Below are 127,469 nucleotides of genomic sequence, written 5' to 3'. Positions count from 1 at the left end.
TTCCCTTCTAGAAAAGTGATCCCCAGATTGATGTACTGTATGTGGCCACTGGCCACAGACCCGTAGCTGAAAATATGTACCAGGGACCCCCATGACAGAAGATGTGTTCATTTTTTTTCATCCAAGTGTCCAAGTAATGCGACACATTGTGAGCTTGCAGATCAGCCATTTTAGTAGCCAATACAAACATAGGTATTTTTAGTTAAAGATGTTCAAAAATAGCAGATCTACGCCATCATAGCACGTCACATAACGCACTATGATTTTGTATATCTGCAGATCTACGCCATCATAGCACGTCACATAACGCACTATGATCTTGTATATCTGCTAATAGCAGATCTACGCCATCATAGCACGTCACATAACGCACTATGATCTTGTATATCTGCTATTTTTTGGAAGTCCAACAACCCCCCACTTTGAGCAGCACCGCTCTAGAAACTAATTACACCGTCCACTGGACCTGACAGAGAACCTGCCACATCAACTCAAGCTCAAGAAAGACAGAAAGGTGGTCACACACAGCCCAGAGTTTATATAGTGTCTATAGCTCGTTAGCAACCTAGTTCACCTGGTCGTCACAGGTGATGACACTGAGGGCAATTGATCTCATCAATGCTTCAGGAAGAGGAGAGAGAGGCAAAGATAGGCCAGTCAATCTAAGCTAAAAAGGGGTGTGACCCAAAATAAATTGCAATAGTAATCGTTCAAGGTTTTTTTTAATGATCCTTAGATTTATCCAAATGACATAAGTAAGTGGATTAGTGTAAGTGGATAAGTACATAAGTAATTAGTGGATTAAGGTAAATTCAGGAGTTGAAAGTTGGGGTAACAATAAAATGTGTTATGCTTCAAGTAGCATGTGACATGTGTGACCGGGGACAGTGGTTTGATATACAAGGGGGACATGGTCATTTTTCAATTATTTACATATTATGAAACTGCACACTGTGATCATTGAAATTGGGGGGGGAAATTAAGAAGATATGACCATTTGAATCTTGTTGAACCAGAAATGTCAAATTAGAGAATTCCACCTTCAAAGTTTCCTAGAATTTGAGCCCAGGAATGGGTGTGACAATAGATACTTGTCTCCACCCCTAGATACTTGCATAAACACTCCCCCCATCCACTAACCACTAGGTTAGCTGTCAACTGCACAGAATGACTTGAGTGGACACTTAGTAAAAGAAGAATACATGTGGAGTAAAACTACTTGCAGCTAACACTGCAAGTAGGCTATAATTTAATTTAAAGAAAAATGTCCACACACAGTCCTACATGACATGACAGCATACCTTTTCACTTCACTCGAGTGACGAGTTGTTTTGTTCCATTGTGTGTATAATTTGACTGCGTTGCGCGGTGGCGCGCTTAAAGCTCACAACCTTAAAATATTTCTAATTCTATTTTTCATTATTCAGTCATGATTCTGATGTGTGATGAATTCAAAATTGCCCTCCTCTTTCAATTGATAGCGGAGTAGGGGAGGCATACTATAATCCGACGGAGCATTAGTTCAACATGCGTACGCATCTCGGACTAGCGCCTGAGGTGGGTTTGAGGTGGGTTGCCGTTTTTTGGACCAATGACTAGTCTAACTAAAGTACTGCACCCGCTGAGTGCAGTGCATCGGAAACCAATGGATTGTGCAGTCCAAGTAGGAAATAAGACATTACCCCAGGTGAAGGAGTTTAAGTATTTTGGGGTCTTGTTCACGAGTGAGGGGAGGACGGAGAAGGAGACCAGCCAGAGAATCAGAGCAGCAGGGTTGGTATTGTACTGCACTGTTGTGACGAAAGGAGAGCTGAGCCAGAAGGCAAAGCTCTCTGTCTACCTCACCTATGGTCATGAAGTATGGGTCATGACCGAAAGAATAAAGTTGCGAATACAAGCAGCCAAAATAGTTTTCTTCGTCGGGTGGCTGGCATCTCCCTTAGAGATAGGGTGAGAAGTTCAGTCACACGAGAGAGACTCGGAGTAGAGTCGCTGCTTTTTCAGCATGGAAAGGAGCCAGCTTAGGTAGTTCAGGCATATGGTTAGGATGCCTCTCGGGCGTCTCCCTAGGGAGGTACGGGAGGAGACCCAGGGCAGACCAAGGCACAGTTGGAGGACTCACTGGCCTTGGAAGGCCTTGTAGGATGACGTATGATGATAAGAGCGCCCCTCACTTCACACACGTGTGATTTTATTTATTACTTCCAGTCATCAATGTTTATGTAAAGGTGTATATTGTGTAATGCGTATAGCTTTTTTCTTTTTGGGCTTGACCCCATATTTAGGCATGCAAAAGTTTAAGCAACCGAAAGTTTGCATGTATTTAATTACCTTTAGTTAATCTTGGTGGTCTTCAGGCAGTGTGGCATACAAAGTTGTCGATGATTGTTGTCGTAGCACTTTGTGAGACTATAGCTCTGCACAGACACAGACTCTCTCATAGACGACCAACCTCTATCAGAGTCAATGCCGTAAAAGGAATTAACGAATAACAACAGAAGAAAGTACTGAGTGTTGGACACCACAGGGTTTCTCAACGTCCATGGAAATGGTGCTGTAGGACGAAGTGGTACAAGAGCGAGCCAGACGAGTCATTCCTGCTGACGGGATGTATCCCATGCCCTGAACAAAGTACTTGAAGGCCTCAGCCAGTTTGCCAGGCTGCACAACCTGTGGGAAGCCTCCACAATCACTCATCTTTAGCAAACTGGTTTTGGCTGCATCTAACCTGGAATTGCACTCAACCACAGCCTCTAGGGCAGGTGATGTGTCTCCAACCACCAACAGAGTAGGGCAGGTTAGTGTGTTGGCTTTATCTTCATTCAGACCTGCGGTTGGGCGCTCAATCTCCAGATCGCGACGGTGCTGGTAGGAGACGCAGAATAGCGCCAGATTGTCCTGATTGATGTCCTGAGCAAAGTGGTGAGCCATCACTATGTCCACCAGGCTACTGGTCCATGCTGACAGCTTGGAAGCGGCCCAGTGAACCCAGCTCTCGGCACCGGCGTCAACATTGATCAGGACAAGGCCTTCCACCAGGGTAGGGTGGTTTAGCGCCAATCGTGCAAGGATATAAGCTCCCGCTCCGACGCCGATGCCAATCACACTCCTCACCTTGAGCTTGTTCATCACGGAGGGCAGCATCTCTGCGAGCTCATCCATAGTAGGGTAACGGTAACCAGTGAGGAAGGGCGGAGCTCCCTCTTGTTGTCCAGGTGAGTCCACGTGGACCACGGCAAAGTGCTGCGTGATCTCCTGCATGTCCTTGTGGTTGAACAAGGTGCTGAAGCACGACTCGTGGTTGAGGCCGATGTCATGGTATGTGAGGATGGCGGGTCGGTTGCCCTTGGGCACACCCCTCACGGTCACATGCAGGACACCATGAGGCGTCTCAATGTCATGCTGGTGATTATCCTCCTGGAAGGTGAATGAATCCTTGTATTTCAGCAAGGGCTTGATCTCAGATAGCTGCACCTCTTCCATCATTGTATTGGGAAGTAAAATACATTCTAAAGGTGCTGCAAAATGATGATGTGTATATAATGCACTCACTCACTCGCTATGTCACTATGATGTCAGTCATAAATATCCAAGGTCCATGATGTCAGACCGTCTCTATGTACTCTGTTTGGCAAGACCTGCAACCTGCAAAAAGATGAGACACTCACTTATCGCCACGTGCTTGTAGATTGTAGGTTTGAAGTACATCAAACAACATAGATATGTTATTTTCAAACATACAGTAGTGGGCATTGCTTAGGGCAGTGGTTCTCAAACCTTTTCATGTTAAGGATCCCCAAATTGACTGAAGTGACGCGATACTACCTGCTCAGAAACTGAGAGGCACGGAGGGACCCCAGTTACTGTATATTGTTTGCAAGTCAGAACACAAGGTATCCGGAAATAACCTGTGATATGTTTTCTTTCATTTATCTAAATCGGTTATTTGGGTCATTACTTGTTATTACTTGCACAAGCAGAGCACGCAAGTACTGTGGCCGGCTGCGTATGTATGGTATGCCTTTCCTCAGTGGTCCGTAATTAGCTGTTGGTGGTGTCCGTCGGCCAATCAGGGACCACCATTATGTTTGCTGATCGGCTGGGTATGTATGAGACCATGATTTAGTATTGATATAACTATAATCCAAAATTCAGTAAAATTAAAGCAAGGTTATTGAAAGTTTAAAATAAATAATATTATACTATATATTCTTTTCAACTGATATACATTTCTTTTCATCTGATATCCATGTTTTATTTTTCTTTGAGAAACTACAAGTGGATCCTGGACACTTAAAAATACTATTTTTTTACCTAGGCTGAGATTTGAAAGTTCATGGCGGTCGACAGCACTTGCATGCTCTGCTTGCGCACTAGTAGGCCTGTGCAACACGCAAGTAGGCACTCGACAGAGTGCAGTTCTAGTTAAAAATTATGTTTGTTCATGCCTGGTCTACTCGACTCAGTCCAGTGCATTATGTGAATGTCCTGTCCAGGGTTTTGTAACTATATTCAGCTCCTCATAGCCACCGGGAGCCGCTATTGCATGAAGCGAACAGAGTTGTCGCAACTCTCTCATAAACAAACCCAAAACGCCCAATAGGGCCCATCACTGATACGAACCTGATAGTACGCCCTGATAGTGCGGACAGATGTAAAAACGCATCACAGCATAATTTGCGCGTTGCAGCTTCACGCGTTGCTTCGTATAGCTTCACATCGCTGTCTTCCATTGACAATGAATCGTTTCTGCATCGACTGCATCGTTTCATCTGCCCGTGTGAACGGAACATTATAGGCATGGTGATCCGGTTGTCCAGAGCCACAGATCCGACCGATATGCCAAAATATGGCCATGTGCATATATGGACCGATCGACATTAAACCCGGCAGGCACATTGGTGAGGACACAAGGGAGAGAGGTGCCCACCATTGAGTCGTTTGGATTGCCGTTGTTCAGAAAGACCATTCCGACTATATGTCTATAAAAAGTAAGTAATATTTGGCACTGATCGAACCAGCAGTTCAAAGAAAATCAAGAACTAAGAATATGGTCAAACATGTCAGCACTCAAAAAAATGTGAATGTCAGAATCTTGATAACTGCGAAGTGGGTCTTATGAAAAAGAATTACCTTTTTGAGAACTAACTGTTGCTAAATTGGGCCCACATGTGCACCGACAGTATGTTGTTATACGTAGTCGTGGATATTCAGTAATTAACCACTTATACTTATTAACCACTAAAACATAGCCTATACCCGAGTTGGCACGGTGACGGTACCTTTCTTTTTCATCAATCCGAAATCTGTAGTATGTTTAGCGAATGTTCCCCACAGAATAGGGTTGCTAGTAGGGCTATGGGTCAGGAAACCCAGCTGGTTCGATTCCCTGCTGGACCAGTGGATGTTGGACGTCCTGTTGGATGTTGGGTCATATCTGACGTACAGTATCTGATGGATAACTCCAGCCTGGTTTGGTACTCTACGGTATTAGCCTATTAGTCCCAGCCTTAATCATCTGCGAAGAGAAAAGCCTGGTCACGACCTAAGGCAGAGAGTGTCTAGCCGGAAGTGGGGCTTCCTGCAGAATTTGAACTTGGAAGTTGACATTTTTCCGCTTCTTCACTTCCATTTAGACAATCAACAGCGTAGGCCTTTCCCAGCGTGCCACGGTATCAGCACAATCAATCACCTTTTCCAGCCTTCTGATTGGTCCCTGACGGAGCAACCAGCAGGCTTCCGGCCGCCTCGTTCCGCATCCTTCTGATTTAGTTTACAAAAAATGTACAAATATCCAGCATCTTGAAAAACAAAAAACACATTGTCACTATATACTGCACCAGAGATTCACCTTTTTACTGAGACTAAGATTTAAATACATTAATTATTAATAGGCAACATAAAAACAATAGTGGATGGAGAGAAGATATTTGTGCAAACAAGCAAACGCAACCCATGGATGCAAAAAGGGGCAGGACCACGACAATGGGGTAATTACAAAAAAGTGAACAAAATTGTGGCGATGCTTCCGTGGCCTACTTGGCAGCATTCATACAAATTCAGCAGTGTGCGAGATGAACTAGTTGCGAACGCAACGAGCACTTACTATGAGACCTAGCAGATCATGTCTGTCTGTCTGTGTGTCTGTCTGTGTGTCTGTGTGTCTGTCTGTCCCGCTATCCAAATATGGAGTGTGTTGCATCAGCAATCACTCAGCTCCATATATGGGCACAAAAGGGGCCAGGTCCACTCAGCTCCATATATGGGCACAAAAGGGGCCAGTGATTTGTTTGTTGTGGACCTGGCCCCTTTTGTGCCCATATATGGAGCTATACGTCCAAAACCCAAATATATACGAGCTGCGTTCGCTTCCCGCGTTTGCGCGTCTTACTCGTAGTTAATGTTGGTCATAAAAAATAAATACAAATGTATTCATGAATGTATAAATTAGTGTAACAGACCAAAAAGGTGTTGTCTCAAACCAATGGCTATCCTTGTCATGTCAAAACATCAAAGATAAAGAAAATACTACAAAAATAAGAAAAGGACTGCATCATTCTCACAAAAAAATAACATTGCCCTTGTGTATCATCATAAAAAAATGAAACATTGACATTGTTTGATGTTAATAAAAAATCACACTCGTGTGAAGTGAGGGGCACTCTTATCATCATACATCAGCCAATCATATCACATTCCGTGCTACAGACACACACACAAAAAGCTGTGCATAGGAGGGGCTAGTGCCCTCAAAAAACTGATATTATTGTTGCATTGTGAGTATTCTGTCATAAAAAGTGTTCAAGAGTATTAAGGAAAAATAATCAACATTTTTGTTGATATTCTGCTGTGAAAAGATGAGGTCTAGAATGACTTAAAGCGTCTCAGACAACAGGAGGTCTATGAAGTCAGTCATCTATAACGTCAGTCTGCATATTCAGGTAGGGTTTCCGCCTGATTCGCCTGCAATTGAGTTACAGTATAGAATTAGTTGAACGAGTAAACAAATATTCACAAAATATTCTTCAAATGTGGGTATCCTATGTCCTTGGCCTACTGGCACCGCGCTCAAGAATTTTGATGCTTATCAGTCCAGTGGTTTGCGAGATTGGTCCCGGACAGTCTGCATTGTCTGGGGCCAATCTGGGGCCATGCTATAAAAACATCCAGGGAGATGGTCGTTCAAAGTGGAGGGGCGGATTCTTCTCTGGACATTATACCGTAATTTCCGGACTATAAAGCGCACCTGAATATAAGCCGCACCAGCTAAATTTAGGGGAAAAACCAAATGTGTACATATACAAGCCGCACTGGACTATAAATTTACCGCATAGAGGCCATAGAGATAGATTTAGAAGGTCCCCTAGTGGCCGTTAGCTGTAAAAATCCATAGTTTAGCCACACCGTTGTATAGGCCGCAGGGTTCAAAGCATGGGAAAAAAGTAGCGGCTTATAGTCCGGAAATTACGATAGTTAAAGAGGGTGTTGCCAGCTTCCGGTCTGCATTCCTCTACCAGATGATGCAGCAGGACAAGATGGATTTATTCTGGAGTGGACGTTATAGTTGGACACAATCCGGCCATCTTCCAGATTTGCTTGTCAGCTAAGACGAGCCTCTGCTTGTATTTTGGCTGACAACCTCAATGGTGTCACTAGCTCAACCTCCATGGTAAGTGTTTTCACAATAGGTCTGCAATGTTCACATGCAGTCAATACTATGTATCAATGACTACAATTATAGGAGGTAGTTCTTATTGTTGAGACAGTTTGAATGCAGCGAAACCTTCACCCCATTATCAATCTGCACAGCCATGCGTGTTCCTCTGCGGTCAAGTTGCAGATGAGTAAGTCCAGGACTTAATACTTCTCAACTCTTTGAGGTACACTCTAAAGGTTTGGTTCTCCATAGAGTGCAGACCCATCATCAGCTCCTCGTCTGTGGAGAAGGAGATCAGCTCACCATCTCTATCCTTGTAGAACATCGCGAAGATGATACAATGTTTCAGGTTGGAGAAAATATCAATAATCTTTTCCTTCAGATCGTCATACCTTCCGACTGAATCTTTTTCAACAGTGAAGGAACGAATCTCCCTTGGGGTAGGGGTAGGTCCCATAAGGAAAGCTTTCACTTGTATGTCCATGATATCTTCTTTTAACTTCAACCTCAACACTATCTGTAAGAAATTATACACAGCACATGACCAGCACAACATATATATTCTGACTGAGCTCTGGTCTGACATCACACCTAACACAAACCATTGCCCAATGCGATTTCCGCATGTGTCTTGAATTGGCCGGTGGGGTTTCACTTAGGGGGCGCTAGCCCCTCCTATTATGCCCAGCTTTGTGTGTTTGTGTGAATAATAGCGATGATTTGATTGGCTGATCATCCCATAGCAATGTTTTGATATGAATGTTTTGAGCAAGTGAGGACAGAAAAGTGAAGATGGAAGAGTGAGGACGCAAATTGTAATTGGCCAGAATGAGATGATGTATGATGATAAGAGCGCCCCTTAATTCACACAGGTGTGATTTTTTATTTCGGTTTTAATTTTTATCCCACAATTTTGTAACCCATTTTTCACCCGGTGCCAATTGCTTAAACTGTAATCCTGGGCCATACTCTTCCTCTGCCAACCTGGGGAGAGCCTAAACTGAGCTCATGCTTCCTTCAATGGATGAGGAGTGAGCAGGCCTCTTCTTATCACCTGAAGAAGAGATTCCCCGGTAGGATGTAGCGCATAAAAGGAACAGTGATTCCAACCAGTTCAGCATGACTAGGGTAAGGCAGTATAGAGAGCTGTGAGTTACAAACTTAACGTGACAAATCATGACAATGAACACTATGTTTTGGGCCGATCAAATAATTTATAAGAACAACAAAACAAAACAAATAGTGATGTCTCCTGCCTTTATTTTCTTCTAATGATTTGATCGACCCAAAATATTGTGTTCATTGTCATGATTTGTCACGATACTATATCATATATATATCATATCCGAGTTGGCTTTATCCGCGGTGTAACCGTCTTTAAATAAATACTTTAAGAAAAGCCTATGGGCAAAATGCATTGGGATTAATTTCCTGGGCCACTCGTCGTTCTGAAAGGGGGTGGGACTGCGACGCTCTATACACCATTGCACATAAAAACGACTCCAGGGTGTCTAATCAAGTACTGTCACCTCATAGACACATGAAAAACTGGAAAAATACAAACAATGTGGCACTCCATCTTTAATAAGTAAGACCAGTAGCCTGGAATCCACACTGAATCGCTGCGTTCTGTGAATCTGTTTTTGTCAATTTTCTACAAAACAAAATCACGGAATGAAGCGATTCAGGCTGGAACCCAAGGCTATAAGACCAGGCCAAGATAACTCAAACACCCCCTGGCCATTTCACTATGGTCCAGTCCAGACCAATATATGGTGCTCTGGTAGCCTGGGGACTCAGTAAGTATTAAATTACCCATAACACAGTCTCATAGTACATATTGTACTTATATTGCCCTGACACATATTGCATTCTTAACTGTATTGCATCGCATCATGACCAAACATCCCTCTGTTTCCCCAGGTGGTACTGTCCAATGCTGAGTGTCAATCCTGCCGGATAGGAAACAACTCCCATGTTCATAATACTTTCAATAAACCAGTTCAACTCATGACTTTTCCTGTGTGCCAATACAACTGACTAAAGTGCATATGCTGTGCAATATACTTCAATCAAACACTGGTACCATATGTGTGCAAAATAAGCATAAATGTGCTAAATACTTCGTTACAAATCCTCCTCCAGAATAAAGCAACAAATCTCCCTTGTGGAACCTCCCTTTCCCATAACGCAGGCTCTCACATACACATCTATGACAATGGGCTATGCACACAGAATAAGTCTTCCTATTTCCAGCCCCCTTCGCTACTTCCTTCACAGGTGTTACTGATGATACTAATTAATAGTGTGCCAGTGTGGATGTTATTAGCATAATAGTTGGGCTATAGAGACATTAGAATTCACCAATGCATGTAGAATTCACCAATGCATGTACTCAGGGTGTAGGACTGCACCTACAATTAGGCCTACTAGGAGTCTCTTTGTTTCGCTGCTGTAACGTATGTCTTTAAAAAAATAAAGGAACAAAATGAACAGAGGAGCATGACAGAAAAGAAGCCTTGACATGACACAGAGGTGATAATACTCTCTCTAGGAATAGAAATGACAAGGGACTACAGTATGCACAGGTAATCTGGAATAGGCAGAACTAAATTGAAAAAAAAAACTAAATATTCAGGGATAATTGAGCTCATTGGCCTGCTGTCAGTGTGCACAAGAAATATGGCAATTAACATACATAGTAGGGAAATGCTGTGCTATTTGAATGTCCCCTAAGGGGGCTAATGCTGTAAAACATAGAAATTACTGTACTATGTTGCGATGTGGATATTCAGTTTTAACCACTTAAACCCTAACCTATATAGTTCGTTGTACAATAGTGAAATCTACAGTCACAACGTGTCAAGGCAAGTTATGAGCTTGTAGAACTGCTCTATTTTGCCAAACGTTCACCTATTTTCATCTATGCTTGCACATGCACAGAATCTGGATGCTAGGGTTCACATGATTAAAAAAAAGAGGCAAAAAAAGAGGTAAAAAATAGGTGCAAAAAAACAAAAAATAAAGAGAAACATTGACATATGTCATCGTGGATCTTTAATAAAACAAAAACATTGAGATTACGTTGAACTGTGGAACAAAAAAAAGTACTGTTGTAGTATATATTCAATAAAAAAAAAAGATTTGGAGAAACATTACCATTATGTTGTTTTATGTTATTAAAACATTGATTGGTGTGGGCATACATACAATAATAATGATCTAGGGAATGGTTCTCAAAGTGGGGATCAGGGACCCTCAGGGCTCCCCGAGGGGGTTCCAAGTGGACCCTTACAGGTCTGTGACTCTTGAGTGTGCAAAAGGAACCAAATAGACCCCTACGGGCTCATTTGTACAGAATGTACACTCAGCTGAGTTATAGGGGTCTTTGAAATGAAAAGTTTGAGAACCACTGATCTACAGGGTCTGTGTACGTTTCTCTCCTGTCTAGGCCTTCACTTTCAGTGCCCGAGGTGGCGTCTGCTCGATTGGATTGATTGCAGGTCCATTGGCTCCAGTTTATTTTTATGAATCTGGTAAAGGTTTGTGGCTGCCTCCATATGGCGTCTCACGTCTTGGTTCTACCTCCAGGGTGATGACCTTTGCCATTAAGGGCATTCAAAAAGGTCTGCATGCTTCCCCTCAGGTGATGCAGAAGGTGGATTCTCTCTGGACGTTCTAGTCGAGAGAATGCGTCCATCAGGGACAAAGAATTAGCTTTTGGCTAACTCTGGCTCATTTACATGGATGTGAAAACTGACATTGATGAATAGCACTTTCCCTGGTAAATAAATAAATACATAAATAAATAAATCTAGCAGTTGCTTGTCATAAAAGATCATATCCTCTTCTGGTCCAGGGGAACATTTGACATTATCAAACCTGGCTCAACCTTCACTTTGAGGTTGGTGGGGGGGGCGTTTCACAAAGGCTCTTGCATGTTTTCACTGTTAATGTCTCAATGACTAATAAGTCGTCCTCGAGGTCAACGTCTAAAGGCGCTCACTTAATTTGTTTTAAATATCTGATATAATGTCTGACCTCCTTGATGTACACTCTAAAGGTTTGGTCCCTCATAGCCCTGTATCCCATAGTCAGCTCCTCACTTGTACAGAAGTGGATTAGGTCCCCATCCTTATCCTTGTAGAACATCGCAAATTCCATACCCTTCAGGATGGAGAACTTATCGGCAACCTTTGCTAGCAGAAACTCATAATTTGTGGCTACATCGCACTCTATCATAAAGGACCGAATCTCCCGTGGGGTATCGCCCTTCCCCAGAAAATAACCTTTCACTTTAATATCCATGATATGTGTGTTGGTATCACTTGAGTCAGTGCACTCTGCTGCACTGCACTGAAAATAAATTGTACACAGGAGAGCACAACACCTTTAGTATAGGCCGCCCAAGCTGTGGTATGACGTCACACAAATCATGAATGGTTGCAACCACTGATTTGCGCAGGTGTGTCCTGAATGTGGCAGTATATGCCCACTGCTTGCTGGTAATTAAGTTTCACATAATACCTCCTTGTTTAACCCATTCAGGCCTGACGTCGAAATAAAAAAAACGTTCTGAAAGATATACCTATTCAAAGATTTGTGCCGCATTTTTACGATTTTTCAAAAATAGCAGACCTACAAGTTCTACAAGCTATATACAAGCTTATAATGGCAATATATATACAAGTTAGAAAAAAAGGAAATCTTGATGAAAAACAAAAACAGGTATGTTTAAAGAACATTGGTAGTAAAAGTATATCCATAAAAAATAGGGAGTAAGGGAGGTGGTCAAATGGAGTTGTTTTGTAAAAACTGTAAAAACTGTTAAATGCCCGGATGAAAACTGTAACCCAGATGAAACCGTAGAGAGCCTGCTAGTGGACTGTTTTAACATTAACGTTATACTTATAATGCAGTATTGTATGGAGTCTTTGATGAAAAACATGTCTGCTATGGAACAAGACTTTTATTGGGCTGTGGTTTGCACTGTGGTCAATAAGATCTGGAACACCAGGAGTGATCAGGAGGGCCATCTCTGGAGAGGTGGTCTTCATACAAATAGTAACTGAACTGAAAAGACAGAGAACCCTGGACTCAAGACAGAAAAACTGATACCGACACTCTGTGTGTGTATTGCAATTCCTTACTACTGTACTGCCAAACTCAATGTAATATGAGTGCAATGAATAATTTAAATAAAGCATATTTAAAAAGGAAAGCAGGACATGGGTTTAAAATGTATTTCGAAACTTAATTGTATTAAATATTGTAGGATGGCATTTTGTATTGCCGCTATGTTTTGTATGTTATTTTTTATTCCTCAGGTACCCACACTTTCTCTCCATAATAAGGACACACGCTCTTACACCAAATGGTAGGGCTGTAACGATTACAAATATAAGTTTATGATTAATTGTCACACATAATGGGGTGCTTGGACATGTATGAACTCACGCATCACTAACATGTCCTACACATACAAGACAAAGGAAGTGTCCCTCTCTCACAGAGAGAGAGAGAGAGAGAGAGAAGGATGAGGCTACATGCTTGGCAGGACTTAAGAAAAGGCCTACATTGACAGAGGTGTTGACACAAGCCAGCGTCATATGAACCAACCAGAGAGAGAGCGAGAGCAAGAAAAGAAAGAAAGAAAGAATTATGGCCACGGCGGGCCATGAGGAATTGACCAGTACATAGAGATAAGTTTTGCCGTCAAGCCAGTCATTAAACAATAGCCGTCACAACACACAATCTTCAACACACCCACAACACAGCAGCCGCACACTTAGTAACACTAACTAACTATCTACTAACTGTAGTGTAGATGAACATCAGTCTTCATTTTGAAATGATGTGAAAGCCCAAAACCTCTAGCTTGAACTTAAAAGGCTAATTGAAGTGGCCAAGATACACATGATAATACTATTCTCTGTTACAACAACTCAGTTTGTTCAGTGGCAAACACAACACAACACAGACTGCAGCATCCACCCAATCCCAGAGCAGACACAACACAGACTGCAGCATCCACCCAATCCCAGAGCAGACACAACACAGACTGCAGCATCCAGTGTCCACCCAATCCCAGAGCAGACACAACACAGACTGCAGCATCCACCCAATCCCAGAGCAGACAACACAGACTGCAGCGTCCAATCCCACAGCAGAAACACAACACAACACAGACTGCAGCATCCAATCCCAGAGACACAAACAGTCACTGACTGAACATGTTTCATTAATTGCCACCCAATCATTGCGTCCTAAAATGACAGCAACAGCTTGAAGTGTACACACAGCTTAATTTGCTTACAACACAAGCAGCAGCAGCAGCAGCAAAGATGGAGAAAAGGGTTCGTACCTTGAGCTGTCTTCTACTTCAGTTGTAGAAGAAGGGATGGCGGCCAGCAGGGTAAAAGTTTGGAACCCACCAATGGATAGAGAGAGATAGAGCAGTCCTCTTTTAGTTGGTCCTCAGATGAGCCCTCCAGCGGGGTCTCCAGTCCTCTCCATCCTCCATACATCCCGACTGTGGCGACTGTGGCTCAGGAGGTAGAGCAGGTCCTTGGGCAAAATTGCTCCCGATGTGCAGGTTGGTACTTGCATGGCTTCCGCCGCAATCAGTGTATGAATGTGTGTGTGTGTGTGTGTGTGTGTGTGTGTGTGTGTGTGTGTGTGTGTGTGTGTGTGTGTGTGTGAATGTAATGCATATGTAAAGCGCCTTGGATAAAGGCGCTATATAAATGGCACCGTTTACCATTTAATCCCAGTGTCAATGGCACAGACCAGCCTCATTCTCCTCCTCCTGGAGGCCATCTTCTCTCACCCACCCTCGGTATCACTCCATACAGATGCATGTTGGTAACGTGTTCATCCTGGTTGATGTTTAGCACTGCACGTAGCATTCTGGTGTAGCACAGTGGGGCCAGGGACGGTAGAGCAGGCTTCAGGGTCCAGCATTCACAGCTATATAGGAGAGCGGACATCATGAATGGTAAATGGTGCATTTATATAGCGCCTTTATCCAAGGCGCCTTACATAGATTGTGCATTACATTCACCCATTCACACATACACAGATGGCGGGGGGAACCATGCAAGGCACCAACCTGCACATCAGGAGCCATTAGGGGTTCATAAATCATAAATAATAATAACTTGAATTTATATAGCACCTTAAAAAACACACTTTACATCAACAAAAACATGCTATTTTTTTAGTATTTTTTTTTACATTGTATGGTTTTATTACTGTAAATTGTTTGACATTGACTTATAATAATAATTATAGTTGAATCTACTTGTTCAGTTATTGTTATTTTAGTATATAAAAAAAATAGAAATGCCTATTCTCATACTTTAGTGTGACAGTCTTGTATGAAGAAGTATAGGGCATTAAGCCATTTTGGGGCGTTATACTTTAAAATAGCAGATCTACAAGCTCATAGCGCGCTATAAACTTGTAGGTCTGCTATTTTTTTTTTAAATAGTGAAAATTTGCCTCAAATCTTTGAATATATATTCTTTCAGAGTTTCAGTTCAAATCTTTGCTTCTGGGGGGTCCCTGGAACAACATATTTTCAATGGGGGTCGTGGCATATTACATATCCTTTTTGGGGTCCTTGACAACCACTGATATAGAAACATGAGGTTTTTCAGAAAAAAATATATTTTAGGCCTAAATGGGGGATATGATATTTCTGCCTAACAGCAAACAAACACAATATTATTCACTTCACAGGCACAGCACACAAACAATGCTTTATATCCTGACTAGTTCTTTCATTTTACTTTTTGTAAATATAATTAGTGACATGACATTACACACAAACAAACAATTCACCTCTATTAACCATGAATGCTAAAGCAGCTAATTAAGGTAGTAGCTAGGTAAGCTAACGCACCTGGTCTCTTGGGGAATGGACTTTTTTTCCAAGGACGATAATTAAACTTCTCCTCCTGCTGTCATCGTCATGTCTCTGGGCAGTTTCCACTCACTGACAACTCTCCTCATCTTCCATGAGGTGGAAGGTTACGTTTTAACTTGTTTATTTCACTGGTTTACAAACACGAAGGAGTTAGACAACAAGCACTCGTCAGTTCAGAGCAGGTGTGTGTGTGTGCGTGGGGGGGGGGGGGGGGGAGGGGGCTGGAAAACCAAAGCCCTTTAAAGAGCCCGTGTGAAGCCTGCTTAGGGAGTGTCTGCCAATAACCTGCATCACAGAATAGAGTAACTCAAATCTATGCTTCTGGGCCGGGGGTCCCTGGAACAATTAACATATTTTCAGATTACATATAATTTTTGGGGTTTCTTGACATGAAAATGTTTGAGAACCACTGACATAGAAACATAGGGTTTTTCAGAAAACTGTCATGATTTAGAAGACATTTTGTAGAATCGTTCTCACGTCTAAAGGGTTAACTACTTGAAGCCCAGCATCCATATTCTGGGGGAAACATTAGCCCAAAACAGCAAATTTACAAGGCTATTTTTGGTGAAGACTCTTTTGTGTGAAGGGAAGAAAGCGGTCAGTAGAGCACAGTTGCAACTCTACTGACTACTCGGGTCTATTTTACTAAAAATCACACTCGAGTGAAGTGAGGGACACTCTTATCATCGTACATCATCACATTCCGTGCTCAGCCAATCAAATCATCACATCATGTGGTACAAACATACAAAGCTGTGCCTAGGAGGGGCTAGCACCCTTCAAAAATAGAGGGTTTAATTAAGCAATATTACACTCGAGGGGGTGGTTTAACGTCATTAATGCACGCAGAAGTGCATTAATGTAATTGTATATTAAGTGGTCTTATCTGCACCCTTTTCTCTATGAAGCCCATCCATCATGTAGGCTAGGGTTTAGTCAGTGGTTAATGCATGAACCGGCATGTCAGGGTCCACCTGGCAAACAAATAATCGATGCACGATCATCTTTTAAATATAAAGGAGAAGATAAAATAATTTACATTAATATAAATGAAAGCATTTAATCCACCCTCCCCATTTTCCTTTTTAGTGCCTGCTGTCTGTAGTGTCATCTCCTTCTCGGTTTAGTACCTGCTGTCTGCAGTCTCATCTCAACTTTAATTTAATTAAAAACAAGAACTCATCACTTACATTCGTCACCATCCAATTTCCCCCTCCATTTCCCCAGCAACTGGATCATAGAAGCACATACAAGACTAGGAAAGAGAAGGAAGATGAGCACTTGATAGACTTGTTTGACACCACCACCAGTGTTGTGTTAATTTATGTTTTTGTCAATGTATATTTTCATACATTTAAGCACTTAAATCCTTAATACTTAAACTTGACCTTTGGCTTCTCTTTTTTCCCCCACTACACTAAAATCTGTCTCTGATCTACGAGCTTGTAGACATGTCGGGGAATGTTCCCCTCATAGAAGGGATGCTGCAGTTCAAGTGGTTATAATATATATTTGTTTTTTTAAGAAAAAGAATCACACGTGAAGTGAGCGGTGCCTTTTATTACTAGGTTTGATGTCATAGGGGTGATACATAATACAATACAAATAGTATACAAATATTTAAGTCTTTGCACTGTAACATTGTACATTTCACAGTCAAGGCTTTATTGATTAATGTTTCAAAACAGTCTTCATCAGCATAATCTGTTATGAGCATCGTGCCTGTCACAGACATGTTCAGTCAGGAAACCTCAGCCGTTAATTGGGCCGCTTAAGCATCACGCTCTCCTTCACATGATTCACTCAGCCAATCACACACTCATACCGGCTATTTGAACTGGAAGGTTTGCTCTCCTCCTCCCGCTTGCTTGCTGCTGATTCTGCTGCGCTGCTGTATGCTAAACTTTGCTGCTCACCCTCCTTCAGCCCAGCTACCACCTGTCGTTTTGGATCTACTGTTTAGGCACGGGTATTTGGAGTCCCTATGGTTGGGACTGACTAGACACTCGACCAGCCTTCGGCCCAACGCACCCATGTTGCCCATGGGTCTGCTCACTGTAACTTTGCAAAGCTCCCAGTCAACAATTCTAATAATATGCGAGGCAGGCGGAGCCAACATGACTGACAGCAACATGATGAGTGACTGGTCCAACATGACTGACAGAAGCAACATGAGGCAGAGCCAACATGACTGACAGCAACATGAGGCAGAGCCAACATGACTGACAGCAACATGATGAGTGACTGGTCCAACATGACTGACAGAAGCAACATGAGGCAGAGCCAACATGACTGACAGCAACATGAGGCAGAGCCAACATGACTGACAGCAACATGAGGCAGAGCCAACATGACTGACAGCAACATGAGGCAGAGCCAACATGACTGACAGCAACATGAGGCAGAGCCAACATGACTGACAGCAACATGAGGCAGAGCCAACATGTCTGACAGCAACATGAGGCAGAGCCAACATGACTGACAGCAACATGAGGCAGAGCCAACATGACTGACAGCAACATGAGGCAGAGCCAACATGTCTGACAGCAACATGAGGCAGAGCCAACATGACTGACAGCAGCAACATGATGACATAAGTGGCGGGTCCAACATCACTCAGACTGATGGCAGAAGGGCCTTATTCGTGTCCATGCTGCCCAAGCAGCTGCTGGCCATGCCCAGCGGTGTAATAGAATGTATAGGGCCTGTGCAAATATTTTGGAAGACTGACAAAGTCTTCCGTGAAATAACCCTCGAGCGTCAATATAATTGGTAGCCTCCTATGAAGTACCCCTCGGCTTTGGCCAGCTGTTCCGGGGCCTTGGCCTGCTCACTACACGTCCAACGTGACTCAGACCGACGCCAGAAGGGAGCCCAAGCAACTGCTGGCCAAAATTATTTTAACAACCTACAAAGCTTTAAACGGGCTGGCCCCATCATATATCTGTGACCTACTGCCCCCAAAGCCAAATGTACGACCCCTTAGGTCCTCAGATAAACAGCTACTGAAGATACCGGGGACTAACCTAAGAACAAAGGGCGACCAGGCTTTCGCAGTGGTTGCCCCCACTCTTTGGAACGCCCTGCCCCTCATGCTAAAAAACGCTGAGACAGTAGACTCTTTTAAGAGACAGTTAAAGACACATTTATTCCGTATTTATTTTCCCATGTAGCTCTTACCCGATTTATTTTACATACCTATGTTTTTGTGATTCTGCCTCTATAGTTTACCATTCCACATGCCTACATTTCATGTTTTGCCTTGTTTATTCTTCGTTACATTTTTTATTGTCTTTTTACTTTTTTGTGCTATGTTTTTCCTGCTTGTTTTTTAACTTGTCGATTGCTTGTTCCGTGTTCTGTTCAGCACCTTGTGACTTTGCCCCCCCCCCCCCCCGAGGGCTAAAATATTTATTTATATACTGTACATACATTTTAAAAAATAGGCTATATGTTAATACCCCTTTAAACTGTCCTAGTTGTGAAATAATCATGGTGAAATTCAGCGTTTTACTTTTAGTCAAGAACTTTGACAGTTCTTTCTATCCTCAATGTCCTGTCTCACTACAAATTAAACTGTAAATAATTAAACAGTCTGCCAAAAAATGAAATAGGCAGAAATATAACATTCTTATACAAAACATGACAAGATTGTATTTTAAATCTCATCATGCAGTTATTCTGAGGTTAGTAGTAGTACAATTGTGTGCTTTACAGTAAACTGTTGAGATGAAATGTAAACATCTGGGACATGTTAGGCTGACCTTTGTGTAAACCTTTGCCAAGAAAGGCTTACGTGCGTTAATGTGTTACTCGCCTTGCGATACTCACGAGAGTTTGATGACAGGATCATTTGCGTTTTGTCATGTTACGCACATTTTACTCAAGTTGAAAAATGTCATCTGACACAAATTTGGGTGATGTGACATCAAATCAATATCACAATCTTTTTCAAACTTCTGGCTCGATTACAATTAATGAACGATTGAAGAAAACTGTTGATTGGCTTCGCAAATTTGGTACGCCACCATTGTGCAACAAAGTACGTATAACAGATTTAAGTGGTTAATCAGTCTAATCGATTTAGCGGATTACAAAAAACAAATTTGTGTTGATTTGTTGATAGAAGAAATAAAACTAAAAAAATCATCATTATTTGATTAACCTACATGAGCAAGCATGTCAGTCATTGGTTCTCTACTTCTAGGTTCCTACTAGTCATCTAGCTGGCAGAGACAGGCCACTCCTCGGTTGATCCAGTGTTTCTGTGGCCTGTCCGACGGCAGCTCAATGGACAGGACGTAGTTGGTCGAGTGACCCGTGGTGGACAGGGTGCCTCGGCGGGCGCTGGTTTTGTAAACTGGGCACACGTAGGTGTTCTGGTGCTTGAACTTGGACACATCTCCAGGTTTGAGCCAGATGATGGGCATCGTGTGAAAGAGGATCTTTGGGAGAGACTCTCCGATGACCATATTCTCTTTGTCCCAGCGTGCGCCCTCCATGAACAGGCCCCTGATATAGGCCCCGTCCTCAGGTTTCTCATCCATATGGGTCTCGTGTTTGGTCACCTGCAGCAATTCAATATGGGATAAATGTTGCAAAAATTAATAGATTGTTGAAGGAGGAAATGGGGAGTCATACAGCAGAGGTTCTCAAACATTTTCATATCAAGAATCCTCAAATTTATATATTTGGCCACAGACCAAATACATATCTTCCTCTAAGGTGTAGTGCCACAGACCCCCATGAAAGACAATTTGTATTAAAAATGGTAACTTTAGATCGTTGTGACTGAGTTTGTAGATCGATTTTGAATAGCTTATAGGCAGAAACAGATTTTTGTTATATTAAGACATTTTGCTGCAGACCCCCTGGACTCCACCTCAAGGACCCCTGAGGGTACCCAGACCCCACTTTGAGAACCAGTGTCATAAATTATAGTATATTACTTGCCTCAAACTCAAAGCTAATGTAGTCAATGGGGATGGTGTATTTCCTGGCATAATTCTGAGACACTCCAGTAAGAAAGGACTGGGTGAAGTAGAAGCCAGATACCCAGAAGACTGCAGGTGGGCCATCGTCTATCCATTCCTGTCAAAACATACAAAGCACATACCAGTATTTTTCCCAGGGGTTCTCAAATGTTTTCACGCCAAGGACCCGAAGGACCACCACAATTTGATTTTTCAATTAATTTAGCACAAAATGTGTAGGCCTACTGTCGCCTACACAATATTTAAAAGGGAAAAGAGTGCCAGGAGGAGGCAAGAAGCCCTTCACACACCTACTTTCAGTGCTTTAACAACTACTACTATTCTGTCCTTGACTCCTTACTTGCAGAGGTGCCAAACTGGACAGATAGTGAATTTGATTCTTTACTCCTCCTTAGTTTTTTTAGTTTTAAAACTGTAACACAACTACAAAAATACCATGCCCAAAACATTAAATAAAACAGCTACAGTACACATATTTATGCACAGAAATGCACTGCCTACAAACATACAGAGCACATGGTCATTAACAAGCTGATAACCAAACAAAACTTGTAACTCTGGCTCTGCAAAATCTTTACAGGGATGTCATGAAAGCAAACATTTATCAATGCAAACATAAAAATTTAACAAAAAGTGTAGTATTTGGAACTTAGAGGCATACATCTTGATTCACAGACAGAAATGGTGAACTGCACTCCAGCTCAACCTGGCTACAACTAACTAGAGTCGACACAGGTGTGATCTAGGCTTTTTATACTTGACAAACCTACCACTAGAGGGTGCTCAATACAATGACATTAAAACATGAATACTATTACTACTACGTATTCAATTTATTCAATTTTGTACTGCTATTGATGTAGTTAAATTGTAGTAAAATGTAGTTAATGTTATATTCTTTAGGTTAAAGTAAGTATTTGGTCATTAACAGAGGTCTCCCCAGCTCTTTATGAAACAGGAAAAGTATTTTCAGGTGGGTTACACATTTCATCCAATCAGAAGAGAGAACCGCACAAAGATAATTCATCAGCTTGTGTTCCAGTACCAATTTTGTCTAATTTCTTTGTTTCATCACTTCCAGTTTCACTTGTTTCCCCTGTAGGCATATCCTGTATGAGTTCTAATGACCAAAGACACTACATCAGAGTAGTGCTTGCTCAGGGGATAAATTTAATCTTGACCATCAGGTCAAACTTTGTGTCAGATCCTGTTTCTAGGTGAGACATGACACTTTGACACAATATAAATCTCTAGTCTATATAGAACAGCAGGGATACAAATTACAACCACCCCAATGTATGTACGTATCTACCATGCAGATTGGCCACACAACTAAGTTAATTCATGATTTTATTTCTCATGCACGTGTACAGATACAGTATGTTCCACCCAGTTCAGCCAGGTCAATAACATTATTCTTACCTGTAGGAACTGCAGCCTGGCCAGGAGATCAGCCACATAGCTCCCCAGTGGCTTGAGGGATGGGTAGGACTTGGCTGCCCACATTGCGGGCACTTTGCCCACCAGCATACTGCTGAAGACGTTCTCAAGTTCGGATGACATCACCACCTGACCCTTCAAAGCCTTGCGCATGTTCACCAGACTGACACGCATCACCTGAGTGAGCCTGAAAGCAACATACCCCTTGCTTAGCATACTCTACTACAGTGGTTCCCAAAGTGGGGTCCGGGGACCCGCAGGGAGTTCCAGGGGGTCCCCAGCTAAATGATAGTTTGGAACCAAATGGACCCTTATGGGTCTGTAACTGAGAGTGTACAATTGTATTTGTATTTGTACACTCTGAGTTAAGTTAACATTGCTTTTACAATATAAATTAGAGTACCAGAGATAGAAATGCCATTAAATGGGGGTCTGTAGACTAATATGCATGTCAAACAGGGGTTTGAGTCCGTGGGCTAATTAGTGTCAATTTGGGGGTCCTTGACTTTATGACATAAAAACGTTTGGGAACCACTGCTCTACCATACAGATTGGACAAAATTACAAAAGGGTTACAGTACCGCTTCAAGTATAATAACCCTGCGTTGAAACCCTGTCACTACCTGTTGAAGCGAATGAGCTCCTGCCTCAGGACGGTGTTCATGGATTCCTCGTATATCACTGGGTATTTTTCCATCACCATCTGCAGGTCAAAACCCACCGGCAGCTTGGACAGGATGTCCTCTGACAGCTCGTCCACCACTTCCTTTAAGACACAAACATCATTTATTTATAATGCTCTATGTCAGCGATTTGCAACCTCTAAACAAAAAAAAAGGACACAAAAAGAAAACGACTGCAGTTGATTTGTCTGCATATGCTGTAGACCAGTGGTAGCCCGCCAGCAAATCGATAGCATCTGGCCTGGCAAATTATCCTGATTGTCCCACATACAGGCTATAACATCCAAATAGAGAATCTACCCCAAGCTTTTAGGCAGGTGTCTCTTAGCCTTGTAAACGTCCAGCAGGGGGAGTGGTTTTTCCAAGCTAGGTGTCTCTACATAACAAGAAGAGACCTTGAGCTCATATAACATGGAAGAGTTTGTTTATCTTGCAGATGCAAGGTTCTTCTTTCTTTCTTTAGTTTTTACTTTTAGCCCCTCCAATGCCTGGCTTCTGAAATTACGTCATTTGGCAACCAAGTCTATGCACTTTTAATGTTTGTTCAGGGCAACAGTTAAACATTGATGAGTGACTGATTTGTGTGAAATGTCTGTGGCAAGTTCCAGTTCTTAAATTAGCCAAATACTATGTCCTGATGAAGATCTGAATTGATCGAAACGTTGACGACGCAATGAAAATACAACAGAGTTTTTTCCAGCATCACCAGTGTGCAGACTCCATTCTCTTTCATAAAGCATTGTCAAAAGACAATTAGATGCTTACCTGAGGGGATTTAGCCCCACCTGTAGACTGTCTAGGCAAAGTCAACAACACTCCATCCAGTAGCTGATTGGTCTCTTGAGTCTCTTTAGTTATGTCAGCGTTGCTATGGAGCCCAAACACACTGGGCTCGGCGCTGCTTGGTAGATTGCGTATGTAGTCAACATAGGTCTGGAATAAACAAAAGAAAAGAAAAACAATGGAATTTTTTTTTATTAGATCTTATCAGATACTGTAGGGCAGGGGTAGGCTGTAGGCAACATGGGTGCCAACATTGGCGCAGGTGAGGGTGATTGCTGGCACACAAGTATGAGAGAGATGTTTTTTCTTTTCAAATTAAATATTCAAAAAAGTTAAATCAAGTCCCCTCACAAATTATATATTGCACATAATTCAACATTCATTAAAACTCCTAACTCTGACTGGGAATGGAGTCTGAGATATATGGTCCCCCCCATTATTTACCCTATCCCTAACCACACGAAGCCACATAGTGGGATGTTGAATTATGGGCAGTCCCCTGAGAGATAGGTGCTCTGAGGCTAATGATCATTACATCCTGATGTGAAAGAAAATATTTCTAAAGAAGAAGAAAATAATAAAGGTTGTTATAGCCTTTGGGCAATCAAAAGGAAATATTTCCTTTTCCATATCTCACACGAAAATGAAAACACTACATGTTAAAAACTTTGCCGACCCGTGCTGTAGGATGCCTATGTAGTCAGTCACAAGTTACTTGAGTACATTTACTTGAGTACTGCACTCAAGTAAACAAATGTAGTATATCTGTGATCTGTACTTTTACTACTTTACTTTTGTATTTTTGGATACTTGCAGTACATAATATAAAATATGATGACGGTGCATATGCTATGTATGCAGCATACCTGGTAGGGACTGTGAGAAGGGACATAATACATGTCTTCCTCACTCAGGCAGTAACGCTCCTGTTCAATCAGCTCCTGACTGTAGAAGATTGACAGCAGGGACAACAGCAGACGCCTGTCCTTGTCATCGGTTACCCTGCCACCATAGTTGCACTCGCCTAAGATAAGAGTTGAGGAGAAAAAATATGAAAAATAAAAATGAATGTGAGGGATAAAAGTCTAATGTATAACTGGTGCAGTGACATTGACTTCATTATTCGGGCATGTCCGGTAACATTTGAATGAATGATAAATCAGGTCACGATGCCAACAGCAGATTAATTTTCAAGCTATCCACACTCCGCCTATGATAACCAGAGCAAGTAGTCAGAAACAGTCCTCCTGAAGTGAGCATTAGTAAGCACCAACATATGGAGATCAGGTTGACAAAAGTATTCCATTCATCACATGAACCCTTTTCTGAGAATGTGATAATAGCCAATAGGCAAATATTCAAATTCAAGGTCGCAACGTGTAGATCGGCCTATTTCCAGCAAAGAGGTTTGGTGTAGGGAGGAAAAAGGAAAAATGTATTGGTTGAAGTGGTTAAGAAATAGTATAGTCTTACCGGTTAGGTAAGTGAGGGCCTCCAGTGGAATGTCCTCATACTCATCCAGGAACATCAGAATCTGCCTCATACTGATCCTCAGGTCAGACTCATTAAACTCATAGGGGATATTCCAACCTACACACAAAACAGAAAACACTACTGTATGGTGTGACTCTGTACGGGTCTAGCCGTCTATTAGAGGGTCTTTCTGTCTGTCCGTCTGTGTATCAGGGGCTAATCTCGCAAAACTCAGAGTGTACAAAAGGAGACAAATAGGTAACATTTATATTTTGTACACTATCAGAGTTTAAATTACTGGTGTAATGCAGTGATTCTCAGCCCTTTAAATGTCAAGACCAGTTTGGTTTCATTAGGACATGGACCACCATTTCATATGATGTTTTATTCCTGGCACCCCAATCTACACTGTACAATCCAGTGTTAATCTAACTCTGCGAGTGTACAAATGTACACTTATGTACTCTGAGTTACAGGGCCCTTAAGGGCCCATTTGGTTTATAATTATACTTCATCAAGCTGGGGGACCCCCTACAACCCCCAGGGTCCCCAGACCCCACCTTGAGAGTACATCTGCCTCACCCAGAGGTCCAAAGTTCCTCCTCTCCTGTACCAGAGCGTGAAAGAAGGTGAGCCCAAACAGCAGCTTCTGCCATACGACTTGTTTCCTGGAGCCGCAGAAGAAGGCAGGGTTGGAGACGGGGTCGCTCAGATAGGAGCGCAGCAGGTTGGCTCTCATTCCTCTGGGAGGCTCGTTGGTCATCTTCACTCCATTCTGCAGGATGCTGACTGGGAACTTGTCCGATGGATAACTGGTCAGCCACAATCTGAGAAGAGGCATTATTTCAGTGGGTCCCAACAGTCTCTGGATCAGATCTGACCACTAAACATTTTTTTTACATAGCCTGGCCTACTTAGTAACATAATAATTTAATTTTTTAATATAAATAGATAATAAATGTTTAATATTATCAATAAAATCTTGGTGTCTTCACTGTCTTGTCAATTCTTTAGAGGCCTGATTGCATTATGCTGACAGCCCACAAGTTGGAATCGCTGCATTATGGATCGTTCTCTTTTGTCATACAGTTTGTGTTCTGGTTATTCAGTAATTCCTTCTTCCTTATCCGGCACTGACCTGAAGCTGGGATGGGTGTTCTCTGGAGTGATCGTCTCCTCACAGATCCTCTCTAGTGTGGGCATCCAGCTGCTGGCCAGGTGACAGTTTTGCAGTAACACCCAGGTGCCATTTTGGAGGCCACTCTCTATCATGCGGGCCGCTATGGGCCCCTGGTCCTGCCCAAGGGAGATGGTCTGGATCTTACTGCCACCCATATCCATGTCATCAGCAAACTTCAGCAGGCCTGAAGGAACAATTAATTCATTCAGTAGGTCTACTAATTTTTGCAAGACCAAATCATCGCTGTTGGGTGGAAACCTTGTATGTCAAAAAATACTTTATGTTATTTCGAAAAAAGCTGAAAATAGCTGATCTACATGCTCACATGCTATTTTTGAGTGGTGCAACCACTCCAATGAACAGCAATGTCCCTATGTCCTAACGGACCTAACCTATGTCAGATTAGAGTACCAGTAAGTGGCGCTGTTGTGCCAGAAACAGAGAGAGAGATAGTGTTATTGCCTGCTAATGAGAGATAGAGAGAGAGAGAGGGGAGTTGCACCACTCAGTTCACACAGGTGATTTTTACTATTGCACAACACTTTTGTTTGATGAAGTAGGTCATCAATTTACAGACAAAAATAAGATAATAAAAAAGTGTATATATGGAGTTAAATATGAAACAAGGTTTCTGCCCGGAAGCAACGAAATGCATCAAAGTCTATTGTACGATGCAATTTAAGAGAGACGTTTAGTCTGACAAATCACCTGCTGTTGGATCAGATCCCGGCGACAGCACAAAGATCAGAGGAGAGCAGCAGTTGGAGTCGTTATAACTTCCTGCCAGGTCAAAGGTGGGCGGCTCGATGTAGGCACGCCCCATGTTGTCCACTACGAACTCCTGCACTGCCGGCACCAGCTTGTCTGGCCTGAAGCATCTCAGCACCACCAGGCGGTCCATCTCCACCAACGTCCTCCACTGGTCCGGCAGCTGCTCCTCGTGGGGCTTTCCCGAATCGTAGATCTCCTTCCATGCGGAGATGTTGTCTCGGACGTGCCTGAAGAGCCCAGCCATGTTGGGGAGGCTGGAGGCTCTGACGGTCTCTGACCAGGATTTGTCGGAGAGCCACTCCGGGGCGGGGTTAGGGTGAGGGTTATCCAAAGCGATGCCACCGGTGAGCAGGAAGCGCCAAACCTGGTCGTCCACCTGGCCCTTGCCTCGCATGATGCCAACAGTTAGCAGCAGGGAAAAGAGAACCTTGTCCTTCTCGAAGAGCGAGCGGCAGATGTTGTTGTAGATGCTGAGGGTGAAGTGCTCGACAACGTTGCCAATCCTCTCGGCCAAGTCAACGCTCTTCGCACTCTGAGCGATGGACTGCACATAGAGGTTGATAAACCAGGTGAGCGAGTACTGGTACATAGGCTCAATGTTGGCCAAATCGGAAATGCAGAAGAACAGGATGGACGAGTGTTGAGCCACGGGACGGTAACCCATGCGGGTGACGTCGATCTCCTCCTCGGTGACACTGGTGATTTTTTGTTTCTCCGAGATCTCTTCGGACAGGACCTTGGAGGAGGACAGGAACTTAATTGCCGTCTCATCTTCCAGTATGTTCCCCTCGCAGGAGGAGAGCACTTGAAGGATCTTATCTTCAATCTCCTTCAACTGCTCGTTGTTGGCGGCACTCTCCAGAATGAGCTGGTTCTTCTTCTCTTCTAGCTCAGGTTTCTCCTTGGCTGCTACAATGCCCAGCAGCTGGTCCTCCAAGCCCTGGGGGGTGATCATGAAGTTCAGCAGGCAGACTTTGATGGCCACTTCTGGGAGGTAGTGAGGGTTCCGCAGGCCGGTGGTCATGTACAACAAAAAGTCCTTGGAATACTCCACAACGTTGTCCCCGAGCTTGATACACTCCACACCTTGCTGCTTGAATGTCTGCTTCAACAACACAGGATCCAGTACGGCATCCAGTTCTTCCCCGACATTCTCCAAGAGAACCGGGGTTCCAAACTGGATGCAGTTCTCCAGTGTTCTCATGTAGTTGCTGTCTGAGAGTTTGATGACAACTAGCTTGTTGGCCCTCTCCATGTTCCTGATCCACTTGTTGGCCTGACGCTGGGGGTCAATTATCAGTGGCCACCGGCGGGAGTTGGACACAATGATGCCGTTGTCTGTGGAGAAAGAGTCCACAGGAAGCCCAGCGATCTGCCATTGCCTGACAGCCACCTGGTTTCCCAGGGTGCTGCTGAGGGTGAAGTCCTCAGAACATGGTATTTGTTTCTCTCGGCACAGGATGTGCCACTCACGCTGGCACTCCACACGATAGTCAACTGAAAAGGCCCCGAGATAGGACACAATGCCAGAGGAGAGGAGTACGTCACCTGTCAGGTTGGCGTATCTACAGACAGGACACACAGACAGACATGGAGCCTATGATGTTAGAGCACTGTTCCCCAAACAGTGGCTCTGGACACATGTTTGGGTCGTAGATACATTTTTATGGGTTGCGAGTAATTAAATATCCCCCTTCTATCTCTCCCTGTTTCCTGACATTCTCAAATGTACTATCCAAAAAAGGCAGGAAAGACCCAAAATGATGTGATTATGTAATTATAGATTAAAACACACCTTATTCCCAGCAGGTCTGCAGCCTTTGTCCACCTGTCCTTCTCTCCTCCCAGCCCTCCAATCAGCTGCTCTGCTCTGACCAGCTTCTGGGAGCACACTTCAATGTTCCCCTCCAGCTCTCTCTTCTTGCTCTTCGTGGCCTCCAGCGTGTGGTTCAGGCTCTGCAGTCGCTCCTCCACCTGCTTCAACTCGGCTCTCTTCACGGCCAGCGTGTCCATCTGGACGGCGAGCTCGGCCTCGGCCTGCCTGAGCCTCTCCTCCTTGGGGGCCACGACCTTGACCACTCGTTCGTACGACTCCATCGCTCTGACCCACTTACAGAGGCCCTCGCAGGCCGAGGACACGGTCTTGATGACAGACGGTTGAAAGTCGGGGTGCTCGATGAAGCGCTCTCTGATTCTCTTGATGGAGGCGGCGGGGATGTTGTCTTTGTCGTATGCCTTGAGACCTTCCAGAAATTTCATGTCCCCCAAGAGCTTCTTAGAGGGGCCCCAATAGTCCTCGATCATCTTGCCTGAAGCACAAACATATTTATTTTTTAAAAGGTAGGGCAAGTGATATTCTTTTATTAAAATTAGTATTAAAGGCCAGGACCACTAGGCCAGCGGTCCGAGGTTCCAAATCTGACAGTGTGTCACAAATCTATTTATTAAAGATGTGGAGAGACAGGGAGACCCTATAGCAGAAACACTGAAAGAAACACTATAGCAATGAGCACTATCAGAATATAGTGCTTTAAAGATTTTTTACCTTTAAATGCGTCTTTGATTGTACTGTATGTGAGCATACTTCTCCAATATTCAAAAGATCGTACCTGAGCCTCTGGGATCAGGTTTTCTCTCAGGTTTGATGCCCTTCATGACGCATATCGACTCCATAACAAGCTTGACCAAACCGGGGGGGTTGGTCATGGACTTGACCACTGTGATGTCTGCAGGTTTCAGGGTATCCAGAGCCTCCAGGGCCGCCTCCAGAGCGGGCATTGCCTCGGCTAGATCCCCCTCACACTCATCCTGAACACAACCAGCACACAGCCCCTTCATTTAGGAATAACTACACTCATCCTGAACACAACCAGCACACAGCCCCTTCATTAGGAATAACTATACTCATCCTGAACACAACCAGCACACAGCCCCTTCATTAGGAATAACTACACTCATCCTGAACACAACCAGCACACAGCCCCTTCATTAGGAATAACTACACTCATCCTGAACACAACCAGCACACAGCCCCTTCATTAAGAATAACTACACTCATCCTGAACACAACCAGCACACAGCCCCTTCATTAGGAATAACTACACTCATCCTGAACACAGCCCCTTCATTTAGGAATAACTACACTCATCCTGAACACAGCCCCTTCATTTAGGAATAACTACACTCATCCTGAACACAACCAGCACACAGCCCCTTCATTAGGAATAACTACACTCATCCTGAACACAACCAGCACACAGCCCCTTCATTAGGAATAACTACACTCATCCTGAACACAACCAGCACACAGCCCCTTCATTAGGAATAACTACACTCATCCTGAACACAACCAGCACACAGCCCCTTCATTAGGAATAACTACACTCATCCTGAACACAACCAGCACACAGCCCCTTCATTAGGAATAACTACACTCATCCTGAACACAGCCCCTTCATTTAGGAATAACTACACTCATCCTGAACACAGCCCCTTCATTTAGGAATAACTACACTCATCCTGAACACAACCAGCACACAGCCCCTTCATTAGGAATAACTACACTCATCCTGAACACAACCAGCACACAGCCCCTTCATTTAGGAATAACTACACTCATCCTGAACACAACCAGCACACAGCCCCTTCATTAGGAATAACTACTGTACACTCATCCTGGACACAGCCTCTTCATTTAGGAATAACTACACTCATCCTGAACACAACCAGCACACAGCCCCTTCATTAGGAATAACTACTGTACACTCATCCTGGACACAGCCTCTTCATTTAGGAATAACTACACTCATCCTGAACACAACCAGCACACAGCCCCTTCATTTAGGAATAACTACACTCATCCTGAACACAACCAGCACACAGCCCCTTCATTTAGGAATAACTACAGTCATCCTGAACACAGCCCCTTCATTTAGGAATAACTACACTCATCCTGAACACAGCCCCTTCATTTAGGAATAACTACACTCATCCTGAACACAGCCCCTTCATTTAGGAAGAATTGTGCTACTGCCTGAGGTCCATAAACACGCTATGATCGAAATACAGTGATGTGATCAACATCATTTTGTACTTAAGTTTAAAGTATCAATACCAAAATTAAGAAATACTTTCGTTACAAGTCCAGTATTCCAAATGTACTTGAGTAAAAGTACAAAAGTATTGGTATCACATTAAAGTACCAAAAGTAAAAGTACTCATTATGCATGAAATTTCACATTTCACAAGTTTTCAAATCAACATTTGTGTTCATAGTCGGTAGGATCCACTTGACTTGATTGTTCAAACTATAGTTAAAGTGCTTGGTGTGAATGGCCATTAAATGCACTGATGTTACTTTCCACCACTGTCGACATGTTATTGATCCGAAAACAATGTCTAATGTACCTTTATAGCTTTGGCTGCGGCAGCCGCCTCATTGGCCACTTGCTCGTCGGCAGACACCAGCTCCTTCTTGGCGTCCACCTCCACCGTCTCCTTCTCCACCTTCAGCATCATCTCATCCGTCTGGGCCGACGTCCGGATGAGCTCCGGCTGCAGGGCGGTCAGCTCCTGCTGCATCACTGACACCTGTGGACGGGATTCCATGGGTTCATAATTAACCCATTAAAACCAGGAAAGCATCTATGTCATTTTAGATTTTACCTATTACCTAAATGAAGAAAACCTTGTATTTTTAAAGAAAAAGCACAGATACCAGTGTCGTGATCTCATGTTGTGTTAGCTATATATATCTCGTATTGTGTTTATAGCAGACTCCTCACTCAAACTTCACATGCCCCAACATTTTATTTACCTGCCATTATCCAGAAAATAAATTTCAGCCTGAAAGTACTCTAGCATTAGCTTAGCGTGTAGCTACTGATTCAACCCACTGATTGAACTTCATCTCCGCCTGTAATCTAGGTTTTTTTTTTTTTTACAACGTGAACGAACCCCGACACCAGCACTGCAGAAATAGACAGATCTACAAGCTCTCAACGCGTAGCGAACGGCGCTGCAAAAACAGGCAGGACGCGATGCCTTGAGAGCCTGTGGATCAGCACATTCAGCAGGAGCCCGGCCGCAGCAGCATGGGGGCCGGCGCTCCGAGCCTCCGAAGGTGCGGGGAGGCAAGACTTCTCCGGGGAAGAGAAGTTACTAGGGCAGCTGGGCAGGCTACATGTTGCTGCGGCTAACAACACTGTCACCAGCCAGTGGTTGTGATGTTAGCTTGGCTTGCAGGCAGCTGCTTGTCCGTTCCTACTTAATCTCCACCTGTATTTGATTCTTATTTTGTTACCCTGGCTGCGCAGCTGCGCTGCAAAAACAGACGGATCTACAAGCTCTCAACGCGTAGCGAACGGCGCTGCAAAAACAGGCAGGACGCGGCGCCTTGAGAGCTTGTAGATCTGGCTTTTTTGCGACCTGCAGTGAGCTGTTCTCACTTTACTTTTATGACACGAATATAACCAGTGCGGCTTGTATATGTACACATTTGTTTTTTTCCCTAAATTTAGCTGGTGCGGCTTATATTCAGGTGCGCTTTATAGTCCGGAAATTACAGTATGTATGAAAGTACTTGTATTGTTCTGTATATTTGCTGTATGTTGCTGGACCCCCTTGAAAACGAGATGATACAGCTCAAGGGGATATCCTTTTCTCAATAAAGGTTCATATATAGTGTCAACCCCTTACCCCTGTGTCGGATCGGTGGTTAGACTGGCATATTCACCGATACCGATATGACCCCATATGACAAAAAAGGCCGAAGCTGGTCATTACCGATACAGTATCGGGACATCTCTAGTTTTTAACCAACATACAGATGTAAAGGGTGTTCAATAGCAATCATTCATGAAAAATAGAAAATCTAAAACGTGACAAATGTCAAGGATCCAGGCCATACTGTAGGTCACTGTCCTAGCTATATACTGAAAAGGATGGTCAAGCGGCATCACCTGAGAAGAGGCAAACTCAAGTTTCTGCAGGCCAACAAGGTAGCGGCTCCTCATGGTGTTGACCTCAGTCCTCTTGGCGTTGAGCAGAGCCTTGAAGGTGAGGATGAGCTCCAGGTAGGAGGTGGGGGTCACGTAGTTGTGTCTCCTCAGCCTGCAGGAATACCTCTCAGAAAGGTCCCTGACACTGGTGTGGAATGTCTTACACATCTCCACCACCCTGAGGATCACAACAACACATATGCAGTACATTACTACATGAAATCACACACACACACACACACACACACACACACACACACACACACACACACACACACACGTCTAATCTCATGTACAGCACTCACCTGCTACCTTTTACGCTGTGTATAAATGTGGATATCTCTGAGTTCTCCCTTGACTTTAAACGGGGATCCAAATTAAACAAACTAATCTGCCAAACTAACTTGATCACTAAAGTCCAATCTGTGTCTGTTCTACAACGCTATATAGGTATTAAAATGTCCATCCTTACTGCAGTCTGACATTACTTTCCAGCTCCACGTCCTCTAGGAACTTGTGGGCCACCATCTCCAGAGCGTCACTGGGCCAAGCCTGGAACCAGTCAATGGTGCAACAGTTGATGAGGGACGGGAACATCCTGAGGCGGTTCCTGAACGCATCACCGATGGGACTCATAGCTGTTGACAGCAGTGTTCATTTTTACAGCAATTCTTTTATAGTTTAGTCATAACCTTTTGAATAAAACTTAGTTTTAGTCATATCTTAGTCATCTGAAAAGTTGATTTAAAAGTTGATTTATTTTGGCAGGCCTTAAGTGGCGTCGTAATGGCTGATTTTACACTTGCATTCGTTGGGGTTGCATTCTGAACATAGCCGATCTACAAACTCAAAACACAAAATAATGTACTATTGCTATTTTTTTAATAGCCAAAGTGTAAAATAAGTGACAGATATTATCCCAGTTGGTCAAAAAGAACATGACTGTCTTATAGTAGTACATTCTCTCTTCTGGAAAAGTTCAGAAAATAAGACGCTCACCAAGCACAATGTGAAGGTTGGCCCTGACGCGGTCGATGAACAAACTGTACATGGACAGTGGGGTGGCGTCGTCAATCTTCTTGCCCCCGACGCGGGCGATGCTCTGCACCTTCTCGATGATGTCGGCGCGCTCGTCGGCAGGGAAGATGTTGGGGACGTCGCCCGTGTTCAGCAGCATGTTGACGTCCTCCACCATGGCCTCGTCCTTCACCTGACTGTCACTGAACAGGAACACCAGACGCTGGCCCTCGATGCCCGCCTTGAGCATCACACGCTTCAGGTCCTCAAGCCACTCCGCCCTGCCGCAGTTCCAAGGTTATTATAGTTAACTAACTAATGAAAACTAAAATTGAAAAGAAACATTTCCATTAACTGAACTAAATAAAAACTATAATAAAAAAACACACCTGTGTTTAATGAGGGGCGCACTAATCATCGTACATCACCATCAAGAATGGTGGTCCCTGTACTGTATTGTGTGTTTACAAAACTAACTGAAATTATAGGCAAAATGCCCTTAGTTTTAGTTTATCTCATTACCAACAGTAACCCGCATATATATTTTTAATGGTATCTTTCTACACTAAAACTAATACAAAAGACTAAGCGTAAAAAATATCAAGCAAACCCGCTTTAAAAACAAACAACAAAAACTAACAAAAACTAAACTATAATGAAAAATCCCAAACTATTATAACCTTGCATAGTTCTTGGTCAGCTCGATCTGGAAGAGGTCGTAGTCGTTGATGAAGGCGGCCAGCTTAGTGGCGCTCCGACGGCCAGAGCCGCCGATGCCCACCAGCAGCAGGTGGCCGTTGTCTTGCTTCAGCACGCGGCATATGCGGGAGACGTGCTCGATGGCGAACTTGAACATGACGAGCGACATGGGCGCCTTGCTGCAGTTGTTGAACTGGTCCAGGTAGTGTTCCATGGCTTCCTGCAGGGCGTGCAGGTCTGTGATCTCATCGTAGGCCTTGGCGTCGGTGTCGGGCTTGGCGTAGTCGCCAAAGAACAAGCTACGGATGTTCTCGTCTACCACCTTGCCGTCGGGGCTGAGATGGCACAACAGCTGGGCCAACGTGATGGGAGACAGGTACAGAAATAAAACCACGGGCACCGCAGACAGGTACAGAAATAAAACCACGGGCACCGCAGACAGGTACAGAAATAAAACCACGGGCACCGCAGACAGGTACAGAAATAAAACCACGGGCACCGCAGACAGGTACAGAAATAAAACCACGGGCACCGCAGACAGGTACAGAAATAAAACCACGGGCACCGCTCCAAGGCTTTGTTCAGACAGGTACAGAAATAAAACCACGGGCACCGCTCCAAGGCTTTGTTCAGACAGGTACAGAAATAAAACCACGGGCACCGCTCCAAGGCTTTGTTCAGACAGGTACAGAAATAAAACCACGGGCACCGCTCCAAGGCTTTGTTCAGACAGGTACAGAAATAAAACCACGGGCACCGCTCCAAGGCTTTGTTCAGACAGCTGGCAACTCCAATTTTGTCCCAGTCTGATCTTTAAAACTGACACAATGTGCACAATGATATTTGCAAGTCAGATCGGATTTGTGTATTCAGACATCGTCAGCCTTTCTTGTTGTAATTACGATGTAATTACATAGGTGTGAGCAATGCATAATTCGTATCCTACCCTAGGCCTACGACAGTGTTGGACGCATTGTCAGCTTATACTGTAGACCGGCTATTTAGACACCATTGTACAATGAAGTATAAATCAGGCTTCCCTTTTTAAGACTTGATAGATAAACCCAATCTGACTCCAATCTGGATATGTCAAAAATCACATTAGGTCTGCCAGTCTGAACATATAGCTTAATCCAACGGGTGTGTTTTTATTATCATACCTTATCAATGCTCTCCTTAAAGAAGGACAGTGTTCTCCCTTTGATGATGTTGAAGAAAGTGTCCCTGTCCTCAGGACTGATGAGACGGTCATAGAAAACCCGGTACACCTCATGGATCCACAGACGGATCAACTTGTCTGCCTCCTGATCGCACAAGCACAACAATACACGTCAAACACAAATGCAATCGAATTGAGTCAAATGTGTGTTCTGTGTAGTGCAAGCTCACCTGCATGTGTGTGTGCGGAGCCAGAAGGACACCGCGGATCACTCTGGCAAAGTCCCTCAGGTTGAAGATGTAGTGGGACTTGGACGGGGTGGGGAGGAAAGTGTCCATGGTGTCCTTATAGACAGCCATGGTGGCCTGCACCATGATTTTACCCAGTCTAGAGAGATAATTATTATTATTATTATTATTATTATTATTATTATAGACAGCCATGGTGGCCTGCACCATGATTTTACCCAGTCTAGAGAGATAATAATAATAATAATTATTATTATTATTACCCAGTCTAGAGAGAGAAAAACACACTTCCTGGTTAAATATAAATGTCACTGTATTTATTATACATTCAAACCTTGGTTGTCGAGATACCAATTTTATCCAATCAGGAATTAGAACTCCACAAAGAGCATGTATCAGGTTAAATTATCAATTTTATCACTTCCAATTGCACTTGTTTATCCTGTATCCTGATTGGATAAAGCTGGCAACCCGACCTGAAGATGTATCTTCTGTTTACTAAAGAGCTGGATAGATTAGATACTGAAAAACATAGTAGGCTAATGACTGAATGGAATAGAGAGCTATTTAACACTGACCAACTTTAACATTCCTTTTCCGCCTCATGGGAATCTGGCAATTTTCTTTATGCTACAAACTTACAAAACTATCCACTATCTAAGCCTTGCTGACAAGAGTTGGATATGAAACAACCAAGGTACATGAATGCTGTTGAAGCCAATACTTTTGAAACAATTCTCCATAAGCAAGTCACACGCTTACAAACTTCTAAACTGTGTAAAAATGTCTTTCTCCAATGAGGAAACATCTGGGCGATTGTGTTAGAGCAGGTTATGAGTTACCTGTAGAAGGAAGTGTCAAAGCCCTTGCTGAAGTGCCAGTCGGTGATGGAGGTGAATATTTTGCTCAGCGTTTCATCGTCAAAGGAATCAATAGAGATGATGTTCAGGTGACGAGTGAAGCGGCCTAGAATTCCCATCAGTTTGTCAGAAATCCATATCTAATCCATAATAATAGCATTAACTAAACAATAATAACATTAACTTTCCATTAACCTTACAGTAGTAAAGTACTTATACCCCAGCATCTGTATTCTAGATAAAACCTTCGCAGGTAATAGTTGACTCCGGTCAGGTAAGGTTTAAAGGGGATAAACAATACCTGTAATGCTATTCCTCCCACCCCCAGGGGGCCCCATAGCAGACAACAACAGCACGTCCACTATGTCCTGTTTGGAGTTGTCCTTCCTGTCGTACCAGTGGCGGTGGTCAATCCACTGTCTCAGCAGCTCAATGGGAGGCTGAGCCCCATAGACTTCTTGTGCTGGCATGTTCAGGTCATCTGCATGGGAGAGTTATGTATGAAAGGGTAGTGCACATAGTATCTAAATAGGCAACAACTGCAGATGCAAGACAAGGAGCCAGCTAGGTGGATGAAGTGTGTACAACTTATCCAAAGCATATGATCAGCCCTACCAACATAGATGATGCATTTCTTCCCCATGGGAGGCCCAAACATGCCCTTTCTCCTGCGATCCAGCTTGGCCATGATGATGTCCTGGGTGTGGTTAGCGGATGTGCGGGCAGAGAAGTTGATGCAGATGGGAATGTAAAGCTCTTTGGGGAGTTTCATCAAGAAGCTGTTGTTCATGACCGACTTGCCGGTGCCAGTCGGCCCCACAAACAGTGCGGGAACCTCATGCGTCAGGTACGTATGCAGGAAGAACAGCTGCCGCGCCGTCTCTGTGGTGGGGATGATGAGATCTGACACCTGGCGAGGACAGACAAGGATTAATATGGCGACAAAATGATAGCAAAATGAAGCTTCTTTCTTTGAGCCTCTTTTATGTGTCGGGTTAGGGTTTCCATTTTTACACTCAAAAGAGTTAAATTATGATTTTACCACATACAGTAGACTGGTGGTCAAAAAAAAAATATATATATATATATATATACACAGTCACACACACACATATCAAATAGGGGCCCATGGTCTAATGTTTATCAAACTGTCCAAACTATCCTTGAATTAAAGGTTCAGAGTCACTGACGAGCTTACATTGGCTCCAGGTGGTATGATGCTCTCCTCCTTTGAGATTGATTCTGTCCATGTGTTCCACTGTCCTCGTCCTTGCTTGTAGAAGTAGTAGTCATAGACAGTGCCTACAGAAGAATAGAATGCCAGTTTAAGACAATTCCATATTGGCTACATTCTATTCAGGCCAGAAGCTTTACATTTGGGTATAACAAATGAAGACATGCGACACGAATGCATGCGAGAAATGATTATGAAGACATAATAAATTAGAATTAGCCAAGAAGACCTCTCTCGGGGAAGATATTGCTCTTGGTCAGTCTGACACTTTTTGGCCGAGGGTGCTGGTCGTCCATGCCCATTATCAGCGCACGGTAGAAGGCGTCAAACTTCTTACGGCTGTCTCCGCTGATGGTCCCGCCTAGAGTCCACACGACAGCGAATAGGAACAAGCCCTGCAGCCACATGGTGACCTGTTGACTGGACATGGCCCCTCCGCCGCCGTCTCCTGACACAGCGATTTCATCTAGACATGGACAGGAACATCAACATGGTGAAAAAAGGACAATTGAGGGAGTTTTTATATTTTGACACTTGCTTTGTCACATATGTTTTCTCATTCCAATAAAGCTTCTTTGAATTGAATTTAATTTAATGCATATGTCACTGACAAACCATACTGTACTGTATCTGATAATTAAACTTGTACCCTGGTGTCCCTGGCAAAAATAGCCAATCTATAAGGTCACAACGTCTAGCATTGCGACATGTTGTGAGCTTTATAGATGGGCAACCCCATCCCATAACAAAGTATAAAATAGGGCTGAAGTGGTTTTACTGTAACTATACAGTCTTACTGACCAAGCAGACAGGAATAAAGCCTCATCAAACTGTAGGCCAGGTGGATGGCCGATGTCTGCACCAGGAAGCGACACTCGCTGGCAACAAAGTCCAGGCAGGGCTGAACCAGCCAATTAAACAGGACCACAATCTGTAACACAGAAGACAGCAGCTACATGATCACATATCATATAGACAGTAAAAGGGCAAGAATAATAACTACGAAGATAACTATAACCATATTGATGTGAGATGCCACACTGATGAATGATAGAGAGATTAGTGTTCTGTAGTGTAAACATGTTGAGCGTGATGCCCCGCAATTTTGGATGGGTTTTGATTGGCTGTCAGTGTTTTTATTGTTCAGCAAATCAAAAGTAATCCCAACGGTACTGTTGTCAATGTATGTGCGTGCGTGTGTGTGTGTGTGTGTGTGTGTCTATGCGTGTGCGTGTGCGTGTGTGTGTGTGTGTGTGTGTGTGTGTGTGTGTGTGTGTGTGTGTGTGTGTGTGTGTGTGTGTGTGTGTGCATGCGTGCATGGCATGCACTCACCAGCTCTCTGTGTTCAGCATTCAGGTTTTCAGGCAGTGTGTCCATATAGGAGTCTCTTAGTGGAGTCCAGCCTAGTTGGTGAGGCTCCATGTAGATCATACCACACCTTCATCGCATATTAATACACATATTAATACAAACAAACCAATGGAACACTCAAATACGCAGCCACAGATGCTAATTCTGTACTACAGTAACAGGTACATGAAAACATAAAGTAGGAATTTTTGTGCTCCGTGATTCTGGTGTGGTAATCTCAAACCATACATATATACACCAACACTTTTATATACTGATATTGATTAACTGAATTAATGCAATTCATGTTTTTGTTTTCTTTCTTTTTTTGTATGTGTTTTGTAATATGTTGTGTGTGGACCCCAGGAAGACTAGCTGACTGTCATGGCATCAGCTAATGGGGATCCTTTTCAAATAAACAAATAAATACTCCTGTACCTGCTGACAGTAGCTGGCGAGGCTTGCTCCAGGTCAGCCGGCTCAAAGATCAGACTCATCTTGGAACTCATCTGAATGATCTCACCACTCATCAGGCACAGCTGGCAAGGAACGCCAAGAGAAATCATTAAGTGTTAGTAAGCATGGCACACAAACGCATTAGCAAATACATTACAGTACATTAGATGTACATTAAAATATGACATAAATGCATGGTGGACGAAACCTTCTTGTTGTCGTCCAGCGCGGTGTTCATGTTCTCGATCCAGACGGCGTCGATGGGTCCGTCAAAGAGGATCCACTGGCGGTTGTCTGAGGTGGAGGTGGCCTGTTCCCTGAAGGAGGTGGCCAGGACGCCGTCGGACCACTCATGACTGACCGGGTCAGAGCAGCCATACAGCTGACCCATAGTAATGGCCTTGGGGTTGATGATGCAGTAGTCCACTGCAAACTCCTCCATCAGGCCGGCTGGGTGGAAGCAATGAGTGGAATGAGTCTGAAGCTTGACAACTTTCAACTCATAGCGTCCCTTTGGCACGAAATAGCCGATCTACAAGCTCACAATATGTACTTTTTAGAGCTTGTAGTTTGTAAATGTAAATGGTTGCTATCGGGTGGAAACTTTGGATGTCTAAAACCGTTCCTTGTTTTCATGCGGTGCTTTGTAGCATGTGTATACCAGCTGAGCTCAGTGGCCTTGTGGCCGGGTCATACCAAAGACTCTAAAAATGGGACCCAGTGCCTCTCTGCTTGACACTCAGCATCAAGGGTTGGATTGGGGTAAGTCCCTGCGACATACAAGCGTCATGTCCAGGGGGTGTACTTGTACATCAAGCTGCCTCACGCTACAGAAACAGAAGATAGGCTCCTGCCCTATGGGCCTCATGGCTCGGCAAGGCTACTTTGTAGCATGTATGAGCTTGTAGATCTACAATTTCAGAACGTTTGTGTGACACTCTTGTATGATCAAATAGGGCGTTAATTTATGGAAAAACATAAAAGATGAAAAATATGGATACAGGGTTTCTACCCGACAGCAACGAAATGGGGTGGTTCATTTATAATCTGTCACAAAATGGTGTCGCTTGCCAACAAGATAATGATTTTTTCTTTTTAGATAACTTTTTGGGGCATTTTAATTTAATTGCCTTTATTGATAATACAGTAGGTAGACTGTAAACAGGGATAGCGAGATTGAGAGTGACACACAGAAAAGGCTGTCGGGATCGGGACTTGAACCCGTGACACGCTGTCAGCCTACATTGGTGCCCGGACCACTAAGGCCAGGAGTCCGGGCCAACAAGAACAGCTCTGGTTGGCATACCTTCGAAAAGGTCTCGAAGGGCGCCGGCAAGTACTTTATAAGCAGAGGTCTTTCCCCCGAGAGGTTCTCCAACTATCATGAAGCCATGTCGCACCAGCATCATCTCGTACACCTGCACACAAAGACGTACAGTATATCCATAGAGAGTCAGCTTCTGCAACCAGTTATACAGCTGCTGAAGCATAACTGGTTGCAGAAGAGAGGCTTTTTGCCCTCTGGGAGGCACACTAGTCTAGAAGACCAGGGGTTCTCAACGCAATTGGCTGGGGACCCCCGGGAATGCTTTGGTCATGTCTCGCGACCCCAGATATAATCATTAAGGAAAGTTTATGCATGTACTACGTAAACTGTCAAATAACCTGGGGACCCCTCCTGACGCCCAGGTTGAGAACCCCTGGTCTAGACAATAAACTAAGTAAGGTCTTTCATCCCATATACACAGTGATTGTCTGTCTTTGCACCTGGGTGACTTTGGAAATGAACCACGGGACCGGCTGGAGCTTGAGCTTGGCAATGTTCTTATGAATAGCATTGAGGAGGACCTCGTGGTCTGGTTTAGGAAGGACCACTCCGGGAAACAGGTCAGAGATGATGCCCTGTGGGTAAGAAGGTAAATAAACATAACGATTCAACACAAAGCCACTGATATGCAGTACATAGTACATACACACAATCAAACACATCATTGTGTAAATCTGTATACCTTGTGTGTAGTGTTACCAATGATCCTATATTACTGCGGCACTACACAGTCTCGTGTCTCTGCATTTGATGTATGTGTTTACCTTGTTTACTGTATGTCACTCTGGATAAAGAGCGCCTGCTAAATGCCTAAATTGCAAAGCATGATTATTAGCTCCCACGTCTAACAAAGCATTAGTGCAATTATTTAAACACTGAATCTCATTAAATCACCAGTTATAGCTTAACATACTGTAAATATAATAAGCAAAGCCACAACAAGAAAATTGTTCCCCAGGCATGTTATAATTATAAAGAATATACTGTAAAAAATAATCAGCTACATCACAGTAGCCATAATTATGTAGACACAAGATAGAGTGGTGTTACCTGAAACAGCGGCACGTCCTGTGCCAAAAACTTGGCCATGTTGACGTCCATGAGCGCCCTGAGCAGCAGCACACTCTCCTTCTCCTCTGGGTACTTCAGCTTCAGGTTGCCCGCCGTGGTCAGCACAGACTTCACAGCACGCATCCCATAGTCATAGTGGTGCTGGGAAGACAGCTGCTCAGAACACAGGCGGTAGGTGGCCACGATCTTCTGGGCAAGGCTACCGACAAACAGAAAGGAATTAGGACAGAGGACGTTGGAATTACCAGCCCTGAGACTGGGTTCAGGGTCAGGGTTCAATCCCTCGCCGAGTCATACCAAAGAAGAGTAAAACTGTACCCAATGCCTACCTGTGTAGGGGTAAGTGCCTGCGACATACTAGCGTAGCGTCATGTCCAGGGGGTGGACTTGTTCGTCAAGCTGCCTCATGCTTAGGAGACAGGAGACATGCTGCGTTCACACGGGCAGATGCAAAAGATACAAAGATGCAAAGCTACACAGGATATTTGTAGCTTTGTATCTTTGTAGCTGAAGTTGAAACCAGCTCACTCAACTTTTGGTTGATTTTGCAGAAGCTACATATGTATACATTGTTGGGTGTGTCTTTAATTGTATCTTCATGTCGCCGACTTAAATTGACAATGAACGGAAGACTGTATCTTTGCATCTATCCGTGTGAAGACAGCATTAGGCATCTGACCTATGGACCACAAGACTCTGGAACCGTTGGTTCCTAAGACTACTTACTTATGTTTGAGCTGACAAAGGCTGGGTAAAACCAATAGCTGAATAAGGCTGTAGCTTAACCACTTGAACCCTAGTGTCCCTATTCTGGGTACCGGCATGCTTAATAGGCGACCATTCTGCAAGAAGAAAAAGCACTTCTACAAGCTAAAGAGGGAGCTATGGGTAGATGCATCTCCTGGGAGATGCCAGTCAAAGTATATAGGGTGTACATGGTTAGGAGACAGTGTCCATGATGTGTGATTACCGTATCATAATATCATGTGTTTTATGTACCTGCGAGATTCAATGAAACCCATGGAGTATAGTGAGATCTCTCCAATAAGGCCATAGTCTGGAACCATCATGGCCACCGTTCGGAAGAGAGCCTGCAAGAGAGCATTTCGTTTAGCTCTACTGCAGTATGGTTTGAAAAGAAATAATGGGTTAACAACACTGGGAACAGCACCTTGAGGTTGTCAGGGAGCTCAGCTCTGCCAGCATAGCCCGGGTTCATGGTGATGAAGACAGCACAGGTGGGGTTGAGGGACAGCTCCGTCCCCTCAAACAGGAAGGTCTTCAGGTTCCTGGCGATGGCCTGCTGGATGCTCTGCACCTGCTGTGCCACCACGGACAACACCTCCACCTAGGACGGACAGACAGACAGACAGACAGACAGACAGACAGACAGAGCGCTTGGATCTTCGGTTCCGGGTGGACACGTGCTCCCCTCTAACACCCATCCTTGAAGCATTGCTACCCACTCAGCTATGCAGCGGTTGTACAGTAGCTGAGTGGGTAGAGAGGCTGGGTGAAGGTGAAACTGAATTTCCTTTTAATAAAGGTCTACAAAAGCAAAAAGGTGGTAGGGTGATGCCGTGATTCAAGCGCTGGTCCCATTAGTGAACGGCCACTACCTAAAAGACAGTAGGCTAACAGCAGCAGCTGCTTGCTACTGTATGTGAGTATGGGGGACTCACCTCTATTCGATTGAACTCATCAAAGCAGGCCCAAGCACCAGACTGAGCCAGTCCTTTGAAGAATTTACTCATGGCCTTGTAGCTGAGACCATCAGAGCAGTTAAATACCACACACTAATAAGAAAAAACACAAATGTAAAAACAACTTAAATACACTTACTGAGTTTTATTATGTCATTTTGGCCAAAATCTATACTGTAAGACATTATCCAATATCCAGTGAGGTTGAAGCTGTGCTTCAGTACCTGTTTAGCCAGGGCTTTGGCCAGATCCTTGGTGGTCTCTGTCTTGCCAGTTCCTGCAGGCCCCTCGGGAGCTCCTCCCAGGTTCAGCTTCAGGGCTCCCATCAATGTCCTGGAGTAGCACATGGTGTTCACCACTTAACCCATTATTACTCCTCCATATTCAGCTTCAGGGATCTCATCAATGTCCTGGAGTAGCACATGGTGTTCACCACTTAACCCATTAAGACGTGAGGCCCATTTAAGTGACACGCTGTGAGCTTGTATCTGATTCATTACTTGACCAACTCTATCGATCGCTATATTGGCCTCTAACAGATATACATTTCTTACATGGCTTGGTTGAATGCTGGATTCTGATTGGTCAATCTCTGAGGACTGTTATAATACACTTTTTTTGTTTTGTTTTTGAGGGGCGCTGCCCAGCTTTGTGTGTTTGTGCGAATCAATAGCGATGGTTTATTGGCTGAGCAAAGTTACATATTAAGGATAAAAAGTGAGGACAGAAAAGTGGAGGCGCAAATTGCGATTGGCCGGAATGTGATGATGTATGATGACAAGAGCGCCCCTCACTTCACACGGGTGTGATTTTTTGATAATTATTTGATAATGATGATAAGCGGTGGTAGAAGTAGTAGGAATGGGCAAAGTCACTACTATAAGTAACCTGTAGCATCGGTCGGTAAGCGGTGTGATGACCAGACGTGAGGAGTTTCCCAGATACTCGTAGCCGTATTTCAAACAGGTGGTGATCATGCGCAGCATCACGTCTCCATCCTCCCAGAAGTAACGCAGCTGCGATATCCAGCTGAAGTCGTTGAGCGAGGAGACGCGCTCCTCCGCCAGCTTGGCCACCACGTCTCGGGCTTTGTGGGAGAGAAACGATGAAGAAGTCTGAATACAATTTAGAAGTTATAACATGTATTTGATGGAGATTAAAGACATGGTATTATTTCACCACCGCATATAGGAGAGAAGGGGAGGGCTAATTGAACTAATTGTTTTGTTTTTGATACATTATCCTTTCAGTTACTGGCACATGCCCCGGTTGAAATGTCAAATTATCATGACAGCGTTTGGATTTGTAGATATCATATCATTTTATTTATTTCAACACTACCTGGTGTTCTGCATCTGGCATTAAAAAGTACAACATTTCAGGTACACCTTTGGCATGAGCGTACAAAGTGCTTATCATTGAGAGACATTACCGTGCACGTCGATCACAGTGAGTGCACCAAGGGTCATCCTCGCCCCTCCTGGAAGCTTCCCGCGCACCAGCTCCACAATGTCAGCAATCTGGGCATTACACTGGTCCACATAGGCCTTTCAGTGGACAGGGAGAAACAACACCACACAGTTATGAGCAAACAGTTATTGGGCTGTCTCTTTGTGTGAATACATTTGTGTGAAGTAGGCCAGTGGAGAGACTGACTGTCAGGGAGTTGTTCTGGATGGCTTGGGACACTTCACTGGTCCAACAGATGGAGGAAGCACAGATGACCACCTGGCCTGGCCACTGCAACACCCACTTCTTCCTGGGCACCTACAAAGGATGGCGCCATCACACCTCTTAAATGTTATGATACATTAGTATACTTGTATGCAAAAACTCAAGTCAATAAACAAAAGTAGAAAAAATTGAATTTACGCCTCAACCAAGCTCACCCAGGAAAAAACGTACATTTAAACCGATATTTCACAACGCTAGTCTTGACAAGAAACATGGTGTGAATGGCCTGTATTTACTGTAAATCTCAATGAAAAGGCACAGTTGGTAGTGCTGTCGCCTCACAGCTAGAAGGTCCTGGGTTACAAAATCGTGGGATAAAAAATATATAAAAATAAAAGATGACAACACTCTGTGTTGCAACACAATATGTTGATGCGAAAACATGCAGCCCCATGTATTCTGTTATATTACAATGTAAATCTCCTATAAGGTGATATATGAAAGTACCTCAGCATACTGAAGCAGTCCTTGATGGATCACGTGCTGGACACTCCTAAGCATCATGCTCTCCACCTGCAGCAGCCATTTTTCCACCATACCCTGAAAGTCAACCAGGAACAGACAACATGCCAACATCAAAATCTAATCAGATTTAAAAAACAACTGCAAAATTATTGTCTCCACCAGAAGGCATGGGGAGAGAGTATGTTTTGCACACTTTTTCTTGTATTTAATTTATAATGCTACCGATGTTTATGCACAGCAACACTGAAAACAAAATGTTGCATTGTGGATTTGAGCTGACAGGCGCTTTTTGATGTCAATCAATCAAGTCACCTTTAATTCAAGTGGCAGATGCCAAGAATTGTATTTTATATATTTAATTGAAATATTCTTTAGGGGCATGTCATGTGATCTACCTGCACAGCCTTTGTGAATCGCGATCTACCTTTTGGGCACCCCTGGTCTATACCTTGGCTTTGGCTGGGTAGATCTTTCCTGTGAAAGGCACAGTCTCCTTCTCTGAGCTGATCATGCCGGTGATCTCCAGGTCCTCGGTGAACTCCAGCTTGGCGATGCCCTCAAAGCACTTCTTCAGATGGGGCTGGACGCGCATGGGCTCCTTGGTCTCAGAGAGGATCTCCAGAAGCTCATCATTGGACAGGAAAAAGAACCTTGGAGAAGAGATGTTAATCGGTAAAGATTATAAATGTGCCAGTTTGTGTTCACTTCTTCCAAAGAATTGCATTAGAACAATTTTGACTAACAATTTGAAAAGCCAATGGCTGGCATGAAAGGTAAGTACATGCTTTTCATCTTCCAGAATAACAGTATTGTTGTGTTCTAAGAACACATTACTGTTCTTAGAACACTGTTCTTTATGATAAGAGAGAGTATTTGATTTTTAAATAGACTGAATAATTGATGCTTATATCACAGGTATAAAGAGTTGACACTCATTATACAGACTGTTTGGTGTCACCTTGGGAAGTAAAGCCTCTTCTTCTCCAGGTATGTGTTGAGGCCTTTCTGGATGTCCTCCAAGAACATGTTGGACTCCTGCAGCCGCCCCAGCATGTTGCGTTGATCTGTGGCCACCAGCACCCGAGTATCCTTCAGCTAAAACACACACAACACAAGTGATTCACACAGAGCGCAGACAGTTTGAAGCCAAGGAAAGTGAACTCAAGTGAAAGTTTATCTCTGGAAAACATAACTGAATCATGTAACGGAGTAGCTCCCCTGGTTTGGCTTTATCCTAGATGTTAACTCTGGGTTTGAATCTTGCAAAAAACTAAAGAAGAAACAGAAACAGCATGTTTTTTACTCAATCAGGAACACAAATTCACAAGCACAGCTTTCTACTGTTGCCTATACTGTAGCTAGGGGTTCAGTGCCTTGCTCAAAGGCAACTGTTGCTGTTGACAAAGGAGAAAGCGGTTCAGTCCTGTGAATTTCCCTTCGCAAGCCTGCTTCTCTAACATCAAAGCTGCTCGTGCAATGGACTCACTGCTTCGCCGATGATGTCCTTCCAGTAACTATCTACGATGGAAAACTTGCAGCCCTCCTCTGGCATCTGGGCAATGATGTCCTCAGAGCTGAAAATGGGCTCCAGGTAGAGCCATGTAGCTTGGCACTTCAACATGGCGTCTAGGATGTCCTGCATGGTCAGCAGCTTGTCTTCCCATCGCTTTGAGGGAGAGAGCGAGTGGAAGCATAAAGGAATGAGAGGAAAGACAGCGTGGAAAAGGATCATGTAGACTAGAGAATGTGCCCCTATCTCACATATCAAAATCACTTTGTTCATGGAGTAGTCTAATACCGAATTCACACCAGCAGAAGCTGCGAAAGCAGCGATGTCTATTGGAGAGAGACCGGCGCCTTCCCCGCTGCGGCAGGAGGCGGAACCAGCCAAAAGTGGTGCGGCAAAGTACTATTATTACGGACATACAGACAGTAAACACTTCAGCCCTATATACATTTCGGCCATGTGAAAATTGCCGATATAGCTCAGATTCTAGATTTCTAGATCTGCTATTTTCAAAAGATTTTGATACGTTTGAAAACTTCTGCATAATGAGTACTTTTAGTTTAGGTACTTCATTTTGATGCGAATACATTTTTAATTCGGGACTTTTACTTGTAACAGAGTATTTCTAAATTCCAGTATTGATACTTTTACTTTTTTGAGTACCTTTTCCATCACTGATGAAAGGACACAGATAGCACAGTCATCCAAGGACAGTAGTATATAGATCATTGTTCCCATCCATGTCCAGTGTCTGTGCCTATACTGGTCTAGTTGACATGGTACGTGTGGTCATGACCTACCTTGCATTCAGCCTCTATGGGCTTGATGAAAGGCGAGCCTCGCATGGTCTGAGTCTTAATGACATGGTCATCCAGGAGCAACTGGATGTCATCCATCGCAGACACGATGCTTGTGCCCTGAAAGAAGAAACATCGTCATCGGACACACAATATGAGTCCCGTGTCCATATTATGCGCAGCGTGCTGAAATCACCTTCAGCCTGGCTGGGTTTCATTCATGTAAAACAGCTGATGGTTTCTACTTACTTAGCAAGTAGCCGCCCGTGTCTCCCTTACACAATTACAATTTAGGCATTTAGCAGATGAGATCAGAATAAGCAGATTAAGCTTAAACATATTATATTATAACAATAAACATATTAATGTGTGTGTGTGTGTGTGTGTGTGTGTGTGTGTGTGTGTGTGTGTGTGTGTGTGTGTGTGTGTGTGTGTGTGTGTGTGTGTGTGTGTGCGTATAGGCTGTCGTACTGTGTCTCTGTAGGGGGTGAAAGAGAAGTGAAGCTCCGCCCATTCACTCCTCATCTTCTCCAGGGCCTTCTCCAGAGAGTACTCCTTACAGGCTGAAGCTCCGATCTCTTCCAGCCTGAGGCAGAGGACAGGTATAAACCGCCATTCATATATACGTAATGGACTCTCATTTCCCTCACGTAACTGTTCTCTCCTCCCATTTTAAAGCATAGATTGTTGTTGTTTTTGCTGTTTTCTTTTATTTAATGGTCTTACTTGTCAGAGAACTTGGAGAGACCAAGGTCCACCATGTTCATCAGTGAGGTGTCCACACCTGGCTTAACATCAAAGCCCACGATTCTGCTGATCTGTGGGGACAAGACCTGTTAGTTGATCATCTCCATTTCATTGATGGGAGGAGGAGCAAGACTAGGCATTTATTATACCAGGAGACACGTTGTCATTTTCTTTATTACCGCATTTATACCCAGCCTGCCCCAACCTGTGTGATTTCTGGTCTACAGGGGCAGGTGCCAGCCGGTGGATCCTATTGGTTCACCGGTCTGAGCGGCCACTCCCCTCCCTCCCCCCCACCACCCTCCCCGGTAGAAAACAGCGGAGAACACTGACGTCACCAAATTTGGAGCGATGCCCCTCTGCACTGTTACTGGTTAGCGAAATACAAGACTCCCATGTCCTTTGCCAGATTTTCCAATGTGTTTCCCCAGGCTTTTCTTTTTGAGCCGAATGCGAACTAACGCTTTCCACGTGCAGGCGATATCATTTCACGCACAAAGAGTAGAATTCATATAATTATTTCAATGGCAGGACTTTTGTATGTACTGTGTCTGTTGACAAACGGAGCATGAGGCTGAATGGTGACTCTGCACTAGTGCACTGACCTCCTCCCAGTGTCGCTCTTTAATGCCAGGGTTACAGATGGTGGTGAGGAGAGGCACGTGTTGTCTGAACTTGTCTATCTTCATCTTGAAGCTCTCGGACACACGGCACGGCCCAGAGGCATCCGAGAAGGACTTGGTCAGTTTGTACATGGTCCTCCACATGGTCTCCAACTCCTCGGAGATCTTCTCTGCATTCAGGTGCAAGAAAGGGCCTGTGGAGGTTGGGGGCGCAGTGGGGTCAAGGTGGGGTCAAAGGGCATGTGGAAGTGGGGGGCACAGTGGGGTCAAGGTGGGGTCAAAGGGCATGTGGAGGTGGGGGGCACAGTGGGTTCAAGGTGGGGTCAAAGGGCATTTGGAGGTGGGGGGCACAGTGGGGTCAAGGTGGGGTCAAAGGGCATGTGGAAGTGGGGGGCACAGTGTGGTCAAGGTGGGGTCAAAGGGCATGTGGAAGTGGGGGGCACAGTGGGGTCAAGGTGGGGTCAAAGGGCATGTGGAGGTGGGGGGCACAGTGTGGTCAAGGTGGGGTCAAAGGGCATGTGGAAGTGGGGGGCACAGTGGGGTCACGGTGGGGTCAAAGGGCATGTGGAGGTGGGGGGCACAGTGGGGTCAAGGTGGGGTCAAAGGGCCTGTGGAAGTGGGGGGCACAGTGGGGTCAAGGTGGGGTCAAAGGGCCTGTGGAAGTGGGGGCTTAGAGTATATTTGAATAGAGACGGCATCCGAGTTCTCCTCCCATCCACTTGCATTAAGTTGCTCTAAAGCGCATGAGACGATTTCACTCCTCCTTCCGGGTAGGAACAGAGTGCATTCTGGGATGGATTTGCCCCAAACACATGAACACGCTGCCGTTGACTATCATTGCACGTGTTGCACAATGATAGTCAACGGACCAGCACGTTCATGTGTTTGGGCCCACGCTGCAATACCAAATTCGGCCACTATGTCCATTTCTCCTGGGTTTCCTCCGGGTGCCGTCTCTATTCATATATACTCTAAGGGTGGGGGGCACAGTGGGGTCAAGGTGGGGTCAAAGGGCATGTGGAGGTGGGGGCACAGTGGGGTCAAGGTGGGGTCAAAGGGCATGTGGAGGTGGGGGCACAGTGGGGTCAAGGTGGGGTCAAAGGGCCTGTGGAGGTGGGGGCACAGTGGGGTCAAGGTGGGGTCAAAGGGCCTGTGGAGGTGGGGGGCACAGTGGGGTCAAGGTGGGGTCAAAGGGCCTGTGGAGGTGGGGGGCACAGTGGGGTCAAAGGGCATGTGGAGGTGGGGGCACAGTGGGGTCAAGGTGGGGTCAAAGGGCCTGTGGAGGTGGGGGCACAGTGGGGTCAAGGTGGGGTCAAAGGGCCTGTGGAGGTGGGGGGCACAGTGGGGTCAAAGGGCATGTGGAGGTGGGGGCACAGTGGGGTCAAGCAGTGTTGATTTTGACAGCAATTATTTATTTATTTTCGGAGCGCAACCAAACAAACTTATTTGTCTTTTAGTTCTACTGGATCTCTTCTCCACTAGTCCATCCTTCTAGTCTAGTTTTCATTAGTTGACGAAATTGTCAATATATTTAGTCTTAGTTCTAGTCGTCGTAGCTTAGTTTTATTTAGTTTTTGTCCGTGACGAAATCAACACCGGGGTCAAGGGAGTTCTGCGTCTATGCTTTCTTCTAAACCAGGGGTGTTCAAGCCCCACCTCTATCCATAGCAAAAATAGCCTTTTTATGTGAGTTTGTAGATCTCTGCTATTTTTGAAAATGTTTGGATTTATTTAGTTCGTTTTTGTATTACTTTGAAAGAGAGAAAAATAAATCTTTGAAATATTCTGGCTATAATGAACATGCTGGGTTCACCAACCATTCATCCAGAGCTCTGCCTGGACATGGAAGCGGAGAGCAGTGGTCCAGAGGTGGTGGTAGGGCTGCTTGGTGGCCAGCACACTCTGCAGCATGGGGAGCTGAGTCAGCTCCTTCTCCAGCAGACTCTGTTCTTTGTTAATGCCCTGCGGGAGGGAGCAACCGAGACATTATTTATAATATATTACTTTATAATACGGGTGGAAACCTTGTATGTCCAAATCCAAAACCATTGCTTTTTTATTATTAATTTAAAAACATTTAAAAAAGGTGAAAACAAGCCCACAACGCATTGCGATTTGCGATGTGGTGCGTTGTTCACTTGTACATTGGCTATTTTCACTACATTCTTGTGATGAACTAGGGCGTTAATTTACAAGATAAACATTTTTAAAAGTTGAAGCATCTGCCTACATTTTCACGTAGAAAAGACCCCCAAATTGATATGTATTTGGCAGCGGACCCCATTTTAGAGAGAGAGTTCACAGTTTTCCTATGATCTATAAGCTCATAGCACAAGCATTCAGGACTTTTTACTTGTAACAAAGTATTTCTACTTTGCAATATAGATGCAGAAACGTGAGTACTTTTCCCACCACTGACTGTTTGTTGTACAGTACGTGCCCTGGACACTATGACCTCTGACCTCTAGTTGAGTGAGCGCAGCATCCAGGGTGTCAGCGAGCTGCTTGAGTTTCTCCACGTTCCTCTTCATCTCCTCCAGGTGCGTCACTTCCTTCTTCCTGAAGGCCTCCACCTCCTTGCTCACATCCTGCAGCGTTTGGTCCAACTGCTCCGTCCTGATGGGGGGGGCAGAGGATGTTCAGGCACTAGGTGGAAGAAATACTTACATTTTGTAAAAAAAAAAATGGGTTACATTATTTGTTTTAAACGGATGCGGATAAGGGAGAGGGATCACTAGGAGGCATTTGGGAGGATGTATGATGTGTGATGTCTTCACAGGTTCACGCAGTGACCTTTTAAGGAGCTGGTCCTCGGCTTGTTCTTTGCTGGTGGCCAGACAGCTCTTGTTGAAGTCAAACACAGTGAGGATCTGGTCCGGCCACTGGAATACTTTACAGTTCAGTCTCATGTCATCAGCTAGATGGAGAATAGGGAAAAACTTACATCAGATCAGCCACTGCAACCCACACAGAGGCACCAGCATTTCTCATGAATGACCAACGCCCAAGTCCATTCAGCAAACTCCAATCTACAAGTTCACAATGGGTCGTGCTATGACACATTGTTAGCCTGTAGATCTGCTGTTTTGGAACGATATACAACAACGTATAAATCAAGCCTTACTGCAGTACATCATGTGATTTGAGTTTTTAAACGTACCAGGCAGGGTGGCATGGTCCAGTAAGAAGCTGAGGCGGTGGGCCGCCTCATCGATCTGGTCTCTCAGCTTGTGGACAGTGACCTCGCTGGACTGTTTCAGGTACTGGTTGAGAGATACCAGGTCCTCCGTGGAGGTTGGGGTTCTCGAGACGGCTTCCACAATGTCCTCATAATGTTGACAAAGCCTAGGAAAGTACAAAAGAGTAAAGCTTAATTTATACTCCATTGTGTGATCGTGACACTTGCCGACAAGGAGAGTTTTTATGATGTCACATCAAGGGCCAAACATGGCAGTAAAAACTAACGATAATCAGCTACCTATAACTCAAGAAAGAGTCAAATTTGCTTGGTGTCACGCTCAATAGAGGGTATGCGCGTGACATCATCATCAAACCAGGAAGTTATGCAGGAACACCTACTGAGTGGCAAAAAACTACTTTCCTGGCCTTGACAGCCCATACATCCAAACAGAAAAGTCATATCTGATTGCATTAAACAACTTTAAACAGTATTAAACTCACTTTGCATGTTGCTTTGCCAGGCGATTTGCCACTCACTTTAAGCATGTGCATACCCTCTATAACATTAAACATTTTGTAAAGAAAATAGGGGTAGAAGAACATAATTCTATACCAACACCCCTCTTTTTCCTCCTCTACACGTCACATTGCGGTGCGTAACGCGCGTTGTGATGATTACCACATTTCACTCAATGTTCGCAGAATAGGGACACTAGGGTCCATGTGGGTCGCTAGGGTACTTAAAAGGACTACTCGGGACAGTCTCTTCACCTCTTACTGAGCTCTCGGTTCTCGTCCACCTCGAATGTGATGATCCTGTCTTTCAGTTTCTCCACAAGCTCACACAGGTCGTCGTTCAGCTTGCCAGCGTACAGACAGAACATGGACAAGGGTACTGTGACGTGCAGAGAAGCCACCTCTTTCCACAAGTTCTTGAGACTTTCAATTTTCTGAAAAATGGAGAGCAGAGAATGCATTCATACACGACCGAAATAGCCATTAAATGATAACAGAACAGCTAAACGGCATCAAACCCTGTACACTCAAGACATGCTCCATATATGGCCCTCCATGCCAAAGCGCCAGCGCTCGCCCAGCAGTCTGCCGTCTGCCGTCTGTCATCACCCAGGCGGATGCGTTCTCAGGCCTCAGGGTGTCTTACTGGTTTTATGCCATCAATCTATGTTTCCTGTGTGTGCACGTGCGCGCGCGTGCATGCGTGTTTACTAAAAAGCTATTTCAGTTGCAGATGTTGTAGGAAAGGTGATTGATTGAATGATTGATTGTATTCTTTATTAACAGTGAAGAAGAAAGAAGAAGAAGAAGAAAAAAGCACAAAAAGCACAGGAAAGTACAGTTCAATCTCAGGTTTGCTATTTTAAACCCAAGAAAGCCTATGGCATGTTTCTATTGGGTCCTTTGAACTTGGTGCAATACAAGGAATGTATTATTATACATTAATATTACTTAAAAGTAGAAGTTAGCTGTGTGGATAGGAGAGCATCAGTTATATAGATTATATTACCTTGGAAAACCCTTCTAGGGAATGCTTTTCCTTGAGGAATGCCGTTATGTCCTGCTTTGCCTTGTTGTCCAGAAGATGGCTGTATTTCTTATACACATTCAAATACCTGAACATCAGAATGTAGCACTCACTGCATTGTCTTAGTCATAACACCACCCCTGTCATTGTCTTAGTCATAACACCACCCCTGGCATTGTCTTAGTCATAACACCACCCCTGTCATTGTACATGAGAAATATAGTGCAAGGGTTCCCAAACTTTTCAGCCCCCTGAAAGTAATTAAATTGTAACTTATGAAATATGCAGATAGCCTGTATGCCTGATGTCAGTTTGTTTACTGTTGAGTGAGAAAACAATGTTGCACATTAAGCTAATAAACTGGGTCCCTCAGTTTGGGAACCACTGATATAGTAAGTAATGCCCTCCTACTTTGTTGGTCCCACTGTGTTCTTGTGGAAAATGCCTTTAGCTTTGTTGATTATTTCTGTAACCAGCAACTCATCAGGTCTGACAGAGTATAGGAACAGGTTATGGATGTCTGGGAACAGGCTGCACTCCACCTAGACACCAAAAAACATTCAAAAATAATATTATTAATACTTGTTATGGGCCATGTCGCATGGCGAATATATGAGCTCACAAATTGTTGTGGTGACACTGTCACACGACACCGGCATGTACCGGTAATAGAGAATTAAATCAAGCTCTAGCTCTACATGATTGATGAATAAAATGAGTTCCATATTATAATACACTCCTCACAGCATGGCACAAAGTGATTGTATATCTATAATGTTTGAGAACTACTGTTATAAACCACTGTTCTAAATCCTAAGAGTTTTCTTCTTAAAGATGCTTTACCGTTTTTAATGGTTTAAATTGGTGTGCAGATGTTTAGACCTTTTTTATTTTTTTAGTATTTAGTGTCTAACTATCATTATGATAGCTGCCATTATGACAGCCATCAGCTCATTTGGAGGAAATATTTGTGTGTCCTGGTGCATGGACACTACTGCTAACATATATGCTGAATAAATGCGTCAAGACATGGGCTCATGTTGCATACGTTACGTTGCCAGGTGCTGACCCATGTACCTGAGGGAGCATCTGGGCACTCTTGACGATCTCCAGGAAGGCCCTGTGTATGAGCTCCCAGCATTCCTGGAGGCTGGGGTTGAACACGATGCGTGGCTCCACCACCTCCAGCTTGACCAGCAGCACCTGAGGCTGCACGTACCTCATGTCGTCAAACACCTGGCCAAAGTCACTACCTTCCTGAAAGAGACGGAAGGGCCAGGCTTGATGTTTGATGAATGACAGACACTATGAATGGGATGAAAGAAACATAAAGTGGTGCTTTCTCCTCATGAGTAAATGTTCCTTCATTTGCAGCTGTCATTTCATTTTCAATTTCTATTGGGCCAAATGACCATTAAGCTGCATGTGCTCAGCTTTTCATATTAATAACGTCATCTCCAAAATGTTTCAGCCCAAACCGAGCCCCTTTGACTTAAATGATTCAATATTAAATTTCAGTTCATTATTAAATTAAATCTAAAACATACGTGAAGAAGAATGCATGGAGTTACAAAGTTGGTCTACTGGCAGTGTGCACAAGACATTTAGCACTGAGTCGTCCAGTAGTGCGAGATTAGCTCCAGATGAAGACAGCAGACAGACAGATAGACAGACAGACAGACAGACAGACAGACAGACAGACAGACAGACAGACAGACAGACAGACGGAAGGACGGACGGACGGACGGACGGACAGACGGTGAATCCAAACCTGATGTATGCTAAAGAAGTGCAGCAGGTCCTCTAGTGATGCTATGACCATGCTACGCAACTGGAGAGACATGAGTGCAGCCACGCAGGAAAATAACTCCTGGGCGCGGACCGGAGCCACTCGGTCACTCTGGGGCACCAGGGGAAGCCACAGCTCCTTGTATGTGACAAACAGGGACGCACAGTGTGGCAGCCACCTGGAACAGAAAGAAAAAGGTGTGGCATTATCTAAAACTTTTTGCATTGCTTGTTTGTGAAATCAATTGGGGCTGAGCAATGGTGTGTGCTCTAATAACCGAAGATAAATTGTGACAGGGTCAATGATGGTACAACAGCAGAACAAGCTCTTTATTGTCCAGTGCGAAACAGAATCATACGGTTATGCAGCTTTGCTATGTTGTGGCATTTGATGAAAACTGTTACAGGAGAGTAGAAAATGGATACAGGGAAATTACTCAAAGTCATATATCGGTTTCATGTACCATCTCTGGTCATACTTGGGGAAGACATGACAGTGAGACCTTAGAGCTAAATGGAAAATTGTGTAAAAGGAAAGGAAAGGTACAATGTTTACCCAGGGTAACTGGACTAAGCTCAAGAACTTGTTTACAGCCAGGTCCTGCTCATAGAACATTTCATGGTAGGGGTTCAATGCCTTGTCCAAGGGCACTTCAGCGGTGTTAATTTTAACGTGCCGGTCCGGGGATACGAACTAGCGACCTTCCAATATCAAGACCGCTCTGCAAACCGTTCGGCCACCGCTGCCTGTCTACTAGGCTTGACTGAACAAACCGAACAAATGGTATCTAAAGCAGAAGCTCATTGTGAATAGTGAATCAACACATTGGTGGCCATTACCAATTCCAATGAGAAGGGTTCATGTTCAGCAATGCAATCAGAGTGCGTATAGTATACATACAATGACCTGATGGGGGGGGGGGGGGGGGGTGAGGTGTCCACATTGCCTTGTCGCTCTGGATTAAGAGCGTCTGCTAAATGCCTAAATTGTAAATTGTAAATTGCCTTAAGTGTCAAGTGCATCTGCAACTACAGTAAGCTGAATTTCTATTTAACCCATGAAAACCTGACAATTTAGATGCTGGCTTTTTTATTTTTGTGAAAAACATGTGGGGGTCCTTGGCACAAAAAGGTTTGGGAACTACTGATTTAGAAGGAATTTGTAAAAACAAACGACCTCAGGCCTTAATTGGGATGGAATGAGAAAATTGGAGAAGCAAATGGTTTTCTGTTGAGAAAACACATGTGCGTGTGGCAGTGCACATTACTGTGTCTTCTGCCATGCCCAGAATGGCAGCATAATGCCAACAATGATTCAGGAGAGAAGAGGTGAAAAGGTCACCACTTACCCGTGGCAATGGGAGGTAGTTCACCTATTATTGAGGATCTGATTACGAATGAGTGCTGCTTCCAGCGGAACATTGGCTCAGTCCTGTAATGCCTCCTCATTATGTATTAATCAGTCTCAGTCTCTTAGTTGCCACTCTACGTCTAACACCAAAAGTGCCTAGGCTATTGATGACCTGTTACTGCTGTACATTGCACAGAGGAAAAGAAAATCTGAAGGGTATGGGTACGGGCCTTGATTATATTTCTATCCCCAGTAGAATATGTATACATTGAAAAGGTCAGTCAGAATCTCTCAGGATTATTAATTAAGGATGCACTGCTTGACAGTTTGTGTGACTAACTGATAGACTAAATAGTTAGTTTGTTAAATAACTGAACACACTTACTTGTGGATCAATTGGTCTCTGGTGGCTTGGCACTGTCTCCGGACCAGCTCTTCAAACTCAGATGGAAGAAGGGGGAGGTCGGATGAAAAAAGATCCGCCAGTCGCACAAACCGCAAGGAGGAGAAACTGAAAGGAGATGGAGATTAACAAGATGCGGCAATGCCAGCAGTGGCGTGGTGGTTGAGATGCTTGTCTCCAGAACAAGCAAGCACATGATACAGCAGTGGTTCTCAAACATTTTCGTGTCAAGAACCCCAAAATGTATGTGCATTTGGCTGTGAACCCCAATTTGAGAACATTTTGTGCCAGAAACTTCCATAAGAGAACATTTGTCAACAATTAAAAATAATAACAGATCTACAAGCTCACAAAGGGTTGCATTGTGACCAGTTATGGGTTTCTAGATCAGCTCATTTCACTGAATGTTCTTCATCATGCGTTTATATAATGAATTGCATTTTTATGGCGCTTTTCTATGCACTAAGTGCCTACTCAAAGCGCTTACAATGGTTCATTCATCCATACATTGGGAGGTGAAGCGGCAAACAGTCGACGCCAGCGTCCTCACTTCCCACCCCCAGTCCAACCCTTGATGCTGAGTGTCAAGCAGGGAGGCACTGGGTCCCATTTTTAGAGTCTTTGGTATGACCCGGCCGGGGATCGAACCCCGACCTCCCAGTCTCAGGGCGGACACTCTAACCACAAGGCCACTGAGCTTGAGAATATGCGACTTCTACGAAATCAGTATTAGTTACCTGTTGAGCCAAGCATCATGCAGGAGATGCATCATGTGGTTGATAGTGAACAGGTGCTGGCTCAGCCAGTCACGAGCATCCCTGTAGCTGGCAGCCCAAGGCACCGGCGCACGGATCACCCTCCTGGGAAAGGGCCTGATGGGAATGCAAGATATGGACAGACGCTGGCGCTCCAACGGGTCCATCAGAATGTAGTCCACTGGAGGGGGAGAGATAGATGCCAAACGTGGAGGTGTGATCAACTATTGGAATTCACCATTTGCTAAGCTAGTTTATTTTATATTATGTAAGTAAATGCGTAGATCTCAGCACAACACAGTGAACTTCAAAGCCGTTTGTCCCAGCAATGGGGCTAGACAGGAATGCTCATACCGGTTCATACTGGCAGCCCAAATCAGATTTTTGGCCGAACTCCAGAATGGCTTTATCAAGACTGAACAACAAAATATTTATGCCAATCAGATTTTAACCACATTGCTAGGTAGTTTGAAATGCCTTTCAAATCTGATTTCCAAATATGTGTTTCAGTTTGTACACTCTGGACACTTAAGTCTGTCTGAATAAGTGTGAACAGTCACTCCGATAAGGATTAGATTGAAAAAACAAATAGGATTGGCCATTTGGCCTGCAGTCTCAACAAAGCCTAATTTTCAATATTATCAGAACTGCATTGACCTTGTGTCCCAAGTTTAGATGAGTCACTGATCACCAGGGATCACTGGTCTGAACTCTGAATATAACTCTATAGTCAGTACTGGGATTTATAAGATCAACATTTTTGTCATTACCTATGCTCTTCTTCATACTGAAGTCATAGTCATGGCTGACCTCCTCCAACAGGCTCTGGTGGGGCCTGGTACCATCCTCCTCTGAGGTGGGAGGCAGCAGACGCGAGAAGCTCTGCTGTGGAGGCCGAGAGGCTAGCATGGAAGTGTGGATGCCATGGGCAATGTAGTGCACATACCTCTGGGTGAGGAAAGTAAAAAGAAAAGTTTACTCATTTTGAACTCTTTTCATAATTTGCCTTGGTGACGTTTGTGTAGCACACAACTTTTAGATGGCATAAAAGCATGTGCATTGTTACAGGGCCAACAAGAGATCACATTTAGCATGGTTGGGCCAAGCTGGACAATATCATAGAGGCTATACACAGAATGTTCACCTATTATGATCAGAATATGGAATCTGTGGTTAATTCATCAAATGCTTGCCTCCAGATCTCTCTCACTAGATTCTGCCTCAGTGGTCCAAACCAACTTCTCCTGACTGTGCATGACCTCCAGCTGCTCTTCAGGGGTCAAAGGTGGGCTGCTGGGCCTCAGGGGGTCTCTTGGATTGGGCTTTGTCCCAGGTGAGGTTGAATCCCTTGGAATAGACATACGATTCATAAAAGGTGCTTGCAAGAAAAAACACCAAATGGGTTACAGCAATTCTTTAAAGAAATGTTATTTGGTATTGTGGTCAAAATGTGTGATTTTTATGTTTACCTTCCTACTGGAGGAAGCTTTTTTCTTCTAGATGGCAGGGATGCTGAAAGACTGAATTAAGTAAAAAATAAACTCCTTTTGGAGCACACATTTCCTCAAAGTTAAAAAGTGCTCAGTGGAAACTGTTCAATATTTAAATAAATAAAAGTATTGAAAAAGTTTGAAAGGATACAATGTCGAGGTGCGTTTCTCGTGGATCCATGGACATTTTTGGATCTGTGCTGAAGGTTATGAATCTTCAGGTCCTGTGCCCGGGGGCTGAAGTTGTTGCCAATGGACTCACTGGGAGTACGGTGATGCCGCTGTTCCTTAAATGGCACTGCTAGTGTCCAGGTGTTGTTCTGGAGGATTGGTGGGTGTTGACTACACCTAGAAACAATCTGGAGAGGAGAGGAGGTTTTCAAATTGAATTTGCCTTTGCTCGTCTTCACTGTGATGTGGCGGGTGAGGAGCTAAACATAGTTGGAGACGGAGAAGGCATATTTTACCGTGGATAGACCATAGAGCTATAAAGGATAGACATGGTCGAATGAGGAGACTGAAGCCCTGGTCGAAATGAGGACGAGTACATTTATCAATTGCTTAAGGAAACACATAAAAGCACTACAGTGTAGCCTACAGAATATTCTGTCTGTCTCTGTGCGTAAACATGGAGTGCTGTCACTGTGTGGGGACGGGGGAGTAGGGACTTTCATCTCGATAAACATTTTGTGCAGCTGTCTGTTCTCAATGCGCTCAGCGCTGTGCCTCCATGCCCAAAAGAACAGCGCGTGGCTGCGTGCGTATAGTGAGAGAGAGAGAGAGAGAGAGAGAGAGAGAGAGAGAGAGAGAGAGAGAGAGAGGGTGAGAGAGAGAGGTCCAGTCCCCGACGGCACGACACATGCACGTGTGACGTTATAATTTTAACACCATAGATTTCACTGTGTACTGGCTATAGTTTATGAATTGAACACATTGATAAGTTCCCTGCTGCGTTTCCTTGCTGCGCTTGACACAGCCAGTGTGAAGGCAAACCACAGCAAATTAAATATGGAAGAATTCCAACTTCACCGCCCATTCGCATCGAGTCTACCGAAGTATTAGGTGAGAATGTGACCTTAGTGTAATCTTTCTTACTTGATAAAGGTCTGAGGGTCCCTCATTGCATGTCTTTGGCAGAGCTGGAGGTTCTGTGGCATCATCCATCTGCAATTCAGAAGCAGACACTGAGGAAATACATGTTTAGTTTATTTATGCTGTATACTTGAAGGTGCTGCTAAATGTTTTAGTTTTAGTTTTTTTAAAGCCAGTAAAATAATTAGCATGATCTTACATAAATCTTTGTTGTTGTTTTCAACCAAAATAACAATTGCTTCTACTTCAGGCAAATTAAGAAATAATGCCTTTAACAGGCATTGTATATGCCTGTGCATGTGTACATGCTCTCAAATATAATAGACTATAACTTATTTGACATAACTTACATAATGTGTACCACATAATGAATGTAGGCTACCTTATGTTGGCCTTAAAGGACCACTTTTCAACCTATCTTCATGTAATTGGTCCTCTCACTAATGTTCATGATAAAATAGGAGATTATTTTCCAACTCAGTCTGTGTCTCGGCTGTGGGCTCAGGGCTGTTCAGAAATCATTGATGGGGAATCCATAAGCTAATAGAAACTGCAGGGTTTCTATTACTGGTTGCAATGCGAAAATTTAAGCATCGTTCTCACAATAATAAAAATCTAAATATTTTATTTAAAAATAAATCTGCCTAACGATGATGTCACTGGTGGACATGTTTCTGAGGTGTCCACAGCCCTCCTATATAAACAGACAGAGTAGAAAATAAATTTGGTATTTTATAATGAACACATTAGTGAGGAATTACCTATATGAAGATAGGTTGAAAAGTGGTGAAGTTGTCCTTTAATTAAAAGATCATCCCCAACTTTAAAGTAATTTTGGACCCCCTTTTTCTTCTTTCCATTTGTCCTTCTACCTTAATTGCGTATTTATTTTATCTATTGTCTTATATTATATATAAAATGCTATTGCTGTGACTGCCCTCTCCTGTTATTCCATAATGAAGACCAGCTGTGTGGCGTAAACATGTTCTTTATTATGCAGTCACTGTACAATAAAGCGTTTTAAAAATTGTTCCAAGAGCATCATTGTCCAAATACGTTTTACTCACTTGAGCGCCTGGTGGCCCTGGTTATCTTTCCTGCTGCTGTCAATATTTTACCATGTGGTCGTTTATACCACCGTCCTGCTGCTGTCAATATTTTACCATGTGGTCGTTTATACCACCGTGCTAAATGAGCACTGAGCAGTTTCGTCGGGCTTTCCTGTGACAACGTGACCATCAGGTAGTTAACCAACTGTCTTCAACATGGTAAATGCCAACAGAGCTGCATGTTTTGCCACCGGGGGGGACATAATATTGTTGCTGAAAGTTGCTACAGTGACAGAGTAATGTCCATACGGGAACTTCACTTCCATGGCAACAGTTTTGTAAACAAGCAACCCATGGAGAAGCAGCAGTACTTCCTCCTTGACATTCAAGAAGGACCAGACTTTTCAGATCTAGACAAGGAATGGAACTGGCTGTAAAATGTTTAATGTAGACGTTTTACTTGTATGTTTTATAATTATTGATTGATTGATTGATTGAAATCTTTATTAACAGTTTGCAGAATTACAGTACATTTCAAGCACAAACTCAATACAAAGACTGTTAACTGTGAGTGGACGACCCAATTAAGCCTTACACTTGTTTACAACAGGGTCCACATTGTTCAATTCATCAAAACATTTAGAGACAAACAAATAGACATTTCTATGTAGTTAAAGAACAGAACAGGAATTCATCATATAGGAAGCGAAAAGGGAAAAAAAGTATATATACAGTGAGGGGAACAGGGGGATAAAAGAAAAGAAAACGAAAGACAGAGTGTAGGGCGCCTGCACACAACACCATGCGTTGATGCCATGTGTGCATATGTGCAGGCACCCAACACCACGTCCATACAAAAACATAGTACAATCCATAGTACAAAGACAGAGTGTAGGGCGCCTGCACACAACACCATGCGTTGATGCCATGTGTGCATATGTGCAGGCACCCAACACCACGTCCATACAAAAACATAGTACAATCCAGATACAAATTCAGCTTTTACAGAGGCCAGTTTCGAATTGCAGCCATCCGTAGGTGCCCTTTGAGAGCAGTTTTGAAGGAGCCAAGGGATTCACATGTCTTAATGACTGTTGGTAGGGCGTTCCACATTTTGGTCGCATAGGAGCGAAAAGAATTTAGTCCCTTGTTTGTGCCGAATCTGGGTTGTACATGGTTTGTTGCACTCCCTCTGGTGTTGTGGGTGTGGACTTCGTTTACATTAAGGAAGTATTTAGACAGGTACATGGGTATCTTGGTGGTGTATCTAATCTTGTGGACCAGACCCATTGCAAGATGCTGTACTCTGTCGTCGACCCTAAGCCATCCCAGCCTGTCAAAGTGGGCAGGGGTGAGGTGGGTTCGGGGGGTGAGGCCAAGTAGGAGCCTGACCAGTTTGTTTTGGGAGGTCTGGAGCCTTGTTTTAAGGGCCTTTGAGGTGCTGTGGTACCAGGAGGTGGATGCATAGTCAAAGAAACCTTGTACAAGGGCTCCTGTTAAGGTCTTCAAGGTGTTTTTGTCGACCAGTGAGGAGATCCTGTAGAGGAATCTTGTTCTTTGATTGACTTTTTTGATTACGTTGGTGGCCATCTTATCACCGGAAAGATTGGCCTCCAGGATGGAACCTAGGTAGGTAATTTGATCCTTCCGTGTGATAATATCATCACCAACTCTAACCAAGAAGCCATCTGCCTTTTTGAGATTACTATTTGATCCGAAGAGAATGGATTCAGTTTTTCCCAGGTGTAAGGATAGTTTGTTATCAGCGAGCCAGGTGCAGATTCTACCGAGTTCAGAGCTGAGGGTCTTTTCAACCTGCAGTTTGTTCCTGTCCGAGACCAGCAGTGCTGAGTCGTCTGCGAACAGGAACAAGTTGCAGTCACAAGCTGAAGTCATGTCGTTTACATATATTAGGAACAGTAAAGGCCCTAGTATGCTTCCTTGTGGGACGCCACAGCTCACTGGGAGGGGGGGGGACAGTGTTCCGTTCACTTCCACCATCTGTTCTCTCCCCTCCAGGTAGGATTGCATCCAGCTCACTGATGTGCTATCAAAACCAATAGCTTTAAGCTTGTTAACCAGTATGGAGTGGTTCACGGTGTCAAAAGCCTTTTGGAGGTCCAGCATGACCATGCCGCAGTATTTTCCAGCATCCACCTCGTGTTTGATGTGGTCGCTCAAATAGAGAAGGCATGTGTCAGTGGAGTGGGATGTTCTGAAACCAGATTGGAACTCGTACAACAATTTATTAGTGGCAAGATACTTTTCAACCTGTTCATAGACTATTTTTTCCATCACTTTCGAGATGGAGCTTAGAATAGAAATAGGGCGGTAGTTGCCGGGTTCTAATTTGCTCCCTTTTTTGTACAGGGGGGTTACTTTGGCCAGTTTAAAATCTCTGGGGACCTGTCCTTGTTTGATGGAGAGGTTAACTATGTGGGTGATGACTGGAGCTATGGAAATGGCTGAGTCTCTGAGAAATTTGGAGGGAATATTGTCATGGCCAGTGGCCTTGTGGGGTTGGAGGGCACTCAGTTTCTTAAGTACCTCCTCAGTTGTTACCATTGTCATTTTAAAATCATCATTAAGGTTGAAGGTTACAAATTACAATACAATTTGAAATGTGTTTACTTTCTGCTGCCTATACGTCACACTGGTTTTGTTTTGAGAGCGAGAGAGAGAGAGAGTAGTTCAGGATTCAGGTTCCACCAGTTAAAAAATAGAACACATACCTCTCTCTAGCGAGTGAAATCGATATTGCATCTGTGTTGAGCAAAGGGGGAGTAAACCAAAGATAGGACTATAGAGTACTTTAAGTGTTGTTTCACTCCAACCCAGCAGGTGGTGCTGTGATTTTTGTCACAAGAAATTTGTAATAACAACATGGATGACATGTTTGAGCCGCGAAACTTGTGTTGTGTTAGTGAGAGGATGTTTTAGAAACAAGATAGTACAGTATCCTAATGTCACATTTAGCATTGTTTTGTATAATTATCGACCAAGTTGTTCTTTTACAGAATGTCCACGGAAAATGAAGAAACACGTCAGGTGAGAAGGCTAATGTCTTTGTACACTATAGGTCAGTCTGTCAGATCTTTTACTTAAAAAGTAACAATACCAGTATACTACCAGTGTAAAACATACTTTTGTTACAATTAGCTAAGGGACCTGCATTCAAAATCTTTTGTAAAGTAGGCTACAAATGTACTGTCAAAATATACTTACTAGTAAAGTAGTCAAATCTAGCTGACTCATAATCCAGATTGTGCCTTTCAGAATCATATCTGACTGTAATTACTAATTATTTATCACATTAATGTTGCAACAGGTAAAGGTAGAGCTTATAACTTGTAGTGTGGGAATTAAGCTTATCCAATAAGAGGTTACAGGGCACTAAATTGTGTAGAGTAAAATGCACTTAGTTAGTAATACATGATTGATCAATGATCACCATGGTCCATGATACATTTTTAGCATATGGACTTTTTGTGTTTCTTTTTAGAGACTAAAGGCTGCGGTTCATTACAATGTGGGACGCATGTGTCTGGCAGTCGGAGAGAAGGGTGAGAAGGAGTTCAGTCGACATGTCATGGCAGCGATAGCTGAAACTACATTCAGGCAATGTGGTGAGTATCAACTAAGATGCACAGTTCCTATTTAACTGACTGAGTGTACAAACTGCAGGTGATGAGTCAATTACACATTTGATTGAGAACAGCATAAGAATAGTCACCACAAAATTATTTTGAGGTGTTACAATTTGTTTTGAGGCTTCAGACTTCAATAAATAAAAAATAATGGAACAGTTTTGCAGAATTCAATTATATCCTTTCCAAGTGAGATAAAAGGCTAGTATGATCCAGCTTGCTGCTTTGTAGCTGCAGCCATTATCATTAGCTACATTTGAGATGAGTTTTTCCATTGGCTGAATGTCACCTTCCATTTGACTGATTGTGTTCCTTTTTCTAGATGTATTTGCAAAGGACTTGGAGGCTTTTGCTAGGTAAGGACTGGTTTGCAGCATTACAATGTCCTTTGTTACTCTGGCCTAGGTAGTTGAGATCAGTTAAAACTCTTTACTATAGTAATCATTGCTAGTTTGTTCAGTAACGGGGGTCTCAGTACCCATTTATCAATTTTAATTTCAGTTATTCTGTCTGCTCATTTATGACACTTCCAGTTTCACTTAGTTATCTTTATCTTGTATGCGTTCTTTCCTGGATCATATTGGTATCCTCCTGACCTGAAATTGTATTTTGGCTTACTGAAGAACTGTAGACACTGACAGCTAGACCCGTACTGAACACTCAATAACAAGGATTACTATTAGAATATTTAAGAAAATGACTTATGTACAGCGCCTTCAATTCTATTTATGGAAGCATGTTGAAATAAATCTGCAAATGACATTTCATATAGATTGAATTACATTTCTACAGCACATTAGGGCCATAGAAAAATATTGTGGAACCAGACCGGATGTCGCCATGCCATCAGAAATGTAAAATCTCAGGTGGCTTCCCATTCTTTCACATTTGTGCAGTGAAGTGGAAGAAACAAATATATATATCAAAACTGCAACAATGAATGTATGGTCACAAATGTGTAACATGGGGCCTTAAGTCTTTTAGCAAAACACCTTTGCCATGGATAGCTAGTACATAATTTCATGAATTGTTTAAGAAATGTTCCATTTACTCTACTTTTAAACCATAGACATGCAAAGAGAAGCACAATAAATGCAGAGGATGTGAAGCTCTTAGCACGTCGCAGCAAAGCACTGGTGAGTTAATCTCCCATCATTTGGGATTTGTCTCCAGGGATTATGGTTGCATCAAGTGCTAGTTTATCCAAACATGACTAATGTTTCTATTTAATCCCATTAAAAGATTGGCATTTTTTTTTCTTCAGTAAAGTCAATTTCTGTAAATATTTTACAGCAGACAACCAATTTTGTATTAATTCTTTATTTTTCAGAGCAAGTATATACAGAAGAAGAGTGAAGAGCTTGCCAGTAGCAATCAGGAGAAGAGGGAATTAAAGAAGTCTACTGGGAAAAGGAAGAATGTAGACACTGAGGACATGGAATAGAAGGCAGACAGGCCTCCAGTTTGGAGAATAAAACACTTACCCATTATTCACCTGTTCTGTACACTTAATGCATATGTCAGCTCAAAATACTGTTACCCAAAATTCTACAAATAACCCGTTTTTGTCCAGGAGCCTTTGGCCTCTAATATTATTTGTTCAACGGGTGACAATTTACAGCTAAAAAGAAATATGATTGGAATTTGGGACCCCTGGGCAACCAAGAGCCGTAGTATACGTTCAAGTCAACTATAATGTATGAGAATTTGTTGGAAATTACTATCTTCACTTTTATATAGACAATTCTGAAGGTGTCTTACACGAGCATCAGATTATGCAAAAACTCTTAGTTTACTTCACTACATTTCGTTGACTGGGGTCCCACTTATTATCTTTGTTCAGTTGGCTGGAAAGATGACATAAGTTTTGTTCAAATATGCTGCTGAGCCAATAAAAACAAGCTATGACACTAAACTGAAACTGGGTATGCCATCCTCTTGAGCCATGGGACTTGGCCAAAATAAGGTTAAAGTGATTAAAGCAATATTTTTTAAATTGTTTAAAAGTTAACTTTCCTGCAAAAAAATGCATCAATGACTAGAGAATATACCATAAACCCTACATTCACGGCATGTAATCTGTGCATGCACAGAACACATACACAATGTAATTTCTTCAAACATTGTAATCGACACATCGCAGAGTCCAGCCCCTCTGGGGTGAAATCCAACTTCATTACGCAATACCTATAGACTATAAATACAAAGACCCACCTTCAGACAAGCTATCAAAAGTGGCAAAAAGACAGGCACAACCCCATGTCTGAGGGCCACACAAAGTGTTGGAACTTCAGTCTTCGTCCTTCAGAACAGTGACTTCAGTCAGGGTTTAGACGGAGACCTCGACCAGCAGAGCCCAAGGTCCCTAAATATGTGAATCAAATTAATTTCTTTGATAAACAAAATCGACACAATTAACATCAACATCAATATCTAATTCAAATGGGCTTTATTAGAGAACTCCCTTCATTTGACATGTTTTAAACACCCCTTAAAACATCAAGAGCTACTGAGCATCATTTACAACCACACCACTCCACGTTCTCACACCAACACTCACGTCCCCCAAGTGTCTTCAGCAGGTGTCATCCACATCAAGTTCACACTTACAGATCAATTCAATAAACAAGAAAGCACACACCATACAGCATCCAGATCAGATTATATAAGCAAGACAAATATTCATCACAACATTCCACTACGTTTTTGATACTACTTTTGCACTTGATATATTAAAGGATAGGAAAATGGCAAAGATAAAAAAAGGAGATCTTGAAGTACTAATTAAAGAATGTCCATGTTAGGGGAGGCGCTTGTAGCATCTGCAGCTTCCATTCACACACTCAAAAGCAGTCAAATTGGGCCCTTTCATCGCACAACCAGTCCTTTTGCACTCTTCTCTCATCGCACAACCAGTCCTTTTTCACTCTTCTCTCTCCGTTCGCTCACTCATTGCTTCACTCTTCGCCACAAGCCATCCTCAATCGCACTCATCTGTTCTTAAAATGTCAGTTGCGCAGTTCTTTCCATTTAAAAGTGGATAAAAATGAAAACACCCACCGTCTCTTTAGAACATGCGGAGTGAAGCCGTTGTTTGATGGCATAGCATTTACAGATGGAAGAGGGAGTTGTGATACTGATATCACCACAACAATGCTGCCAAAGAGTAGCTTCCTCCCAGGAAAATGGAAGAGAGGTGAACTGCAGAAGAAATTTTAGTGAAGGCTTTTCCATGGAACTTGACGGCAAATAAAGTTGCACTTTAAACATTTACGTTTCAACCAGATTCTTCCCAATGCAAGATTGCATTCCAAGTAGATGACAGTTGGATGACAGTGGCCCACAAACATTATTCATGCATTTTCAGAATGACCATATGTCACATTTTACAATGCATGCATTAGAGAATCCAGTTGAAATAAATCAAGATAAAAACTTGACAAAGGAAACATTAAAATAGCACTTAAGTCGGACATCCTGTAAACGACTGACTTCAACACTTTCTAAATTAAATCTTTAGCATTTTTCCCCCAAATGTACAAAACATCTTTCACATAAGTATTCAGTTCAGATACGCATAACACCAGAAATAAATTTGTAAAAGACTCATCTTTCTCACAATACTTACCATACAAAGTATATAACTTACATACCCCACCCAGATGATTTTGACTCCATACTGGACCCAAATCCTGAGCTAAACCCACTACCACTGGTTGTAGAGTTTGATCCAGTGCCCCAACCTAGACTGGCTGAGCCGGTGCCATAACTGCTGTTGGCTGCACTGGAAAACCCACTCTGCTGATCCCTACTAGAACTGGTTCCAGTAGCAGTGCTTCCTCCAGAGGTGGAAGTCTGCCCTTGCTGGCTGGCCAGCATTCCCATCATACCCCAACTGCTCTGCAGAGCAGCCTGAGCAGCAGCCATCATGGCAGGGTTCAGGCTAAAAGAACCAAAATTTGCCAGATTGCTGTTGGTGCTGCTCCCTAACCCACGACTACTACCACCAAATCCTTGAGAAAAACCATTCCCAAACCGCCCTCCACTCCCTCCCATCCCCCTATTGCCATGCTTAGGCTCAGCGTTTGAAATGTGCACGCTGACCCCCTTGACAATTAGGTCCTCTCCACAGAGAGACTGGGCAACCTGCAAAGAAAGACGGAGCATGTCAGCTATGAGGAACAAGAAGTGATTGTAAAATTCTGATTTGCCCAATAAAATCGATTTAGTACCTGGTCATCTCCGAAGGTGACAAAAGCAAAAGCACGGAATGGCTTGGGGATGAAGACATCAGTAACCTCGCCATACTGCATAAAGAACTGTCTGAGGTCATCTGTGGTCATATCTTCCGTGCAGCGGCCAACAAACACCTTCCTGCACCTCATGGGCTCGTCAGCTCCCTGCTGTGTTGGCAAAAAATACAATACATGTTATAAAAACAGCGCAAAGCTTATTACTGATGCAGGCCTCTCAGTTCAGACCTCCATTATATATTGTGTAATTTGTTCCATGTCATGCATAAAGGTGGATATTAACCTCGAACCCAACCTTTGAGTTTGGGAGTTTGCAGTCGCACCATCTTCCATCAATCATATGACGCTGGGCTACCACCTTATCTTGAGCTTCATATTCAGTAAACCTCACAAAGCCAAAGCCTTTGGAGTTTCCAGTCTTGGCATCACGCTTAACCTGTATGGGCGAGAATTACATGACGATCAGCCATTGTCTTGTTCTTAAGTACATTTAGTTAGTTCCTTGTACCACTTCATGTAAGATTACTTTAACAAGTCTTGATGGGTCAACGTTATTAAGGGGGTAGAGCCGACTTCAACACTAATTGGGTATACTTTAGTTTAACGTTAAGCCCCGTTCTGTAGCCATGTTTTTTTTGTATCTTACCTGGACCATGATGACCTCTCCAAATGTGCCAAAGTAGTCTTTCAAGTCCTGCTCAGTTGTTTTCCAAGGAAGTCCCAATATTATCAAGTCAGACGTCTTCATGTCACCCCTCTTCATCTTCACGGCTGATGAAGCATCAATCTCGTCCATCTTGCGTTTGTTATCTAGAGATGTATGAACCAAAAAGTTAAGTCAATAAATCTTAAGCATCAAAAACAGTACATTGTAAAAATGAACACATGGGTTCTCAGTGTGGGGTTCAGTGGCCCCCAGGGGTCCTTGAGATGGTCCCCACTCCCCAGCTAAATTATTTTATACTTGCAGTCTAGCCGGCAACAAAGTCTTATGCACACCTGATAAGCTCTGAGACGGTGCGTAAGCAGGGCTCAATTGTATTCAGAAAAAAATGCACAAAGACCCACGAACACTTTATTTAAGCAACGTTTCAGTGAGATGCCTGAAGGTTTTGTTGAAACGTTGCTTAAATAAAGTGTTCGTATTGCAAGTGCAGACGGTGTGCGGCCAGTGCGGGTCGTTGTGCAGTTTGTCTGAATACTTACTCCCATTTGTTATTGTGTTTACAATCTATTGTTTATTTGGCCCTGTGTTGTGTGCTGCTATGGCAACTGATTTCCCCTCGCGGGAATAATCATCTCAGAGAAGAAAAAACCTAATCAAAGTGGGGGTAATGCAGCCTAGGCTAGATGTATTACTGATACAGTACAATTTAAAAAGCCCCTGGTGCTTTTTCTGTTGTCTTTTAAGCATAACAGAGTACCGTTATTATAAAACAAGTCTTTATTCAATCAATACCATTGAAACGGTTGAGAATCAACCGGCTTACAGTGTGAGAGGCGGAGAGCTAGACATACATTATGCATTACAGTGGCCATCTAGGCTGACAAAGTGTAACGATACACTTCAAGTGTCCCGAGTCCTGTAACACACACCTTTTGGGTAGTTGACCACGTACACCAGGTTCCCCCAGCCGTTCTCGGGTGCGTGGAGGACCCCCTCCACCAGGCGCACTCCCCGCATGCACTGGGACACGGGGCTGCGGAAGCGCAGGCCGCAGGCCCCGGGGAACTGCGCGGACACAGTGGACAGCAGGATGGTGCCGTCGTCCTCGGACGGGATCTCCATGGGCTCCTCATTCTCCTCCTCCGCTACGCGAATGTACACTTCGGCCATTGCTATTACTGACGGGGGGGGGGGGGACTAACTTCTTATCGGGAAAAAAAAACAGTCACTCCAGTTAGCTTTCTAGCTTGCTAACCACGCTTCTTAGTAGGCTAACGTTAGCAGCAGGACTACGGACTGCTCCTTTAAGCAAAAGGGAATGTTTTGCATTCCCCGCTTACTGCTGATTTGGAGGAAAAAATATATAAAAAGTGTAACTTTAGCTCAATTAAAGGTTGTGGTTTTAGTTCGTTTTATAATATCCCGTTCGTTCCGTCGCTCAACGCAGTGTGGTGGTCGGCCTCCCTTCTCCGTCCTCGCGCTGTTTCCTTTGTTCCGTCGATGTTTTGAATGGAAACTGCGTAGTTCTTCCTCCGGATTGCTGAAGAAATAAAACAACCCGTTGCTTGCTTGTAGTTAAATAGTACACACAGTGTGTTGAATAGCGGCAGTATCGGCGCAAAACGGATGTTTTTCTTTAACTGTACTACAATAAAAGCGAGCGTTAAGACTGTTTCTCGGAATGGAAAAAACAATTCTAACCCTCTGCTCCGCTCGATCAAAATGGCATTATCTAACATCCAGGCAGGAAGTACGTCATCACAAGCTTGGACCAGTGTTGCCATGTTTTACGTGATTCTGCGAGAAACAAGCAACCAGGTCTATGAACCCCCCCTCTCTCTCACACACACACACACACACACTAAATTCAAATGGCTTTATTGGCATGAGAAAACACATACGTTTACATTGCAAAGCAAAAAGTGGAACAATACAATTACAAACAAAACAACATTTATGCACAATTGAAAAGTCAGACTCCAATAAATCAAGGATCCAAGATCACTCGATGCAGACATAGCAGTATAAAGGATGCAGATAGTGGAGGAATACATGATTAGTCGGGTTGTTATTATCCTTCTATCACAGCAGCTCACGAATCTTGCTGCTGTGTTTGCATAGTGTTGTACTTTTTGTCATTTGTCATGTTTTCAAAATCTCTGTGGGTGGTTGTGATCTGTGGGAAGTATGTGTCTGATGTGTTGGTACAGCGGACAGACGGTTAGGAAATGTAGCTCAGTTTCCACTTCATTTTGTGTGCAGTGGGTGCATAGTCTGTCTTCTCTCGGGAGACAGGTCTGCCTATGACAGCCTTTCTTGATCCAAGACTGTGCTCACTGAGTCTGTACCGTCTGTACCTAGCTAAGATTTCGCTTTGGGTCGGTTACTGTAGCTACTCAGGTAATTCTGCCCCAGTGTATTCTATGTTTAGGGCCAGATAGCATTCTGGTTTACTCTGCTTTTGCGTTGCTTCTTTCCAATGTGTCAGGTAGTTTTCCCTTTTCTGTTTTATAACACGCCAACTACACATAGAACTAAGCAAGGCACAAAAAAAGCAACCCACAACTTTACAGGAAAAACAAGCTCAAATTCTACTCGCTTCTAATAAGCGGACATGGCAACACTGGTTTGGACCGTCTCATTTTACCAGCGGTGGTGTATCGTTTACGAGCTATTGAAAAGAACAGATTTACAAACTAACAACGCGTGTTCGTGAAACTGCGTTGTTAGCTTGTAGATCTGATCTGGAATGAGGCCTCGGGTCGGGCTTGAGAGGTGACTGGCAAGTGGCAACAGCTGCTGCTGCGGGCTATGAGCACCGAGTCACCGACAGCTGGCTGAGGGAGGGAGTTTACTATTTATTTTTTTCTTCCAAGATCCTTTCTTGTTAAAATGTAACAGACTAGCAACTACCATCCCATTATATAGTATTAGAAAAGAATGTATAAAGAAAAGAATGCACAATTATGTTGGCTCCTCAACATTGCAGCAAACAAGGAAAATAGCACAAAAAATGGAAACATGAAATAACAGAAATGGCAATAGATTTTGTAATAGAGTGAAATGAAAATTATGATACACAGTAATATGGGGCAATAGATTTTAAATGTAATAGAGTGAAATGAAAATTATGATTACCTGTTACACAGTAATATGGACCACACTGCTTAGCTACCTTGTATGAGGGAGTGACAAATAATCACCTTTTTAATATATATTTTTTATTCCCAACACATAATGCTCTGGTCCATAGCTCTAATGCCTTTGCATAATTGCATTAGAGCTATGGACCAGAGCTAATTAGGCCGAGACATTTTCATCACCAGCATAATGGTCAGCGCTTTCTTGTGGGTTTTATTTTTATAACATCCCCCATTTTTATAACATCCCCCACTACAAAGAATCACTGAAGAGAAGGAAAAAACTGTTGATGTCAGACAGTCTTGGCTTTTCATGAATCCACGGAATTACCATGAAAATAGGTTTCTGCTGCCACCTTTTCAGTGGCAACACCCAACCTCTACTGATGCATAAACACCTCAGGCTCTCCCCATAATGAATGACCCAACACCTCCCCCAGACCCCCAATGAATCCCTACCACCGCCTAGGAGGCTAGGACCCTAGGTGAAGATGGAGCAATGAGCAACAGACTGAACGGAGACTTCACAGATAGGCTACCTACATACCTATTACCAGTATAAGTCCTTACGGCTATGGATCAGAGCTAGCCTATAATATATATGGATGGATGGTGGGTAGGTACTACTAGGTAGGTTATTGGGTGGTGGGTAGGTACTAGGTAGGTTATATAACCTACCTAATACCTACCATCCATCCATCTTCCCTACATAACTCCCTATCCATGGGTAGCCCAGGTGTGGATTGTGATAGTAGGGGTCTGGATTGAGAAAAGGGGACCCAGACTGTCCTGCTGTGCTCTCTGGGATGGGGGTTGAAAATGTCAAACATGTAATCAAGCATCCTTGCCAAATGTAACAATTCTAATCTGAATGTATCATCTCGACTGATGGATAATTTTGAATTATTAAGACATTAATTGTTTGTGGATGTCGTAATCATATGCCCTATAACTTAATCAGGTGCCTTTGTTGTATCTTCATGTCACACTGCCCCACTGAGGTACATCTCATCCCCTAGCCAGATAAATAATTGTTTTTCTCCCATTTGCCACAGATTACATGTGTATCTGTGAAAACTATTGTTTGACCCTGTAGCAAGGCAGACTTCATGTCTCCCCCTAAACATTTTCCAAATCTTGATTAAAATGCTATATTAACCGTGTCTATTTGGTGACACGCAGAGAGACAATTTGTAATTGGCTGTATGTGGATTCATTCTTTGGGCTCTCCGAACTAAAGTGAACTGGCTGAAACATCAAGCTCCTGACTGGACAATCCTTTCATTTGTGGACTCATCTATTCTTTTGGTATTTAAAGGTATTTTTCTAAAAAGTATTTTACTTAAGGTATTATTTATATTGATTATTCTCCTAAAAAGTAAACCTGTATTTATTTGTACTGATTAGTTCCAAAAGTATTTTTACATTTCCGGAGTTTCTTGCTCTTCTATCGAAGTTATTATACAGTCCTTTCTTATTAACATTATTAATTACCTTAATTAGTAATTTATCCATTAATTTGGTCCTTGACTGATGTATTATTTTTTGTAATGCGATTACATAATCTTGATTACCCAACCCTGCGTGCTAGGTTAATTGATTACCTGGCACCATAGATTTTGACTATATTGTTTGACTGATTCCTGGTTTACCTGCAGTCCTAGTTTACTGAGGCACTCAGGCACTACTACACTGTCTCTGCATTTGATTTGACGAAGGCCACAGAGGCCGAAACCGTTTCGGCGAAACGCTGTGTTTTTTTCAGTCTCGTAATGAAAGTTTTTGGGGAGCATACAAAACGGTGTTCTTTCTTTTACCTTGTTTGTTAAGTAATTCTGGACAAGAGCATCTGCTAAATGCTTAAATTGTAAATGTAATAATAATGTTTAGGGTGTGTATGTCATAGGTCCTACCGTATAGTTGTATACAAAATTGTGTATGTAGTTGTTTGCATGTTTGTTTCTTCACCTTGTTTGTGATAGTTGGAATATAATTAAATTTACCAGTAAGACGCCTGGGGGCGAGAAGCGACCTCGCCCCAAAGGACGAGGTCAAGTGCACTGGCTATCTTGAGTGTACAGGGTGTGATGAGGTCAGATCAAGATATGGAATGTCAGAACAGGTCAGCTCCATATATGGAGATTTAAGGGTGGCAGAATATACAGGGTTTGATGAGGGCCCAGGTAGGGCCAGGCCTTAATTTCGGGCCTATTGAGAACTCTTTTCGCTGACTCCCAGGCGTGGATGAACAAATAACTTTGGGGCAGGCCCATCTAGAGTTTAAATGGACAGGTACAGTATCAGTCAAAAGGGAGACATCGAAAAGGAAGGATGGATGGGGAACGATCAACAGTATTAATATTAGTATAAATACATATACTAATATTGATGACATCAGGGATCTCCATATATGGGCTTCTCCATCCCTGATGATGTCATGTGATGTCACGAGACCTGGGCACCATATATGGGGATTTTGAGTGATACATTGCTGACTGACGGGAAATGCATGATTCCATAGTTAACTGTGACCTTTGCAGCAACCACAGTGGTTATCATGAGACTGTCACAATATGATCATATATTGGCATTCCCATATATGGGCTTAATATTGATCACAGTCAGGGATCTCCATATATGGGCATAACAGGGATGTATTAGCTGGGAATGCCCTGCCCATGAATGGAACTTTTTCACATGTCACAATGACCTGGGCACCTGGGGGATTGCCTGGGGTGACCAGGGGACTGATGTCACGATGACTTGGGCGCTTGCCTGGGGTGTGCGACTGGGATTTGAGTTAGGTGACGTGTCAGTGACGGGGATTGTGGGTTAGGTGTCAAAAACACAAGGTTTCATAGCTATCTGCAACCTCTGATCACAATTAATCACAACAAACTAAAGTAATTTAATTTGTTATATTGATTTTGATGAGTGTGATATACAATATCAATGTTAGGGTCAAGGAGCTAAAGTTTCCAAGCAATAGCTGTTTGCAGCAGAGAGATTCTGAGTTGTTGACAGATGTGATAGTCTTAGGGGTAAAATACAATACAATGATGTAAAACAAGCAGACAGGGCATGTCATGTTAGAATACACTGTATGATGTTATCAGTAAGTAAGTACACAGTAGGAGCCAGTTGGTTCAACATGTTTACACGCCAACATAGAGCTGGTCATAGCTTATGTGCTTGGTGAGAGGTTCCTCTTATCCACATGGGTGTAGTCTATAGATTCTATAACCTAGAAATATCAGTCTATAGGAATGTGTTGATTGGGGATACAGATAGTATAGGATAAAAAGGTTATCACAATGACTGAGCAGAGGTTGACGTTGGAGAACTGCAGCCAGTGTTATAAAAAGGATAAACTTTTTAAATTAGATGCGACACCCGAAACTTTAAAACAAAAATTTGATTGGCTATTGGCACAGCAAGACGCCATGTATGATGAAGTATTCTGGTTCAACTCAACAAGTCAACAAGGATAAGACATCTCAAACAGCTTTTTATTACATGTTCAATAACAGTACAATTTAGTACAGTATCTATCTTGCATCCAGCTCACCGTGGAACACCAACAGACTGAAATAAAATACAAAAAGTGAAAAGGTACATAAGGGTGCAGAGCTCTATCATATTAATGGAAAGAGAAAAGGGAATCTGTCTCAACTGAATTGCATTTTCACTTGTGGCCACACAAAATTACATCACATTTATTGTACATCATCGCAGAAAAAAGGAAAAGTGAAAATATATCACAACTTTAACCACTTATACCCCAAGGTTGGTTGACCGGAGTCCCTAAGGGCTCTATACTGACTGCCATAAAATAATTTGTGAAAATAGCCAAAGGACAAGCTCACAAAGCTTCATATTGTGATGCTTTGCAAGCTTGTTGATTTGCCATTTTCCTGCAAAAGTTTTCCCCAGAATATGGGTGCTGGGGTTTAAGTGGTTAACAAAAGTGCTTCTGTATACAGTGAAATGTTCTGTCATTCAGATGCTTTCTGACTTAATTTAAGACCAAAGAAAATTGTACAAAAAGTGTTTAATATGGACAGTATGTGAAGATGTTTTTGTTCCATTGAGTGTGGACATTTCAAGGAGGAAGAGGACTGTTAAGAAGGATAGATTTCTCACAATGATTGTTATAATTATTACAAAAAATTGGCATCATTAGAACTGGTAAGCATAATTTACACTAAGTATGCAGTCAATATTAAGTCCTTTCTCCATTCTTGCTCACTCTGGTGCATAGCATTACCAGTATTAGTACATGATGTATGCAGAGTTGAGCCAAAAAATAATAAAAATTGGCTCCTATCGAGATCAAATTATAGTCAATAGGTTACTCTCCTTTTGAGAAAAACAGATCTAGGATCTTTGCACCATTGAAAGCAAGTCTACAGCATGCACATCTAAATTAACTCATGGCAGACAAAATGAGAATGTCTTAACTTAAAATTTCAGACCATTATTTTCAGACATTGATTTGTACATTTCATTCACAGAGTTGCAACTGCAGTCCCAAGCAAAGAAAGTGTCTGTCTATTTAATCAGGCGAGGTGTTTCACTCAAAGTGGATAATAAACACAATTTCCCCCATCCATATAATAAAATCCAGCCATGCCCCAACCATCTCACAGCCCAATCATATTCTACCCCATCCCTCCCCACCCAAAGTCAAAGGCATGTACAAGAATTAAGGGGTTAACTGGATAAAGTTACTCATAACAACTCCTTTTGTACTGGAATGAGCATTCATCACAACTTATAGCATGTGCTTGGTTAGTTAACATAGTATTAGTTGAGAGGCAAAGCTTCTTCATGTGCAAAAAGCTGTGATGAAACAAAAACAGCTAGTATATAAATACATCATGGACATTTTCGAAAGCTGCTCGTGTAATCTGATCAAGCTTTTGCTTCTGCATGTTTATTTTCTCTCATCTTTCTTACATGATTTAACTGGATTAGAAAGACAAGCTTTAATTTCAAACATGTCTAAAACAACTGAGGAAATATGACAAAGAGAAAAAAAAAGAAAGCCATCGAGAATAACAAACCATCAGAATAGAATTCTTAAAAAAAAAAAAAAAGGAAAAAAAAAAGTTAAATAATTTGTACAATTACACTCCAACATTTGCTTTCAAGACGCATACATTTGCATGGGATGATAGTGTTGTTTTTCTCTTTCAAGGTAACATAAAATGGTCCAAGAAGGAATGCACAAGTTTCTGATTTGATACCACAGGAAATCCTCTTTTTAGCTAGGTGATAAAACAATTGTGCTCTTCTTTGTGTAGGAAAGGCATTGGTTTCCCTTCGTTTATGTGGTGTCCAAGTCAGTTTAAACAGTGTTGAAGAGGATGCTGTGAAATATAACATTCTGAAGTTGTAATGGTCTTCCAGTCAACTTTGGAGTTAAAATAACATCTGAGGAGCCAAGACAGATCAATGTCAGAATTTGACTCACCAGAACGGCACATTCCCCCCCTTCCATAAGGTGACTTATTTGCACTTATGGAAATAATATCAAGACTAATCAATGCACAACTGACCCAAGATGAGAACATTATTGTACCTTGTCAGTTACAGCAAATGAATGGGGGGTAGTTATATTACCAACCAGTTTGATAGTAAGCCAACAAATAGCTAAACAATTATCTTGCAATGCCAGAAAAAATATTTATTTTGCAGTTCAAGATATTGACCAATTTAGTCTCAAGTGACATTTGTCTATTCTTAGCCACATTTAAATGGAAAACAGTTTGAAACAAATCTTAATACAAGATCTTATTCAGTGCATCCCCAATTCAGCACCTATCCATTCGAATGACCACACATGTCTCCTTTAATTCTTGATTATACACACAATTATAAACTGAATAAGACTGCTTCTACTGAAAATAAAATACAAAATGCTGATAAAACAAAATAGGAGAAATATACTGTAGGAATGACGCTCAACACAATGTAGGCTAATGTAAAAGTCTGAATTGCAAAAGAAAGAGGATCACCTTCAGGCTTCAATTCCAGATCTTCAGAAAACTGTCCCAGGATCCTGTTGCAACTGCCATACCATCATCAGTAACCCCCAGGCAGCTAACACGGTTGTCATGGCCAGCCAACACACCTAGGAGAGGACCACAGCAGCCATTTAGTCAACAGATATTATTCCCAAACTTTTAAATTTCAAGGACCACCAGTTTGATATGCATTTAGGCCATGGACACCATTTCATACAACTTAGCTACTGTAGGACCCCGATCCACACTGAATAAGCTTCATTGTTAATTTAACCCTGAGAGTACAATAGAACCAAAGGGACCTGTAAGGGTCCATTTGACTCACGCATTATTGCCTATTATGCCCAGACGTGAGATTTGGGCAGCCAGATTTAAAAGTAGTTTGGAGTGATCATGCTCCAAGTACTAACCAGCACGGTCAGCCTTTAGTGTGTCCCACACATTACAGTTGAAGTCATCGTAGCCGGCCAGGAGGAGGCGACCGCTCTTGGAGAACGCAACAGAGGTGATACCACAGATGATGTTGTCGTGGGCGTAGATCATCAGTTCCTGATCAGCGCGCAGATCAAAGAGCCGGCAGGTGGCATCATCGGAGCCCGTGGCAAAGGCATTGCCATTGGGGAAGAACTGTAAATGAGAGAAAATACACTGAAACGCTCACATTTCTATATATGTGCAAAAGGCATGATCCGACAGGGAGAATGTAGTCTTGCGTAGCCAGACAACTATTCCACAATATCCAAATAGTCTAGCCTAGTAGCTTGGCCCAGCCAGCGTGCTTTCTGGTCTAGAGGGGCGGGTGCGCTTTCAGCAAGCGCTGGAGGATATTGGTTCACCGATCAGAATGAACCATATATTACTATATTGAGAGTGACGCCCCTCTGCACTGTAGTTCACTCCCACTCCTAGACCAGGAAATGTCTCACGTTCCCCCAGGCTTTCATTTTTTGAGCCTAAAAGCCTGGGTACCGAGGCTATAGAGTCTGGAACTACACCTCCCGAAATCAGAGTAAGGAAGCTGACATTTCCGTGCACGGAAATATATTTTAAAATATCTTTATTTTGTCATTTACATTTCTGCTAAGCAGCAAGCTATATATGCTTAGATGATTTTGATTTATATTATGATACATTTGCGTGATTGTAAAGACGAAATGGAAGTGGGGAGGAGGCTTCACTTCTGCTTTATATTTTACTCATGATAGAACTTCCGTTGCTCCAGACTGTATGATGGAAGCATTTGGAAATTGCGAGAGGCAACAGTCTGGCAATGCGAGACTAAGGAGCATGTATAATATTGACTGATGCATTGGGCTTTTAGATCAGCTATTTGTGACTTTTCCGTGACAATCCTGTATGACAAAACAGGACATTCATTTATGGGGTGTGTGGGGGAGGGGCATTAAAAGCTGTAATATGGAGACACTACAAGATTTCTACCCTACAGCAACAATATGCAATTGTAAACAAACCACTTACACAGATGGCATTGATATCGGACTCATGACCGGTAAATGTCTGTCTGCACATGCCCTCTCGGACATCCCAGAGCTTGGCAGAGGCATCACAGGCCCCAGAGACGAATAACCTTGTGTCAGGGGCCAGTGACAGGCTCATGACATCACCTGTGTGTCCAGCGAATGTGGTTGTCTGCTGCCCAGTCTCAATGTCCCAAAGTGCACTATGACAAAAAAATACAGAATTAGACAGATATGCATACCCGTTTGTACCACTTTACTGAATGTATTTGATAAAGTCATGTACTAAATGAATGTGGGATTGTAATTCTTATATTTACCAAGTGGTATCTCCAGAACTTGTAACAATCTGGTTGTCATCAACAAAGCGACAACAGGACAGGTAACCTGGTATTCAAAGAATGAATGTAGCAGTCATAAAATATATATTTCTTATGCAATATTTTGATGTTAATATATTCCCAACGCAACTTTGAAGATGAACACTGTATGAAAGATGAAGAGATCTCTTAAACTTGGAATCATCAAGTCTGATGAAATTGTTTTCAAATGTCTGCGTTCTATTAAAGCAATTCAAAACTAACTTTCATCTATCTGCATTTAACTAATAGTTATTTCTGCCATTGGGCTATTCAGGGTTTCCTGTAGGATAAAACCAAGTCTAGGTGCTACTGGAGGGGGGTGCACGTACCTGCAGCATACGCACGCGAAGGCTGCACAATATAGACAAAATGTCATACAGTACCTCAATAGTTATGCCACATATCGCAAAAGTGATATAATATCTCAGTGATATAAGACTATGGGTTCACTCTTATTTTAAGTTTAAGTGTAGCAACAGTTAAAAACTAACCATTCTTCAAAGAACAGCATATTACAGGTCAATTACTCTTATTTTAAGCCTAGTCTGGAGTTTCATCTCTGTGCTGACCAATTAAGCCTAGACTTAACAGGCAAAATCATGTGAAATATATTTTAAGAATGTTTCTAATTTAGGTGATAAGTGATGGTCTTTTTAAAATCTTTGCAACTAACAATATAAATAATTAAAGGTTAATTTGTGTCCCATGGGAGAAACTTGTAAGAGTATAAGTCATGTATACTTATCGCCAATGTGCACAAACAATGCTACTTGATGTGAAAATGAATTCATTCTAATTTCAGAATGGTAAAAATGCAATGATTAGGTCATATACCTGTATGTCCAGCGAGCTCACGGCTTACGCGTACATTCCCCTCTCGAGTTTTGAGATTGTAAATGGAGCAGATATTGTCTAAGCCTCCACAGGCGACATAATTTCCTGAAGGTGCATACGCACAAGTCATGACCCAGGAAGAGCGAAGAGGAATGGCATGGACCTACAAAAGCACACACAAGATATGTATTTTAATGTTAAACACATGCCTTTCACTTTCTCCTTCATTATGTTCTCTTGAGCAGAAATGTAACCATAACCACTTAAAAGTAAACCCTATATTATATATATATATATATATAATTCATATCCATGGCACCCTAATTTGTTATCCCCTCTACACCAAATTCCTGCCAAAAACTGTTATTTCGAGGAATGCTTTGTCTATTTTAGACCCACCAAGATGCTAGGGTTAACGTGGTTTTAAAGCCTGATTAAACTAACAAAGCATGGGGCAGCTTTCTCCGAGTGACGTAACTAAAGTATGCAACAATTAGCCCTAGTACAGGATTTCGTTATCAAGGACATTTTTATACCAATTGAGAACATTCTCATGACAAGATGGCACAATGTGACAGCTCACTGTGCCATTCTTGTCATGGATGGACAACTTTATTTAATTTAACCCTAAATACTTAATTGACCAGGGTTCCCCAGGAGTCTCTACTCTACTTGGTAGTTGGTCCCCTCCTTTTTTCCCCCTACACCAAGTCTCTTGATCAAAAATGCCAGATAATCTACGAAGTCAGAATGAAATTGCAGTCATTGTCAGCTAGTCACTTTCACTGCCTTTCACCCTATTTAATGCCCAGAATACAGACACTAGGTTTCAAGGGTGAACAATGTTAATACAAAGTGCACTGCAAAAACATAATCAATATAAGTATAGTTGTGGACTGGATGCACACTTGGACGACATGGAGCCCACAAGATAATCATACAGTTTTTGTTTTTTGTAGTTAATACAGAATGCATCGTAGCTTGTAGAACTGATATTTTGACACTGCTGTAAATATTAAGTATAAACCAGACATAATAAATAGGTTGGTTGCATTTAAAAAATAGAAGCCAATACATCAAAGAAAAAGGTCCTCTAAATTCAGAAACACCATGTCAAAACTACAAATTTGGTCAAATGCCATATTTTACACTTTGGAATAGAATATGATAAGAATGTGAATTCAGAAATGCTACAAATTACACAAATACACACTGTACAATAACACTGTATAATAACACAACAGCAATGTTTTGGAGGACACCTCAGGGAATCAGGGAATTAATTCAACTTGGAAGTTGGAACTCAAACTACCAGAATCGAGGCAGACACCACACACACGTGTGCTCCTACTGACTCCACACTTTGCACACATATTGCTCAGTGCTCAGTCTATTAAAAAAAAGCTTCTTTCCGCAAATCTGCATAATTTTGCCCACTAGCACTGGAAGTGGTCTGACGCAACATAGACTACGTCACACGTACAGATCTGCAAGCTAACTTAACGCGTTGTTAGCTTGAAGATCTGTTCTTTTTGCTCATGCATGCTTCCACCGGCCCATCCCCTTTTTAGTAATTTGCTCTTACTGCTGAACGCAGTAACAAGCACTCACTGGACGCACAAACAGAGGACTTGTTCCCTAAATAATTCGACATTGGTCTATGGAACTAGTTAGGACACAGACCGGTCACGTTGTTCCAACGAAAAACAAACCATCAACCCACCACCTGACTATGTTACTAGCCTATGTTACACGATGTTACACGCACATATTGTCAAAAGCGGGTTACATTTGGTTTAGGGATGCACCGAAAGGGAAATTCTTGGCCCGAAAACCGAATATCAGAATATGATTAATATTATTTGTTCCTAGCATTGCTGTCATGGCCGTACCTTAAAGCTACGTGATTTATGGCAAAATAAATGGTTATGGCTAAACTTAACTTAAATAATAATCCATAAAACATTTATTCAGCTCTTTTGAATGCATTAATTGCATACACTATTCGGTGATATATTTTATGCCTATTGGGGCCGAAACCGAATAGGCCGAAAATGCATTTTTTTCATTTTCTGCCGAATATTTTCTGCGGACGAATATTCTGTGCATTACTAACTGGTTACCTGTCCAATGTGTCGCGTCCCGCAATGCATACGTAAGCAGGTCACACAGTTGGATGACCTGTAGGGTTGTCTTTCTATGTGTATACACACAGAGTGACATGCGACTTGCCTTCAGTGGTGGAGAACTCCGCATTTAAACATTCACACAGCGTTCTACAACCACTACAGCGCGCCAGCTGCCAAGCCGATTGTATTTGAGCACAAATGTGTTGCCTGCGATGTATGCGAAATGAAGGCAAGAGAGTTAGAATTCATTGCCTTTACTAGAAAGGTGCACTCCTCCTCAGAACACATCTTGGCCTATCTCTGCCAGGCCGGGTTGTCTACCCAGGGACAACAAACTTCTGAAGGTAGTCACTTGGAATGGGAAAATACTTTTTAAAGAATTTTAACTAATCTTCGTCTAGTAGGACTATAGTAAATAAATCACTATTACATTTTGTAAAAAAAATACATATTTAGCCCCATGCTCGAATCCCCCGCCCCCTGACAAAAACAGCTAAAATCCTTAAAACGAAAAAAAAGTTAACACGCATCTTTTACTTTCTCCAAAGACAACCTAAAAAAAAAACTAAAGATGTCCTTTAAGCATGCCACCCCGTGACGTCATGTGGCAGCCACAGTGTGGAAGGCACGCTGCTTCGCTGCCACTCAAGTGACTACTGGCCAATCACAGCGCGTCTTTTCCGGAATTTATCAATTAAATCCAAGGGAGCTTTATTAGCATGAGAAAACAAATTGATTGGCCTACTGAACGTCCCCTTCTGTGACACACAGGGAAGCTTGGCAAGCTTCCGCTCATGCTTACACTATGCTTCGCAAGGAACCTCGGGAAAGCTTGCCTTCTCTCAAGAAGCACACGCCCCAGAGCCGAAGGAGGAGTCTACCTTTTTATGTCTATGGTGAGGACCCCCCACTAAGAGGACGTCCACCACCCTAATCCTCACCATTCAACATATCGTGCTGACCAGCACTGCTCCTGCCTGTAAGAGCCTGTGGTGCAGCAAGAACAGTGTCACTCCCCATTCAACAAACACGGCTGATTAGGGTCATATGGCGTATAATCTTTCTACATCCGAGCATAGACATGGTAACGCCCCGCCTGCCTCCGATTGGCCTACCGACACTGCCGCTCTTGCCTGTACTCCGAGATGCAAGGCTACTCCGTGGTGGGAAATAATAGTACCAAAGAATGGCAACACGCGACAGTAATTTGTAACTTTAAATTTTGTAGAAGAGGCAAACTAATATTGTTTGTGCCGTTTGCTTTGATTGAATAAATGATTGAACAGGTAGGCCTACTATGATTTGATTTGGCTGTGTTCTAAATTAAAGTGTTAATTATCATGTATTAATCTAAACTAACACTAAACTAATACTATTATACTAATAAAGATCAAGGGAAAAGAGACTTTCTTTACAGTACAATAATGTTTAAAGTTTACACATGTATACAAATAAACAGGCCAATGGCTTAAACAATATTAGTTTACCTCTTCTACAAAAATAAAAGATGCTGACGCGCGTGCCAGGCTGTCATTCTCTTGTAGCTATTACATATCGTACTTGACTTGCATTATTTATTTCCCACCGCACGGCGTAACCTCGCGCAGCAGACTATCCAGCATGCATCTTCCACCTCGGCGACACCGGCTGTGTCGGTAGGCCAATCAGAGGCAGCCGGGGCGTTACCATGTCTATGCTCAGACGTAGAAAGAATATACGCGCTCATATGGACCAAGCTGCCTGCAACAGGGGATTCAAACTCCTGAACAGGAAGGTGACACTTGCACCACCCGAGTGACCTAGTTTGAACTTTTACATTCAAACGACATTCATGTCCCTTTTGGTGACCTCCAGTTTGCGTTCACTTTTGCAGCATTTCTGGCGTAAATTTTTTGAACGCCAGAAATATGATTCTTTGCCAAATTGCCACTGTTGCATTATTGGCAACATTAACTAGATTTAGAGCAAACTTCTCATAATGTAATTGCTTTCCTTTTTGAAGTGCAATAGACCATGTTTCTATTAACAGCAAGTATGGTTATAGTTTTGAGATAATACTTCAAACATGAATGGAATCTGATTCTACTTATAAAACTGTACCTTGTTTGTGGTATAGCTGTCCCAAATAATGAGTTTTCCATCTTGGGAGGCACTGACCAAGAGCCTACACAAATGACAGAAAAAATAAACAAATAAATAACAGAGTCACAGGTCTCGTAGAAATATGTACAGATAGATGGGTGAGAATATTCTTTACCTCGAATCTGTTCCCCAGTGCATGGCATAGATTTTAGCCAGATGTCCCCTCAGTGTTCGTCTTGTACGCATCTGAATTCGGCCAACAGGATCAATGTTGGCTGTGATCTAGGAAGAAAAATGCAAAATATTGTTTAGTTTGAGACTAAATGTTTTTGTTATTTTTCTCCAATGGATACCTATAATTGTTAATAACGATGTTACCTGTGAAAGTGTGGCATCTGCACATGCTTTCCTGGCATCCTGAAAAAAAAAAAAAATCTTAAATAATTCTGCAGATATATTCATTAATTTGATGTTTTGAGTGTACAGCATTCATCATTATTAATGGTAAATGGTGAGGTAAACAACAGTTAATCACTCACTCTGATCTGATTTTTGAGCTGCTCCGCCTCTTGGCGCAACTGGTCCAGTTCACTCATTTTCCTCAGCTTTTAGAATTACGTTACTCCAGCTGCCGGGACACTTGTTGATCTGGAAGAGAACAGATAGAGAATTCACACCATCTACAATTTAGATAAGCTGAGAAATCATGTCCATGTACTAAAACGCTGGGTCATTCCACCGTGACATTTTTCCCCTGACCACAGTGTATGTATCGAATTGCTTTCAGTGGGAGCACCGTGTATTTACACTATGCTGTAAACACCTGCAGTGTGACAAGGCATCTATTCTGTGCTGTGCATTCCCATTGAAGAGCGTTTATCTGGTCAGAGTTGACATATTTAACTCTAGGCGTTTGGATGAACATTTTGCATTTTCAGCTGGGTAAAAAAGAAAACGATTTGGACACATGGCCTAAAAGGAGTCATTATCCTATTGACCTCAATCCTTCAGATACCAAATGCCACTTCAATCAATACATAATATGCATGTAATATTGCCCTACTGGACAAAGTTCAGCATAAAACTGGTCTGTACCTAATGTTTGTTTGAAACTCTCGCTCTCCTATACTTGTTTGATTGGATTGTAAAACCTTTGTTTTTGTTTATTGAACATATGCTTGTAAACCCTCAATAAAAACAAAGTAGGAATATATATATATATATATATATATATATATAATTTATTTTTTATGACAGCATATTTGTTCAACTAATCAAGACTTCTGTCTTTATTGATAAGACACAAGTGAAGAATGACAGTAAAGAGGGTGGGAGAGATGGGGGAAGACATGCAGCAAAGGTCGTCATGAACAGGACTCGAGCTCAGGCCAGAGCCTATATGCATGTGCCTGGACCGCTAGGCCAGCGGGCGCCCCTCAAGACTCAGTTTAACCACTCCATTGACCAGGGTGCCCCAGAAGTCACAATAACAATTACATCTCTGTTGAGGGATCTAAAAGACATTGGCAGGAACCCTGCAACATCAATGTCTTTAAATAGTATTTCCAGCATCAACAAAACCACAAAATGGACAACTTTTAGGTTGGACCCATCTAATGATGCATGTCTTTTAAAAAGATTAGGGCAGTCAGTGTCTTGGCAAGAATCTGGCTATATGATAATCACGATTTGGCGCGATGCAACTCAGTGTTTCAAAATGTTTTGGAAGATATCGATCAAGGTATTTGGTAAGGAAGAATAATGTGATGTTTTATTGTGTTCGATTGCCAATCCCTAGTGTGAGGTACTTTAACTTTACTAGCTTTAAGAAAAAGAAAATAAATCTGCATTTTCCACAGCACAGGGGTAAAATGCGGTATTGCCTACTTTGACCATTTCCAATTTGTTTTTCAATACAATGGATGAATTATGCAGGATGTGAATTACAAAAGGGAAGAAATTTACATACAGGAAAATGTGGCTTCAACAGAAACTTTAGGAACAAGTTCACTTGTAGGATAACTCTCTCATTCATAATATATATATATATAATTATATACCCAATGTATTAGTCTGATTAACCACTTAAGCCCAATTTTATACTTTGTCATACAATAGTGTGAAGTGAGTGGTGCAACTCCGTGTGGGGGTCCCTGGGGGTCCCCGGAAATTACAGACCCACATGAACGCAGCCAGGGTGCCGGCCCGGTTCCGGCGAGCCGTCCCGCATCCAAAACGGTTGGGAAATGACAGAGTTACCGTGGGGGGTCCCTGCCCTGGGGGTCCCCGGGACATTCAGATTAAGTTCTTATTTCAACTTAACCCTGGCATATTGTAAAATATACTCTTAAGTCTTCATGTGACCACCGTGCTCTGACTTTAGGTGCGTTACCTGTTCAAATCATATCAAATAAATAACGGTAATGGGTCACACACACGAAGACTGTATTTCAATCATTTATTCTTGCATTTTGAACAGGAGAAACGTTTCAGCTATCCAGCCTTGATCAGTGTGAAGGCTGGATAGCCAAAATGTTTGCCTCCTGTTCAAAATGCAAGAATAAATAATTGAAAATAAATGCAGTCTTGGTGTGCGAGTCTGCGACCCATTACCGTTGTTTATTTGTATTGTAAAATATGCCTTCACTTGCAAACAAAGACCACCGTTGATTAAATGTGCACTCACTGGTATAATTTTGTATAGCAAGATGATTACAATAACATAACAATTAAAGTTAAAGTGATGTGTTTAAATTAGAAGAGAGGCTCCTGTACATAAACCATATATACACTTCGTTGAACGGAGACCCCAGGGGACCATATACTAGACCCACTCCTTTTTTCCCTGACAAAAAAAACACCCATAGATCAGCTATTTTGGCGACGCTAAGGGTCATGTGGTTAAATACGCTAACTGCTTGAGTGGTTACAAAACTAGGATGAAACCTTTAATGTTATCCTGGCTGGGTAAGGTTACGATCATATACTGTATATGTCCATCGTCTACTTTTTTCAGCTTCTATACTAATTTTATGACAAATAATATAGAATACACAGCAGCATAGTTCAAGCTCCTGTTTTATGTTTACAAGACCATACCTTAAATGTTATCCTGGATAACATTCCTGTAATTATTTGAGATCTTCTGTTGGGTTAGGCCTGGAACAACCCCTTGTAGTATCGAGCATATCCGAGTAGCCTAAATGCTGTTAATAACTTAGCATTAAGCTTTCCCTTTTCAGAAACATTGTTTGCTTATGAAGGTCTGCAGATTCTTACAGTTTGGAGTTCCTCCATCACATCACTTCTCCTTTCTAAGCGCCTGATCAGGGTCAGCTGACTGCACGATAAACTGCGTTGTGGCAAATAGCCTAAAGTTGTGACTTACTGACTGTTCTCAGGTCTCTTGAGGGCAGTCACTGCCTGCTGCCCCCTGAAGCTGAAAGCCTGTTCCTACATATCCATCTGAGAACCATCGTATGTCTGTGTAGTAAGCACTTAGGCCTTCAAGTAGTAACACAAATGTATTTTCTCAGATGACAGCTTAGCTTGTGTTGCTGCATGATCATAGTAATTGTTACGTGTGCCTACCCTTCCCTTAAAGAGATGACAACACGATTATGAAACCTGCAGTAAGCCTAATATAATTTTGTATTGTGGATCCAAACATTTTCTAATCATGGATGTGTGGAGTCCAGTTTTAAATATTGGCCTGATAATGCGATGTTTCACCGGTCTAAAGCTGGATCAGAGAAAGGATCATAACCAGCACTATCACTGAGCAAGTCCATAATCCTAAAAGCTAAAACCCTTTCAGTTAAATCTCTAATCCTATCCATGTCCACCAACATGAGAAACAGCTGGCGAACCCTGGACAGAAGTCAGAAATATGCTATTCCATTCATAAAATAATAGGATGAGATTAAGCTTAATTCTGTTACATTTAACATGCTTAAAGCAAGTGCCTGGATTTTCTCACTGCTCTCACTTTCTGTCAGTCTCAAATTTAATTTGAAAGCAACAGTGCCATCACCATTCAGATTGTATTTGCAGAAAATCAATACACATTCATGAGCATCATCAGTGAAACGCATATGTACCCAGTGTAGTCATGTTGACACCAACATGAGATTAATCTACTATAAAAACGCAATAATAATAATAATTACAAGATATAACTACTTCTGCTGTTCAGTTCCCACAGGTTTGCTTAACACTGTGGGTCTAATATGCTGACAGTAACATGGGATTTCATGCACATGATTTGCGTACAGAAGTGGGACCGTTTGCATCATGTTTGAATATTTGTTGTGGGAAAACTGTAGCAGCAGTACGTCCGTTCGCTACGTAAATAGACGAGCCTCTACAATAACACTACTCAATACTCATCATAGCCCAGCTGAATGATTTAATTGCCTCGACTAGATAATAAGGCAATAATAATAAGGCAATAATATTGTAGTACAGTTTTGATGCTATGTGGGATGTATATTTTTTCAAACTTGGCTGAAAGCCGCGCAATGCAATACTAATCTGCCTTGCACTGATGGAAATCCGAGAAGATGCAGCTAACGCCATCTTGTACACTGCTGCCCGGTAGTTAGCCTGCTAGCAAGTTGGTCGGTATGTAGGCCTGTAGGCAGGGCAGAACGAGACATTTCAGCACTTTAAATAGAGCCACTTCCTCTCATAACTCAAACAAATCCCTTCATTGTCGACATTAACTCACAACCGACCGTCAATATGAGCCGCTTGCCACATATCGCTTTCTAACATTACATTTCCAGAAAGACTGTTGTTCTTCCGCAATTACGCGGACTGCTAGGTAGCTAACACCATTCAAGTGAACGCGGTCGGTAGGTGGGTTAACTATAACTACTGTGTGGGGCTGTTTGCCTGCCTACAGCAAATCCAATTACTTCGATACTTGCAATCTTGTTACCGTCAACCGTGCCTTTTTGATTTGATTACAACATATATGTACACAGTTAGCTGGCTCTCTGTGGTCTAGACTCTAGAAGAGGAGGTCCCAATCCTCCCTCCTGGAGAAACTGCAAGGTCGGGTGGTGGCCAGCTTGACTTGCAGTCAGATTGCAATAAGGAATGTAAATGATACGAGAGTACGTTTAATTTGGTTGAGAGGGAGCTCACTTCTTCAAAAAGGACAGTTTACTAGCATAACCTTCGTTAAGCATTTTCACTGGAACACCCACCCAGGTTGACTGCAAGTGGAGTTGTATTGTATTATTGGTGGCACAAGACAGAATGGCTTGCAACAGCATTTCCTTCGTACTTTATTACAATAGTTCATACCGATCTACACATATATTCATTGTTTTATTCCTGATCCGGTTAAGAGATAAGTGTAAACTAACGTTTGCACCTACGTTACATTTCCTATATCGGACGTTTATTGCTCCAGTAAGGCAATGAAGGGGCTGTGTCATCAACTGGCAGCCAGCCTATCTTACGATATTAAATCAACATTTTCCATTTAGATACAGGTCATCAATGTAAGCTCGTGTGCTTTATGAAATCACTAATCCAGCTTTCCATTAACAGCTCACGTAACATAATACCAGTTAATGGGAAATCGTATTAGCTACATAGCATTAGCTGGTTCTAGCTGATTTAGGCCAAACATCCCCTCATCGTTGACATCAAGCGGCATTCAGCTAGCACCATTCACTGACATTCATAAAATAGGGCAAGGAAGCAGTATTTTGGTTTCTGAGTGATATTTATCCAGAACGAAATCTCAACATTATTTATTTTTTCCTAACAACCACAGATTGCTTTTATATTCGCCCGCACAGATTTATCAGCTATACCCCCACAACGATAAGTCGCTAACAAGCTAGCTGTCGACAGATACCCCACCCCCGGGCACTGATATTCTCACACAATATTCCACAGCCAGCTATTCTCACCGCGGAAAAAAGAACGGCAGACGTCGTCGGGTATTTTCTTCTCCAAACTCACCTGCTTCGATTTGTGTTTGCTTTGATGTCTTTTGCATTGACTGGAAATGGAAACGGTGTATCCCTCCAATGCACGCATCAACGAACAGCGAGCAGCTAGCTGTGGAACTAGCTAGCCAGCTAGTTGAGTGTGTGCGGAGCGGAGCTACGGTTGGAGAGCTCTGACAACCTCAGTCAACCAACCGGAGAGGGGAGGGCAGGCAAGGCAGGGGGGGATCACACCCACAACGTCTTCTATGGGGCTCAACGACACGGTGGAGCAGCCGGAGAGAGACAAAGCAATACTTTTCCGAATTAAACGATGCACTTGGTTCAACAAGGGAGCTAATGTTTCCTTTTTGTCAGACTGTTAACCCGTGTCCTTGCTCTTGGAGCGCTCTCATCCGGCCATCGAACGAACGAACGAACGGAACGACGAGATGGGCGCGGTAACCCTCCCTGCAATCAGCTGTGGGAAACCCCACGCTGCCTGCAGCAGCAGCGGTGGGAAGAGTAACACATCCAAAATGATGAAGATGCCAATGTGCATCATATCTCAAAAACTATTATTTTCACCTCACTTTTGCTTTTCATTTTTGAGGATTCAGTCCTTCGTTATACTTGGTCGGTATCAAAGAGAACATGCGTTCGTTTGCAAGCAAGCATAATCATAGACCTATACTGTAGGCCGAGTTAGGCCCACTGTGTTAAACCATTCATTCATTAAAGGAAATAAGGAATTTTATGAAATTTATATTGAATTATAGGCTACATATATAGTATTCAGCAGACAGACTGTGTGTGTGTGTGTGTGTGTGTGTGTGTGTGTGTGTGTGTGTGTGTGTGTGTTATACAAATCTCATTCCTTTTCACATTTCTAACTATTGCAGAGTAATTCCATATAATATGTGCATATTATGTCAATCAGTGTGTCAGTATTTCAGTATGTCAGTAGGTTACAAATCTAATTAAAAATCCCACTTCCACTAGAAAAACCCCTGGTGCCTGTCTTTAAATGTGTGTCAGTAGGTTTCCGAGCCATTTCTTATTATCTGCTTTGAGAATTCAGGAAATCCGGGAGAATCACAATTGACATGATGACCCAGAATAAGTAGGCACTCAGGGACCTTATGTGATTTAACATTAGACTCAGAGTAATTAGTGTTAGGCCTAGAGTCATTCATAAGTCTCCACTATAGAGCAACACCCTAAGACACGTTACAGCTTTCCTGGGACACACAACCTTTAAGGAAGCTCCAGTAATTGTTTAATTTAATTGCACTTGTACATATTACATCCTGGACCTGAACTATTAACAGTTAGCCAGCCACTGGAGAGCAACCAGGGATCCGCTTCAGCTCAAACCTGCAGGGCCAGGCCTTTGAAAGAAACCCAGAGCACGCAGAGGAAATCCACCATGAAAACATTACATGGAGAAGTAGCCTACAGAGCACATCTCTCTCTTAGAGCATGAAAAGTTTGAGAACCACTGACCTAGAGGATAATTCATTTGAGGCTCAGGTTTTCTACAATGAAAATAATGAGCTGAAGACACAGTCCACTCAAGTTGCTGTTGTGATGTGGTGTGAGTTAGTATTTTATTTATTTATTTCAATAGCACCCAGTTGAATTACGGTAACTCAATACAAGACTCTGAGGTTGGAGACTCGACCCTAGAGGGAGCCACAGACCTTGGTGGCATAAAGTACACAGATTTTGCACATACTCCATATTTAGAGCAGAATGGACACAGTGTGAAGGTCCTTTCCTCCAAGTCAGATTTATTCCCCAGAAAGTGGAAATTAGGCACTCCTTTTAAAAACCTGTTTGCAGACTTGATCTTCACAGGTGATCACCTAGAACAAGAAAAAAAAATTATGCATTCAGTCTACCAAATAGTTGGTATAATAGAAATAGGCAGCTATAAATACTTATATAGCCTATACTATACAGACATGCATCACAAATAGAGGACACAGATGAGACAAAGTAGGGATGTACCGATGAGACATTTTCGCTAATATCGATATCCGATTGCTGCCGATTGCTGTTATGGCCGATAACCGATATAAGCAATGTCGATATGATCTCATTCTGTAGGCCTATAACATTTAAATTATTTTGTCCATTCTGAAAAAAGGCTTGAATTTGAAGAAAGAAATGCCTCTTTATTCCAAAACTGAAATGTTGGCACATATCCCAACATAAACAGTTTGAATTTAGTATTTTTATTTAAAAATGTTCCAACTTGTCTACTCTTTTGAAAGCTTCCCCAGAAAACACTTTATTTATTTTTCAACATAATTATTATAAAATAAAATATCTGCTAAAACCGATATATTATTTTGATCGATTCGATACCGATATTGCATTTTAAGGCCAATATCGTCCGATAACGATGTGATGACCGATTAATTGCCCATAGGTGCACAAATCTGCCCAAAGTTCAAACCCACTAAAAAGAATAATCTATTGCGACACATGTAGTGTCCTGGGCTGTTACGTAGCTGATGAGAGACTTACTAACATGCCTTGGGGGCTCACCTATATTCATTATTGTTCTATTGTTGTGTTATTGTTTACCTGGGAATGCATTGGGGGGTTGTGATTAATGTTTTTGTCTATGTAATCATGTATTTTATGTTTTGGGTTTAATCCATTACTTCATTCTGGATTCCTGGCTTCAGCACTGAACAAGGGTAATTCTGGTTCACCCTGCCATGTTCAAACAGCTAAGGGCCTATTCATACTCCTATTTTAGAGCCGAATAAAAGTCGGTTCGGCTCTGTAGAGCCTACAATGTGGTGACGTCATTTGAGGTTCGGGGGTGCGGGTACCGTCCTAAAGTCGTCTCTTCGGTGCTACTGAACATTTCTGACGAGCCGAAATCATTTCGGCACTACAACGCCGAAACAGCGGTAAAATAGGAGTATGAATCGGCCCTAATGGAGAAGGTCTTGCCTTGCCAGGGTCCCTTCGAGGGGGCCCATGTCAGCCTGTGGGAATGTGGCCATTCACCATGCAGGCCCCCTCATTGAGTTCAGCTGGTTTGTTAATGTGTTTACTGATCGCCACAATTAAATACTTTTCCTATCGTGAAGGGTTGCTATGCTTTATTGAACCAATTAACACTATTGTAATAGCTATGGCGTGATGGCATCATCAGTGATGTGTCAGTCAGGTCTACGATACCACTCTGCCCTTGACATTTACCAATTAAACACTGTACGGTCACACCCAGTAGTGTTTACACCCACAAAACTCCTTTAGACAAAAAAGATCCAGTCAGACTACATTGGTAATAATGGTATAAGTCTCAGGAATGCAATTCCCACACCCAGTAACATTTCTGCAGATGCTTTGGAGTATGTTTAAAGGGATAGTTGACTTTTTTTGTCCTATCGATTGCTCACCTCATGGAGTCTTTAATTCATGGATTTGATTTTGTTTGTTTTTGAGTTGACACATTCCTAAAACAATCATTTGAGGAGACTCTATAGGGCTATTTGTGTCTCCATAGGGAACAACTTCTGGTCATTAATGATTGGTGACAAAAAGTCTCCACAGGGTGACTAATCGATAGAAAAAATGTTTTTACTACTGTACAGTACAAGGTAGTATGAGTGACCTTTGTCACTCTGTTGAAGATTATAAGATTGAAACTTCATTAAGGAATTACGATTTGGTGTGCAAGATTGATCTTTGAATCTCATACTATGTGCACTATGACATTTACAAAGTATTTTTTTACTTAGCCTTGCTCACATGGATTGGTCTCTTATGAGGCATTAAAATAAATTGTGAATTTGTTTGAGGAATAACATCATACCAGATGAAGCTCATCTCCCTGTATCCAGTGGGTCCACCCTCTGTTCTTCTTTTCTCCTTTCTGAACACACACCAGCTTGCCATTGTCCCAGTTCACCACTGTCTGGTATAAAATTAAATTGTCAATATAAAGCCTTTTTTATTATGGAATTAGTCTATACTCTATATGTAGTGTGATAGCCTATTGAAAACGTTCCTACCTGGCATGACCTGTTGTCAATTCCTTTGGACAATTCTTCAATCTCTTTTCCAATTGTAAATGAACATGAAAGGTTTCTAAAAGTACTCAGTGTTTGAATGGAGAAAGAATCTCCATCTTGCGTAATCACTTTCTGGGGCTTCATCATGCAGGCAATCTTACGTGTTGCAAAATCAATACCTGTGTGTAGAAAAGAGAAATACATGTTATCTTGCACATACTACTGTACATACAGTACTTTAATTAATCTGACAGCAAGCAACAGGTCATAAGTGCAACAAACATTTCATACTTTTTCACACCATTGCTAAAATGTAAGATTTTACAAAACAATCACTTCTTCTCACCCCTTTGTATGAGACTAATATTAGTTATTTTGTTTTTGTAGGAAAAATTGTGATTGGTGGTCATATGCCTGCTAAATCTAAGATTTCACAAAACAATAATTTCGCACCATTTGGTTTGACACTGATGTTATTATTTTTTTTGTTTATGTATAAAAACTTCCACTCCAGCCTAAATAATTAACTGTTAATGTCTCTCTTTAAATGATACAAAAACAAAAAAAATAATTGTAAAGGATCATTTGTCACACCAAGACACTTACCAAGAGCATTCATATATCCATTGCAATTATCATTGCTGATCATGTCCCATGTTCCACTGTAGTTGATAACATGTCCCATGTTCCACTGTAGTTGGTAGCTGTTAATTGACTCTTACAGACACTATATTCAACCGTTAAGACTGAAAAATGACTACTGACAGGAATATTAAGAGTGAACAGATTTTAAATGTCTGCACTGACATTTGCCACAGTGTGTTAATATGGAGCAGGGGTGATGCTGCTGTTGTTGCATGCACTGAGGGCGGAACATGGCTTTTTACACAATGTGAGGAAATTGTGTTTTATTCCTCTGGGATCCCCAATTCCAATAAACTGCATCAGGATCTTCTGGCCAAACCACGTCAACATCAACCTGTGGGAATGCACCAAACAAGAACCAGTAGAGATACACTGTGAGCTTGCAGATCTGTTATTTTTGCGTAATGTTCTCTTCAGAGTAGGGATGCAAGGGTCCACTCCACATGGTTAATGCATTCTGAGTCACTCACTGTGGACAGAAACATGATCCTTCCACTTGGTGCACGTTTGGAGCAGGTGGTAATACCACAGACAGGATCTGGTTGTTGGGGAGTTACACCCGTCTGACTGAAAGGATAATAAACATGATGTTTCATTACACGCTAGTATACATGGCATATCATACTAGCAGAAGTTTACCAAGGGATCAAAGGTTAAAATTGTAAGTGGTGTGGTGTGATGAATGTTTTTTTGTAAATGTTAGGAAGTGACTTTTACAACGATCATAGTTTTGTTTTTGTGGTGATTTAGCTCCTTTATGTCATTCTGATTGTATTTATTTTGTAACAATTTGTTGTGTATGGTTGTTTTTCAGTCAAATTGTACTTGTAATATTCATGGCGGCGGTTCTGGTCCCTCAGTTCTATGTCATGGCAAGGTAACTCAATTATAGGTCCATGACATTTTCATTTGGATCGTTTAAAATTGTAGATTTGACATTATATATTTATTTCTAAGGCCAAAATCCTCCAGATACTGCAGACAGCCACTTCTGAACAACCTCGCAGTGTTCATCGCCTTATCCTTAATAGCTTCAGGTATATCACAACCCACACTAAGAAATAAAAATGTTAACTCAGTGTTATGTTAATATGGCTTTTCCCACTCTCAGAGTTACATTTATTCTCAATACTTACAATACAATACTATTTTGCAGTGGATGATTTCTATGTCCAGTGCAGCATTTAAGCGTATTTTAGCTCAAATAAACATTTGATCACTAAGAAACATGACCTACTACTGTACAGTATAGAACCCACACCACATTATCTCTCTTCTGCAGGTTTTTCAGTAATATTCACACTGATAGACCCGGTTCCACAGATCTTCAGGGCTGCCTACCATGTGTTTGGGCTGCTGTCATGTGGTCAGGGGTTGTGTACCATCATCTTGACTCTGACAGCGGCAGCATGTGTAAGATCAACATCAATACACACATGTCCCATTTTCAGTCAGGACCCTAAATATATATTTTGCAGTAAAATAATTCTGACCTCAATAGAGAAACTAAGGACTTTATATCTATTCACAGGCCAAAACGACCCCAGATCTATACTACATGTCCCTTTTTCTTACAGTGGCCTGTGTCCTCAGTACAGGTAAACTGGAAATATTTCAACTTTCGCTGTATTGCCACATCACAAGTGTACAGGTGTAAAAATAGTGGTGAAGTAAGCTACTCACGAATTGCAGTAACATTTTAACCACTTAAGCCCAATATAGTGTTGTATGAAATATAGGGAAAATAGCCGATCTACAAGCTCACAACACGTCTCAAATGTTGTGAGCTTGTATATCTGCTATTTCCACAAATTTTGAATGAATAAATAAACCCCCTTTGTTGATGATTTCTGACATTTTCACCTACAACATGTCTAAAATATGGATGACAGAGTTTCATGTTATTAAATAAAAATATAAAATATAAATTTCTGATCTGTGCGGTGTGGCATCATTCCCCTCCGTTCAGTGGACTAACATCAGTGTGGGGTGTCTTCTCAGCTTTCTTCATGGTGAAAGGAGGAGTCTGGATATCCAAAAGGCTGCCTGCATGGCTCAGCTTCACAGGAAACAATGAGCGGTAAAAGCATTCCAGCTGTCCTAAGCTGACACTCAATACTCAAACACATGAATGTTTCATGTGTTTTCAACACCACAAGCAGCTAGTAACTCTAAACTCTGTGATTACCAAAGGGAAAGTACCTGTATTAAAAACCATTAAGACCTGAGGCTGATTCAAATGCCTTCTAAACCTAGATATTTCAAGATTTTTCAAAGATCATGGTGTGTGCTTGTATACAGTATATCTGCTATTTTAGGCTGACACTCAATCCTTACACACATGAATGTTTCATGCGTTTTCAACACCACCAGCAGCTAGTAACTCTAAACTCTGTGATTACTAAAGGGAAAGTACCTGTATTATTCTTAAGCCATTTAAAGACCTGAAGATGATTCTATAAAATTATGCCTTATAAAATGACAGACACGTTTCCGGTTTTAATGGGTTAACAGAACAGAACAGAACGATTACCTATTTTTGCCAAATGTTTGCCTATTATGCCCAGAAAAAAGATGCTAGGGTTCATGAGGTCATCTTCTACTGAACATTTAGCATGCCAGTATCACAGAACACAGTAGGCTAATGGTTGTTGGTGCTGGTGTTTTATCATTAGTTCACGGAAGAAAGATTTCCAGACGGAGCCTACAAAATGATGTACTTTCAGAGATCCATCAAAAAGAAAAAAAAAGAAAATACATGTGAAATCTGTACAGTCCTGAAAGTGGTGTTTGGTCACAAGAGAAAGGCATTATCAATAGGTCATATTGATGACGAACAAGAACAAAGGGAACCAAATCTAGTCTAGTCTGTGACGTCACCAGAAGTGGACCTCACTGCTCACTGGCACTGAACAGCACAACATGAACAGCAAACACATTTTGTATATCAATCGTCACTGTCGGGAGGAAACCTTTATGTCCAAAACCGTAATCTTTCAGGAAATAAACCTGTGTTCCAATGGATCTGATGTAGTTATTTAGTTACAAGCCCTTTTAAATAAATAGCCAATGTACAATTGCACAAGTTGCTTCACAAGATTGCAACATGTTGTAAGCTTAAGATTGGAGCGACAAAGTAGTCTATTAATTGACCAAAAGTAAACCATAAAGTTTAAATATGTTGATACAAGGTTTCTGTCCAACAGCAACGATATGTATAGAACATTTATCAGGACTTCCAGATGAGATTTACAAACAGAGAAACAAAATGATCAGGGCCAGCCCGAGGCATGAGCCAACTAAGTGGATGGTTATAGGCCCTGCTAGTCTCTCGAGACTGTTGACTCACACCATTTTCAATTTCACATGCTTCTGTGATCCGTCATACAAAAGGATACATATACCATAAAAATGAGTCCGCGACCCAAAAACGGTCCCAAATCACAGTTTAGGAAACAGTATATTATAGCATTTGAAGATTGTAGAATAGGTGTCTGGTTTGAGAGATTATACCCTGCAGACAACTAGGGTCCCCCACCAGGGGGCCCCCAAGTAAGCATGAAATAAAATACAATAAATTGTAAATTATATTACCACACCATTGTCTCAACTTCACAAAGACTTGGGCTGGCCCTGGAATGTATACATAATACATATTAGTCTTTAAGAAATTAACTGAACATTCATTCTTTCAATATTTCATTTATTTTCTATGAAGACATTTTGGTAGGGCACGATGTCTACCTATGTTAAAAGTAAAACAAAATAAAATAAATTAACCTGTATGGGTTGCAAATTTACTGCAGCACAACAGGTAATATTTCACACATTTCAGCTGTATGCTGACAAGGCACTCAAATCACTTAATTGTCAAATCACTTAATTATTATGTATGTTGTAATTCTACTTGGTGGTGAATTAAACAAAGGACACATTGTAATTAGCCCATTTTTCCTCATTGATACAAAAAATGTGAATTTAGTGCTTTACTAATTACTACAGTATAAATTATCAAATCTAGCAATTTTGATTACATAGCAAATTTTGATTCTATTTTTTTTCTATTCACCTGAGATCATTGGTTAATCAGCAAATTCCCCTTGCATTTCTACAGTCACAGTACACAGTCTCTCTCTCACACACACACACACACACACACACACAAATAGGCAACATGTCACAGAGTAGCCTAATATTGCATTACAATTCCTCACATTTTCACAACACAGTGGTGATATTTGATAAGATTGCTTGGACAGCATAATTTCCCTTTCGTAGTATTTAATAATGGATCATGGATATGGTTTATAGTGTTTGAAAATGATACTGCAGATACAATTATCATAGTGGTATCAGAACACCGTAGCACACGTTTTGATGTTTTGTTGTGTTTTAGTTTTTTCATAGATTCTACAGGGAGTTGTTGTCAACACCAATAGCATTTGAAAATGTTGGGGTAATCTATTGCATCAGCAATACATATTTCAATTGCCATTTAAGTTGTAAAGAGTACCAAAAGTACTCAAATAATGCCCCTTGAATTATCTAATCCTTCTTGCACTCACTAATGTCCTATATAAACACCACTCGTAAAGCAGCCAAGTACAGTAAAAGATTTTCCATATAATCATACAATAATATTTGCTGATGTTATTTGCCCCGGCAGTGTCTTTCACTTGCTCATTCGCACACAAACACATTCAAACCGGTGGAAGAAAAATCTTTCCCTGCAATGTTCAGAGACAAAGAGCTCTGATTCGTGAATACATTCTTGGTCAAAATTCAGCCCGTAAGTAAAATAATTTTAAAAGTCTGATGTGCAGTTCCTACCCTAAAAGTGCATCATAGTCTATGTACCAAACAAGCCTGCCGTTTTCTGGCTGCACCCCGGTAACCGGCCATTTGTTAAGGTCGTCCTTTACGCGGCTCAATTGGGTGACAAGTTCATGCTTTCCTTTGCCCATCACTAGCACGGCGACTTTACGAGCTCGGTTAATGGCCCTAAAAGTCAGGCTCATGCGTTGGTGAGGTTTAACAGGGCTCTCGGTGAGCGCCACCAGACGGTCCCCATGGCCATCTAGTTTACCACCAGGGAACAGAGAGGCTGTGTGATAATCGTAGCCGACGCCCAAGAGCACAAAGTGGAAGCTGGAGCTGTTAACTAACTGGGTGATCTCTCTCTCGTAGAGCAGTGCCCCACCATCTTCCTCCACACACAGACGCTGGTGGAGCTGCACAGGCATGGGGTGGATGTTGTAATAGGGAATCCTGATGTGTTGCAACAGATGTTCATGTAGGTTATGGAAGTTGGACTCTGACTCTGTCAGGGGAACACAGCGCTCATCCACCAGCCACACATGGGTATTCTTCCAGGGGAAGGAGTAATGATGCTGGCTCAACCTGTGGAACAGGGCGAGGGGAGAGGAGCCTCCCGACAGGGCGAGGTGGAACGTGCCCCCCTCGCTCACTGCTGCCTCCGCTGCCACCTGGAGGTCTGCGGCTAACCTCTGGATGAGCTCCTCGGCCCAGGCAGACACCATGTTGTTGCTGCGATATTTACCTTGCATCACCTGGAAGCTGTCTGTTGCCATACCACCCATCTGGTCCGGGGTGCTCATTACTACAGCCTCGCTGGCAAAGCTAATCTCCTTTGCTCTCACGTAGAAGTCCAACAGGCTGCCATTGTCGTCACCCCCAGGGTAGATGCGAGGGAAAATGTTGGCCAGGCTGTTTAGCAAGGGCGACCATAAGCCCCAGGAGGCCAGGAGGTTCTCTGCACTGATGAAGCTATCTTTTCGTCCCTGGAAGATCTGTGCGATGAGCTCTGCATAAGCTTCCCTCTGCTCTTTTGGAGCTAGTATGTAATAGTCAGAAATTGGCAAGCCTAGAACACTGAAATTTTTATGCTCCGTCACGTTCTTCCACTCACTGTCCTTTAGAGATGGCTTAAATAGATTCTTTGAGACAAGAATGGCTGGATATTGAAGGCTGCCATGGCCAAAGTGAAAAATTAGCTGTTTGGGCTTGCAGTGCATACTGTTTTGGTTTTGCACACAAAAAATGTCATTCTTGAAGACAATGCGTGCATACCCCACCCGCTCATCTAACATCTTCCCTGATGTCACAATGATTGGTACTCCTTCATACTGTGCCATGTCGATGTGTACCATAACAGCTGAAACAAGGGAATAAAGCATGCTTAACTTCTGCACAGTATAGTGTATAAATAGTCAGTGGGTCAGAATACATTTAAGATTCGCAGTGTGGCAAAATGGAAAAACTACCGTAGTAGAATTTGAGAAATTTTAAATAAATAAGAAGCCCATTAACACTTACCAGCAAAGGTTGGAGTGTAACTAAAGTAATCCTTTGTCTTATTCAGCTCCTTCTGCACCTCTTTGTTGTAGGCTTGGTACTGGCCTATAACAGCCCGGTTCTTTCCCAAGGGCTGCAAGACACTGAACATCTTCAGCTTGTTCCGGAGAACTTCTTTAGCGTTGCTAAGATTCTCTGGCAGCTTCATGGTCAACAGAGACATGACCTCAGTCAGGTGATTCTGTAGCACATCTCTGATCACTCCATACTGGTCATAGAATGGAATGCGTCCTTTGGGGACAAGTGAGGAGGACAAGTGAGCAAAATTATAATGAAGTGATAAATGATTAAAGACAGTATATCAAATATTTTACAGAATGTGCAAAATTCTGACCATCACCTTTAGCATCCAGGGTCTCTTTCAAAACAATCTCCACTCTGTCAATATGGTGCTTGTTCCAGATGGGACTGAGAAACTTATTATTCTCTTTTCTGAACTGTAGTATCTTTGAAACAACCTTTTAATAAAAAACAGGAAATGTATTATTCAATTAAATGCTTTACTAAGTTGTTAAAGGACCATACCGATGGTCCGGTTAAGCGCACTCACTGCGATTCACAATGTATTGCCAAATGCCAACCATTTCTCAAAGAATCTGTGGTTTGTTAATTGGATCAATTTATTTCCTGTTTATTCAACGGCCTGTTGAAGTGATAAACACTGCTGTAGTGCCCCATATGTTTGTATGACTATTTTCATGGCAGACTCCTGAACAGTGTTTGTGCCAAGTTTGGTCAGGTGCAGATCAGAGAAACAGTGTGCCCCCTGAGGGCCACATGTAGCCCCTGGTGTGGTTATTCTGATGACAGACCCTTGAAAGTTGAAGTTGAAGTTCAATGTCGACAAGAATCTGATTAAACAGTTTTACAGTGCCTACATCGAGTCCATCATTTCTTTCTCCATTATCTGTTGGTATGGTAATCTCTGCATCAGAGACAAAAAATCCCTAGGGAGAATTGTAAAAGTGGCCTCTAAAATCATTGGCTCACAAATGAACGGCCTAGACCAGATCTTTAAGAAACAGGTACTTAACAAAGCCCTGTGTATCCGATCTGATGCTGCTCACCCACTATACGGAGAGTACATCCTTCTCCCATCCGGCCTTCGCTTGCGAGCCCCATGTGCCACAAAAAACAGGCACAAACATTCCTTTGTCCCGGTCTCTATTCACACACTGAATGCTGCTGTGGGTAGATCGAGGATATAACCTTATGATGAGCACTTTCACTTTTTACTGTATTATCTCGTGCCTATGTCTATGCACACACACTTTTATGACCTATCGCATAGCACTTTAAACGCCTGCACTTTAATGGTTGTGTGCACCTTTGTACTCTGGTATCCGCTATGTGAACTGTTTGTTTGTTTGTACTGTTTCATTCATTGTTTAATGTACTGTCTATGCTGCAACCCAATTTGCCCTTCGGGGACACTAAATAAACTTGAACCTTGAACCTTGAAAAGTTGTTTGTGCCAATTTGGTTAAAGTGGTTAAACACATTGTGATGCTATGTTAACAAATTTCACTGGGGACCCTCTGAAACCCCCTCAAAGACCCCTGGTCGTCCCCATGTTTAAAACCACTGTATGCCAAGTGTAGAGAGATGTTGGGTTTCATTACCTGCTTCCCCAAGTAGTGGTCGATTCTGTACATCTCCTTATCCGTCAGGGAGGTCCCAAGTTGAGTTGCTAGTATTTGTGCACTGGTGAGATCGTGGCCAAAAGGTTTCTCTAGCACTACCCTCAGCCACGCCCCATTGGGCGGTCTGCAGCTATTGTTGATCTTATCGGCAATGTCTGCATATGAAAAGGCAGGTACTGATAGGTAGAAGAGCCTCCCGGCCTCCACCATGCCCTCTTGCTGCAGTTGTTGTTTCATATCGTTACACAGAGCCTGGTAGTCGTCTATGGTCTTCAGCTGCTGGTACCGTGCTAGACGCAGGAACTGCTCTTTCAACAGGGCACAGCGCTGCAGGGACAATTCCTTTGAGCAGGGCACAGCCTTCAGAATCTCAAAGAAAGTTGGTGTGCCTTTATCCCCAGGTGACAGTCCTCCGCCATAGAAGGAGAAAGTGTACCCACTAGTAATTTGTTTGGTGTATAGCTGGAAGAAGCCCCGCCACAGGTACTTCTTTGCCAAGTCACCAGTTCCTCCGACTATGACTACTGAAACATGGCCCATTTTCTGTCCCTCCTGCTTCTCCTTGCCATGGGACATGTGGGCACACAGAGAGGCCAAAAGCAGAGACAACCTCACAATATGCCACATACTCAGATGAGCTTAGCTCCTCCTATAAGGAAATAACAATGAATTAAAGTTCAAACCATGTATGACATTTTTAAATACAAACAAATGGATAACAAATGGAATCAAATTAAATTTTGTCTTATATACAGAAAGCATAGAAGGCCCTACTCTCCATGGAGGAATAAACAATGGTTGTTGCTATGTTTAAAACAACAATTACTGTGTCAATATGAGATATACAGTTTCTCAAATGAAATAATTTTGTATCCGATTACAGTACCAGTAAGACGCGCAAACGCGGGAAGCGAACGCAGCTGAGACCCTGCAGATCATGTCTGTCTGTCTGTCTGTTACTGTATATGTGGACCTGGCCCCTTTTGTGCCCATATATGGAGCTGAGTGATTGCTGATGCAACACACTCCATATTTGGACGTATAGCGGGACAGACACACAGACAGACACACAGACAGACATGATCTGCTAGGTCTCATAGTAAGTGTTCGCAAAAACATGCTTATGCAATGTTTTACCTACGCTCATACCACTGCACAGACATTAGGGGTTTTCTTTTAAAAGTGGTTATGACCGTTTACAGGCTGGAATAAAGAGATCTAAACACTCAGTGTGCACAGCCTCCATTTTAGCTTTAGTTGTTTAGTTGTTGTTACAGTATATAGGAGAAAACATGCTATCTAAAAATGAATGGAACATAATAAAGTCCAAGTCCAACAATTCTGTGAGTCAATCCAATGTTGCTGCTATAGTGCACACATTAAACTACACTGACCTGACGTTTTATTTATTGGTAACACGCATTGCAATTGAACACCCTCCAAATAGCACCTTTCATCGGTTTCTATATAGACTGTGTGATTATTTAAAACTAAGCTAGACTTACTTAGTATAGATTCTGTCCTCCTTCCGTTTAGTGTAATTATTTCTGGCTATTAAGAATAAAATCAAAGTAAATTACACTTTGCTTAATGAGTGTCCAAACGCAAGCAGACAATAGACTGCTGGGAATGTTATAGGAACAGCATTACAGGCAACTTATCTATGTTTCTGGACTGACCGAAGATCAATGTCTGGATTTGAGATAGGAACATAGTAAATCAGTACGCCATCTCTCTCTACACACCATCAGCTGGAGTTATGCTTACTGTCTACACTTTGTTCCAACAAATATACCAATCATTATAGAAATTGTTATCAAGTTAATCTTATGTGCGCTAAATTAAAGTACATAATTAACCCAGTAAGACCTGACAAATGCCTTCTAAATCAATTCTCCAACTTTTCACACACACACACACACACACACACACACACACACACACACACGAAAATGTTTTGTGCCATTGAACCCCAGAAGAAGAGAAGATTTGAGTTAAAAATGTCAAAACTATTCAACATTTGTCCACTTTCACAACTTTCCAGATTTTTCAAAAATAGCAGATGTACAAGCTTGCAACGCACTGAGCTTATATATCTGCAATTTTTAATGGACCACTTTTCAACCTATCTTCATATACTAGGTGCTCACTAATAATCATGATAAAATGACACAATTATTTTCTACTGTGTCTGTGTTCATAGGACTGTGGGCAGTTCAGAAACCCGTCCACCAGTGACATCATTTATGGGGAATCCAAGCTAATAGAAACTGCAGGCTTTCTAGTCCTGAAAAGTTGCAATGCGAAAATGGAAGCCATCGTTCTCACGATAATACAAATCAAAACATTTTTGTAAAAGAAAATTGTATAAAAGAAATCTGCCTGTCACTGCATGTCACTGGTGGACAGGTTTCTGAACTGCCCACAGCCCTCCTATGAGACACAGACTGAGTAGAAAAGAATTGTGCCATTTTATCATGATTATTATTAGTGAGGACCTATTATTTGAAGATAGGTTGAAAAGTGATGAAGTGGTCCTTTAATAGCCAACGCTAAAATCTGAAAAGACACAGTTTTAATGGGTTAAAGGACAATCTTATATTTGCCATATAAATGGAATTTGAAAACTAAATTTTGATCATTTGTAGTAAGAGGCGGGGCTTTTTAAATAACAGCTTATCGATTGCAATTACGGTAAGGGTCAGCTGATGGATTACAGTAAGGGGCTTTTCAAATAACAGCTCATCCGTTACGGTAAGGGGCTTTTCAAATGACAGCGTAACATCTGGGTTACCAGTGATCACAGTTTACACAGTGATAATGTCAACAACAAAGGTCACAGCTATGTCCGGGTTTGAACTATCTGTCTGCTCGATATGCCGATGCAAGAATTTCAGGATCTCCAATCTACAGGATATCTAGATATGCACAGTGACTACAGTTATATTTCCTCAAAAGGAAAATAGATCTGACAACTAGTAGACCCTAGACAATATCTTAGGCACTATAGGTCAAAAATAAATGTAGTGCCCCCTAGATCACATAATCACAGACCCAGTTTGATTCCACCTATGTACAAATCCACCTGTCTTCAGTATGCTCTCTGTCTAAAATAATTTAAAGCAAACTATTGAACACAAGATCATTTGAAAAAAACAATATCTTAGGCACAATGTTTATAGTCCATTATTTTCCATTGATATAGTAAATAAACTGGGTCCTGAATAAACGTGACGTTATGTGAACACATTTATCTCACATTGACTTGATTAATATGTGTAAAATGTAAATGTAATCATAAGAGACCAGACTATATTTTGATTCATTTTTTACTTTGCCTTCCCTTTATTAACATTTTCATGATTCCTGTTGTAACTAGCATTCGTCCATTCAGTGGGTAGACATTCAAATCATTAATAATACCACCAGCTATAAAACAGCATATGCCATATGCCATTTATGACTTTCACACTGTAAATCAACAATATTCAATTTAACGTTCAAATGTCAGCAATAACTAAGAAAAAGTAATGGCCCATGAGGACAAATAAAAAAGATATACCTTGATGATGTTGGTAAGAAGTTAATAATCCATGATGTGTCTCGATTTACGTTAAACCGGTTTCTGTTTACCACAAAACTAGCTGTGCCATATGTACAAGCAAAAACATGTCATCAAAATAATGTCATTAATGTGCACAGTGCAAGCCAAAATAATGTCACCATGGTCATGAAGACAGCAGTTTGGTGTCATGCTTCTATGACTGGGGCTACATTGTAAAGGTCCCATTGAAACCCATGTGCTCTGATGTGCAAGGCCATCACTTACTGTCACAATAGAACATGCCATTCAATAGGACTGCTCCACCTGCTAGCTGTCAAACTCCACAACATCTGAAATGTCTATTAACTTTTCAACAGACAGGCGCCGTTCTTTCACGTTGGAAATCATCACGTTGACTAACATTTTTCACCAGGCATTCGGTCATATTTTTGACAAACAGAACTACCGTATACAAATAAGCGTTTTAATACCAACCTGTGGTTCAATGAGTGATCCGACGATACACACGGTGCGATATTTTGTTCAATACGCTTCCTAGGGATTAGGGTAGTCAGTCACGTGACATAACATAGATGTTGTGGTTCTCGGGCTGTTGCGGTCATGCGGTAGGCAGTGGCACTACAGTTCATGATATGCTCCGAATATCTGTGGTCGTTCATATCAAACAATAAAATAAACCTTTGTTTTATTTACTTCAGTTTCATTTTCAAATGACAGAACGCCATTATTGCGCCGATGATAAAACATGTAAGGAACTTTTCATGGTGATGTCTTGTCCATGAAAGCTCTGCGTTTTCTGCAAGAGAGATAATTATGTGTATAATGTGTAGGCTCAGAGCCTTATATAGACGGCTAGCTCTGTGTAGGCTATAGTATGATATTGTAAATAATAATAATAATAATAATAATAATAAACATTTGACTATATATGTTTTTGTTTGTTGCTAAAATATTCACAACAATACTTTACAGGCTTATAATGTTTTGTCTTCTACTTAATTGTCACTTGGTGGCAGGTGTGGACTGTAGCCTACTGTACAGTTGGCCTCTATGCTCAGCCATGGCTGTATACAAAATAAAATCAATGTTTTAGCAATATTAGATAGCAGCATATTGTTATTCAGTCTTGTAGATTTTACATCTAAAACCAAGCCACAAAATAAAAACACAATACAAACACACATTTCCCTCCACATTTACAAAATACATTTTAAAAAGTTCATTTTCTGATGAATATTGGTCAAATATACAAAAAACACAAAGGAAAAGGACCACTTCACCACTTTTCAACCTATACCTTCATATAATATTGATCCTCACTAATGTTCATGATCCAAGATAGTTTAAAACAAGAAATGATCACATAGTGATATTTGTCAGGTGAAAGAAGCGCTGTCTCTCCCCCCCCCCCCCCCCCCCCCCCCCATATTATTATTATTATTATTATTATTTAGTAACGTGTAGGTGTTTGTGTGTCACAACCTCGCGGCAGTTAATTGTTTGCGTTTGTTAGCGACGTTCTGTTCGTGGTTCAATGACTGTTTTGTCGTGGCTTTGCTGCTGTCCGTCCTTGCAGTTTAGCGCATAACATTATAGCTGCTGTTGTGTTAGAATATTAGATACAGCCTGGGCACACTTGAACTTCCATGCACGGCCAAAGGAAGCTGTCTTTTGCGTAATTTCCGGGATTTTAGACAGCTGGTGTATGGAAATGAAGCTCCACTCCACCCACTCAGCAGAATGCCGCTGGGGCAAGCTTTTCCGGGAATCTGGCCGATGCGGCAACCTTTTAGTTTAGTTTAGTTTAGTTTAGTTTAGTTTAGTTTAGTGAACTGTTGCAATCAGACAGACGGTACAATCAAGTCAGGGACCAACAGATTCAGTAACAGCTTCTATCCCACAGCGGTAGTTGCACTTGATTTTTTTTTAAATTTTGGATCTCAAGAGTCCAGAAATAAATTAAAACATTACATAATACATTATACGAGTAAGACGCGCAAACGCGGGAAGCGAACGCAGATCGTAAATTGCAATAACAATTCACCATGACTCAGCCATAACCATATAAGGAGTCCCCAAAGCAGCTATACGTCCAAATATGGAGTGTGTTGCATCAATGACAAACAAATCACTCAGCTCCATATATGGGCACAAAGGGGGGGGACACACATGGACACGTCACACAGACATGATCTGCTAGGTCTCATAGTAAGTGCTCACTGCATCGCAATCACTGCGTTCGCAATTACATTACAAAATAATACATTGCATTTCAAAAATACATTTCAAATTGCACTGATGCTAAACGACAGCAGTGAGTCAAATATTACAGCGTAATAAAAATACCTATACCTCTAATCCTCAACTCATACAACCGCACACACTCACACAGGCACAGCATATGCCTGCCCACAGACAGATACAGTTCATTCGCCTATCTATGGTGGACTATGCATGGGAGGGTCGTCCTCTTCCCTGAGCCAGCTGAAAACCTGACCGCATACCAACACTCAATGCTGCTAACCAAGCACTCAATGCTGCTAAGAAATGATCTGTTGCTGCGACACATGTTTTGTTTTTCTGCTGTCTTAAATGCAATGAGGGTTTGTTGTGCAATAACAGCTACAATGACATGTTTGTGCAATATACATTCCTATAGTGCTATAGGTGTTGTGCAATAACAGGAAGTCATGTGTGTTTTGTTTTAGCTATATGTTGTTTTGTGATATGATGCACTGATTGGTTGGCACTTTTAATTTCGTTGTACATGTTGCAATGACAAATAAAGATCTATCTATCTATCTTTAGTTGATTATCTTCACAGTATCAAGTACAAATTATACATCAACATAGAGAATCTGTTACATAAAGGTGATCAAAGGGAATAGGCTGAAGAGCTAAGAGCTTATAAGTGCCTATCCTACTTACAACAAAACCTTATTTAAGATACTAAACATAATAATCAGATTCACAATACATAAATCAGAGACAAAAAAAACAGACCCACACCGTGTCACTATAGAGATCCAACAGGATCCATATAAGTAAGATAGATAGATATAATAAGACATTAAGATAAGTTGAAAAGTGGTCCTTTAAAAGATACTTATAGGCATTTACAGGTTAATATTCCATAGTGCATCGTGCTACATTCTCATTTCAAACTTCAACCTAATTGAAAATAACCCACCTGTTTCCTGAAACATAAACCTCTCAAGATTTTTTAAACTGAACGGGTTCCCAGATTGTCTGAAAAATAACAGTTGGCAATTAGAGGTCATTCGTAAGGTCAACAAGCAACATTTTTTTGTATGTGTGTCATTGATACATAAATAATTACAGATTATGATGGAAAGTATTGACTTTAAATTCTTAAACATTTGCCTGTGTTTGCTCTGCACTTCATCAGCTGCCTCATGCCATCAGCCAGGAGGCCTTCCTCAAACAAAGCAGGTGCCATTTGGCCAAACAGGCGTCTCATTGTTGAGGACCACACTGCAGGTTACACCTTCTGGGCCAAACATACAGTACAGTTGCTACACAAGAGAGTCATGTAACAGGCTAGCAATTACGTCTACGGTACCTTTATTTATTCATATATTTATGTATCAATTTTATACCTTGAGTAATTTAATCACAAAATACTGGCACTATATTTCTATGGTTACAAACAGATCCTTTTGGACCAGATTAGATGGATCTGTATGCAAAGAAGTGTATTAAGCATGTGCGCGGGTGCGCGCACACACCCACACAAGCACGAAACACCCAACAATAGTGTTAACGGCTGCAATCACATTAGCGCGTGTACACACACACACACACACAAACCGACACACACACACACACACACACACACACACACACACACACACACACACACACACGAAACACCCAACAATAGTGTTAACGGCTGCAATCACAGTTTAGTGCCCTCCCAGGTTGGCAGCCACTGTGTAATGTAAATAGTGTGTGTGTGTGTGTGTGTGTGTGTGTGTGTGTGTGTGTGTGTGTGTGTGTGTGTGTGTGTGTGTGTGTGTGTGTGTGTGTGTGTGTGTGTGTGTGTGTGTGTGCGCGTGCGCGCGTGCGTGCATGCTTGCGTGCGTGGCTAAATGTCCAGAATTTAAGAAGAACATGTAGACATTGGGTTCCATGGTCCTGGTCCTCACAATAAAAATGGTTATTTTATACTAGTTGTATAATTATGCTGTCACGCACACAAAATCAACGATCTACAAACTGCCTGACACATTGTGAGCTTGTGCTATTTTGGGGGTACAACACCACACTTTAAGGTTAGGGTTAAAAAAAAGAAGCCATTTGTGCAATTGAAATTGACGTGTGTGTGTGTGTGTGTGTGTGTGTGTGTGTGTGTGTGTGTGTGTGTGTGTGTGTGTGTGTGTGTGTGTGCGTGTGCGTGTGCGTGTGCCTGTGTCCCTGTGCGTGTGCCATGCTTGCGTGCATGCGTGTTTGAGGGAGAGAATGGGTGCATGCAGAGCCTGCTAGCCCAGCTGTCACACACAGCTAACCACAGACTTGAGAGACTGCAGGACACAAGCTGGAGAGCCCCCCACACACCCAGGCATTCTCCCCCCAGCAGCAGCCCCCCTGGCTTCCTTCCTTCCCTTTGTTTAGCCTGCAGGGCAGACTTTGTCAAGCTGAGCACACTAACCAATGCATATATGTGTGCTGTCATCTTTATGAGGCCCCCTTTAACCAACACACATTACATTTACCATGGCACTTTATTGGTCTACATTTCACTTTCAACTGTGCCTTCATCTCCACTCTTACTTCTCGTAAGAGAAGATGAGGAGGATTACTAACACTGTGAGGCATGGGTAAACTTCAATACACACCCCGTTCCCAATCACGGAGGATAACAGTGAGCACACTCTGTTGATCTGTTGTCGTTTTTAGAATGATTTGACACTGGTTTTGTATTTCAAGCACCACACAGTGAAGCGGGAGAGAGAGGAGAACACAACAAAGTTATGGAGGTGCCAAACTGCCAACCACAAGGAGAGATCTAGTTTAATAGATGAAACATACTCATAACTAATACAATTACGACAACGACTTCTGAAGTCTTTGTTGTACTTGTTATAATGTTGTTTTCTGCTTACATTGCATCGAGAGACTGATTCATCTTTTAAACTTGAATCCCTGATGAATTGAATATGACCACAATAGAAAAGTCCACAGGACCACATTGAGGATTGTGGCCTGTGTAAGGGAGAAATTAATTTCAGACATTCAAATGCAACAATTCAATATTCAATGGTGTGTATCTGTCACTCACTCATGCCACCTACTGTTGGTGTGACATTGCTCAACCTCCCGGTCTTTTAAATTTAATCTTCAACCGATCCACCTGAGGTCAGCGGCTGATACAGGCATGACAGTTCAAAGTGTGAAGTCATAAGTGGACTTAACTCACATATGAGTAATGTTCTGTGTTTTTTACCACATTCTCACATTTCCCTTCTTCACAAGATGAAAACATGCCAGGACATGTTCTTGTTCTTTTTGTTATGGAATGCACACAAAAGGTCCCACCTAAGACATAAATGCCCACCCGAATTCCAATTGTAAGAGGTAGTGTTGTGAGAGGTGGCAAGCAAGCCACAATCATCGGTAGGAGACATCTAACAGAAGAATCAGAACAATACATGGGCTGCTTACCTCATTCTGAAAGCTAGGTTGAATTCTGTAGTTAGGAGTAGAATGCAGATGAATCTGTGAGAACTTCAAAAACAAGATTACTAGTGTGAAGATTGTGTTTTGATACTGGTTTCAACCATTTTTAAAGCACAATTGGCTTTTCACTCATTTATTTTTAAGCATTGGGGCCGCAGGGGACACCAAGGTCTTCATCCTTGATTTTAAAGAACTGAGCGTTGTAGTAGAGCTGTGAATTTGTGTACACTATATAAAGAACATAAAGCAGACCTGTCCTAGACAACCTGAGAGGTCTAGAATCGATGATTCATACTGTAATACAGCGCTCCCCAAACTTCTTTGGCCGTGCACCCCCTGTTACCTCATTCCTGGCCTAGCTGACAAACCCACCAATTCTAAGTCTCGTTGCATTTGGCCGAAAATTATACATTTTTTAATATGATTATGACAAATAATAACATAATGTCACTGCACTCAGTGCACTGAGAGACATACAGCTGCTGTCCCGCAGCTGCTCTATACATCTCCTTACAACAGTGATTATACATCTCTTTACAACAGTGATTATACATCTCCTTACAACAGTGGTTTACCGGATTTTGCCATTTGTGCTAAATAACGCCATAAAACCCTTTTCATGTCACGCACCCAGTAGAGGGTGTTCGCGCACCACAAGGGGTGCACGAACCACAGCTTGGGAACCCCTGCCAGTGTAACAGAAGATCAGAACTGTACTTTGGCCCTAAAAAACAATAAATGCTTTATAAACTGACAGTAGTATTAGTCCACTATCCATAAGACATAAACAATTGTCAGTTTAAGTACTCAGTTGTACTCAACATCCTTATTCATCTATATTTCACACCATATTTTACATCTCACTCTGCTGTGGGGCAGAAACCAGCTAACTCCAAAATGTTATTATTATTACTTGCGCAAGCAGAGCGCGCAAGTAATAGTGTTTGTCCATGTCGCCATTTGATGCGTATGCGCCGTGTGCCAGCGTATGACGTAATGAGTTTGTTTGTGCTTGATATGGCAGTGGTGTCAGATTATACATAGGGGCATTATACCTTTAATCCTCCCGACACTAAAACATATCATTACGTCACCATCGAAAACCAATTACACCCTGGCATTGGGTCCTTTAATCCACATCTTTATTACGTCATCATTGAGAGCTAGTTATACCAGTTATACCCTGACGTCATATGCTGGCACGGCACATACGCATCAAACGGCGACGCAAAGTAACCACAGTATACCGCTAATCAACTTACAAATGACATATACATATAACATAAGAGGCATTTCCTTTAATCCACCCGGCACTGATCGACATATACGTCACCATCGAAAGCCGTCTCTTACCATACCTCCAAAAACTAGGTACGTAGCAAATAGCTAAACCAAATAATTCAATATTTCAAACATTCTTTCACAGAGAAGCTGAGATTTGACAGTTTGTAGAGGTCAACAGTACTTGCTTGCGCACTAGTAGGCCATTTATACTTGTGTGCAACAAGCAAGTAGGCACTCGACTGAGTGCAGTTCTAGTTATTATTATTATATATTTTTTATTATGATTTTTTTTTCAGGAAATAAGAGTTGGTTGTGGAGTTAGCTGCTTTAGCAGACAGTCCAATGGAGTTACCTTTAATTGGTTCAAAAATGTTTTAACCAACACATCTACTTAAAGGCAGTTCAATAGCATTTAATTATGAAAAAATAAAAAATAAATGTTGAGTTATAGCTATAGTTTCTGCCGGACAGCGACGATATTATAATGATAATAGCTAAGGAGCAAGAACCAGAGTAAACTTAAATATTCGGACACATGACTTCCAATTCAAATCTATTTACATAGACAGCCATTCATCACTTCTTAACAAGGTTTTGGGGCCCTAACCGTGAGAACAGTAGGAAACAGTAGGCCCATTTCATGTCGGCATTACACAAAAACTCCCTGGCGCTCGAACAATGGCGCTCCACCTCTCTGTTTGTTGATACCATACGAGGTGCAAGGAACGTGGGGGGGGTGCGCGTACCATGGCGTGGCTGCCACTGCTGCTCATTGACCCTCAAACTGCAGGGATCAGTCCCCAGTGTGTGGAGTGCTTTTGTGTTGTCAGTCCCCTAAGAATCTGAGGACCAGCACAGAGGAGGTGTTTGGGTACCCGAAGGGCCCAAACACTCCATGGCCACAGTCCACATTCTGGCAGGATGTGTGCTCTATAGGTGAATCAAAAAAGAAGCCTGTATTGTAATGAAAGCATTTGCATACTTGCGTTAGAGAGGGTGTTAACCTTTGACACCTTCGAGAAACGGCTGACAACAGAAAGCACTCCTCAGAGTTGAGGCTTCAAGGCGCTTGGAAGTAGGGTATAGCACCTTCAGGCGTACCTCAGGGTGCATGAAGACCAATAAACACAATTAGAGCAAAGGACTCTTGAATGCTTCGATGGAGATTCCATCAAGTGCCAGACAGTATACACACTCAAACAAAGTGTGTTGGATCGGACGCTTTGGAAGTGCGGATTGCTACATCTTCTAACAGGCTTCTCTAGCTGTGGCTCATGAGGAGTTTTAGAGAGTTGGAAACAGATATCAAACTTAGCCTTAAGAGAGACATAATAATTATAGTATTAAACAGTGTTTGTTTTGCTATCATTGAAATGTGCCTGGAAATGTACTGGCACACTTAATCTCAAATGTCTTAAAAAATATATATAGTTAAATAAATATTTCACAGTTTGACTGAAGACGTTTGACTGAAGAGGAGCCAAATATACTGCCTATACAATTCTGCGTATAGTTTTAACTGCCATTTGTGTTTGTAAGCAAATTAAATGATTGTCAGTTGTAGGTCAAAAAGGCATAGTCCAAAGCACACTTAACTTGTTAATCCATTTTTTTAACCAACATCATTCACGGTGTCTGTTGTATGATTAATGTCCATGTATGGTACCGTAAGACAAGACAATGTCTGTGTCTTCAGTAGATTTTTTGGGTGTCATTGTCTGGGTGGGCGGCTGTGTTGGCCTGCTCTTGGTTCGAGGGGCTCTCCTTTCCAAGTACACGCTGCTTCACGGACAAGACTTGACTCTGAAATTCCTCCAGATAAGCGTTGCTAGGTGATGCTATTGTCAGGTCTTTTTTTGTACGTTCACATATTCATACCCAAATTGGGGGGTTCTTTATGAAGACCGTCTCATTAGTAGTCATATATTCATACTAGCCTACCCCCTCACTTGACCCCTCCTTTCCCAGCCGTGGGAAAGATAAGTCCTGCATCAGATATTGTGGAAGATGCAGCCAATTACTTGGAAGACAGTTAAACAAGGCTTGCCAAATTTGCCTATTGTTTAAACATCAAATACCACCCTAACATAACGAGATCTATCATGGTAAATCCAAATGGTTTACAGATCTGTCTTCTTGATGGAACAATTATTGTCTTTAGTGCCTTTACAACACATTCTGGCATTACATTCCAAGTTCCAACGCAGATAACATATCGAGATTGTGTCTAAAATAGAGGTACAAGCTGGCTTCAATCTGTAAACACCCCTTCTTTACTCACAACAGAGTATGTACACAGTGTCATTATTTTCCTGACAGAAACCCTATTGTACTTTGCATTGCCATGTATGCACTATGCAGGTAAATGAATATACTTTTGACTGTTAAAAAATACTCTCTCCAAATGTTTGATCCTTGTGTGCTTTTTCTTAGCCTATGCTAGTTATTTTCTATCTGTTTATAGCTTACTATATCCATTATTATCTTATTACTTTTTATTGTTTGCAGAGCATGCCACACTGACACTTTGCTGCTTGTACCTGTATGCGAGTGACAAACCCCCCCCCCCCCCCCCCTCCAGTATTCAATCTTGCATTTACATCTAAAACACATCTAAATACACATTGTAAACAAAGGAAACAGTTAGGTCATGGTGAGTTCATATCCTCCTACTAATGATAATGGCCCTTTCACTCAATTGAAGTTTAGAATTGTATTATTCTGTATACATCCACTGATATCCTTGCAAACCAGAAAAAATAGCAAAAGTAGAAATACCACGATATAAAAAATACCTGAAGTAAAAGTATACTTGAGGTACTTGAGTAAAAATATTGGCATCAAAAGATACTTACCGGTAAATCAGTACAAATACAAGTTTTTTCAAAAGTTTGGGATGTGGTTGAGTAGAAGTATAAAGTACAGAAAAATTAGTAGTAGGCTATACCTTGAACTTAATGTTATTTGAATTGGTTTTGTTTGGAAAAATAAATTTCATTTACAGTAGTCTACTATTTTACCCCTGTCAAATTGAAGCTATGAAGGTTGATATATAGGCCTACTTAAAGGAATAGATTGCAGGATAAAAGACACAACAATGCATGTTTCAATGGGCACTATACGATGACAATAGCACTGTAACTACTACTGACACTTTCTCATTATCATGAGTTAAACTTCCCCACTTGTTCAACTGCCTTGTCTATCCATTCACACAAGACAATATACATCCGTTCAATGAACAGGTAGGGTGAGGGTCACAGACATGCCTCGGATGCTCCCCCCACCACCACCCCCTTGCACATTATTGCATTCCAAAGGCAGTGGGGGCGGAGCGAGTGGTGCGCCACCTGTTTCTCAATGGTCTTTCAGTGGTGCGTCCTGTGTGTCTCCAGTCAGTCAGTCAGTGATCTAAAAGAAGTTGGGTGCGGGACAAGCGCACGGAGCTACTACCTCTATAGTTATAGATGATTTGTTAAACGTTCAAGAAGACTTAACCATGGATTTTTTTCGTGTCAACTTATTTCTGTTTGTATTTATTACTCACGTCTCCTTCAGCTTCCAGTCAAAAGAACGTAAGTAATGTTTTTGGTGGTTGCTGGGAATTGTAAACTTTATCGGACACTTTTCAGGATGATTATATAATAGTATAGCCAGGCAATATATAGGATAAAATACGTAGCCCATTAAGTGGTTTAGGTTTACTTTTTAATCCTAAAAGTGACCCAGTCAAGTTAATTCATTGTAGTCTAATTTATTTGTGTAGGATATTTATCATGACCACCAATGTCAACCACTGGAAATCTATGCTTTTCTTGGTTCAAATAGAAACGATCGTATAGCCTAAGGATGTTTGTGTTTCGTTTTGTCGTATAATTAACTTTTGGACAGATCTTGTATTGTTTTTAAAGCAATTCCAAACTTGCCGAGATTTAATTTGACTCATGCCGGTTGCTTCACACGCCTCGAGGCTGCTGAGGAGTGAATGCCAACGTGATGACAAAACCCTGACAAACGTTTACGTTTCCACTTTATGATCTGGAACAAAGCTTTCATGCACTTTAGTCCGTCATACAATCTAACTTCCCCCGCATGTCTCAACCGTTATATTAGTCCTGTACGCCCCGGACACGGTAAATGAAAACGTTGAATCAGAGACCGACATGCTTGATTAAAATGTCAAGGCAAAGCATGTGTCCCATTAAAGTTGTTGGCACCAGAGAGACCCAGAAAGATGATATCCCCTTTTTGATTGTATTGGCCTGTAATAAAACCATGGTCATTTATTGTTTGAATGGAGTTATTATTACCACATGTACAATCAACAGGATAATTATATGTGTAACTGGTATACATCATGGCATGCCTTATCTATCTTTGTGCACTAAAAGTAAATTATATTCTGTAGACAAGTGGTTCTCATACATTTTCAAGGACCCCCACATTGATGTGTATTTAACAGCAGACCCACATGTGAAAAGATTTTGTGCCAGGGACCTGTGTTTTTCAATATATTTTAAAATGTTTCAAAAATAGCACATGAACAAGCTCACACTGTGTTGCAGTGAAATTGAGGATCTGCCATTTTCGAATAGCACAAGTTTAGTCTGCACGTGGTTAAACAGTTCGTTTAATTGGTGACCCCCTTGAACACCTGGACCTGACTTTGAGAATCACTACTGACGGCCTATCTATACTGGTAGATAATTATGGTGTTCCATTGTCGAATAGCACAAGTTTAGTCACACGTGGTTAAACAGTTCCTCGTTTCATTGGTGACCCCCTGGAACACCTGGACCTCACTTTGAGAATCACTGCTGAAGGCCTATAGCCTAGGCCTACTGGTAGATAATTATGTTGTTCCATTTCCTTACATTATTTTTCTTTCCTTCCTATAGAAGTACTGCTGGACATGAGAGCTTCCGGAGGAGAGTTGGGGTGGCTGACCTCGCCATATGAGGACGGGGTCAGTATTTATATATAAAAGCCACTGTCTAGAATTTCCAGTCCTTCTGTCTTTGTCTTCATGTCTTAAGGCAGTGAGCACAACGGTTTCATTTTGCATTCCATTCTGGGAACGACGGAACAGTATAATTGTCAGCTGAGTCAGGATTTGTCATCAACTCTTGTGTTATAGGGCAACCCTCTCATTAAGCACTATTTTCAAACGTGTTAAGAAAGAAAGAAAGAAAACAGCCGATCTACAAGTTCCGAGCTTGTAGATTTGCTATTTTCGAAGGGTTTTAGAAAATGTTTGAAAGTTTTCGCCACCAAAATAGGGACAGGGTTAAAGTGGTTTTAAACTGAATGCCATTGAAATGTCAACGTTCAAGGCAAGCTACATCACACTGTATGGCACAGGAGTGCATTCTCTAAATACAAACCTCCAACAGGTTGTTATCATTCCAGCACTAAGCCACAAAACCCGACAATCCCCCCTACTAAGAACGTATATATCTATAAGAGTGTGACGATCCAAACTGTTGTGGTAGAACACAAGACATGAGGAAAAGGGAAAGAAAGGGAAGACTGGTTGTGTGTGGGAGAGAGAAGTATCCCTCTATCTATAGTTCTGTGGCTTTCCGTCTAAAAAAAGCAACAGGACGTGGCCAGTGGCCAGTTCCAGAGCCCAGGCTGAGCTCTGGAAGAGTGTGACTGTTGGTTTTACACATCCAGCAGCTCTTATTGTATTGGATAGGATTTCCTCTGGTCTTATATGATGTTTGCTGTTTTTGTTTCCAACTTCCCCACTTGCAAGGTATCCGCAAACTTGAATTGACTAGAGAACGTCATATACTGTCTCTGTCTGTATACGCTCTTCATTATGGGCGACAGCATAATTGGATTTGAAGTAGAGCCAAACTGATATATATATATATATATATCGGCCATTATTTGACTTTTTTTGACGACGGCATTGGCAATTATGCAGCCGCCGTGTCCCTATTTATAACCACTTTCAATCTGGCATCACTTTTTAACAAAGTTTAAAAAATAATAAATAGCAAAAACAGCAGATCTACAAGATCACGTGTCGCAAGCGCGGCTATACATAAAGTTTCATATTTTATTTATATTATTTAAAGTATGTCTATTTTCCACAAAAAATCTTATGTCTGAACTAAACTCTCCAGGTTCAGTGAAGTACCGGTAAATCTGTTCTTTGTTTCAATCCCTGAAACTATAGCATTTTTCATTCATCCCAACTGAGGTGTTAGATAAATTGGTAATGGTTAATGGAAGCGTTTAGTCTTTCTACTCGTCATCACTTCCCACTCATAAAAAGAGTTAATTGCTGCCAATATCGCCACCATGCCTCTGCTCTAAGCTCGTAAAGCTCATTTAAGTGGCATTTAATGTCAGTCTGTATTCCACCGTGGTATTTATTTTCTTTGGATATGTCTGTCTTGCACACATGCACCCGCGTCAGTCAGAGAAAAGCCACACACGTTGCGAGTGCTGCACACGTCCAGGCCAACTCCCCTGTTAATGTGCGGAAAAATGGTAGCAGCCGAGCTTCTGCTGTTTATGGCCCTCTCTCACACAGCATGAAAAAAGAGTTGTCTCATCAATAAAAAACACTTGTTGGCTGAGAACAAAACCTTTCAACCCTACACTTAAGTCTCAGAAAAAGACCCTGTGTTTTTGTCTTTCATTAACATGACTTTGTAACAGTGACCCTTGCCCCTTAACGAAACCCTTCTCTCTCTCTGTCTGTCCTGCAGTGGGAGATAGTCCAGACCGTGGTCAATGGCTCACTTTTCTACACGTACAGTGTATGTAACATAGACTCTGCTGACCAGGATAACTGGCTGCGTACAACATTCATTCAGCGACGCCCAGGGACTTCGCGGGTTTCCGTGGAGCTCCGGTTTGTCGTGCGAGACTGCAACACCTTTGACGGCGCCTCGCTGGCCTGCAAAGAGACCTTCAATCTGTTCATCTCGGAGGCCGATGCGGACGTGGGCACCAATTTCCGCAAGGGCCAGTTCCGCAAGGTGGCCACCATAGCTCCAGATGAAATCACGAGGGGCAGAGGTGCGCTGAGGATCAACATGGAGACGAGAGCCGTGGGGCCGCTGTCGCGGAAGGGCTTCTACCTGGCCTTCCAGGACATGGGGGCCTGCGTGGCACTGCTCTCTGTCAGAGTGTACTACAAGACCTGCCCGTCCACCGTGCAGAGCCTGGCGACCTTCCCGGAGACGGTGGCCGATGCCCTGAAGGAAGTGGAGGGCTCGTGCGTGGAGAACGCCGTCAGTAAGGCCACCCCGCGTATCTACTGCACCGCAGACGGGGAGTGGGTGGTGCCAGTGGGGCAATGCCAGTGCCGCACCGGCCATGAATCCACGGGTGATTCCTGCCAAGGTAAGCAGCAGCGTCAGAACTTTGAAGTATGTAATGGCTGAGTTTGTGCACGCTGGTATTTTTAAGAGTTGCTAGTGGTATTTATGAAAGCATAACACATAACCACCACTCAGGCAAGGTTTATAGAAATGAGCGCACAGGAATGTTAATTGCACCCGGCGCGTTGGGAGATCCTTTCAAACACGTAGCAAAAACCAAGGGAGGCAGCATATTTGTTGTGTAATTAAAGAGAAATGTATAAATGAGGGGAGGGGTCTAAAATGTTTTGTTTTGATTTGGTGACTATGGAAGCAGGCAGTCGTGGCAGAGACAGATGCATTTTGAATATGGCGTAATGATCCCCTGTTAATGAATCATCTTCTTACCTGTTGGCCAATACATTCTTTCCATTGTTTGTCTCTTTGCACTGCGAAACTCTCTCTCTTTATCGTGTGTGTATAAGCAGCCCCTGTAAGGAACCATCTTTATACTTTTCGAGTTAAATTAACAGTTGGGATTTTGCAGTGCACACTCAGGAATGAGGTGGGGTAGGGACACAGGGAGCTGAGGGAGGGACACACACTGTTTTATTATGGCTGAGGAAAATAGCTTGGGGGGTGATAGGGAAAGATGAATATGAGTTTTTCTGTGGATACAAGGATGAATGTTAACTGAGGTAGTCTTTAACCACTTAACAACCAAGAAGTTTATTTTTCTATATATTTTTATCTATATACACCGTCACTTGGGTCTAATCTTGACACACACCTTTTTTCCCTCTACACCAAATCACACTCTTTACCAAAAACAGTCAATGCTATTGTCAATGAATATACTAATTATGACTTGCCAAGAATATGGACATTACAGTTCAGTTGATCAACCACTTTCATTTCAGTCTGGCATCCCTGTGCCAAACATCATAAAAGTTTAAAATGTAGCGCTTAATAAACAAATAATAAAGTACGGGCAAAACAGATTTTCAAATGCTGGGAACTTTGTTGAAGGCATGGGAGCAAGGGGACCCGAGAATAAGCACGAGAGGCTCAAACATTTCACAAGCATGTGGTGCCCTCAAAGTGAGACCTTTATGACTGTGTGGAAGTGTCTGTGACTTTACAAAACACAGCAGTGGCTGTGTACTGTAAAGGATGGTATTCATATTTGCTCTCATTGTTTGTGTGGAAGTTGGCCTGTCTATGGCATTCCGGGGTGTGGTGGTGTGTGTGCAGAGATATCTGGAGGAAGTGTGGGAGTGGAGGGAGGGTAGAGACAGACTAGGAAAGGAGGGAGTGACCGAAGAAGTATATAAAATTTACTCTATTACAAGTAAAAGGCCTGTATTCAAAATATTACTCAAGTAAAAGTACGTATTAGCATGAAAATATATTCATTTTCAAAAATTCCGAGCTCACAATGTGGCACGAAGCGATGTGTAGAACTTGTAGATCGGCTATTTTTGAACATCTGAGGTATAAAATAGTGCTTAAGTGGTTAATGTACTGTATGCTTTGCAGTTTTCATTAATTCTCTAAATGTACAAAGTTACTAGCTGTCAAATAGTTCTAATAAAAGGTTTTCTAGTAAAAAGTACAATATTTGACTCCGAGTTGTAGTAGTGGAGAGACCCCAAGTACAGTACTTGAGTAAATGTACTTAGAAGTGCATGTACTTTGTTACTTTACACCACTGGAGGAAGAGAAGGGCAAAGTGCTCAGTGAGCCGTGGGGATTTCTCAAAGGCATTCTTTCACCCTCACGTCACCTACAGCGCTGATTGACTGAGGGGAAGGACTGGTGTGAATGCACCAGGAGGAGGAAGTGTACCTGACCGGTGTGTCTTCCCCACGGCACAAAGTATTTGTGTGTGTGTCTGAAGTTGCTACGGCTACGGAAACCTCAGATTACAGGGATGGTCGTGACACGCCTATAGGTTAGACTGAGTCAAGCCTGTGGTTTATGACTATATGGTCCCTTGACGGCCCAAATCACCTTGAATGGCAGTGTCGGTTCAAGTTTGTGGAATCCGTTCCTATGAAGTGAGCGGATCAGGTGAACAGTCACCGCACTACTCATGGATAATAACACACTTCAAAGAGTGAATATCGTGTCTTAAGATTGCCGGAGTGATTCTCCACCACAGGAGAAAGACTTCAAAGGGCTTGCAGAGAAGTCGGGGCGGCAGGGAAGGAAGGCAGAGCTCAGGAATGTTTCCAGGCCAGTTCCTGACCATGGGCAAACCCCGAACTATGCACCTGAAACGGAAGCTCACAGCGTGCTGTCCATAGGAAACGAGGAAACATTCGTGTCAGGAAAAACTTAGTCTGGAGGATGACCTTACTATTAGGATACAGGAAACATGTTTTGTCCACTAAAGTAAAAACATTATTATTTCACTGCACTTTCCATGGCTTCTTATCAGATTTCTTTCCAACTCTGTAAAAGAAGGAAACTGCCTTTTATCGGCTGTGTTTGAGTTACTCAGGATTTGTTTTATTACACTTGTCTTGTACTGTAGCTTGATACATAACATAAGTCCCATGGTCTCGATATGAAATTCACCAAGATACCCAAATGTTGTGGGAACAAGAATTTGAAGAGGAACGCTGACTGACACAAATAAGCAGGTTGCTCGTGGTTGGAGTGGAGGGTGTGGAGTGAGTCGACAGTTGGCGCATGAGGGTGGTTAGTTTCGTGGCTGCTTAGTTAGGTGAGGAGTGTAATTTAGTCAAGAGGATTAGTAGTCCAACAGGACAGCTGTTAGCCAATGACATGCCTTGCTTTACTTCTCTTTGCTCTCTCATCCGGTCGTTAAACACACGCAATGAGCTGCCTAATCCGTGTTCCCACTCATTAGCACAATGCGGGAAGACAAAGAGCAAAAAACAGATTCAATTAACAGATGCACTGGTGTGGAACAGAAGTCCTATTCACATGGCTTTCAAATTCAAAGGGAGCATGGGACAATCAAACAATTTCCGCCAACATTCCCAAAATATGAGTGCAATACATGCAGAGGTTTCTGGAACAAATCCACAAAGATTCATATATTGCAAAAAAAACATTAGCTAATTGAAACATTAATTTGACCACTTTCAACCTGACATCCCTATTTTGGGATTTTGGCCATGACAAGCCAAATAGTCAAAGGTTTTAAGTTTTCTTTTCTCTATTTTTTATTCATCAGAGTACAACAACTAAAAGTAACTAGAACATATAAAAGTACAATAACCATTCCTAATTCAAAAAGTATAAAAATTGTAAGAACTAACTATATTTAAAGTTATATTACTAACAACAATAGCGCTTGGGGCCGTCACACTACACACATGCCGCAGTTTGCTTGCTGTAATGATTAATTCAACATATTATGGCACCAATCCCAGAAACAATAGATGAATAGGGACGGGGGTTCTATGGTACGTGACAGAGGTCCTGCTGCTTCAGCTCAAGATGAAATAGGCTGGCCCCCTTTTCTTATGCGAAAGGACCCTATACACCCCCACACTCCGCAAGTGACTCCCCAGGGAGAACTTCTGTTGGCGCTTCAGACGTATCTCTACCCATCCCCCATGCGTCCATCTATGCCAATTCATCTCTATCCTAGTCCAACTCAAACCTGCTCCCTCCTCCCCTCTATTGTGTGGAGATAGCCGGAGTGCAAAGGTCCCGCTGCCACGGTGGTTAAGTAACCGACCACCTAGCGCAGCTCTGTTGGACATTCAGCCACCAGCACACAGGGGC

The 127,469-nt window shown here is 42.3% G+C and overlaps 8 protein-coding genes across 12 annotated transcripts in view; 2 read left to right on the top strand and 6 right to left on the bottom strand.

Annotated features, from left to right (window-relative positions):
• Positions 1-2,481: 2,481 nt before the first annotated feature.
• Positions 2,482-3,486, bottom strand: LOC308333854 (protein NDRG3-like; the record flags this gene model as incomplete). Its single annotated transcript, XM_080790360.1, has 1 exon — positions 2,482-3,486. One exon carries the CDS (start codon positions 3,484-3,486, stop codon positions 2,482-2,484), a length of 1,005 nt encoding a protein of 334 aa, XP_080646486.1.
• Positions 3,487-18,999: 15,513 nt separating this feature from the next.
• On the bottom strand, positions 19,000-61,584 carry dnah3 (dynein axonemal heavy chain 3; the record flags this gene model as incomplete). The annotated part of the gene is made up of 60 exons (XM_080790349.1): positions 19,000-20,158; positions 20,544-20,681; positions 22,007-22,211; positions 22,648-22,790; positions 23,473-23,640; positions 24,357-24,514; positions 24,964-25,080; positions 25,546-25,790; positions 26,102-26,327; positions 26,852-28,479; positions 28,710-29,223; positions 29,524-29,722; positions 31,322-31,504; positions 32,875-33,091; positions 33,386-33,551; positions 33,913-34,211; positions 34,611-34,981; positions 35,790-35,933; positions 36,019-36,175; positions 36,879-37,002; positions 37,198-37,377; positions 37,512-37,806; positions 38,095-38,198; positions 38,360-38,596; positions 38,932-39,061; positions 39,463-39,568; positions 39,919-40,019; positions 40,145-40,386; positions 41,243-41,354; positions 41,704-41,838; positions 42,314-42,533; positions 43,334-43,425; positions 43,506-43,682; positions 44,017-44,130; positions 44,262-44,370; positions 44,926-45,124; positions 45,470-45,584; positions 45,694-45,804; positions 46,219-46,311; positions 46,685-46,886; positions 47,195-47,331; positions 47,723-47,902; positions 48,544-48,660; positions 49,012-49,126; positions 49,267-49,358; positions 49,893-50,104; positions 51,728-51,872; positions 52,373-52,526; positions 52,704-52,827; positions 53,071-53,255; positions 53,862-54,040; positions 54,616-54,721; positions 55,045-55,175; positions 55,711-55,890; positions 56,405-56,600; positions 58,158-58,283; positions 58,913-59,111; positions 59,701-59,878; positions 60,606-60,779; positions 61,516-61,584. The coding sequence occupies 60 exons, from the start codon at positions 61,582-61,584 to the stop codon at positions 19,805-19,807; spliced, it is 11,829 nt and encodes a 3,942-aa protein (XP_080646475.1). The 3' UTR covers positions 19,000-19,804.
• A 3,861-nt stretch (positions 61,585-65,445) lies between these two features.
• Positions 65,446-67,698, top strand: cenps (centromere protein S). Its single transcript, XM_080775166.1, has 5 exons — positions 65,446-65,609; positions 66,064-66,187; positions 66,531-66,564; positions 67,278-67,344; positions 67,539-67,698. Exons 1-5 carry the CDS (start codon positions 65,580-65,582, stop codon positions 67,650-67,652), a joined length of 369 nt encoding a protein of 122 aa, XP_080631292.1. The 5' UTR covers positions 65,446-65,579; the 3' UTR covers positions 67,653-67,698.
• A 47-nt stretch (positions 67,699-67,745) lies between these two features.
• tardbpb (TAR DNA binding protein b) lies at positions 67,746-72,845 on the bottom strand. Of its 3 annotated transcripts, XR_013964814.1 has the most exons (6): positions 72,058-72,845; positions 71,108-71,271; positions 70,745-70,897; positions 70,441-70,611; positions 69,269-70,354; positions 67,746-68,573 (listed from the first exon to the last, which is right to left on the bottom strand). XR_013964814.1 is itself a non-coding variant. In XM_080775144.1 (5 exons), exons 1-5 carry the CDS (start codon positions 72,296-72,298, stop codon positions 69,854-69,856), a joined length of 1,230 nt encoding a protein of 409 aa, XP_080631270.1. In that variant the 5' UTR covers positions 72,299-72,845; the 3' UTR covers positions 68,641-69,853. The 3 variants fall into 3 exon arrangements, 2 of the variants coding, with proteins under 2 accessions (XP_080631270.1, XP_080631271.1); XM_080775144.1 differs by lacking the exon at positions 67,746-68,573 and having other exon boundaries at positions 68,641-70,354; XM_080775145.1 differs by lacking the exon at positions 67,746-68,573 and having other exon boundaries at positions 68,641-70,354; positions 70,757-70,897.
• A 4,913-nt stretch (positions 72,846-77,758) lies between these two features.
• On the bottom strand, positions 77,759-93,575 carry LOC308322473 (guanine nucleotide-binding protein G(I)/G(S)/G(T) subunit beta-1). The gene is made up of 11 exons (XM_080773755.1): positions 93,165-93,575; positions 87,722-87,830; positions 87,561-87,599; positions 87,358-87,464; positions 87,201-87,264; positions 82,972-83,134; positions 82,096-82,162; positions 81,777-81,978; positions 80,708-80,924; positions 80,289-80,404; positions 77,759-79,704 (listed from the first exon to the last, which is right to left on the bottom strand). The coding sequence occupies exons 2-10, from the start codon at positions 87,776-87,778 to the stop codon at positions 80,298-80,300; spliced, it is 1,023 nt and encodes a 340-aa protein (XP_080629881.1). The 5' UTR covers positions 87,779-87,830; positions 93,165-93,575; the 3' UTR covers positions 77,759-79,704; positions 80,289-80,297.
• A 1,148-nt stretch (positions 93,576-94,723) lies between these two features.
• On the bottom strand, positions 94,724-97,975 carry rbp7b (retinol binding protein 7b, cellular). Its single transcript, XM_080776653.1, has 4 exons — positions 97,777-97,975; positions 97,171-97,349; positions 96,972-97,073; positions 94,724-94,998 (listed from the first exon to the last, which is right to left on the bottom strand). Exons 1-4 carry the CDS (start codon positions 97,853-97,855, stop codon positions 94,945-94,947), a joined length of 414 nt encoding a protein of 137 aa, XP_080632779.1. The 5' UTR covers positions 97,856-97,975; the 3' UTR covers positions 94,724-94,944.
• A 2,894-nt stretch (positions 97,976-100,869) lies between these two features.
• On the bottom strand, positions 100,870-109,930 carry h6pd (hexose-6-phosphate dehydrogenase (glucose 1-dehydrogenase)). 3 transcript variants are annotated; one of them, XM_080779401.1, is made up of 5 exons: positions 109,873-109,930; positions 105,813-106,482; positions 104,531-104,648; positions 104,152-104,421; positions 100,870-103,990 (listed from the first exon to the last, which is right to left on the bottom strand). In XM_080779401.1, exons 2-5 carry the CDS (start codon positions 106,458-106,460, stop codon positions 102,642-102,644), a joined length of 2,385 nt encoding a protein of 794 aa, XP_080635527.1. In that variant the 5' UTR covers positions 106,461-106,482; positions 109,873-109,930; the 3' UTR covers positions 100,870-102,641. The 3 variants fall into 3 exon arrangements, with proteins under 3 accessions (XP_080635527.1, XP_080635528.1, XP_080635529.1); XM_080779402.1 differs by having other exon boundaries at positions 109,396-109,890; XM_080779403.1 differs by lacking the exon at positions 109,873-109,930 and adding an exon at positions 107,339-107,898.
• Positions 109,931-119,798: 9,868 nt separating this feature from the next.
• Positions 119,799-127,469, top strand: part of epha2a (eph receptor A2 a) — a 15,978-nt gene continuing 8,307 nt past the window's right edge. The window contains exons 1-3 of the mRNA XM_080773149.1: positions 119,799-119,957; positions 121,281-121,348; positions 123,108-123,747. Of these exons, the coding sequence (XP_080629275.1) occupies positions 119,882-119,957; positions 121,281-121,348; positions 123,108-123,747 (784 nt within the window). The 5' untranslated portion in view covers positions 119,799-119,881. The remainder of the gene's footprint in view (positions 119,958-121,280; positions 121,349-123,107; positions 123,748-127,469) is intronic.

This window comes from Protomyctophum bolini (assembly GCF_963924005.1).
Source record: "Protomyctophum bolini genome assembly, chromosome: 2".
NCBI classification, from domain to species: Eukaryota; Metazoa; Chordata; class Actinopteri; order Myctophiformes; family Myctophidae; genus Protomyctophum; species Protomyctophum bolini.
Note: the sequence above shows the minus strand (reverse complement) of the source record. Positions and strands in the feature narration are given on the sequence as shown.

What these genes read in the sequence shown, in the direction of transcription:
- LOC308322473 (XM_080773755.1), bottom strand. Translation starts at nt 87,778, where the DNA reads ATGAGTGAACTGGACCAGTTGCGCCAAGAGGCGGAGCAGCTCAAAAAT. An exon ending in AGCTCAAAAATCAGATCAGA is followed by an intron (nt 87,600 to 87,721) that starts GTGAGTGATTAA and finishes TTTTTTTTTCAG; the next exon opens with GATGCCAGGAAAGCATGTGC. An exon ending in AGTTCTGGAGATACCACTTG is followed by an intron (nt 81,979 to 82,095) that starts GTAAATATAAGA and finishes TTTTTGTCATAG; the next exon opens with TGCACTTTGGGACATTGAGA.
- cenps (XM_080775166.1), top strand. Translation starts at nt 65,580, where the DNA reads ATGTCCACGGAAAATGAAGAAACACGTCAG. An exon ending in AACTACATTCAGGCAATGTG is followed by an intron (nt 66,188 to 66,530) that starts GTGAGTATCAAC and finishes TCCTTTTTCTAG; the next exon opens with ATGTATTTGCAAAGGACTTG. An exon ending in GACTTGGAGGCTTTTGCTAG is followed by an intron (nt 66,565 to 67,277) that starts GTAAGGACTGGT and finishes TTTAAACCATAG; the next exon opens with ACATGCAAAGAGAAGCACAA.
- tardbpb (XM_080775144.1), bottom strand. Translation starts at nt 72,298, where the DNA reads ATGGCCGAAGTGTACATTCGCGTAGCGGAGGAGGAGAATGAGGAGCCC. An exon ending in CGTGGTCAACTACCCAAAAG is followed by an intron (nt 71,272 to 72,057) that starts GTGTGTGTTACA and finishes ATACATCTCTAG; the next exon opens with ATAACAAACGCAAGATGGAC. An exon ending in TCACCTTCGGAGATGACCAG is followed by an intron (nt 70,355 to 70,440) that starts GTACTAAATCGA and finishes CTTTCTTTGCAG; the next exon opens with GTTGCCCAGTCTCTCTGTGG.
- rbp7b (XM_080776653.1), bottom strand. Translation starts at nt 97,855, where the DNA reads ATGGGACATGTTATCAACTACAGTGGAACATGGGACATGATCAGCAAT. An exon ending in TTGACAACAGGTCATGCCAG is followed by an intron (nt 97,074 to 97,170) that starts GTAGGAACGTTT and finishes ATTTTATACCAG; the next exon opens with ACAGTGGTGAACTGGGACAA. An exon ending in AGGGAGATGAGCTTCATCTG is followed by an intron (nt 94,999 to 96,971) that starts GTATGATGTTAT and finishes TTCTTGTTCTAG; the next exon opens with GTGATCACCTGTGAAGATCA.
- h6pd (XM_080779401.1), bottom strand. Translation starts at nt 106,460, where the DNA reads ATGTGGCATATTGTGAGGTTGTCTCTGCTTTTGGCCTCTCTGTGTGCC. An exon ending in ACCACTACTTGGGGAAGCAG is followed by an intron (nt 104,649 to 105,812) that starts GTAATGAAACCC and finishes TTTTATTAAAAG; the next exon opens with GTTGTTTCAAAGATACTACA. An exon ending in AGAGACCCTGGATGCTAAAG is followed by an intron (nt 104,422 to 104,530) that starts GTGATGGTCAGA and finishes TTGTCCCCAAAG; the next exon opens with GACGCATTCCATTCTATGAC.